Genomic DNA, 144179 nt, shown 5'->3' on the forward strand with positions numbered 1-144179 from the left:
AGAATAGATAGTTATGGATGGATGGGGAGTGTGTGTGGAGCAGGAGGATCAAGTGGGGAGATGGGAATAGAGGATGAGGAGCGTGATAGGTTTTCCTGCCAATGCAATAAGCCAGATCAAGTAGAACTGAAATAGCAAAAGAAACAACAAAAGGTGTATTTGAACAAAGCAACTCCCAATTGAGTCCTCCAGTGTCAGAGATCAGGCCAGAGAAGTCATGAAGCCAAATTAAATCAGGGAGCATATATAGCTCCCTGATGATGTGTCCTCCACAAACTGGGTTTGTGCTCAAGTATGGTCAAAGCTGATCACTTTAGATGGGATCCTGGGCTACTGGCAACTTCAGGGGAGGAGCTGTGACAGCTGCCATGAATGTGGAACTGGACTTTTTGGTGTCTTTGTTGCAGATTCTCTGATAGGATCGGGTTTGGAGAGAGAGGAATGGGGCTTTCTGGATCAAGCCGGACTGTGCTGGAGATTCCAGCTAAGCGGAGGGGATCGTGGGAGAGACAACTAAAATGAAGAGCCATTTGAGGGGTGGTATGGAAACCTACTACAGTAGATGCTTCCTAAAATATATATGTATATGAAGGTGAGCTAAATGAAATTGTCAAATAATGTGGGACACAGAGCCTCAGCTGGTCATTTCTTGTTACCAAATGAAGCTTCAAGTCCAGGTATTGGGTTACATCTAATTGAGTTGCCCAAAAGGGATCAAAGGAATCTCCAAATCATGCAGGCTGTCACCAAGACACAAACCAATGGCAAGGCCCATTGCTGAAGACAGCACCTAAACTATCTACTCATTGGGCATGGAGGAGTTGAGCTGTTGCCTACATAGCACTTTCACCACTATGTTCTAGCATCTTTGATACAAGAAAGTGTTAAGTATTGGATCCCTGGTTTGTGGGTTTCTCCTCAGATGCAATAAGCCAAATCTAGCCGAATTAATAAGACCAGATTTTACAAACAGAGCAAACCAAAGCAGAGCACTCCCTAGTGACTGTCTGAAAGTCAGAAGAGGAATGACATGGCAGGTCTGTCAACCAGGTTTTAGATACCCTAAAAGTGTAATCTTGATCAGCTCCAGGAAGGAGCTGACCCTTGGTGAATTTTCTGTGGGGTGGGGTCTGGAATGGAAGGAGGAAAACTAGAGTGGAGATTCCCACAGGAAGTGCTGTGCTACTACAAATAAAAGGAACATAAACAGCAACCCAGCCACAAATGCTAGTGTAATGATGGCACAAAGCTTGTGGGAGCAACAAACCAGTATCTTGGGAAAGGCTAAATATGACTTACAGTTCCCATACCCTATACTGCTTGGGTGACCAAGAAGCAGAGATTAGATAGCCCAAAGACCAAGGGTAAAATTAAAACCAAATATTACTGCTCTAAAAATGCAATAAAGTGACTCCTAATGACATTCTGCTTTACTAGCAGATAAGTACCTTTCTCAGCCTTCATCAAAGAAGCTTCCTCAAGCAGCAGCTGGGAGCAAATATAGAGACCTACAGCCAGACACTATGCAGAGACTGAAAACCTTGGAACAAATTCCTCCCCTCAGGGCTCAGGGAACCCAGGGGAAGAGGAAGTAGAGTATAAAAGCCAGAGAGAATGGAGGACATAAGGAGAATAGGGCCTTCTAAATTGACATGATCAAAGTTCATGTGAACTCACTAAGACTGTGGCAGCATGCACTGGGCCTGCTGGTCTGCACCAGGTCCTTTACATACATACATACATACAGTATGGCTTCCAGTTCAGTGTTTTTAATGGATTCCTGAGTGGGAGAACAAGTGGCTTTTCGGTTTCTTGTACCATCTCTTGGACACTTTTCCTTCTGTTTATTTGTTCTGTCCAATTGTAATGTATCTGTGTTTGTTTTCGTATTATTCGTTAGAAGCTTCTTTGTTTTCTAATGACAGAGAAAAAAAGGAGTGGATCAGAGGGAGGGGAGGTGGGAAAGAACTGGGAGGAACAGAGGGAGGGGAAACTGTAATCAGGAATATTATGTGAAAGGAAAACATATTTTTAGTAAATGGGAAAGAAGCAGATTTGTTTTAAAAACCTTAGATCTTCACTTTACTGTGCATTATCTAAAAGGTCTTGGGAAAATAACTCAACCTTGGAAGTCTGTTAACTGAACCTGGATAATACAGGAACATTTGCTATTATGAAAATAATTTTCATATGTCTATTCTGTCCTAAAATGAGTATTATATATTAGAAAAACACTCAAATGATTAGACAAATTGATTTATGTGCTATTCTTAGTAAATTTTATTATGTTTCACATAATAAAATTATGCACAAAGTTTATTGCTGAACAGGTGATAGAAAATCACATTCAACACTATAAACAGCTTTTCCTTAATGAGATCATATCAAGACATAAGCATGGTACTTACAGAATTATTAAAAATTAGCTGTGCCTTGACTCTCTAGCAAATTACTACCTGTGTTAAAAGTCTTTCATATATGATCTTATATCCTTATCATTTTAGAAGTTGGGTACTATTATTCTTCACAAAAAGAAGCTGAACTTCAGAATAATGCAATCTAGCTCAAGGTCATAAGACAATTGCAAATCTAGACTTCAGAATCTGATCACTCCAGAGTCTATAAACTTGATCATTATAGTAACAATCTGTAAAATGGGGATGTGTGTGTGTTTGGGGACTCTTGGGAAAGACTAAACATGAATTATTCTATTTAGAAAATAGATTTTTTCCCCAATATATCAAAAATCAAGGCATCTAACACCAACACTCTTTTTTCTATTTTTTTTCCAGACAGTTTCTCTGTGTACCTTTTGGAGCCTGTGCTGGAACTCCCTTAGGTCAGGATGGCCTCGAACATACAGAGTTCTGCCTCACTCTGCCTCCTGACTGCTGGGATTAAAAGCGTGCACCACCAACTCCTGGCCAGGACTCTGAACTAATATTCTTGGTAGAAGAAATTAGGAAAATATAAAAAACAATTATAACTGAAAATTTACCAACTACCTTCACCATAAGACAAAATATATTGTCTTGTTTTTGGAAAATCATAAAATTCTGTGGCTATAACTTGTGCTGGCTAGTCTTACAACAGCTTGACAGACAAACAAGAGTTATCTGAAAGGAGGGAATGCCAATTGAGAAAATGCTTCCACAAGATCCAGCTGTAAGGCATTTTCTTAACTAGAGATTGATGGGGAGGGCCCAGATAATTGTGTGTGGTTCCATCCCTGCCCTGGTGGTCCTGGCTTCCATAAGGAAGCAAGCTGAGCTAGCTAGAGGAAGTAAGTCAGTAAGCAGCACCCCTCATAGCCTCTGCATTAGCTCCTGCCTCTAGGATCCTGCTGTTTGAGTTCCTGTCCTGATGTCCTTCAGTGATGAACAGCAGTGCTGAAGTGTAAGCCCAATAACCACTCTCCTCACCAACTTGCCTTTTGGTTATGGTGTGTTTTGTCTCAGAAATAGAAGCCCTGACTAAGACATAACCAAATAAAATAAATTAAAAAGTCAAAACTATTCTATAAAGTGTGTGGGATGGGAGTGGAGCTCAAACCCGACTCTTTGGAAGAAATAAAACTTAAGAAATCATTTTCCAGCATAGCTTTAGTTAATTTGTTCTTATGGTAACGGGATTGACCTTTTCCTTTTGTGGAATCAATGGGATTTGGCAAAAGAGGATTGGACCTATAGCCTTTTAATTTCAGTACCAGATTTTTTTTTTCCCTCCAAGTATCGGAATGTTTTGAAAACTGTTGTTGATTTTGCCTGGAGTCTTATTTTTTCCCGAGACCCTTCGTTGTAACTGCGCTGGGACAATGGATGAAACTGCATTCTGTCCTTCTGTTGAAATTCTGTACAGAGCTGGTAAAAATTCTCGAAAAGTCTCTGCTTTAAGTGCCAGACATTTCTCTTCTATAGGCCAGTGGTGCCCTCTAGTGATTGTACCGATGTACCGCAATTTGCATGTGGTTAGAACCCTGAACTCAATACTTTTCTGGAAGTGTCCTAAGGTTGCTTTCTTCTGTTGCACATCACCTCATCCCAGGTGGGGAACAGAAGCTAAGAATTACTAGGCCAGGGGGAATGTACTCCCAAAGTCCTTTCGTGCACCAGGGATACACCCTAGTTCCACTTTCAGAGGTCCCTTAGACTGCCCAGGCCTTCTAACTGAGACCCATGTTTCGGGTGTGTGTGTGTGTGTGGGGGTCTGAGTTGGTCCAATGCTGGTTCCTAGACGGAGGGAGAGAGGGAGGGAGGGAGAGGGAACTGGGATCGATATGTAAAATAAAAAAAATAAACAAAAGTAAAAAAAAAAGAATTACTAAGCCAATCATTTTATGTTAATTCATCCACGCTCCCCTGCCGATATTCTCTTTATAGACAGTTGTGAAGACCAAGAGGAAGTCCATCAAAATGTGGTGTGTGTGTGTGTGTGGGGTGGAGTGTGATTTAAATATTTATATGTTGATGTCTGTGTGTCATATTTCTTTCCTTCTATCTTTCAGGGAAGGAAAGAAGATGGACATCAGGTGTTATGAATGACATTGCTCCTGATACATGCAGCAATCAAGGAATTTTGAAGGCCAGAAAGATTATTGTTAATAAAATAACAAATGTAACATGCATAAAATGTGAGTGTACACAAAATTTTAGTTAAATACACACCTGAATTGTGAATGTTATTTCTACTTGTTCATCACCCGATGAATGAGTAATGAACATTTGTGGTATCAATAGACACTGAAATTCTAATTCAGCTACAGAGAAAAATAAAGTGTTCAGGTAAATTGATAGAACTAGAAATAATCACTCAGTCCCAGAAAGACAAACTTTCCATGTGTTCTCTTATATGTGGATCTTAGTAGCCAATCATTAGATTTATATTCAATTTGGCATCACTGTAGAATCTAAGAGACCTTTGGTGGGAAGAGGAAGAAAGGTCTTGGGGGTAGAAAAATATATGTTGTATGAAAGGAAGAGGAAAGGGGGAATGATGGAGTTCTGATTACTGTTTTTTTTCTTTTCTTTTTTGTCAACTTGACACAAGCCAGGGAAGAAGAAACCTCACTTGAGAAAATGTCTCTTTTAGATTGGCCTGTATGAAAGATTGTGGGGATTTTCTTAATTAATGGTTGATGCAGGAGGGCCCAGCTCACTGTGAGTAATGCCACCCCTTGGCAGGTGTAAAAGAAAGCTAACTGAGAAAGACATCGGGAACAAACCAGTAAGCAATGATCCTCTGTGGTCTCTGCTATGTTTCCTCCTCATGTTGCTTATGATCATGATATTTCATCCTAGCAATAGAAAGCAAACTAAGATAAATGGTGAAGGGGATTTAAGTTGGGAGAGGGATGTGAAAAGTGAAGTACGGGGAGTGGGATGAGGGATAGCTAAAACTAAGGACATTTTTTAAAAGTCAAATAGAAATCTACTGGTGTGTCTATGTGTGTGTGTGTTTGTGTGTGTGTGCGGGGGGGTGGGTTTGTGTTCTTTAAAGAGTTTGATTGGAGTTACCCTACACAAGGGATATATTCCTCCCAGAAGATTTTGTTGCTAAATAGAAAGCCCAGTGCCAGGTTTGAGATAACTCCCCTAGAATTGTTGCTTAAGGAATGTCCCAGAGGCCTCCCAAATAGCACAAGCTATTAATAGCCATTTCTCCTGGTTGCCCACCTGAAATGGTGGTAATTAAGCCTTTTTTGCTGAAGACACCACACACTTTGGTCCCAGGACATGCACCAGTCATGCTGGTATGGACCTGGAAGCTTCCTCCTTGGTGGATAGTAATCCTAGTACCAGAAGCTGCCAGATGGGCTACTAGGGAGAAGATATCACAGACAGCCTTATCTAGCTGTGAACCCCATGGACTGTAATAATAAACAGCATGACAAGGTGTGTCCACATGTACAGAAATGGCATGGATGTTATGGTGGTAATGAACTATTTCCTCACTGCATTTGAGTCCAGCTCGAGGAGAGGAAATTCATGCCTGGTACTGTAAATATGAACAAGAACTAAGGGGTGGGGAGCTCATAGGCCCAGGGGTGAGTCTACTAGTGTTACTGTGCTAAATAAAAGCAATATGGAACTACTTTCTAAATCCATGTCTTTATATCCACAGATGGGTGCATCTCAGTCATTATCAAAGAAGTTTCTTCATACAGGCTTAGTGACTAACAGAAACTCACAACTGGCCCAAGTGCAGAGAATAAGTATCTGTGGACTGTTTAACCCTAAAAGGAACATCTATATTTTACCCTCTCCCGTGGTTGCTTAGATGATAAATGTCCCCCATGATCTTAGTCATTCGAACACTTGGTCCCTAGTTGTTGGGGATACTTGATGTTTAGGAGGTGTGGCTATGCTGGAGGAAGTGTAGCACTGGAGGCTGGGCTTCAGTATTTGAAAGCCCCAGAAGCTGGGTTCCTGCTGGCAACAGCAGGAGTGGAAGCTACCAGATCTAGAACTTTGAGTCAGTCCACCCTAACATCTACCCTACCTGTGAGCTGCTAGAGGCTGGGAAGGAGCTGCTCCTGCAGACCCAGAGCTGCAGTATCACCATGACTCTGGCAGCAGCAGGATATTCAGGAGAAGTGAGTTTCGGCAATGGTCTATCTGCAATGGTCCAGTGTTTATGGTGCTTTGGGAACCAGGCCAAAGACTGATTGTAATAAATACTGGCATGCAAAGTTGTCTGGGATGAACTCACACATGCACACACACACACACACAGAGTAACATACTGTAGTTTCTAGTGCCACTAGGACCAATGAATATTCAATGAAGAGGTGGGGCCATGTTGCCCAGTAGGGCACACAGGGCATTGTGAAGCAGCCTGGAGCTTGAACTAACTCAGCCCCAAAACACACTTCCCAGACAGCAACACAAGCAATGACAGGATATAACAAACAGTTAATATTCTGGATTGGACCGCTTGAAGAAACCTCTATGGTTCATGATCCCTGGTTCCAAGAGGATTGGATAGGCACCGTGGCTGTAGCCACAGCTGTTACAACTCCATGCATAACAGTTGGCTGATGGGAGAAGGCCCTGGTTGGGCAAATCACCTCTAGTTCTATAGCATAAATTTGTGCTGAAGGCAAGTATACCCTACCTATTCTCTGGCAGGGAGTAGGGGGAGAGTTACCCACCCCTGAGACAACTTGTCTTTACCTGCATATTTTTTAGCATGTTTTTTTTTTTTTTTTTTTTTTTTTTTTTTTGTGCTGGAAAGCCTTCTAGAAGCTCCTTACCACACAGTTACTCTTCCTGCCAGTAGTTTTTCTCTTCCTCGGCTTTAGCGTTTTCTTATACCTTCTAGTTCTCTTTCCCAATTCTGGGCATTCTTTACATGCTGTTCTTTAGACCCACCAAAGCCCTTCCTACTTTATAAAGAGATACCCCCACCACAGGTCTCAGCAAAGTCACTAAAGCTCCAGATGAGTCTCCAGGTCCCAATTCTTCCCCAAAGCTAAGGCAACCACTAAGGCCCATATAAGGATCATTATGTATGACTTTTCTTTTACCTAGTTCCCTCTGGAGCTCTTCTTGCTCCTCTGAATTCCTCCAGCCCCTGATATTTATAGAGACTTCAGGTGGAGATAACCAAGGGTTACTGATGCCTCTGATAAGCCAGTCCATGAAGGACTGGTTTCTCTCAGACTGTCTCAGGTTGTGCAGTCTTTGCCTTAAGGAATAGTTCTGTTTTTTTCCCTGTCTCCACAGCAGTCATAGCGATTCCATCTGCTCTCATGGTCCACAGACTCACTAGGCAGGCTGTGATAGGTTCTTTCATTGCTTAAACGTCTTACCCACGGGGCTGAAGATATGGCTCAGAGGTTAAGAGAGATGGCTGTTCTTCCAGAGGGCCTAGACTAACATCCCAGCACCATGTCAGCTCACAACTATCTGTGACTCCAGTTCTAAGGAATCCAATAGCCTTCTCTGGCTGCTGTGGACACTGTACACATGTGTACATAGACATACATCCAGACAAAATTCCCATACACATAAGAATAAATAAAACTCTTCCCCAATTCCTTTGGTTAAAGTGCTGAATATTCATTCCCTGGTTATCACAGTTTCTTGTAGTAAACTATTACTGTTAAGGCTCCCATCTGCACGATGGGTCACAGATCTCATCTTCCTCTTCCTCTCTTCTATTCTCTCCCCTCCTCCCTTCCTCTCCTCCCCTTCCCTCCTCTTTTTTCCTCTCCTCCCCTCTCCCTCCTCGCCTCCTCTCTCTTCTTTCTCTCTTTGTCTCTGTCTCTCATAAAGGTTTGACCTGAAGGATATCTTCTGTCATTTTTACTTTGTTCTCCCCCAACTCTGATTCTTTCTGAGTTCTTGGATTCTAGTAAGGGCTTTTAAACACGGATTTACTGATTTAAGTTTTACTTGCACTCTCTTTTTCCTTCAGCTTCCACGCCTGAAGAAATAGCAAAACCACCTCTTAATTAAGGTTGCCGTTGCTGTGATGTAACACCATGATCAAAAGCAATTTGGATGGATAGGGTTTATTTGACTTACACTTCCACAGCACTGTTCATTCCCGAATGAAGCCAGGACAGGAACTCAAACAGGGTGGGAACCTGGAGGCAGGAACTGATGCAGAGGCTATGGAGGGGTACTGTTTACTGACTTGTTCCTCATGTTTTGCTCAGCCTGTTATCTTATAGAACCCTGGATCACCAGCCCAGGAATGACACCAGCTACCATGAGCTGTGCCGTCCCCCATCAGTCACTAATTAAGAAAAAGTCTTGCAGGCTTGCCTACAGCCTGACCTTATAGAGGCATTTTACCAATCCCTCCTCTTAGGTGACTATAGCTTGTGTCAAGTTGAAATAAAATTATTCAGTATACCATCTCTATCTTATTCTTTTATTTATGCAGTTTGCTTGCTACAACAGAGGCTAACACAAAGGATGCCAGCTTCAACTCCCTTTCTTGTTGCAATTTCTCCTTTAAACAAATAGTTCCTTTTTGGCCACCATCTCGGCTTCAGGTTCATCTCTTACTATATACAGCAGTGACTAGGCAATCTCTGATACTACTTTACAATAATCTTGACCCATGGGTGTGACTCTCAAAGACTGCAAAACAATCTATAAACCTTCAGCTGGTTTCAGAGCATCTCTGTACTCATCATGCAGGCATGTCACCCCATACCACCTAGATAAAGGCTACCTGCCATACTGAGATTTTCACTACAGATACTCCTGATGATTCAGCCTGGGTTGCTGATCTCACTACCCAAAGCAGAAAGGTGGGGGGGGGGAGAAAGAACAAACAAAATGCAGCCACTCTCTTAAAACAAAGGCACATTAACACACACCATATGGCTGTATTGGAATTTCCTCTGAGGATACTCCCCCTTCAGACTGTTCTACCTCAGTTGCATGCCTTGCTAACCATAGCCAGGAGCCTGCAATCACTCCTCTGAATCATGTCTTTGGATCTATGCTGTTCCTTTTGTGTGTTATGACATAGGCATTTCCTGGGGAGAGACAGCATACACATGTCTACTTACCCTAGAAAAGGAGCCTGAAACTGGCCAAAATAATGATTGCACAAACATTCAATTTGACCCACCAATGAGGTTTTTTTTTTTTTTTTTTTTTTTTTTTTTTGGCGTTATTAACAAGAGTAGGGGTGAAGGGTTACTTAAGCAGGAGGAGCTCAAAAGCAACTACATTACCAGAAAACCACCTCAACAGGGATGGTAACTCCCAAAGCTGTAACCCTGGGGCTCTCTACAGAGTTTGCAGGCAGCTCTACACTCCAACGCCTTTCTTCCTTTCTGTACTTTGGCTTCTTAGAGTCTCCCTGCTTCCTCCAACACCAACAACTATGTTTCTTCTTACTGCTGGTTAGGAGCCCCCAAGAACACTCCAAGTACCTGTGTTCCATCTGCCACCAGACACAAGACCCTTTGTTTACCTCCCCTTTGCCTCTTGTGACAACTGAACTGTCCATTTTTTCCTTGGGCCAATGCCTCAATTTGGATAGAATATCACAATTGGGAGGACACGCCATATAACATGGCAACTCATAGTAGCTATGATTACCCATTCATGACCGGCCCAGAGTCAAGCCATCTCATGAAAGCATTCCTAAGAATACTTTAAAGTGCTGAAACTGTCTTGAATAAACTGGTCTCTGGTCACAAGCCATAAATTCCTAGAGTAATCTGGTCTCTGGACCAGCCATAGACTTCTAGAGTAAACTGATCTCTGGACAAGCCATAAACTCCTAAAGTAAACTGGTCTCTGGACCAGTGATAAATTCCTATATCATGTGTCCCTGACCTAAAGGTTATGAGAACTGCCTGACCACTTAACTGCTCTCTACTTCTGTAAACAACACTTGCTTGCTGCATGTCCAGAGCTGCCTTTCTGTATATGTCATAATTATAGTTTTTACCTTTAAAAGTTTGAACACACTGGAGGTGGAGATTGTTTCCCACTAGTTTGCCTGAGAAAGCTCAGCCCATGGTAAATAAAGATTCCATGTGATCTTGGGAGTTTTTCTCTTCAGGTACTCCATAACATGATGTTAGTTTTAAATTGAAAATTTTGGTGGGGGAGGGGGTGGCTGGAGAGATTACACAGTGTGTAAGAGAACTTCCCATGAAAATATGAGAACCCGAGTTATGGGCCAAGTACATATGCTTAAAAAAAAAACCTGGAGGGCCACACTCCTCTGTAGCCTCTGTACTGAGGGATATGGAGACAGGAGGATTTTAAGAGCTTGCTTGCTTCAAGTCTAGCTTCAGGGTCTGCAAGGGAATTGTGCCTCAAAAGAATAAGGCAGGGAATGGTAAATTAAGACACCCAACATCTTTCCCTGGCTTCTTATATGCATGAGCATATACAAGCCCTAAATGTATGTGTACCATATCACATGTACTGCACTCTCACACACATTCTACCTCCCTCCCTCCCTCTCTTCCCCTCTCTCACTCACTCTCTCTTTCCCTCACCCCCCACACGGACACACACATATACACACACACACACACAAAATGTGCACACATGCACTAAAATATCTATCCAAAAAGAATTTGTTAAACTATGCTTGGTTGATTTGTGTGTACTCCGTATATATATATTTAGTAAAAGTTGGTTTTGGGTGAAATGTTATGAATACTGAATTTGATATCTAATAAGGTTGACTTGGTAATATTTGTGGAAATTTAAAACATTAGGTATATCTTTATTGTAATGTTGTTGCCTTTTGTCTTCCATTTTAAATAATTTATTTACGTGTTTTTCCTGCATGAATATCTGTGTGAGGATGTTGGGTCCCCTAGAACTGAAGTTATGGATAGTTCTAAGCTGCCATGTGGTATAACACGAATAAATAAATAACCCAGAGACATATATTGGTGTTCAAGCTGAAGATCAGGGAAGCAAATTAGCAGGCTACTAGCTCTTATCAATACCTCAGGCTGTTTCTGCTGCCTTTCCTCAGCATGGCTGGATAATGAATGCCTGATACTGACTAATGAAGACCCTGCTCCTATCTTTTATACCCCCTCTAGTGCTGGGATTAAAGATGTGTGATCCCAGGTGCTGAGATCATGTATCTATTTCTCTTTAGGACTGGGTCAATCTTGTGTAGATCTGTGTGGCCTTGGGCCTTTAATCCTGAGTCCTAGGATTAAAGGTGTATACCACCACTTCCTAGCTTCTGGCTGCCTGAATTAAAAGTGTGTGCCCAGTTTCTATGACTTGTGCTTAACTTTGCTTTCTGAATCCTCAGGCAAGCTTTAATAAATCACAAATAACATATCACCACAATATGGGTGCTGGGAATTGAACTCTGATCCTTTGGAAGAGCAGTCAGTACTCTTAACTGCTGAACCATCTCTCCAGCCTTGCCTTTTGCCTTCTTAAATAGTCAATATTTCTATTTTTTTTTAAAAGAAATAATTGCTTCTAGAAATAGTGTGCTAGTTCACCTGGAATAACATTCTCCTCCCCCTCCCTGGGATAAACTTTATTTTCACTTCATTGTGGAGAATGAATCACAATACCAGTTAATGAATTTCTGGTTAAAATAGCTCAGATTAACTATTTCCCTATTCAAGGAGAATATCCTAAGGCCAGATGTTCCTGAAGCTCTTAGTACCCAAACTTTACCTCTAAAATACCAGCATCCCTCTGAAGTCATCCATGACCTTGTGGAGATACATAGTCATCATATGTATCAGTACTTGCAAAGATGCATACATGTTCCTATGTTGAGAAATAATGTAAACATCTTCCACATGCATGTATACATATAAATATGCATGTCCTTAAGCAAATAATTACATTTATGTGTACACATGGGGTGTAAAATTACATATTATTTATTCTTCAATTTAATCATAAGATTTAATACTAAGTTTGCTGAACCATTGCAACGTAAATATTATCAGATAGCAATCAATATTTTTGTTTGGCTTTATCACACATTGTACAAAGTATTGAATTTCATTATGACATTTTCATAAATGTTTATTAGACACTTTGATCTCATCTATTCCTTCACCTCTCTCAATAAACTCCTTCCTCCCTCTTTTCCTCTTCTTCTTTCATATAGTTATCCTTCTATACTGATGCCTTAACTTTTAACATTTAGATTTTTGCATTTGGGTACCAGCATGCAAGTTACTTATAAAAATTACACACTGTTCACCCCTATTTTCTTTCTGTAATTATTTCTCTAACCTCCCATAGAAGGAAACTTCTCTTTTTTAAATTTTATTTCATTTATTCTTGTATTTATTTATGCAAAGTCTTCTTTTTTCCTTCTATATTTTTTAATCTAAGTGAGTAAAAATCTTGTTTTACATGTCAATCCCAGTTCCCTGTCCCTCCCAACCCCCATCCCATCCCCTTTCTGCTCCCCAGGGAAGGTGAGGCCTTCCATCATCAAAGTCTGTCAAGTCATTTGGAGCAGGGCCTAGGCCCTCCCCCATGTGTCTAGGCTGAGAGAGCATCCCTCTATGCGAGGAACAACATTTTTAATAAAATATTTTTATTAATTCTTTGAGAATTTCATACATGCATACAATGCACTTTCTTCACATTCAACTTCTTCTCCTCTCCTGCTTTCTCCCATGTCCTTGCACTTCTCATCCCTCCACCGCTTTCCAACCTCATGTCCTCTTTTTTTTAAAAAAAAAAATAACTCACAAGTCTAATTTGTTCTGCCTGCATACTCTCAGGTGTATGGCCATCAACTGGAACATGGTTGACCTATTAGGGGCCACCGTGATAAAGAAAAATCAATGCTATCTCCCCTAGAATACATTAAATATCAATGGCTTCTTAACTAAGCATAGGCACTGTTGAGCCACATCCCTCCATGCTGGAATGTTGACTGGCTAGATCTTCCACAGTTTTTGCATAGGTAACCACAATGGTTGTGAGTTTATGAGTGTAGTGAACTTGTCATGTGCACAAGACACTCATTTACTACAGTCTTCTGACCTGTGGTCTCATAATCTTTCCACCCCCTCTTCCAGGATAATCCTTGAGCCTTGGCAGAAGACAGTATGATAGATGTACTGTAAATGGCTGAATATTTCTCAGATACTTATTCTCTGCACGTGGACAGGTTTGAATTTTTGCATTATCTGTTTGCTGTCTATTGCAAAAAGAAGTTTATCTGATGAGGACCAAGAGTTGCACTTGTGTATAGGAACAGATACATGGATTAGAAAGTAGTTTGATATTGCTTTCATTTAGCACAGTAACACTAGTAGACTCACCCCTGGGCCTATGAGCTCCCCACCCCTTAGTTCTTGTTCATATTTACAGTACCAGGCATGAATTTCCTCTCCTCGAGCTGGACTCAAATGCAGTGAGGAAATAGTTCATTACCACCATAACATCCATGCCATTTCTGTACATGTGGACACACCTTGTCATGCTGTTTATTATTACAGTCCATGGGGTTCACAGCTAGATAAGGCTGTCTGTGATATCTTCTCCCTAGTAGCCCATCTGGCAGCTTCTGGCACTAGGATTACTATCCACCAAGGAGGAAGCTCCCAGGTCCATACCAGCATGACTGGTGCATGTCCTGGGACCAAAGTGTGTGGTGTCTTCAGCAAAAAAGGCTTAATTACCACCATTTCAGGTGGGCAACCAGGAGAAATGGCTATTAATAGCTTGTGCTATTTGGGAGGCCTCTGGGACATTCCTTAAGCAACAATTCTAGGGGAGTTATCTCAAACCTGGCACTGGGCTTTCTATTTAGCAACAATGTCTTCTGGGAGGATATATGTAATATAAATAAATAAATAAATAAATAAATAAATAAATAAATATTTATTTATTTATTTATTTATTTATATTCCATATAGGGTTTTCAAATGTCCTTAGTGTCAGCTATTTCTTCCCCCATGCTAGCATCTGCTCTACCCTTCCATCCTCTTCCACACTTTATTAAACCTCCTCTAATATTCTCCATTCTCCTTCATACTACCTGTATTGTGCATCACACATGTGTTAAGGTTCCCATGTCCCACAGACTTCTTTAAAATTTCCTGGCTTCTACATTTTAGAACAACATTAGCTAAAAGCAATTTCAAATATTAAAGCACATCTTTTAAAATCTTCTCTAAAATATCAAAGATGAAGTGGGTATAGTGGTGCACACCTTCAATTTCAGCACTTTGGAAGCAAAAGTAAGCAAATTTCTGTGAGTTTGATGAGATCTGACAACATGGTCTACACAGAACTACATATTGTGACCCTTAAAAAAAAACAGAAAAATGTGAAAGAGTGATGGCAGGTGGTCATAGCTCAGTAGGAAAGGCACACCTGAGTTCTATCCTCAGAAACCATATGATATAAGGAGGGAATGAGTTGTTGAATGCCCACATAATGCACACACAAATTAAATAAAAATGTAATAAAGATTAAAACATGTTGAAGACCTAAACAAGGAAGAACTGGGTTTCTTGGATTTACAAACAAAACAAAAGAAAGCAACTTAGGGCAAATTTTCTTCAATGACCTCTAATAGGATCCATATGTTCTCGTGGGCAGCCCTACTCCATCCACATATTAGGAATGTTAATTAGACTGAGTGGGTTAAAAAGAGAAGATGGAAAATTGGGAAGGATATCTGGTGGGGAGGATTTGTAAGGTGGATGTGCTCAAAATACACTGCATTTATGTATATAAATCTCAAAGAATAAATACAAATATATTTTAAATTATTGATTTTAATGTGTATGGATGTTTTGTTTGCACTTATGTCTATGCATTATGTTCATGTCTGGTTGCTGTGGGGGCCAGGAAAGTGCATCCCTTGAAGAGAGTATGTGCTAGAGTGTTGGACTAGTGTTTAAGAGCACTGCTGCTATTGCAGAAGACCAAGGTTCAATTCCATTCCCAGCATCCACTTGGCTCACACTGGTCTGCGACTCCAGTCCAGAGTATCAGATCCCCTCTTGTTGGCTCTGAAGGCATGCAGGTAGTGCACATACAAATAAACAAATAGGCAGGCAGGCAAAATGCTCATATACATAAAATAAAAATAACTAAAAAACAAACAAACTCTCTTCCCTATGTAGTTCAGGTTTCCCTCAAAAAAATTTGAGGTATTATTATTTTATATTTCTGGGTGTCTTGCATGTACCTCTGGGCTCCATGGACTTGCAGTGCTCCATGTTGTCCAGAAGAGGGCATCAGACCCCCCCCTGCAACTGGAATTACAGAATGTTGTGAGCTGGGAATTGAACCTATGTCATCTGGAAGAACAGCCAATACTCTTAGTGCTGAGCCATCTCTCCAGCTCTATCGAAGCAATTTTTAAAAAGAAGAAAAAAGGAGGGAGGGAGAGAGATGGACAGAAAATAAAGAAAAGAAAAGAAAGAGAGAAAACAGCTGTAGTCACAAGGAGACTCTCAGGGAAGTACTCTCCGGGAAAAGATAAGTTTAGAAGGGAGTCATCTCATTATGAAGTGGATTCCCAAGTGAATAGAGAGAACACTTTTTAGTAGGATTGACAAACTGGAATTGGAACACGAGATTGACTCTCCGGATAGGAGGGTTCCTCTAGTTCTTACCCTAGGCCAACTTAACATATCATATTTTGCAGAGATCATTGAGCCCTACTTTATGAGAGACTTTCTCAGTTTCGATGCTTTTAAAAATTCAATGTATTACCTACAAGCACATTCTGTACCCTCTAATTCCACCACTGTATGCTGAAACTACTGAACATGTCTCAGTGTGTCCACAACAATTGTTCCAACAATCCAGGACAGGGACTAAAGAGCATACTTTGGGGGATGCTATGCTCATGACCATTGACACATGGGGATCTACTCCAGCAAGTGAAATTTAGAGTCATCTTGTGAGGCTAGAAGACATTTTTAACAGGTCTTACTCTGCATGGGTCTCCTCCCACAAACATCCCCTGATATATCTGATATAAGTCATTCTCTACCTTTCTAACCTAAGGTTTGGTATTACTGTAATCTAAATTCAGTTTGCATGTTTTGATTACATAGAACAGTCTGAATGCAATCTTCTTCCCCGAGTGCACTTCCTACGCTTGTCTGAACTGATTGTCCCTTCAGGATAGCACATCTTCCTTTTCAAGCAGAGACCATTTATATACTTTCATATCTTACTCATGATTAGAAATTCCAGGGAAATTCATCTTTACACACATAAACCCTGAGATAGAAAACCTTTTGTTCTCTACTTTTACATGTACTCTTTGTTTATTGTGTCTCTGTCATTGTGTGTATATGTGCATATGTGTGCATGTGAGCACACATCCACACCATGCCATGCTATATCATGGGAGTGGGAGTTGGGAGTCTGTTCTTTTCTTCCACCATGTGAATCCCATGAATCAAACCCAGGCTATCAGTCTTGGTAACAAAACCCCTTTACCCACTGAGCCATCTTGCTCATCCTAGAAAATGTTATGTTCTTACTCCATCCCAACATTTGACCTCCTTGGCAGAAGAAGCTCTAAATAACCTCTGATCACCTCCTTCTGGCCTGCTCATACAGGAGGTCTTAGGCCTCCACCCTTGCAGGTAGACTTGCTGACCTAAATTTGATTCCTGGATCACACAGTGTGGCAGAAGAGAACTAACTCCCACAGTTTGTTCTAAGACCTCCTGTGAGTGCAGACCAGAATTCACAAACACATTTTCAGTGGTGCATGCACACACAGAAACACACTACAAATAAATATGAAAGTATAGTATTCAGATCATTCTCTGCAACCCAGACATAAGGACTGAGCTCAAATCTCCAAAATCCAATCATGATGACTAGGGTAACATAAGTTAGTTCTTCAGTTAATAGTCTTTTCCCATCCTAGTCACTGGTGATACTAGGCTTACATTATAAAGTGTTGTAACTGTAATCTCCAGTGTCTATTCAGTTTACTAGCATTAATTAACTTGTAAAATTGTAATTATTATTGTTATGTATGAATGACTTGCACGATATGGGTGTGTTAGGGGTATTCATGTCTGCATGGTCACACATGTGCCATGATGTATATGAGGAGATCAAAGGACAATTTTTTAGGAATCAGTTCTCTCCTTTCCATATGAGTTCCAGAAGCAAACTTTCAACAGGAGTGAGGCTTCTTCCAAAGAAATTCTTAGAGCTGTAGATAAGCATTTATTGATTCACATGACAGCATTACATTACAAAATAATTGAAAATAAGCAATATGCTCAATAATACAGAATTGTTCTTAGGTTTCTATTATTGTGATAAAGATTATGAACAAAAGCAACTTATAGAGGAAAGATTTTATTTCATCTTATATTGTCAGGTAACAATACATCATTGAGGGAAGCCAAAGCAGGAACCTGGAGGCAGGAGCTGATGTAGACACCAAGGAGGAGTGCTGCTTACTGGCTTGTTCAGCCTGCTTACTTATAGCACTGGTGATCACCATCCTAGGGAAATACTACCCACAATGGACTGAGCCTTCCCATAGCAATTGTTTATCAAGAACATACTCCACAAACTTTCCTACAGGCAATCTGATGAAGGCATTTTTTCACTTGTAGTACCTCTTCCCATAAAAAGTTAACTTAGGTCAAGTGGGGGAAAAAAACTAGCCAGGACAATTGCTTATAAAACTTTTGGTGTGTCTATAAATCTGAAATACATAAAACCATTCGAAATCATATTTTCTAACATGGGAGAATTCCATAAATTTATTTATGTAGGTACATTTTACAAAATACCATTTTATAATAAATAAAAATGTAAAATCCCTACCATTACATTCAACTCCTGTGCCTTGCCCTATCTCCTCTGCCTGGAAAGGTTGATATGTCACACAGTAGACATTATCTTTAGGTACTGGGGCTGTGCTCAATTGAGAGACAAGATCTCATTATGTTGCCTATGCTGGCTTGGGACTCCCAAACACAAATAATCAGAGACTATGGGCACATGCCATGCTGTTCAATATTTTATATTTTTGTACATGGTATGGGTTTAATTTTAGTTTTTCAAATGCATTGACAATTGGCTGTCACGGTTATTTTTAATGGGAATAGATTGCACGTGTTATTTGAAAACTTTGATATGCCTCAGTTTATTCAGACTGACTGCCATCTTTCCAGCCAAATAATAAAAGAAAGTGATCTAAGATGATTTCTTAATGGACAAATTAAATTAAGCAGAGATGACCGTTTTAGACTGTCCATTCCAGAATGCCCATCTTAAGGACAAGTGAATATAGTGAAGAACAACTCTAATAATATAGTAATATCCATTATCTTACCTTAGAAATATTGTTAAGTTTCCCTTAAAAATGTACCAGAAGTCTTATCGTTAAGAAACAGCAGATTTTTTTTATAAAACAATTTATTAGCTCATTTTCACTCAGACAATTATACCATCTATTACACAAGTGCATGCATGTGTGTGTCTATTTTCTCTCTCTCTCTCTCTCTCTCTCTCTCTCTCTCTCTGTGTGTGTGTGTGTGTGTGTCTGTAGTACTAGAGATCCAACCTTGGGTCTTGGTGTGATCTATAAGAGAACTCCATGTCCAGCAGCATTTCTCTAAGGTATAGACAAGGCCTAAACAGATTATCTGCTAATGCCACTATTCAGTTTTCTGGGAATAGTTAATTGCATCCAATAGTTTATACACTAGACAGGGATATTTTGTTTTCTCTGTTCCTTTTTTCCATTATTTTAAGAGCCCAAACAATCAATATAGAACTCCAAAAAAAGAGAAGCTGTGTAGCGATAATGTAAAAGAAACTGCAGATATTTTTGAAATCATGGTTATGATTTTGACTTGTAGTTATAAAATTTTTCCTTGTCGTGTGATTGGGGAAGTAAAATTAACAGTAACTGTGATGTTGATAATGAGGATGGCAGCTAGATTCCTCTAATTTACTATACCTGAGAATTTGTAGAAAGTCTTTTTGTTTGCTTTCACCTTTTAGTAGTCTCACTCTTTAGCATACCCTAGCTTCTGATTCCTGGCAATCACGTCTCACCTTCCAAGTGCAGAGATTACAGGTATGAGACACCAAGGGCACAAAGTTCATTCTAAGTATTTTCTGACCTTTTTTTTCCCCTGCAATTTCCTCCTTCATTCTAGAGTTGTTGATTACTTTTTTTTCTCTGCAATTTCCTCTGCCATTCTAGAGTTGTTGATTATATCTCCTGAAAATTCCCACTAAAGGATTTTTTCCTATTTTAACAAAAGCCCAGACAAAAAGAAAACCTATGCTATGTCCTTTCCGGTTTAGGGAAACTTGAAACTTCTCTCCAGCCCTCCTCCACATCGGGCAGCATTTCAGAACAGACTGAATTCCTACAACCAACTAAGGTTAAAAAATCACTCACTTCATTATAGGCGTCTTAAAGTACACAAGGCTTTGATAATGCGGGTTTAAAAAAAAAAAAAACTGAACTAGTGTCTGGATCAACACAAAGCTGGCTTTCAACTACATTATTTGCTTACATTTCTGAGCAGGAAGTAACACACAAAACTTCTGGTGTACATGGTAAGGGTCCTTTATTCTAACCGAGTGCAGTTCAGTGATCCCCGCCCCCTCCCACTCCTTATTTTATTTCTCCCTCGCCCCCTTCCAGGAGAGGGAATAGTCAAAAAGAATTGTTTTAACAGATCTCGCGGTGCAGTTCGAGATTCTGTGTTTTAAAAAAAAACAATTTAGAAATGATGCAAATGAGCCTGAGCCTTCCGGGGTTTGGGGCTGGGACTGCAGTGCTGGAAGCTCATTGAAAGCAGCCACTGGTGGAGGCGGGGCTCTGGCCAGTTCCCCTTCCACCTTCCCCCACCCTCCTCGTCCAACCTCTGTTTGGCCCCTTGCTCTGTTCCAGCATTGCTGCAGCTGTTTCTCAGCTCTTTTCAACACTCCAGCTACCGACCACACGCTCTTGTTTCCAGGATGGTGATCCGTGTTTATATTGCATCTTCTTCTGGCTCTACGGCGGTAAGGAGAGTGGGAGCCCACCTTTGTTTTTTTTTTTTCCCAACACACTAGACCCCTTGCCCCAGAACCGTTAAATTGCAGAAGTTACACTGGAAGCTTCTCCTTAGAAAACGCAAGCATCGCCCACTGCCCCCCCCCCTTTCCTTTCTTCCTTTGTTGCGTCGATTTCATTTTTTTCCCCTGTGGAGTTAGCTTTGTTTGCCTTGAGACATTAGTGTCAAATTTCGTTTCCAAAAGAAAAGGAAAACTACCGAGTTTAGGTAGATGTGAAGAGATAACCGGTTTGTGGATTTCACGGTTAGGTGAAGTCAAGTTAAAATAAAATAAAATAAAATAAAAACAGTGGTTTTCAGACTATCAGGAGTGAGGCAGTTAACAAATATGCTCTAAGTACCGAGTTCAGGGGAAGCACTGCATTTCTGTAAAGGATGGGGGTACTGATGGGAAGGGAGTGGAAGACTCCTGAGGTACTGAGATTATTGTGAAACCACTGAAATGGAATTATTTTGAGAGCATGTAGGCAGGGCATAGAACATTAAAAGAAAATAGGAGCATGTAGGCAGGACATAGAACATTAAAAGAAAATAGGTGAAAGCCAGGAACAATGATACAAATGTTTTTTTGTTTCTTCTTCCTTCTTTTTTGGTGTGTATAGGTGTTTTTATTTGACGTAGTGTGGGACATGCAACCCTCCCATTGATTCTTATTTTGACTTTTTCTTTTCCTTCAAGAGTTTCCTTTTCAAACCCACTACTTTAAGACTGGGGAAAGAGCATGTGGCACCTGAGTGGCTGCCTCTTCATGGGATATGATTTTCTTCCTTGCTTCATTTGCCAATTGTTAATTTAGAATAAGAGTTTCTGGCATGTCTTCCGAAGATTGGGTAAACTGAGGTGAAAGCTGAATGCATACTCATGTTAAATAAAAGAGCCTCTGTTCTTGCAAGCCCAGGAGGGAAAAAAAAAGGCCAGCAATGGCAAGAGCATATGTGTGGGCTCAGGAATTGGAATGTAGAACCCTCCTTCTCTAGCTTCAGAGTGGTGGAGATCCTGGGTTGTTGGGTTGTTTGTATTTACATTTAAGAGGATCTGGAGTAGAACTGAAGGTTACATGAAATCACCAGCACCTTGAACCTTGGACTTTGTCTCTTGCCAACATGTGTGGGTGTGCCTAGACTGTATTTTTTTTAAGTATAAGAAAATGTACTCTTAAGAGTTACTGAATATTTTGTTTGAAAAAAAAAATTGAAATGTTTATTATTTCCTTGGGACTCCACTTTGGCCTCCAAACATAACATTCTGATATTTCAAAGTAAAACATGAGTTATTGAATATTAATCTACTATAATAATGCCTTTGGTTAATCCTTATTAGATTGCACCTCTCAAAGATGTATTTTTTTTTTGTTTTTGAGTGGGGGGGGGGCATGTAGTTTCAACACTGCTGTATGTTCTTTGCTTTCTTTCTCTTCTATTTCTCTTCCAGAAGTTAACTCCAGGAGAAACTGCTTTAAGAACTTCATCAAGTAATAGAGTTACACCCCCCTCTTTCTTTGTTAAGATTTAAATTTCTAAATGCCCTAGGAGGGATTAAGATTTTTGATAGATTATTTAAATGACAGATACTTATAGTATTTGTGTTTAGCTTTTTTTCATGGATAACTAAGGATTTGTCCATTGTTTCACTAATTCCATTTTTATGAAAATGTCAAAGTTTTCAACTTGATAGTACCAAAATAAATGATTGCTTCAGTACAATTGTGTTTTTAAAAATAACCCTAAAATAGTATGAAAAGAGGATATTTAAGGAGAACTACTTTAGATGAATGAGGTGGTGGCTATTTATCTGGGAAAGGAAATTTCAGTTTGATGTACCAAAATTTTCTTTTAAGATAGCAAAAGAATTGTCCTTTTAACAGATGATTTAGAAATTTGGAGGCAAATGTTCTGACGGAACCTAAAAAATTTGAAAAGATATATTTCTGTAAGTTATTATGTGTCCGATGAGTGTTTAAGTTTCTTGGCTTTGGATTGACAATATGTATTGAGTGTTTTGCCTGCATAGGTATATACTATGTGTATGCCTGGTGCTCATGGAGACCAGAAGAGGGTGTTGGATCCCTTGGAATTGGAGTTACAGATGTTTCAGAGCCACCATATAGATGCTGGGAACTGAACCCAGGTCCTCTGCAAGAGCAATAAGTGCTGTTAACCATTGACCCATCTCTCAAGCCCTGAACCTGCTTGCATATTTTTCCTGAATATTATAAAAATCAGCAATATTATGTGGTTATTTGTTCTGCTAGTGATCTGGAACAACATTAATGAGCAATGCTATAGACCAAGACTTCCTGTATTTCTCAGCCTAATTTAAAAAACAACTTTTAAAATGTGTACTTATCTCTACCCCAGAATTCAGGAGAAGCACTTGCTTCTCAATAGAAGTAAAATCAAATGTGTTAGACTTCAGTGGATTCTTTTTTGTTTGTTTTTGGGACAGGGTTTCTCTGTGTAGCCCTGGCTGTCCTAGAACTTACTCTGTAAATCAGGCTGACCTCAAACTCAGCGATCTCCCTTCCTCTGTCTTTCAAGGGCTGGGATTAAAGACTTGTGCCATCACAATCTGGCTGCGGTGGATTCTTGATAGTAACAACAATAAGGATAGCTGATAGGCCTGGTGGTGCACACCTTTAATCCCAGCACAGGAGAGGCACAGGAAGGCAGATGGATGGATCTCTGTGAGTTTGAGGCTAGTCTGGTCTAGTTACAGTACAACCAGGGCTACACAGAGAAACCATCTTCAAAAAAACAAAACAAAACAAAACAGGATCCCAGATAGAAATACTTAAGTTGTTTTAGGCACTATGTCATATTTGATAATAATTTCATGATTATGTTTCTTTCAGAAAAGGAATTACAGAAATGATGAGATTAAGCAACTTCTCCAGTGTTACACAGCTACTAAGTCACAGAGTTATAATGCAGTGAAAGCTGCTTAAATGTAAACTTATGTGTAACCATAAAACATATATGCTGACAGTGTTTCAAAGCAGTTAGTATGCATGACAACATAAATTTGAATATGACATTAGATGTTAGGAGAATGAGTAAGTCCTGCAAGTTGAGAAGAACCTCCTGGGCATGCCCATATGTGGGGATACTAAAATGAGGAGCTAGGGTAGAGGAGGGATGCTGTGTCTATAAGTGAACATAAGTAAGTAGGGTATGTGCTTTTTTCACAGCTAGGAAAGTAGAGAAGACATAGGCACATTTTGGAAAGCCTAACCTGATATTTTTTAGGTGAAATTATGACAATTCAGGCCTAAATTTCATTTCTCTTGGTGGAACCATCTGGCAAGAATTTAGTTTCTAGTTGTTAACAGAAAGTAAATTCTTTATGTTCATAATTTATTTCTTATCTCTTTCTAGTTGCACTTAAACTCTGTTAATTTTTTTGAGACAGAAACTCATCACATAGCCCAGGTAAGACTCAAACTCATGATCCTCCTACCTTGACTGCCGAAGTGCTGGGACTACTGTAGGTTTGTGCAGCCACATCTGGCTTTCTACTCCTTCATTTGTTTAGAATTATTTGTGCCCATTATTAATATGTTGACATGTAGTAGCATATGTATATATGTATACTACATAAAACACACACATAGTATACCAATTTATGTTGCAATGCTTTGTAAATTTATATTTAGAAGAAAATGGTATATTGAACCCTATATCTACATAACTTAATAAATTGCAGTAACAAGATAAAACAACATTGACCTTTTGTTGAAATTGCTAGAATGATGATAGAAAGGTTTAGTTGGCTTAGGAGACATTTCCACTTAAATCTCCAAGATCCTTATTTGAATACCATTTTCTTTCCTCTGCATCCTGTGTGTGTTGGTGCAGAAAGTTGAAGGTTGTTGTATATAAGTGGTTTCTGAGGATTTCATTTAGGGGGTAGCGATACCAATGATTACTCTCTCTCTGTTTGTCTTATAACTACTAAACGGAAGTGGATTCTGTGGTGGCACTTACTAACAAGTAATAAAAACTAGTAGAAAAACTGAACAGTCTTGATCACCAAATCATGACTCACTACTCTTATTATTTTCTTCATTTAGAATAGGTATGTAGAGCAGCAAGCCACTGTTCTTTGCCATGTGGTTCTTAAGTAATATTTTCTTATTAATTTATTGATTTATTCTTATTTTGCATATCAGTTCCAGTTCCCTCTCCTTCCCTCCCTCTCTCCCTCTCTCCCTTCCTTACCCCTCCACACCTTCCCATCCCATCCTCCCCACTCCACAGGGAGGGTGATGCCTTCCAGGAGGGGTCAACAAAACCTGTCAAGTCATTTGGAATAGGGTCTAAGCCCTCCCTCCTGCCTCTAGGTTAAGGGAGTATCCCTCCATGGGGGAATGTGCTCCCAAAGTCCTTTTGTGCACCAGGAATACATCCTGGTTCCACTGTCAGAGGTCCCCTAGACTGCCATTAGAAGTAATGGCGACCCATGTTTAGGGAGTCTGAGTCAGTCCAATGCTGGTTTCCCAGCTATCAGTCTGGGGGCCCATTGGCTCCTTCTTGGTCAGGTCAGCTGTCTCTGTGGGTTTCTGTAGCCTGGTTTTGTTCTCACTCTCTGCATCTGGATTCCAGTTCGGCTCAGTGTTTAGCTGTGGGTGTCTGCTTCTTTTTCCACCAGCTACTAGATCAGTGCTCTATGATGGTGGATAAGCTAGTCATCAATCTCATTATCAGGGAAGGGCATTTATGGTAGCCTTTCTACTGTTGCTCAGATTGTTAGTTGTGATCAGTCTTGTAGGTCTCTGGACATTTCTCTAGAGTCATTTTCTCTTCAAACCTATAATGGCTCCCTATTTTGTGCTCTATCTATCTATCTATCTATCTATCTATCTATCTATCTATCTATCTATTCCTCCCCTGACTCAATCTTCCTAGTCCCACGTGCTTTACTCTCCTCCCCTTGTCTTTCTCCTAGTTCCCTCTCCACTCACTGCCCCCCCATCTGCTCAGGAAGTCTTTTTCCTTTCCCCTTCTGTGAGGGACCTTGTATGAATCTCTTAGATTCCTTCTTGTAACCTCGTTTCTCTTGTGGTATGAATTATAGGCTGGTGATTCTTTGCTCTATGTCTAAAATCCATACATGAGTAATTTTATCTTGGGTGGCAGAATTTTTGGCTATTTTATTTTTGTATATGAAAATTGAATATTGACTTTAAATATGCTTTGTTGCATTGCCATAGCCATCAAGCTTTGTTGGAGTAGTATTTATTTCAAGTTTTTCACAAACTAATTAGACGGTCAAAACCAGAAACCATCAAATGAATAGGCATACTTTTTGAACACCCCAAGTAGTGAAGAATGTTGATTTTCAAGTGTTAAATGCAATGACTGAATGAAGATTAGTGCCTTCAATTTGAAAGCTGATTTCCCTGTAACAGTAGCAAAGCCGTTGGGATAATTTGGCCTAACTTAAAAAGGGTTAGTAAACATATTTCCCATCCAAGCACTAAGCAGGCCTCATCCTGGTTAGCTTTCTAGATCAGATAAGATTGGATTCATTCAGGGTTGTATGATCATAGACAGGAAACATAGCTCAAAGGTGGTGGCTCTTGTGAAGTTGAAAATGTTTGAAAGTCTAACAGTTATTCTATTCCAGAATGTATTATGAAAATTAAATAAAAGCCATAACCTTGAGGTGAAAAGGGTATTGTGAATTTATCTTTAGCATAAAGATTTGTTATTCTGTTGAGGAAGAATAATAATCTTAAGGTCAACTCTTCTTTTAGACATGGTCAGGCTAAATGTTTTAATTCTTTGTGACTATGTGTTTTTCCCTAAAATACACATTATACAATAAACCATGTAGATTATATACATACATACATACATACATACATATTCTTCAGGAAGTTCATATATGCATACTTTGTATTTTGGTCATATTTGTTTTCTCCCACTCCTTCCCTTAACTCCTTCTAGATCTCACCCTAACCCTGCCCAACTTCTTGTCCTCTTTTTCTTTTATCATAACCTGTCTGTCAAGTATGCTTTGCATTGCTCCTAAATGAGTGGGAGTGGGCCATCTACTGGAGCATGGTAAACCTGCTGGGGATCTTACCTTTAAAGGAAATTGACCCTCTGCCAGCAGCCACCAAATTGTCCTTAGCTTCTCAGGTAGGAGGAGGGCCACGTGAATTCCTTTTCTATCCATGTTAGAATGTTGATTGGCTTTTGCAAGCAACCACAGCTGCTGACAACTTTGTACCTTTATAGAATATGTTTTGCTTTATTGGAATTATCAAGGGTTAATGTCACATTGTGTTTTATTGGTAAAATGAAATAGATTACAAGGGATCTGTGAGTGACTATTTGACAATCTGCTGGCCTTCAATTCTATCTTGCTACCTACCTAGAGACCTTTTGAAATTACAACTTACTACTTCCTACAGTCTAGACCATGATGAGACAAGCATACTTTCAGATAAATAGGGCAGCTCTTTTATGATGACTGGTTTTATTAGTATGGGATACAAAGGTGACATTTAACACTTGGCCAGCCCAGAAGAGTTTTAAAGAAAGGAATTGTTTTCTAGCCCAATGCTTTACTTTTTGTATATATGGTTGTTTACAGGGTTGTAGACTTGCAGAACACAATGGGGATTCAAATAAAAGTTTAAAACTTCCACAGTAAATTCAGACTCTGTATATTTGAAGTGTTCAGCTCTGTTGGATTTTTGTTATCCTTGTACTACCTCTTTGTTAGCGTGGCTGTTCAAGTTTGGCTGCAGTAATAGTAAAAACTGGCATATGTTTTTTATGCATTGCACATACCAGGCACTGTGCCCAGTGCTTTCCATACATTTTCACATTTAAGTTAACTCTTAAAGTAACTGTGAAGTCCTATGATTAGACCTGCTTATGTGTTTGTAGAGACTCTCTGAGATTCAAGAGAGATATCAGCTATATATTGATCAAGGCCAAAAGAGCTAGAAATGGCAGAGCTGGGATTACAGTCCATTCAGGCTAGTTGCCTTCAGAACCCTCAGCATTGTTGTTTACATATCCTCCATTTGTAGATATTACATAGAAATTTTAACTTGTGATTACAAATAAAATTACCTTTGGGGCCAGCCTGGTCTACAAAGCTAATTCCAGGTTAACATGGATAAACCCTGCCTTGAAAAATAAACAAACCATTTAAAGTAGGGAGTATGGGTTATCTCAGTGGGTAAAAGTGGTAATGCTGTCTATGCTGATGACCTGAGTTTGAGTCCTAGAATTCCCATAGAAGTGGAAGGAGAAAACCAACTCCTGGAAGTTGACCTCCAAACACTCACTGTGAGGTGCTTGCATTCATACATACAGATCATATACATGCACATGTGCATATACAATAAAAAATACTTGGGAGATCCTCTTACTAGATAAGCATATCCTCACCTATGACTCATACTTGAGAATGAGATGCGAAGGAGACAGGCAACTAAGAGGGAGGCCAGCAATTGCATTTTCTTTTATAACTTAATGCGCGTGCATGTATACACACAAAGGGTTGCATTTCAAGTAGTCTTTAACCATTTTGTTGGGGCTTGTGTTGCACATTGATCTTCTATGACTCTGGTTCTTATTATTTTTTTTTCCTTTGGTACGTCATTTATTTATTTATTTATTTTATATAACCAAGTCCATTTAAATGAAAATATTTATAGACAGTATTTGGGAATTTGGGCGTCGTTCTTTCCAAACTACTTCCTGCTGATAAGGGGCGCTGTCATGGGGAATTTAAAACTACTTTTTTTTTTTTGCTTAGCATGGCTGTACAAACTGATAATCATAGCACTCTGGAAGTCTGAGGTACAAGTATAGAAAGTTTGAGGCCAGACTAAAGTTCCATAGTCAGACCCTGTGTCAAAAAAAGAAAAGAAAAAAAAAGATAAAAGGAAAATAAAAAAAAACCAAACATACCAATGCAACTCCCAAATACAGGAACAACCACCAAAACATGTATTTTGTGGCTGTACACTAGCATGGTAAAAAAAAGAAAGGTAGGTTTTTATGACTCTATGATTAAATTGGAAAGCAGAATTTTTATGATTTATAAACTCTGGCTTCAGACTCTCATCTTTGGTTTAGCTCTTCTGTAAATAAGAATCTATCACAGGGTTGGGTTAGAGCCAAACATTTATGCTTGGGAGATTTCCAACAATGAGTCAAGACTAATTAAACTTCACTTTTTAAGCACCAGACTATATTCATCTCAGGTAACAGCTACATGAGACAAGTTGGTCTGTTTATTTCACCATCATCTCTCAGAAGTTGTTTCATCACTAGTGTGGCATATTTCTCATTGTTAAAATTGTAACAGTGTGTATTTAATCAAGTTACAAGGTTTTGGAAACTGTCCTCTCTGTTTGAAAGTTGATTTAGATGGAAGACTTGGGTAGATATTGTTTAAATAGTGATTAACTTCCTTGCTTTAATTTTTAGTGCAATAATTAATTAGTCCTCTTTAGTTGATGGTACTATGAAAAAGACTCATAGTATAGCTCAGTAGTAGAATGCTGTCCTAGATGGGTGAAGTATTGGGTTTGATACCAGGCAGTGTAAAAAGAAGTACAGAAAATAATTTTAAGAACTGTCTTGTCTTTCATGGAGTACTTAAATATACTAGATATTGCAGCCACAACTTTACATGTAATTTGTCATTCAGTTCTGTAATAACTAAGTAAAATCAGTATTAAAATCTCTTTTTTTTTTTGAGATTTGATCTCACAATGTGGCCTAGTACGGGCCTATAATATGCCATTTTCTGTCGTTAGCACCCTTATTATGGAGATGACAGTCCTGTTCCACCACGCCAGTGACTAGTATCTACATTTTTTGGGGGGGGGGTTTCCAAGACACAGTTTCTCTGTGTAGCTTTGGAGCCTGTACTGAAACTCGCTCTGTAGACCAGGCTGACCTCAAACTCACAGACAACCTCTGGCTCCTGAATGCTGGGAATAAAGGCGTGTACCACTGCGCTACCTAGTAACCACATATTTGTTTGAGGTCCCTGTCTAACCCTAATTATCTTTGGATTCACTGTAAGACAAAGCTGGCCTTGAATTCACAGAGGTCCATCTGCTTCTGTCTTTTACAAGCACTGTGATGCCTGGCCAGCAACTTTAAGAAGCAAAAGCAGGCTAAAAAATTTAACAAGGCCACAGAAGAAGAAAACTACCTTCTAGATTTGTCTGATTTGGAAACAGTGTCTTTAACCTCTATGCTAATCTACTTGCAGATTTGATATTTAATATTTAATATTACTAAGTGTTTCTGAACTTATAAGTCACTATAATCTTTCCTTTCTGCTGATCTTGGAAGACTCATGAAGACATTTCATAACTAATTTGCATACAGCAGTATCAGGGATAATTAATTTTAAGGGTCTGTTATGTCAAGTAGAGAACTTAGAATTCTTCACAGCAGAAAAACATAGTAATGATCTCTCGAGACTGATCTTGATTAGTTGGATTATAAAATATGTACTTTAGGTCAATAATCACCTTGTATAAGCTATCCAAACAAGATAAATTGATTTTAGAATGGATTTGGAGGGCGAGGTATGTTATTTCTTTTTGACATGAGTATGCTACCACATTTTTCATTCACCGTTATCTTCACAACCTGAATATGGTTAATGTAAAATGAAGGGTACCATAGAAGAAAGTATCTGTAATTGTTCTAAGAATTGAATTCATTACTGAAAGTTACTGGATCTGACTTCATTATTTCAGAGACTTACATATAACTGGCCTATATGTGTTTACTAAATTACCTGAGGTTCTAAAAACAAACAGTAGAAATGCAGCTTTTCTAGTGAGCTTCTACTTAAAATGAAGAATAAAGAGTAAAATGAAAATTGCTGAGTACTTTTGAGGGAACAAAGTTTTTGGTGGCTGGGGGAGGAAAGTTGCTGCTGATGTGAGTTCACCAAATGATAAGAGAAATACTTGCTAAGTCTTAAAGTTGGTGGTAAAACCCAGAATACAGCCAAACACTGTTGCATTTATGGGTCATTATTTTTAAAAGGATTTTGAAAAAAAGTGTGAAAAGAATAATGAAGAAACTGTGGGGCTGGAGAGATGGCTCAGTGATTAAGAGCATTGACTGCTTTTCCAGAGGGCCCGGGTTCAATTCCCAACATCCACTAATAACTAACAGCTAACAACTGTCTGTAACTACAAGTCTGATACCCACACACAGATATACATGCCCAAAAAACACCAATGCAAATAAAATAAACATAAAAAAGAAACTGTGATAAATTATCTAGTTATTGTCTAGGCAGATAAGGAATTTGAATTAATTTTGAAGTTGAAATTGAAGAATGAATTTATTTAGTATTTTTGTAAATACTGTTTCTGTTTATATATGCATATATTATAAGGGTAGTTTATGTTTACTGTTGTATATTATACTGTTACATGTTTATATTATATGGGGAGTTTAAGAGAAGGTGTATATCACATTGAGAATTTAATCCGGTGCTACCAAAAAATGTGAACACCAAACTTCACACCTCAAGGGATTCTAGCATAACCCAAATACCAGTAACTCCAGGTGAAAAGCCTGCCCTGCCGGCCACGTAGCATGCATCTCCTTTAAAGTCAGTGTTTCTACATTTTGTGAAAACCAAAAGTAATACAAGCTTGCCTAAATAATTTATGCCTAGGTGTTGAAGTAGATTTTAGTATGAATCAATAGGTAATAAATTTTGAAAATCATTCTTTTACAGAAATAGATGTTCCCCATAGTTGGGCATGATGTTTTAAGAGTATTGCTTTGAGATTAATTTAAGCAAATTGTTCATAATCATACTACTTACAGTATAGAGAAAACATCTAAAGAGCAACTGTTGGAAAAATGAGATACTGTATCATGTAAAAGCACATTTGAGGAGATTCATGAGAAATAAGCAATATTGGCCTTCTGTGTTCATCTAGCATGGATTGGTCAAACAATGAGAAGCAAAGGTTCTTAGATGATGTCTTAATATGTGAAGAAACTGGAACTGACTTACACTGGAGAAAAGGATCACCTTTTTTGTTTATTATTTATTTTTATTTTATGTCTGTGTGTGTGTTTTGTCTACATGTATGTCTGTGTAGCACATGCTTGCAGTGCCCACAGAGACCAGAAGAGGACACTGGATTCTCTGGAACTGGGCTTACAAATGTTTGTGAGTTGTTGGGTACTAGAAACCAAAATGGGTCCTCTGTAAGAGCCAATAGCATTCTTAGCCATTGAGCCATCTCTCCTTCCACAGGACTACCATTTGAAATATATGAAGTTAGAATGTTAGGCTTTTTTATTGTTTCTGTATTATGACAGTGTGTTCTGCATCCCCCAAGCTAGCCTTCCTAGGTAACTGAGACTGAGGGTGACCTTGAACTAATGATCATTGAAAGTGCCTTAGATTACAATATATGGTTCACCCTGAATGGCTTTTATGCATAAGTCATTTCATGTGGAAATACGATAAAAAGACAGGTGACATATTATATATGATAAGTTTAAATGCATTTTTCTAAAATTTACTTCAAGCTGTAGGAATTCCTTCTGTCATATTAACTGCTGTTTCAAACAGTGGAAGGAAGATTTCTGTATGTAACAGAACAGATTTGGAGGCTAGGTCAGTGTTTTTATTTCTTAGCTTTTTTCTATTGATGTCCTGTTGAGTGTTAGAAGTAGTTTGTAGGGCCCTACTTGCATTATAAAATGCAAGAGATGCATGAATAATTATTTACTTTCTCCACTTCTTACTACCCAGAATATAATTAGAATAGAGTAGGATTCTAAATATTTCCTGGTGCATCAATGATGGCATGTTGCAGTTCAAATGCAATAGGCTACCAATTTGTGGTTGGAAGTTTGTGGTTGGTATTCAGAAATGTCTGATTAAAGTTGGGCAACGGTGGTGGCTAGAAAGTTAAAAGTGTAGGAGTCATTCACCTGGTGTTATTTGAAACTATAGGAAAGAAGGAACTAAGAGGAAGGAATTACAAAATGAGATGTGGATACAACCTTGTTGAAAATTTACACTTAGGAGGTGATGAAAAGAATTGAAAAAGGAGGGAGATTTATTAAGAAAGATGAGAGTGGTCCAGAATGGAAGCTAGGATAGAGAGGCAGTGTTCAGGGATCTTAAGCATTGTTCGGTAGTGCCACACAAGAATTGTGAAAATTGATAAAATGGCATTGAGTTTAAAGGCAGGAAATTATTAGTGATCTTGGACATAGTTTCAGTGGCATGCTGAAAGCAATAGCCTGCTTGGAAGGAGTAAGGAATAGAATCTACAAGAAGAAACCTATGTTGTCTGGTTTTTCACTAGTGTGGTAAAAGGAAAGGCTATCCTAAGCTAGATAGTGAGTGACATGTCAGCTAGGGATATACAATGAGATCCTTTCTTAAGGAATGACAACAACAATAAATAATTATCCTTACTAACTTAAGTTTCCTATAAAGTATACTACATTGACCATGAGGAGCGTTCGTTTATTTTTTACTGGCCAGATTTAAATAGTTTTTGTAAGAGAATAAACAGGAGAGTCACAGCTCTTACATAAAGTATGAATAGCTGGACAATTTCCACCACCTTCACGTGCCAAATCAATTAAAAAAAAACTGGCTCTTTAGAAAATAATAGTTTGCTGGCAGTGCTTACCTAGTATGTACAAGGGCCTAGAATTAATTCCAAGCCCTGAAAATAAAAACAAATAAATACATACTTGTGCATACATGTGTTTTACACTTTAAGTTATTTTTTGGAGATGGATTATTTTAGTCCTAAGAAAGTGCAATGAATGTACTGTTTCTTCCAGTAGAATTGTTTATACTTGGTCGGTGTTGTTTCTAATGCTAACAGAGTCTCTGGAAGGCTGCAGGTTGGGGGAATCACTAAACAGATGTTTCTGTAACCTTTAGATTTGTGTGTTAATGTGGAATGTTGTGAACGAAATTCAAAGACGATAAAGAGATTTGGGATTTGGGATTCCATATAAACAGAATTGTTACAGTCTAGATTTGAGGGTTTATATAGCCTTGGCTCTCTACTTCTACATGGAACTCACTTGATAGCATGTCACTATCTATAAAACCATAAAAATCACTGACAGCCTGAATAAAGAACCTTGTAAAAGAGTAGACATTTTGAATAGATGTAGCTAGGCCAGTTTCTCCCAATTCTCAGTCTATGATTTCTGTGGAGTTTTTTTCACCTCATGCTCTAATTCACATGTTCATTATGTACCTTAATTCTCAAAGACAAGAAAGAACCTGGGATAAATGTCTCTCAGACCCTTGTGTGACTCAGAATGAGAAACTATGGGGATGTTAGACGAATAAATTTTGTGGTCTGTAAATAAGGGGAATACATGATGTGTTCATAGGCTAGGATACTTTTAGGACATCTCTGTTGGTGTATTGATAAACTCTCACAGGAGTCATGGTCTTAAACAGATGTTTAAATATATTTTCTGGTCTACTTTCCAGTCATATCTCCATGAATAATTATTCTAAAAACAGTGATAATTTATTATTTCAGTTGAACTTTTACCCCCTTTTTATTTGCCATTTCCTTGGAAGGGTGTGGGAATTAGACCTTAAGTACAATGTACTATTTCAGTTTTTTTCTGTACTTGAACATGCAGCAAAGGCATGATTAAGATCAGTTGTGATTAAAGTCAAATGTACTGTGATGACAAGCTGGAATATTTGTGGTGTTTCTACCCAACTATTTCTGTCTGTTGTTTTGGAATTGCAGGGGAAAGCACTAAGACATTCTTTTATTATCTGACAAATCCTATTCAGGCTGACCTAGATTCCCCTCACCTTGAGATCAACCTGGCTGGGACATTTTGGATAAATAATTATACTTTTCAAAAACTTGAGCTGTATCCATTAAGAAGTACTTATAAAAGCCTACTTAGTCTCATCTGTCCCACCGTCCCTGGCTCTTTCCATTGCTTTTGTAAGCATATAGGATTCCCAGGTATTTGGTTTGAGGTTAAGTTAATGTTTCCCACAACAGCTTGGTTCATTATTTATATCACTGCTGAATTGGATAAAGGTTATATCCTGAGCTAGAAATTCCATTGTAGGGGCTACTCAGTATGTTGGCCTTTGGCTAATTATGTGACAAAGAGTGCTAAATGCTGAAATAATTAGTATTTTCCTTAAGTTTCCACCAAATAATTAGATAAGCAGATAATTTCCCCTCAACATATTCTAGCTCACCTCAATACAATGATTCAACTCAGAAAAAATTATTGCATTTTCCCTGGGAGCTATTAAGCATCTGAATCTAGTCATTCCGGTGGATAGGTTTTTCTCTTTGAACCATGGTTACTCCTGTTAGCATAGTATTTCAAATATGAGATTTTTTTTGTAATTGTACTGATCTTGGCAGTAAAACAATGTTACATAGGTAGAAGAATCACCGATTGAAATCAATTTGAATTTTGTACTCATTTGTTATTAAGACCCTTGACCATGTCACAGGAAGTTTTGTGTCTACTGGATAAAAATCAGCTTTTACTCCCTTCTATTTTTACGACCATTAAGTTGAAAGCAAAATGTTACAGTCATCCATCTAGATGTGATCAAAGAAGGTCATCCAACCCATGCACATATGAACTGCTTGGGAGCTGCTCAGAAAGATTACAATATTTTTTTTTTTTTTTTTTTTTTAGTAAACTCTCCCTAGAAGGAAACATGCACTCTCCCACACTGGAGTACTACTCTATGCTCCTTCTTTCTCTAGACTCTAGGGATATGACATAGAAATCAGGGTGACCAGTGAAAGTGTACCCATTCTTTTGTGGGAGAGACATCAGATTCTTGAAGTCAAATACACAGGAAGTGAAGGACTGAACTATATTTACACATTCACCTGGTTTTAGTTGAACATGTATTTCCCAAGTATTCAATAAAATAGTATGCAAAGTCTTTTTTTTTTTAACTTTTGGAAAGAGAGCATAGTTTGTATTTTAAGAAAGTTAAAACTAAATCTAATGATTTTTATTTCTTCCCTTCTGTTCTTTTTCCAGGAAGCAGGCTGTGTATTGCCCATGCTTGTCAATGATATTGCCACTACCATGTGGTAGTTATTTCATAAGGCTTGCAATTTACTGGATTTAAATAAATTTCAAGATAGATATTTTAAACATTTCAAATATGTAGTTCCTAAAGCTCAAGTATTGGGCATAGTTGAATGACATTACTAATGAAGAAAATTACAGGACAAAACTAATTTAAAACCCAGTGCAATGCCTTCAAAAGGTTCAATTGCTAGAAAAAGAACTGTTGCAAATTTTTGAACTAAACTACTTCTATTATAGAGAAAAATACCTGCCTTAGGACTCTGAAACTCCAGGTGGTAACTTTTTTAAGGTAGTTAAATGATAAATTCTTAGCAGTCTTTCCTATCATCAGTACCTACTCAGCTAAGGAGCCCTCAATTGACCTCGGGAAAGAAAGGAGTTTAGAGAACTGGTTTAGCCCTTGTAATGCTCATTCCTTGTGAAAAATAAAAGAACTGAGACTTGCATCCTGGGGAATGCTAGCATTTTTTGTTAAAACATGAATAATAGTAACTACTTTGAATTTTGTTGAAAGAAGGAAAATTTTCATCAGTACCCCAATAAATTGGTTAAAATTGTTAGCTGAAGAAAACGCCTTTCCTCTTTCTTTATATAAATTATAATTTTACCTATGTCTTTAGACATTCTAGATATGGTTCACAGAACGTCATTTCTTTGTTTTGTTTGGTTGGAAATGCTAATATTTGCACAGAAGAGAGGCCTGTTATTCATTTTCCATTATAAGTTAGTCTCTCAAGTGAATAGTTTCAGTCTCTCTCCCTCCCTCCTCCCCTCCCTCCCTCCCTGCCTCCCTCCTTTTCTACCCTCCCCCTTTTTCCTTCAGTTCCTGCCCTCTTTTCTGACTCTTGCTCTGTACTCTCACCTTCCACCATGGGCTTTAAAGTGGTTCCAGTGGCAATCCTAGGGACAGGGGCAGAGGGAGAGTTGAAGTAAGTTTGAAGGCAGTCCAGTCAGTTTACATAGCTGAATTCCAGTACAGCCAGGGCTACATAGTGAGATTGTCTCAAAAATAAACAGTTTTCAAACATTAAAAGAGGAATGGATACATTCCAGAGGAGTTTTTTTTGAAGCCCCAAATTCAATCCCTTCGGTGCTTGAAGAAAAGGTTAAAAAAAAAAAAAGGAATGAATAATCATTTGTGGTTAGTTGAATGTGACATTTGATACAAAGTTTGTGTCCTAAAGAAATTATACTTTAGGCAAGGAAAATGATAGTAAGGCAGTTATATAGGTTTGGAACTCCAGAAAAGAAGCTGTTACACTGCCTGTTACAGTCTAATTTTTAAATCTTTGCTTTCTGCAAAGGGATTTTATGCTATCAAAAATTTTCTACATGTTTTTCATTGTTAGTCTATATAATATTTTTGCATGTTTTTTGCATTGTCTTTTTCTCCTGAATATTTCTCCTTAGGTAATATTTACTCTCTACAAAATTAAACATCTTTTCTTGATGAGTATTTTCCAGCTATTTCAGGTACATCTGTGGTAGGTTTCACTCTCCTTAAATTACTTTTAAAAATGTGAATTCCTGCTGAACATATCCCAAATATGGTAACACAATTTTCCTATGCTGTGGATGGATATTTATGTGTATGTTCACACACAAACAAGTTATCTTGAGTTGATGAACATATGCTACACTAAGAGTTCATTTTGTCAGTCTTTTCACAGTATATAATTTATTGAACAACAGTTATGAGGTTCAGCAGTTTAATAGAATCAGTTTGAGTTTGCCAGATGATCTGCCTACTTTAGCAGTCTGGCTGAGGCAAGCACAGGTTCTTTTATTTGAAACTCAATTACTAATATTTCCATATCCCATAGCACAGGGCAAATCATTCTACCCTTCTATGTATGCATATATGTATATATGTGCATTGTATTTGTCTATCTGCATATATGTGTTTTACAGAGTGAATACAAATTAAACATACTAAGCAGACTTCGCGAGGTTTTAGAAGCAGCCTGATAGGAAAGCAAGCAGAGTCTTTGTTGATAAGGAAAGGTTCATAAAGTTTGGTATTATAAACTTTTGGAGTAGCGAATGTGAGTACTGTGTTCCACTGAGATTAATGCTAATTTTTAATTGTTTGAAAGTTTCACACACAAATATAGTACGTTTTGATCAAATCTATACCCCATTCTCTTCTCTCCAATTCCTCCCCTGTCTTCCACTACTACTTTCCTCTAACTTCATTTTAAGCCGTGGAATCCATTGCTTGTGTGTGCATGGGTAGCCTCTCAGATGTCATATCCCTGAAGAAAAGTGACTCTCTATCCTCCAGCAATTGTGAATAGATTCCTACTGAGGGGTACGACTTCACGAATTCTTTTTCTAACCATGCTGGTATGTGTTTGGTTTGATCTTGTGCAAAAAGTCATAGCCTCTGGTTTCATGTATACCATGGACCTGTTGTGTTCAGCAAATGACTATTTTGCTGTAGATGTCCACTGCCTCTGGTTCTTACTATCTTTCAGCTTCTTCTTCTTTAGTGATCCCGAGGCATTGTGGAAGGGAGTATGATATAGATGTCTCATTTAGAGATGAGTATTCCAAAGTCTCTTATTCTTTGCACATTGATTTGTTGTGGATCTCTGTATTAATTGCTATCTACTGTAAAGAAGTTGTTTATCTGATGAGGGTTGAGAGTTATACTAATTCACGGATATAAAGATAAGAACTTAGGTGGCAGTGTATGACATTGTTCAATTTTTCAGAATACTGGTGATATAGACCATGGCTTTTAAAACTTTTCCAGTTAACTTTATTCCTGAGAAATTTTAATGTAGCCCCAGGCATATAAATCAAGCATTTAGGCTAAGGGCAGTACTCATTACACCCCAGTCCACTCCACCCTTCAGTGTACTCAGTAGAGTTGTTTTCTGTCTTAAAAGGCCAACTATTTACTGATAATAAAACATAAACTTATCTTAAAACAGTTTTTGATATATAATATGTATATATGTATAATGTTACCATGTATTAAAGATTAGAACAAGTTTGCATATAAGAAGATATGCTTGTTTATTTTCATGTAAGGAATTTAATATTGTTTAAATATTTGATGCTTCAGGATGCAGAGCACCTCCCAGGTTTTCAGGTCTGATCAAAAGTTTGATTTTATAAATTAATGCTGAATATGCAGCTTTACCTAAAGGTGTTATACACAATAGCAGAAATATGCCCAAGGCCATTTCAGAAATGTTTTGAAATTTTGGCTTAGCCCCAAGCCCAAATTTAGTTAAGTTTGGTTTTGAAATCCCAGTTATCAGCTCAAAAAGCAATCTTAAAAACCAAACCCTCTAGTGTGATCCATTCCAATGACACACTAATTTGATACTTAATGCTGTAGAACAACAGTATGAAAATAATCTTTTTTTCTGTGATTAAACCATTATGTTCCTATAAGAATGGAGACTCTTGTACACTAAAACACTGAAGTTTTTAATGTGCAGTAGTCTCAAGTCTGGGCAAAGGTATTTTGTGTGAGGACATGAGTACTAAGTGCATGTGCATGTTCAGAAAAAAGCTGCAGCTCAGTTCTACGCTGTAGCATAAGATGAATGCTGACAGAAAGATCTTCTATTCATTAGGTATTAGATTTTGTGCTAAGTTTTGATTCTTGTGTTTTTAGAATTCATTTACTGTTGATAAACATTTTATATCCAGTAATCCAGTTACACAGTCTAATATCGCGGTTAAATAAGGATCAGGATAAACAAATAGGCCGAATAGATGTTTATTCAGGGAGAAATAACTTACAACCTAGACAGATGAACACCAGGAAATTGAACCGGATCTTCTCCTGTCCATGCCAGCCAGAGCTTTTTCTGGCTCTCCCTCCGACTTCCTTCCACAGGTCACTTCCGCCCATCGCTCCACCCCCCAATGGGCGTGGTCAGTGCCACAGAAGGACTATCTCACTACAGTCTAACATGGTGACATTACCCACCATTTAAGAAGCTGAGTGCCAGAGATATACTCTACCATTCAGCTACATTCCCAACCCATGGCTTCTTTAACAGTTAGTCAAGAAGACAAGCTGAGGCATAGATCATATACTTTTCCCCAAACCGAGTAGTTGGAAACAAGACTAAGGATGAATCGTGAATAGATATGAATTAAACAGCATTATTTCTAGTCACAGTTAAACTGAGAATAAGATAATTGGTATATACTAATTTCATTTTACACAACAAGTTTACTTTGAACCTCATGTATAATTCCTGTATGTTTACCCTAAAGTCCATTTTTGATATAGTATAATAAATGAAACATGAATCATTCTTTGTTTAGACATTTTAGTCAACACTATTTCCTTTCTTGTGTTCAACTCTGGAATTGGGAACACTTATAAAGAAAAGTGTTTAAGAGAAACTGTGAAGTGCCAGGCAAGACAGTCCATGACTGTTATCCCAAAGTTCAGGATAATGAAGCAGAAAGATTGCTACCATGTTCGAGGCCCTGTTTGGGCTACAAATTGGAAAAACAAAACAAAACAAAACAGAACAAAAAGCAAAACTTTATCTCCAAAGGAGACAAAAACTGACTCACTTCAGTCTTTCCTGAAGGAACTGGATCAAATAATGGCCAGAAGGATTATATAGAAAGTTTAGTAAATCTAGCTCCCCTCCCATCCGTGTGTGTGTGTGTGTGTGTGTGTGTGTGTGTGTGTGTGTGTGTGTACTGTATTTCACTCAGTATCCTGTCAGTCAGGCAATCTTCAGTACCAGCTAGTAATTTTATATAATTAAGACTAAAGGCATCATAGTAATTACAGTTTAAGTTTTCACCAAAATTATAAGCTATTTTACATCATCAACTTGGTTTAAATCAGGTGAAGGCCTCAGAAAAGAATGCCAGACCTTGACCTCAGCATGAGAAGTAAATTAGTTTTCATCTGTTAAAGAGAGTTTCTTTTTTAAAAATTGTAACTTTTGGTTATTATCTCTTTGCCCCTCTCTGTGTGTGTGTGAGTGGCATGTGTGTGTGGTATGTGAGTGTTGTGTGTCTGTATGTGTATCGTGTGAGTGTTGTGTGGTGTGTGTGTGTGACATGTGGGGTTGTGTATGTGTGGTATGGTGTGTATGTGTTGTGTATGTGTATGGTGTGGTGTGTGTGTGATGTGTGGTGTATGTGTATGGTGTGTGGTGAGTGTGCTTGTGATGTGTGGTGTATGTGAGTGTATGTGTGCATGTGTGTTATGATGTACATGCAGAGGTCTCTGACAACTTGAAGGAGTCAATCCTTGCCCTTTAACCACGTGGGCCCCAGGGAGTAAATCAAGGTTGTCTGGCCTGGCAGCATGCATCTTTTTTTTTTTTTCTATCAACTTTTTTTTTTATTTTACATAACCAAGTCCATTTAAATGAAAACAAACATTTATAGACAATATTTGGGAATTTGGGCGTCCTTCTTTCCAAACTACTTCCTGCTGGTAAGGGGTGCTGTCAAGAGGCTGTAGTCTGTAAGGCCGCTTTGTCCAGCTGATTTGAATGTAGGATCACCTGGTACTCTGTTTCAGGCGGTCTGGCTTGATCAAACCACATTAGTCTGGAAGGAATTCACATCTTTTCATTTTCTGTGGAAACAAAAATAGAAATCCTTTTCCCCAGTAACTTGTCCTTGAACATAAATTTTGGAGTCAAAGCATTTTTTTTAAAATTTAATTTATTATTTTACATGTTGATCCCAGTTCCCTCTCCCTCCCTCCCTCCCCCTCCCTCCCTCCCTCCTTTCCTCCCTCCTTCCCTCCCTTTTACCCTCTCTGCCCTCTCACATGCACTGTAACCACCCTCCCCTCCCATCCCCCCACCCCAATTCCATATGTGGGGGAATGCCATCCAGTTGGGGTCATGTAGATCTGACAGGTCATGTGAAGTAGGGACTAGGGCTTCTCTCCTGTCTCTAGATTAAGGCAGTTATCCCTCCATGGGGGATGTGTTCGCAAAGTCCTTTTGTGCACCAGGGATACATTCTGGTTCCACTGTCAGAGGTCCCTTAGACTGCCCAGGCCTTCTAATGGCGACCCATGTTCACGGAGTCTGAGTCAGTCCAATGCTGGTTTCCCAGCTATCAGTCTGGGGGCCCATTGGCTCCTTCTTGGTCAGGTCAGCTGTCTCTGTGGGTTTCTGTAGCCTGGTTTTGTTCTCACTCTCTGCATCTGGATTCCAATTTGACTCAGTGTTTAGCTGTGGGTGTTTGCTCCTGTTTCCAACAGGCATTAGTTGAGAGCGCCATGGATAAGTTAGTTGTTGATCTCACTCTCCAGGAAGGGCATTTATGATAGCCTTTCCACGGAAGCTCAAATTGTTAGTTGGGAGCAGTCTTATAGTTCTCTAGAACTTTCTTTGTGTTCAATTTTATCTTCAAATCAATATTGGCTCCCTCTTTTATGTTCTCTCTCACTTTCTCTCTGTCTCTGTCTCTCTCTCTCTCTTTCCTGTCTTCTACTCCTAACCAGGTTCAATCTTCCTGGTCACACATGTTTTCCTTTCCTACCCCTCGTTTTCTCCTACTTCTCTCTCCATTCGCTGCCTCCCCCCCACTTCCCCTGAGCTCTGGGGGACTTGTCCCTTCCCAGTTCTGTGAGGGACTTCATATGAATCTCTTAGAATACACCTTGTATCCTAGTTCCTCTGGTGGGGTGAATTATAGGCTGGTGATTCTTTGATCTAGGTCTAAAATCCATATATGAGTGAATACACACTGTGTTCCTCTTTTTGTGACTGGGTTACCTCAATCAGGATGGTTTCTTCAAGTGCTATCCACTTGCCTGCGAATTTCAAGATACCATTATTTTTTTCTGCAGAGTAGTATTCCATTGTGTAGATGTGCCACATCTTCATTAACCATTCTTCAATTGAGGGGCATCTAGGTTGCTTCCAGGTTCTTGCTATTACACATAGGGCAGCATGCATCTTTACACTCTCAGCCATCTCCCAGGCCCTGGAACTCCTTTTTAAAATTAAACCTTTATCAGAGATTTAGTGATCAACATTCAACCATAGTTTCCTTTGGATATTCCTTTGGGAAATAAGTGGATTTGTAAGCATTAGCATGACTTTTGCCCCTATAATGGTTTATTTTTAAAGTGATGTGTGGACTTATGTTGGTAACCCTGAAGGTAAGAATGAGGACAAGGCTTGTGACTGTTAGCCTCCATTTAATAATCCTGATATTGCTGAGAACTGCAGACTGAATTGCAGCTGAGTTGGTAAACGAGTGAAGCATTTTCTCAGTTGTTTCCCTATGCAATTTTCTCCTATGAATTCACGTATTAACTAAAAGTACTTTAGCAGTCTCCAGAGAACTCCATATACTACTCTATTTTACACTCTAGTTGCATCTTGTCCACTGGTTTCTAAGTTATTCAGCTTTTCTGTTATTGTTCTTCCTCACCAATTTGTAAAGTTTCTGATGTTAATTAATCTCTGTTGTGCTTTCAGACTACCACACTGTGCTCAGTCATTGGCAAGTATATAATGAATATGCATTTATGGAATTTGAATGCATGAATGAATGCATGAATGAACAAACTGGTTTGCTATGAGCAGTGATATAGGTGAAATGGATTTGGTGTGCTAATTGCTCAGCTTTCTTTTACCTAATAACAAATACACTCAACTGAATAAACGTGCTCATTCACATACTAATAATGAACCATCTCAGGTGCTGTCAGTGGAACACTGCACTAAAGGCAATGTAGTTCCAAACAAATTACTTTTTGTGTAACCAAGTTTTGTTCTTCCCTCCGTGATTTTTGCAAATGATTTTTCCTCCCCTCATCCCACAGTTCTTGTTATCCTCTCTTCATTAATGAAGTCTTTCTTAGTGTAATTCTCTTTACATCAAAACTCCTTTACAATAAACAATTTTTGTCTATATCCTTTTCATTTTATTTTATTAGTTATTTTTGTTTTTCCTATAATACAACATGTATATATTAGTTATTGAAGTGCTATTTAGCACTGTATTCAGCAGTGGAGCACTGTGTGAACTGCTGGACAGATGAAGGTCAGGTATACTTCAGGAGGAAGTTTCTTCCCTAGCTGGTACTAGGACTAATGAGGAGGTGAGTTGTGAGTCTGTTCTTGGCTACCCTATCTCATCTCCTTCATTGTTTGAGGACCACAAAGGCAGATAATTCTTTCTCTTGGGTTTTGGTTGGTATCAACTTCTGCTCCTACTTGGTGCACAGGTCAGAGATGGTATCACCTCCCACCTCAGGCTGCCTGTTGGCGTCCTCATACCTTCCCACAGCAAGGGCTGTGTTTAAGGTGATTATGGACCAGTGTGACATGGAGGCTGACAAGGAGGTCAGGGTGTACTTGTTGGTGTCCTGGAGGACCATCTGGCTGTGGATCTCACCACTCCTTGGCTGTAAGTCTGGACACTTACTTGTAGCTTCCCCCAGACCTCATTTCCTGACTGGTCTCCATGGCTCAGGCTGGTGGTGATTTGAGTGGCTTTTGTATAATGTTATTCAGATAGTGGTGGCTTCCTTTCTCCTATTTGCTAATGTTATCCTTGTACACAGCCATCCATTTGCTTTGCTGTGGTTTCCATAGAAACTGCCCCCACGTTGATGTGGCACCTCCATAGCATCTGAGGGGATCTTTTTTTTTTTTTTTCCTGGTGGTGATAATCTCTTCAGAGCCCATAGCTCAGACCTTTGCTCTTGGCTACAAAGCACAACAGAAGGCTTTGGGAGATGGAAAACAGCCTAGAAATGTAAGCACTTGAGTCTCTGCAGAAATGTGCTGAGCACAAACCTCCAAGGAAACCGAGGCCTCTGGAGGAGGAGAGACCAGGCATTTGAAGGGTACTATTTTGGTGTTTCTGGTCTATGAATTTCAGAAGGGAGACTAATCCTGTTGCCACTTTATCTTTGTGGCTAATAAGTAGTTAAACTGTAAAAACGGACTGTGTCATGTGTCATCACTCCTTAGCATGGAAAACATTTTCTCTGGTATTTGTTGATGAACTATTTCACTTTTATAATGATGTTGCTGCCATAATAGAATGGTGATGTAAACTTTTGGTGGAAATAATTGTATTTGTCAAGTCAGATTCTAGAACAAAAGAATCTTCTAGGTGAAATGGATCTATAGTGCACTATACTAAACGTCTTATTTAAAGTGCACATCAAGTTTGCAGCTGTATTTTGTTTTGCTTTTGAGACAGAGTTTCATGTTGTAGTCTAGGCTGGCCTGGAACTCACTGTGTAGCCCAGGATGGCCTCTTACAAGAAGCCTGTGTTAGCCTCCCAAGTGCTGCTGGCACTACAGGTATGAACTACCACCTCACCTGACAATTTGTAGTCATTTACTATCTTTATTCATATTTGTAACTATTATTCAGAAAGGAAAGTTTTCCCGCTGTTAACTAACCACAGTTATTAGAAAGATTTAAAACTAAGCCAAAAATATCTGTTCTTTTTCATTTCTACCTAGTACTCTGGATTTTTATATTCTGAGGTCTGACGCTTGATGTTAGAACCCTTCACCTAACATATGACCTTGTCATGTCTTCCTGAAGTTTTCTTTCTCTGTATGTGTGTGTGCATGTTTGCATGCTAAATGTGGCATGCCCATGTATTTGTACATACATGTGGAGCCTGGAGAACAGCCTCAGATGTTTCTCAGTAGCTTTGTACCTTTATTTATTTTTGAGACAGGGTCTCTCATTAGAACCTGGAGCTTGTTGGTTATGTTAGGATGGCTAGCCAGTGATACCCCTAGGATCTACTTGTTTTCTCCTAAGTCAGCACCGGGATTACAAACCCATGTGCTTGGTATTTTGTATAGTTCTTGGGGATTGAACTCCAGTCCTCATGCTCTTGTGGAAAACTCTTTACTGACTGAGCTATATCCCTAGCACTTTGTTTTCTACAGACAGTGTTTGACTATTTGACTACATATATGGTGCATGTGATTTCTATCAACTATAATAGCTGTCCTGTTAGAATTTCAATCTCATTAATTACTTTCAAATTTATTATTCCTTCAGAACTTACTTGGAGATTGCCTACCAGATAACTGCAGTTATAGACCCATGACCAAAAGATAGTTCTTTTCTGTCACAGAAGGGTGTCCTTTTTTTGACAAGGGCACAAATTCTGGAGGGATATGCAAGAATGGTGAAGGAAGAAGGGTCCACTTTAGCCGGCCAGTGCAACCAGATTAACCCTGTCAATGATTGCATATCAGAGATTGTGGGCAGTTGCCTTCACAGGCAAAATTTTAATTTTGTAATGTAACTCTCAATGTCTCTCTGTTATTCTCTTAAAATGCTCTTAAAATGCTTTAATCACCTATGGGTGATTTAATCTCTCTCTCCCCTCTCTCTCATCTCTCCTCTCTCTCTCTCTCTCTCTCTCTCTCTCTCTCTCTCTCTCTCTCACGCACATACACAGAAGAGATGTGCTGAAAACTTAAGGAATCAAACATATATTGAAAAAGAGACAAAGACACAGAGATATTTCACAATATATACATGCATATAAAGACAAATGGAATCCTTGGAGTTTTCCTTATGACAGAGAAACTGATGACAATGATATATAGAGTAAATGCTATATTACAGTTAAGAGTTGTGCCTGGGCAAGATCTGCATAGGTTCAAGCCAGATGGGATCCCAACACTGACAGGGGGGATTGGACACAGGCATCCCACCTCTAGCCAAGAAGCTATCTGCAGTTGATACCTGCTGGAAAAGTAAAAATAAGTCATCACCATGGGAGTGTCAATGTGTGTATCAAGCTCATTCTAGGGCAGTCCCCATGCTCAGGAGTAGTTAGCCAGTTCAAACCCAAAAGAAGCTCAATATATTTTCATGAACTTTTTTGGTGTTTTTGGCATTTTTTTCATCTTACTGGCCTTTGCTTGTTTGTTTAGGTTTTCATTTTTTTATCTTTTTGTTTTTGTTTTGTTAGGGGAACCATAAAGTTGGGTGGGTAGGGAGATGGGAAGGATCTGTGAGGAGTCAGGGGAAGGGAAAACTTGATCAAAATAATTGCATAGTATTTTTTTTTCAGTTAAGATTTGTGCTTGTGTTTAGTTAAGTAGAAAAATTACTTTCATATTTCTTGTTTTTTCTTTTAGAATATTTTTATTTGACAACTTCATACATGTACACAGTGTATCTTGAGCATATCCAACCCAAATTCCACTTCTTTCTCCCATTGGATCCCCAAGTATGTCTCCCTCTCACCTTCATTTCCTCTTTTGAAAATAAGCCACTGAATTCAGTTAGTGCTGCCTGCATTTCCACCAGAGTATGGGCTACAAACCAAAGACACATTCTTCATAAAAACCTGAGCTCCCATTCCAAACTGTCGTCACTTACCAATAGTGAGCTAGTCAGCATGGAGTAGAGCCTCAAGCTCCTGTATCTTTCATGGTTAATTGTCTATTGGCTTGATCGTGTGTGGATCTTCTGCAGGTAATCACAGTTGCTGTGAGTTCATGAGTGCTGTGGTCCTGTCATGCCCAGAAGACAGCACTTCATCAGTTTCCTCCCTATCTTCCAGTTCTTAGACTCCAAGCCCTCCTAGTTGATGTCTCTGATCCATTTTAGCAGGGCTGGTGAGGTAATGGAAAGAACTTCTTTAGGGATGCGCACTCAATAATAGCTCTTTATTTCCTGCATTTTGGCCAGTGGCTACTGCCCACTGCAAAAAGAAGAGCTTGAGTGCAGGATTTATTTATGGGTATAAGCATAAAATATTTAGAAGGCAGTTTGGTAACATGTCCGGTTATGCAAAACAGCAATAGTGGGTTCCCCTTAGGACCTGTGACTTCCCCAGACATGGTCTTCTGACTAGGTTTGAAGAAGTGTGACTTCCTTCCTGTGGAAGAAACTTCAAAACTAATCAGTTACCCAACAATACTGTGCCAGTATTGCATCAGTAAGTAGTAGCATCTTATTTAGTAGGTTGGTATTTTGGCATGCAGATTACACCACTGGATACGACTATTGATATCTTTTATTCCACAGTGGCCACTCACAGAACTTTCAGGTAGTATGAAAGCTGATCAGCATGGAGGAAGTTTGCAGGGACATTGCAGCTTGATTTCTCTATGTCCTGCAACCGAAGTGTGTGCTGTCTTCAACATGATTTTACTATCTAGTTGTAGTGGACAACTAAGAGCAATAGCAGTAACTGTGTTGTTTTGGTAGCCTCTGGGATTCTTGTGTCAAGGATATGGGGGTGGGGTGGGGGTGGGGTGGGGGTGGGGTGGGGGTGGGGTGGGGTGGATAATCCCACATCTGGCATTGAGATTTTCATTTATTAACCTATGTTTTCTTTTAAGAACATACTGTCCACCTATGTAAAGATGTCTGTGTTTAAATTCCTGCTTTTTTTTTAAAGGATGTATTTTGTAACTAGTTTACATAAGTTTCCACATCTTAGTTTTGGTTAGCAGACTCTTTACCTTCTCCTACTCACAAAGTTTAACTCCTAGTATCCCAGCTGTGCTTTCATATCATTTGTGTTTTATAGTCATCTACCCTTTTCGTGTGTCCGTTATAGCTTCTGGACCTCTAGGTACATATACTTCATATTAAAAACAAATCTAAAAATTCAAAGTTAAGATCCACATATGAGAGAAAATGTGTTTGTCTTTCTAAACTGGGTTATTTTACTTAGTGATTTTCAAGTTCTATATATTTTATCACAAATTTCCCAATTTCCTTTTCCTATATAGCTGAATACAATTCCTTATGTGTAGCATATTTTCACCATTCATTCATCAGTTGATGGAAGTCTAGACTGATTCCATTTTTGGCTATTGTGAATTGTGCAATAAACACAGATGTTCAAGTATCTCTGTGATAGGTCATGGACACCTTTTATGCGTACAGGACTGGTATAACTGGAGAATATGGTAGTTCCGCTTTTAGGTTTGTGAGAAACTTCCATACTAGTTTCCGTAGCTGCTGTCCCAATTTAAAGTTCCACCAAGAGTTGATAAGTATTCCCTTCTCCAGAACCACACCATCATTTGTGGTCATTTTTTTGTTTGTTTGTTTTCTTAGGGTGTTATATTATTTCAAAGAAAAAATTTAAAATATTATTTTACTTTATGTGTATGAGTGCTTTACCTGCAGGCATGTCTGTGTATATCACATGTATGTCTGGTACCCACAGAGGCCACAAGAAGGTATCAAATCCTCTGGAGCTGGATGGTTGTGAGCTGCCATATGGGTGCTGCAGATCAAATCCAGGTCCTCTGGACAAGCAGCCAGTGCTCCTTACCACTAAGCCATTTCTCCATCCCACTAGTTTTCTTGATGGTAATCATTATTGCTTGGGTGAGATGAAGTCTTAAAGTAGTTTTAGTTTGCCTTTTCCTGACTACTGATGATACTGACTACTTTTAAAAACTGTTCCTTGCTCATTCATATTTCTTCTTTTGGGGATTGTGCTCAGTTCCATAAACTGTTTTTGTTTATTTATTTTTATTATAGTGCTTGTTTTCTTGGTGTTCATTGTTGTGAGTTCTTTGCACATTCTGGCAACAAAATTCTTCATTCTGTAGGCTGCCTCTTCAGGATATTGCCAGTACTTTTTATCTTTTTTCTTTTTTTATTATTTTTCTTATTTTACATATCAATCCCAGTTCCCTCTCCCTCCCTCCTGCCTCTAGGTTAAGGGAGTGTCCCTCCTGGGGAATGTGCTCCCAAAGTCCTTTCATGCACCAGGGGATATATCCTGGTTCCACTGTCAGAGATACATCCTGGTTCCACTGTCAGAGGTCCCTTAGACTGCCCAGGCCTTCTAACTGAGATAGGTGTTCAGACTCAGGGGGTCTGAGTTGGTACAATGCTGGTTTCCCAGCTATTAGTTTGGGCGCCCAGTAGCTCCTCCTTGTTCAGGTCAGCTGTCTCTATGTATTTCTGTAGCCTGGTCTTGTCCTCCCTCTCTGCATCTGGATTCCAGTTCGACTCAATGTTTAGTTGTGGGTGTCTGCTTTTGTTTCCATCAGATACTAGATGAGAGCTCTATGATGGTGGATAAGCTAGTCATCAATCTCATTATCAGGGAAGGGCATTTATGGTAGCCTTTCTACTGTTGCTCAGAGTGTTAGTTGTGATCAGTCTTGTAGGTCTCTGGACATTCCTCTAGAGTCAGTCTTCTCTTCAAACCTATAATAGCTCCCTATTTTATGCTCTCTCTCTCTCTGCCTGTCTCTCTCTTCCTCTTGTCTATTCCTCCCCTGACTTAATCTTCCTAGTCTCACATGCTTTCCTCTCCTCCTCTTTCTCCCAGCTCCCTCTCCATTCACTGTCCCCCATCACAATATGCTCAGGAATTCCTTTCCCCTTCTGTGAGGGACCTTGTATGAATCTCTTAGATTCCTCTTTGTAACCTAGTTTTCTGGCAGTGTGAATTATAGGCCGGTGATCCTTTGCTCTATGTCTAAAATCCATATATGAGTGAGTACATACCCTGTTCCTCTTTTTTGTGACTGGGTTACCTTATTCAGGATGGTTTCTTCAAGTTCCACCCATTTGCCTGGGAATTTCAAGATTCCATTGTTTTTTTTTTTTTTTTTTTTTTTTCTGCAGAGTAGTATCCACACTGCTGAGGGTGTTGCCAGCTTTGTATTATTCTAAGTAGATTTAGACTGTGAGGAAATCCACAACTGCTTGGTTTTACCACTATGAAAATGTTGTACTATCCAATTAACCACAGTGTCCCCTTGCTTTCCATAACTGTTGGAGAGAAGCTAAAGATAGTGTGGAATGCAGTGTCGTTTTAGTTAATAAGTTCAGGATTGGGAGATGTGAGTAAGGCAGTTGAGATAAGCATAAGTAGTAGACCAACTTTGAAAAGAAAACAAATCAGAGTGGGAAAAGTATGACAGTAAAGTTGTGATACTGTTAGTGTCTGCAGAGTTGAGAGATTGTTAAAATCATAAGTTCAGGGTCTTAACCCAACCACAGAAGGCTGAGCTGGGGCCAAGGAAGTGTTTGCCCTTACCCATTCCCCAGCCTACCAGGATCCCAGAGACAATCAGACCCAGTGGGGAGTCTAGTCAAGCAGGAATTCATTTATTGCCCCATTGCATCTTTTAAAGGAAAAAACACAGGGTTGAGAAAACAGCCAGCCAATGGGTTTAAAGGCCAACCTATCATGCACTTAGGTGCCCTATGCTTTACCATACTTCATCTGGTTTGATGTTGGCAACCAATCACCCTTTTTTGTAAACATCTCAGGACTCACCCTCCTGATTTCCCTTTGGAGCCATCTTTGATTGGCTCGTGTGCCCTTCAGTCAAGAGGTAAAAAGTGCAGGAGGTAAGGATCATGGAGGAGAAGACATATAATTAAAAGGGAAAGTATGTGAGATTTGAGTGAAAGGTTGTAAAAAAAAAAAAAGAATGCCTTGTTTAAGACTAGGTGAAGAAACATACAGCAATCCTAAAACCTCACAGAACAATATGCAGACAAAGGCAAAACAATCATGAGACACCACACAAGCAAGAGTTGAGATTAATTAATAGACAATAAGAAATAAAGAACATACTTCTGGGGTGAATTACTGGCATGACTGGTGAGTTGAAAGGTGGCGTTATTAGATCTGTCTGGCTCAGACAGGTGCTACTCGGTGCTGTGTTGGGAGAAAGGCCAATGGGAAGCATTCCCTCTGCAGCCTCAGTCTTCTGTGTGGTCTGTCTTATGCAGAGTTGGAGTTTTAAGTTCTTTTTGGGTAGTTCCCTTGTACCCCTGCACTCCACTATTGTCTGTTTTGGTCCTGCATGCCCTATGGATATGAAGAACAGCACCCCCTTTGCAGTTTCTGCTGTTGTCTCAGGCACCTTAATTTGGTTGTGTGGTGGCCTGTAGTTTGGCTCTTCTACTGTTTTCCTTCAGTGAATTTTCTTGCTTAATATCATTTAAACACTTTTTTTTCTTACAGTATATGGGCTTGTTGTATATTATCTTTTGACTGTTTTCTTACCCCATGTTTCAGTGGTGAGACTTCTAATCTACCACCTTACTACAAAGTACGTCTATTCCACTTTCTACTACAACAAATTGCAAAATATTGTGTGTGTGTGTGTGTGTGTGTGTGTGTGTGTGTGTGTGTGTGGTGTATGTTCACATGTGTATGAACATGTATTGCACACGTGTGCATTTGTGTGCACATGCATGGTGGAAGCCAGGAATGCGTCACTTCTTTTCTTTTTGAGACAGGGTCTCCCATTAGACCTAAACATCACCAATGTGACTGAATCAACTGGCCAGCAAGCCCTGGGGACCGCCTTGTTTTCACATCCCTAGCAGTGGGATGACAGGTGTATGTTGCAACACCAGGCTTTTTGTGCAGGTCTTGGAGAATCAAACTCATATGCTCATACTCAAACTTCAAACATTTTAGCAATTGAGCCATTTCCCACCTTAGGGGAGGATTGTTTTATGATCAGTGTCCTGGTTATGCCCATTGGTTAAATTCCTTGGATGAATTTACATAACTGAATGAATGTCTGTATACAATTATAGTGACTTAATTATTAGGATTAGGACTAGTTGTAATAGTTTCCCAAAGATGTCTATATCTTAATCCCTGAACTCTGTGATATTACTATCTTCCATGGCAGAATAGATTTTTGCAGATACTGTTAAATTAAATATTTTAGATTACCCAAGAGAGTTCAGTTTCATTATAAGTGACAGATGGAGACCAAACTGTCATAGTCAGGGTGATAATATATGAGAAAAAATATATAAGGATTTTTGATTTGAGAATGGAGATAATGGCTATGAGCAAAGGAATTCAAGCACCCTGTGTTATCTGGGAAATAAAAAAGAAGGACACTATTTTAACCTAAAGTCCCTACAGACCCTTGCTCTGTTAATACCTTGATTTTACCTCAGTGAGACCAAAATTGGAAATTTGAACTCCAGAGCTTCTAGATAGATTTGTGTTGTTTGTATACTTTGTTACAGAAACAACAAAAAACCAATATGCCAATGTTCAGATTATCATGTTTCCTCTGTCATACTGCTGGGACTTAAAATCAAGAGGTTTTAGATGATACCAGTAATGAAGAGGCACAACGGGATTCCTCTAGGAAATGATTAAGAAATTTTCCAATGATTTGTTCATTTTCTAGTTGTCCACACAGGACTATGAACAAAGCTCTGGGATATCTAATCTGATCTCACATTAGCTGTGCCTCTTTTTATGAGGAAGACATATCTCTCTAGGAACAGTCAATATTTTATTGATTATCAATGCAACTTAATTATTCTAACTTGATAATACAGATAGTTAACTATGGAGAAAATTTGGCAAAAGTAATAAAACATTGGCCTATCTTTTTAAAGTTGGAATCATTATTAGTTTTTAATGTTTTTTTGTCTTTGAGAATTTGATTTACAAGTTCTGTATTTTCATAATTTCCACAACCACTTCTTCCTTCTCTTAAATTCATGATATCATCTATAATTATTAGCATAACATGTACACACACACAGAAAACAGATACCTACACACATACACACACACAGAGAGAGAGAGAGAGAGAGCCTACTGAGCCTATTCAGTATTGAATTTATGTATAGATCCCAACACATGCTTATCTTAAAGCTTTATGGAAAAGATAAGTAATAGAGAATTTAGTTAATATGAAGGCAGTTGATCTAGCACTTAATGGCAGCTATTAAATGACTAATCCTGGATGCTTTTGGAGACAAGTAACCTAGGCTGACCTTAAACTCCGGGACTTACTGCCTTCTCCCTCTAAGTGCTGGAACTGCATGTGAACGTCACTATGCTAAGTCCCAGCCTTGGCATTCTTACAATCTTAGTAGTAGATTGATGCTTACAACTTGGGGTGGGTAAAAGAATATTTTGATTGTGTTATATTTTGCTACAATAAGAAAATTCTTGATGGCCACCTGCATCATTCACTGTAATAACTTTTGATTGGAGATGAAATTTTATTGTCATCAGGTAGGGAGCCATCTCATTTTCCCTGAAACTGTGTTCTTAGAGAAGGAACTTAGTCAAGGTCACATAGTTTACTGATAATATCAGCTAAGAAAATAAATCTTACACATGTTGCTGATGGTAAAACTTCATTCCATTTTTAATACTCAGATTGAATGTCTATAATTTTAATATACATACATAAATATAGATATGTGGGGGAGAGGGTAGAGTAGGGATGAGGAATTTTTCAGTTCATCTATATGTTTTGAAGTTGCAAAATCTGAATTTATCAGATAATTAAGGTTCAACTTCCTTACTTTTTAGTATATAGGCTTGACTATAGCTTACATAATATAACCTGAAGTATTTACAGCCATTTTGAAACTATAAAAGAATTTATTTTCTTCTATCATGAAAATGATTTGCTCAGTTACATTTTTGTCCATATTTTCATTATTGTATTTTTTCAAAAGAATGCTTTAAAATTTTTTATCAGTAATTTTTAATCTATCTGTGTGTTAGAGAGGGGAAGGGTGAAATTTTTCTTTTTGTGAGAAACAAAGCCACATAGGAAACCAGTAACCACCTGCAACAACCATGAGTCTGTGGGCATGAGACTCATAGCTAAGTGGATGCATTATGAGTGTGCATGGATTCAGTTTTACTCTGTAGCTTGCTTTAATAATGTCTGCCAGAGATAGCCAGGTCCTAATTTATGGAACATGTCTCAGTGTCTTACATAGCAAAGGAAATGGTGAAGGTTTTATTGGAGATTTTAAGATAGGATAAATTTCCTGGGTTGTCTCTGTGAGCCATAAATGTAATCAGAAGTATTCTTATAAGAGGCCATGGAGACATTTATTGACAGAAGGGAAATAGATGATATTACTCAGGAGATTAGAGATGGAGTTATGTGATAAAGAGGTCACAAGGTAAAGAATGTAGGCAATCTCTAGGAACTAGTAAAGGCAAAGAAAATGTAATCTACACCAGAGGTGTTAGAAGTGAACAGCTGTGCCATCACCTCGATTTTAGCCCTGCCAGTCTATTTCAAACTAACCTCTGGAGCTGTAAGGGGATAAAATATGTGTTGGTTTAAGTCACACAGCTGGTGGTAGTTTGCTGTAGATCTTTTAGGAAACAATAGATATGCTGTATCTATATAGCATAGATAGCTCATGGATCCTTGGGCGTTTCACTTAACTCTGCCACTGCTTTTGTTCTTCCAAGTAAAGTTGTTTAGAATTCTTTATGATGGATTCCAAGCCTATTGTGAGGAAATTTATTGTGAAGAAATTCCTTTGTCATTTCCAAAGAATGCTATTTTGTAAAGTGGAGATACAAAGGCCAAATATTAAATAATTTGTGTTATTAGACCTCTATACCAGTAAAAGATGATGTGAATTTTTCAGTTACTTCATGGGTTTAAAACTCCTATATTTTATTTTGATGTGAAGGGGACCACATGAGCTACCACTAAAGCAATCAGTCTCTTGAGACTTCTATTTTATTTTTCTACTTTCAGTCCACCAAAACGTTCTGTTGTGTACACTTCCCACACCCTTCATTGTAGGATCCTATTTTAGAACACAGAGTCTTGCCTCTTGCTTGCAAACCCTTGGGCTTCAAGACATGAAGACTGTGAAAAATGAAATTTGAGCTAACTGTCAGGTGGGACTATTATCAGCTTCATAGCCTAAAGGAAATTAGGCTGACAGTTTTCCTTTTTTAGATAACCCTCCAAAAGACATGATGTTTTTATTTCTTTTGAAAGATAGAAGTAATAATCTGTAAATGTTAAACTGTTTTTCAAATCATAGAATTTTATCTATGTTTGTAGTTATGTAGTTGTTTCAAGCTGCACTGTCTACTATGAGGTAGAATGGCAGAGTAAGGGCATATGAGACTAGAAGGGTGCAGAGGAGATGATTTCAGTGGATTTAAAGTAGACAAACAAAATAGGACTCCCAAGTGTCTCTAATGCCCTTCTAAAGATCTAAAGAAAGTGTGTGTGTTTGTGCTTGTGTGCGTGTGCAGTTGTGTTTGGTGGCCATAGGAGAATCTTGGAATCTTGGGTGTTGTTCCTCAGGAACCATATACCTTTTTTGAGAAATAGCTTTTCCCTAGTCTGAAGCTATCCAGCGAGGCCAGGCTGGTTGGTTCAGAGAAGCCCCAGGGATTTCCCTCTCTCCACATTGTCAGCACTGGGATTCCAAGTGCATCTCCATACCTGGCTTTTTTTATTTAGGTGGTGGAGACAGAACTCTGGTTCCCATGTTTGTGAGGCAAGTATTTTACCTACTGAGCTATTTCCCCAGTCCCAAATGTAGCAGTTTTAAATATTTAAAATGAATAAGTTGTACCATGTTTTTAACTGGTGTGGATGTGTAACAACCTGTGTTATTTAATGTTTGACCTGTGCCATTTCATTTTTCACAATATTCTTTGAAAAACTTAAAGTATTTATTCCATATGCAACTTTATAACGTTCTTCACAGCAGGCTTGAAATCTGTGATATAGGCAATGTTGAGATGACCCTTACTTGCCATTTGTCGGAGCCCAAAGCAAAAACATGCTGCATGCAATGAATGGTGGGTTCATGCTTAAGAGTATATTAACTCCAATGGCCAAAGAATTTGTTTTAGATCTCTGTCCTCTCTGACAAGCTCACATTATTCCCGATTAGTATGTGATTATATTATTTCTCATTTTGTCATGAATTCCAGTATATAGACAGGTTTAAGTAAATAAATTTCAGAAAGTAGGATTTTCATAGCTGCTTCTAAATTTTTATATTTCCTTTCTGGTGATACTTGTTATTAATAATTTTTGAGAACAAATAACACATTTTAAGTCATAATATATAATTAATTTGTATTTCTTTATTCAACTGTTTAAAGTAGATATTCTGAGCTCCATTTCTTAAAAAATGTCATTCAGTCTCATTCCACACATGCTTTATGGCTACACCTCTATGAAATCTAGCTTGTGAGATTTATATATATAAGCCAGAGGTCATGATGTTAGCTATTAATGAAGTTTGGTGATTTTATTTTATACACCAGGATTTTGCCTTTTAGTGCAGGCTGTTCTCAAAGTAGGGATGGTCCTGACACAGCCTTCTAAAAGCTAGGATTGTAGGTACATGCGACCATGCCTGGCTAGATGAGGGATCTTAAGTGGTCTGCATGTAAGTGCAGCCATTTATTTATTTATTTATTTATCTTATTTTACATATCCATCCCAGTTCCCACTCCCTCCCTCCATGTCCCCCTCCCTCTCTCCCTCCTTCCCATGCCCACCTCCTGTCCCATCCCCCCAACTCCACAGGGAGGGTGATGCCTTCCCAGAGGGGTCAACAAAATCTGTCAAGACATTTGGAGTAGGGACTAGGCCCTCCCTCCTTCCTCTAGGTTAAGGGAGTATCCCTCCATGGGGAAAGTCCTCCCAGAGTCCTTTCCTGCACCAGGGATGCATCCTGGTTCCACTGTCAGAGGTCCCTTAGACACTGCCTCCCTTTTTTGAAAAGGACATAAACAACTACAATTAAGGATTTTTTAAAAAGAATTCTGGGACTGGAAAATGGATCAGCAGCTAATGGTGCCTGATGCTCTTGCAGAGGACCAGAGTTTGGTTTACAATACCTACATCTTAACTCCAGTACCAAGGGTCTGATGCCTGCTTCTGACCTTTAGTTCCCTGAAAGCATACCCTTAATTAAGAACACAACTTTAAAAACCATAACTACGTGATTTGATTTCACATCTGCTCCCTAGAACTAATTTCTAGAGACTGGAAAAGTTGTCAGGAATTATATGGTGTGAAGCTGCTAGTAATTAGGGAGATTTTAGTCTTGTCATGGTGGTAAGGACTGTGGACAGTGAGTAGGAAGTTTAGTGGTTGAGTTTCAATACCATGATTCATAAGTTCCCCAGTTTCTACTAACCCACATGACTTCAACTTGAAAATGAGAATACAAGCACTTCCACACTTATTCCATGAAATTGTTTTCATAACGACAAGTATATTTTAAGTATTTTCAATGTGCTTGGTATATGTTAGGCCCTGAGGTTTATCAGTGAACAAGATCAATACAGTCCTTATTTTAGGTGTGTACTCCCAAGGAGATCATAGACATTAGAGAAGTAAATGCATAAATGAAAGAATGTGATTTCAACTTTGTAATTTCAAGTTGTCATAAGTGCCGTAAAGTAATGGGACAATGCTTAGTAGGGGAGCATAACATGAGATTTGCTTTAATTAGTGGGATCTGGCAAAGTTATACTGTGAAGGAATTGAAGCCTAGTAAGGAAAGAACAAAGAAATAGGCAGACACTATGCTGTAAATGTAACATTTTGGGTAAACGAGTCACCATTGACACATCAAGGGAAAGAAATGAAGTTGGCATAGTTGAGGAATATCAGCAATATCTTTTGTGGCTGGAAAAGCTTGAAATATGAAATAAAATTGGTGTGAAAGTCAGAGCAGAGCTCTGTAGAGCCCTGTAGCCATAGTGGCAGACATTGTGAGCTCTAAAGCCCTCTACACATTGAAAACATTGCTAGTACTACTTACATTGGTGCTGTTGAATAAGGCTGTGTTCTTTCCTATCTGCAATGAGTGGCTCCAGCTGACTCTTTATACATAAAGTAAACTGGTGGATTGCGGTTTGTATTTTGACTCTGAGCCGAGATAGGGGAAAACTGAATTTCCCTCACTGATGTAAATTCAAAAGTATCCTGTATTTATTCTGTATCCTTCTAATTAGTTTACTGAGTTATTTCTGTTTGGAACAATATGTTAGTGTGATGAAATAAGCCACTCACTAGTTGGTGTTCTGTGTTTCTTCAGGGAGAAGCTAGGGAAGCCACATTGGGTTGTCTTGGAAATTTGTTATATATAAATACATTTCAACTTTTAGTAGAAGCCTATCAACAGAATTTTTGGTAGCTTTTAACCTTTCAAGAAAAGTGTTTTCTGATGGAGAGATTGACATTTCACTAGACAAATATCTAAAAGATGGACTTAAAGTTGAAGTTTGTAAATTTGGAGTCAACAAATACTCATAAGTCCTAACTTAGTTTATCATTTGAAATAGCAGGACAACAGTTCCATTGGCCTTCTTTGTAAAGGAGGAGAGGTAGAATTTATTTTACCTATACTGCTAACTTTATAAGATGTTAGTTTCCATAGTTTTTTATAATGGAGGAACCAAGGTATTGTTTTGGGCAGTTCATTTTATGTATGTGATCAATTACATCTGGACTTAGGGATCAAAACAACGTAGCAGTACATTACAGAATTTTTGTCCTGTCCTAAGAAGCAGTCATACTGATTTAAAAAATTACATAGACTCTTGTTAATACTGCTTAGCAGTTGTCCATTTAATTGAATTACTCATGTTAGATGATGATAATCAATTTCTTGATGAACCGGCCAAAGTTTTTCTGACAATGTTCAATTGTATTAACAATAAAATGTCACCAGGCATAACGATACATGCCTTTAATCTCAACATTTGAGAGGCAGAGGCAGGCGAATCTCTGAGGCCAGCTGGGTTCCAGGACAAACTGAACGGTTACACAGCAGAGAAACCCTGTCTCAAAAAAAAAAAATCTGTGTTAATAGTTTTGAAAATTACTTATTTAGTCTTCATTTGTGTGTGTGTGTGTGTGTGTGTGTGTGTGTGTGTGTGTGTGTGTGTGTGTGTTCATTCCTGGTGTTTGACACAAAGCTCTCAAACCCTTGAAATTTTCTTGGTGGTAAGAGTATTGACTTATTTTTTTAGTTGTTGTGACTTTATGCTAATAATGAAATGGTTGAGTTATGACTCAATGGCTTCAAGGTGGGGCTGTCCTTTTGACAATGACTAGGTTCAGGAATAATCTGAGTCCCATGACTCCATATGTTTGGAGGACAAAGTACTCTGACTACAGATACAGAGCCTCCTATACCTAGCCATCTGGCTGCGCATTCCTGTTTCTTACAGTAGATTGTAATGGTAAATAGAACATTTTTTCTCAGTTTTTTTGAGTTGCTGAAGGGGATTATTGATCTCAAGTGGAGGCTGTATTAGTTACTTTTCTATTGCTGTGATAAAACACCATGACAAAGGCAATTTATAAAAGGAAGCGTTTGTTTGGGCTTATTGTCCCAGAGGGCTAAGAGTCTGTTGCTATCATGGCAAGGGAACACAGCAGCAAGCTGCAGATGGGAGCAGAATGCTGAGGGCCCATGTCTTGAATAGGAAGCAAAGAAAGAAAATCGGGAATCCTGGCCTTTAAACCTCAAGCCCCTCCCCAGTGATATACTTCATAGAGCAGGGCCACACTTTCTAAGTCTCCCAAAGAAGCACTATTAACTAGGCACCAAGTGAGCTTATGAGGAGGGGCCATTCTCATTCATACCACCACAGAGGATATGGAATCCCTTGGATTTATAATTTATAATTGAGAAGTTTAAATATAGTTTGTAAGATCATACTTTGGACTTGTGTGTTCTTACGTGGAGAGTGTTTCCTCACTGAGCCTTTATACCTGTGGAATCTGATATTAACCTCAAACAGTGTAATTTGATTAGTGGATTCCCAGTTGGTAGCAGAGAATGGAAAATTAGTTTGCTAGTATATGAAAATAAAATGAAAGCAGGGTAGGATTGTAGAAGAGGGGAAGGAGGTTTGTGTTTATTGGGGGGAAATTCTCCACCAATATATAATAAGCTATGGTACATCTTTATCACATTTGGAGTTAGGGGAAAACATACAATCTTTATGATCCTTTAATCTGGATTAAAGAGTTTAGATTTTTTTCCTTCCCGAACTGGTGAGTGACTCTAGGGCCTCACACATGTTAAACAAGGGCTGTACTGCAGAGCTACACATCGCTTGCCCCCTCCCTCCTACGCTCCTTCTTTCCCTTGCTTCTTCATTGGTTCCCCTCCCTCCCTTCTTTGGGTTTTGCTAAGTTGCTCTGGAACTCGTTCTCACATTTGGTAGCCTAAGAAGTCCTTGAGTTTGGATCCTTCTACTTCATCTTCAGGCCTGAGCTTCAAGGACCACCAATACATAGTTTGCATTTAAATTCCCAAGGTCTTCTTCACTTCTGGTTGTGTTGCCTTTATTGGCTGCCATAGGTTATAATAGTATCTTGAAAGATGAATGAAGGCAGAAAATGATTCATAGAGGTCTGCAGTAGGTCCTTGTTACAAAAGCAGTGATGTTGAGTAAAAAGGATCTCTTAGTTAGCTTCAGCTGTGAACCTGGCCAGGTCAGACTGAGCTGAGAGAGTCTCAACTAGAGGATTGCATTTAGTAGATTGGCCTATGAGTGTTTCTCTGTGGCATTTTATTGATTGCTAATTGATGTAGGTGGGCCAGCCTATTGTGGGCATTATCTTCACTAGGTAGGTGGACCTGGTATGTACAAGAAAAGCATTGAGCAGAATCACTCTGGTTTTTGCTTTAGTCCTGAACAAGTTCCTGCTCTGTCTTCCGTGAATGATGTATTGTCAGCTATAGACTGAAATAGATCCTGTCCTCCCCAAGTTGCTGTTGATCATGATATTTATCACAGCAGCAGAAAACAGATTAGAAGAAATATGGCAGTAGCATTGACTAGGTGCTGCCAAGTAAAATTAAACATGGTTGTGTACACAATATAGTGCTTACTCTTTGTTATACAGAAACTCCTAAATATTCATGTTCATCTTCATGTGTGTGTATTTCTGCCCATATGCATGTGTTAAACTCCCCTCTAAGGCTCAGTAAAAATGAAGATATAATACCTTACTATTAAAAAATGAAATCAGATAATGTGCCTAACAGTGCTTAAAACAATAACTGTTCAATGGTGTTACTTGATACCATTTTAGTTATTGTTATGGTCTGTCTGAAAATTTTGTACTTTTCCTAGAATCATACATACATAACAGAATTGTAGTGAGTAAACAAGATTAAGCTTGCTATGTAGTTTGCTGCACCCAGTACACACTAAACAGTCTTAATGGTGGGTGGGTGGTGGTGATGATAAAGGAAAGGAGGTTGTTGCTTGCCTTCTGAAAAAGAAATGTAGGTAACCTGGCAGGCTTTCTGAATACCAAGAATTTACTACTTAATAGACACTCTCCCTCAGCTGCTGCTCATAGAAATTCAGGCTCTCAACATAAATACCCTGTCCTCCCTCATGCTGCCTCTTGTCTCTTGTTCTTACTTTCTCACCAAAGGAAGCCTTTTCTCCGTGAAAGCACCTGTGCTGTGGATCAGCTTACTTTTTGGAGGTCCAGCTGGACATTCTAGTTAACACTTTTTGTCTGGTGAAATGTGAGCCAGTCTTTCATGCTGCTTTAGGCATTCGCAGTCAACTCCTCAATAGAATCCTTCTATTGTATGACTCACCGCTCTCCTCTCGTGCTCATGCTGGCTCTGCTACACTATGCCTTTAATATTTTCTAACTTTGTCCCATATTTATTTTTGCTTCAAAATTTTAATTTGACTAGCTCTTCTATGGTTTTAGCTGTTCCCAATCTGTGTTGACATTTGTCATTGTGGTTGTATTAAGAGGGGGACTTTCAAGAGCTCAAGAGATCCCTGCTTTTTGTGCATCACTTGATGCTTTTACAGGAGTGAGTTCTACATGAAAAGATGCATTCAGCCTCTTTTGTGTGCCTTCTTGTTTCTCTGCTTCCCTCTTTGCATCTCCCCTTATCTCTCTCTCTTCTCTTCCTTATGATACTTTTTGCAGAAGCAACAGGGAGGCCTTTAGTGGATGCCAAAGCCCTGGCCTTGGACTTTATAGCCTTCATATCTACTGGGAAATAAATTTGTTGTTGATAAACTCTCTGTTCTGTGATATTATGTTGTAGCAGCACAAACTATACCAAGATGTTTTCTTTAAGTCCATTTAATCTGATTGTTGAATTTGGCACCCTCTTAAATTTTGTGTTTAAGGTGACTATCTCAAGCCTCCCAGGATCCCTACAGTTGTATGCTGGGATCCAGTTTTTCTGTATTTAGAAATACAGTTGTTGAATTTTTTATAATCCAGTAATTGAAAGAATAAATAATAATATAAAGCTGCAATTAACTTTGTAACACTTCTAAATGAATTTGGAGTTTAGTTAATAGAATAGCATATATATGTATACACACACACACATATATATATATATATGAATTATAAATAACAGTTGTGTGTTTAAATGAAAAACATACCTTGTGTTTATACAAAGCTTCACAAATCCTTATAATAACTTGTTCCCATCTCTCTACTGTCTCCCCCAACTCCTGCTCCTCACTACTGTCTATAAATCTCACAATTCTTCTGCCAGAGCCTCCAGAGTTCTGGTATCATAGATTAGAAACCACTGCTGTGATAACCATGAGATACACTTTGCTTGAAATATCATGGTGTTTACTATATGCTCAATTAAAATGGAAACAGAAAAAGAAAGTGCAGGAAAAAATAATTCATTACAAATAACATTATGCAGATAGAGCAGGTTGCATTTATGTATTCAGGAACACACACACACACACACACCAAAAATTAAAGAAAAAGAGGCCATGAATTTGAAAGAAAACCAGCAAAGGGGTGGTATGTGGGAGGGCTTGGAGGGAGGAGAGGGAAGGAGAACATGATGTATTATAATATCAGAAAGTATAATTTTCAAAACCATCCAGATAGAAGGAAAAAGTGTATCTAAATATGGTCTAGGCATGATAGGACTTTGGCAAAAGTTTGAAGCACAAGTAGGAGAGAAGGAGTAATGAGTATGGTAAGACTTCCTACTTACTCAGTTGCTTTCAAGTTCTAGGCACAAAGCCAGACACTTTCCATTCTTTCCCAGATTTAATCCTTACATCTGTATGGATTTTTATACAAAAGAAAACCAACTCAGGAACGTTCAGGTAGCCTAAGATCTTATATACAGTAATAGCAGATCTAGGATCCATATCTATGATTTGGCATTGTTGAAAAGTTAGCACTTGGCTGAAGTTAGCTACAGTTAATGCTGGTAAATAATGTATTACTTTGACCTGAGAAGCTTGGAATGTGCAGAAATTGTTTGCTTTTATATTTCCTCATTTGGCAGGCACATCTTATTGCCTCAATGTTTTTGAATACCCTGTTGAGACATCTGTTTCTTCTGTCCCATCACTTGATGAGTTCTTTCATCTCTCATCCACTTTACTATTAATGTGGAACTGCTCCTTAGGATCTTTTGAAAAGCACTAGGGAGGGTTGAATGCAAGATTTCAGGCTTGCTGGTCAAGTGATCTTTTGCTAAGCTATGTCCCTGGCAACCTCCCTTTTTTCTTTTGAGGCAGAATTTCACTTTGTAGTCTGGCCAGTTTTATTAAATCCTCAATTCTCCTACCTCAGCTTTTCTAATTGCTACTGGTATTACAAGCATGTGCTACCACCCTCAGCAAGTTTTCCTACCCTTTTAAATTCTTTCGGGATTTTTAAAGGCATAGACTCAAACATATGACTCTGACTATAGTGGTGTGCCATCATGTCCTCTCTTTTTTAAGATATGAACATGGTTCATAATGATCTGTTTTCCCCCCCGACAGGTTTGCTCTTCCTTCCTTCCTTCCTTCCTTCCTTCCTTCCTTCCTTCCTTCCTTCCTTCCTTCCTTCCTTCCTTCCTTCCTTTTGTTTTTTGAGACAGGGTTTCTCTGTGGCTTTGGAGCCTGTCCTGGAACTAGCCCTGTAGACCACACTGGCCTCGAACTCACAGAGATCCGCCTGCCTCTGTGTCCTGAGTGCTGGGATTAAAGGTGTGCACCATCAATGCCTGGCTCCCCACAGGCTATTTTAAGTAGATCATACAAATGTAGATGGTTGTTGGATAGGCCTTTATCTGTGTCCTAATTACATTTGAAGGAGTGGGTTCCCATTAAAATTAGTTGAACAATTTAGAAACACTTTAATATTCTCACTTAAGCAAATTGATAAAGGAAGTAAAATCAAATTTGTGTTATGTACTAATAAAATAGAACTGAGATCCACCTGTTTCTGCTTCCTGGGTGCTGGGTTTAAAGATGTGCACCACTACACCAAGATTCTCTTTAATTCTTTAAGAAATTGTTTTTATATTTAGCGCATGCCTAAATATAAAAGAACATGTATAATAGCATGTGTATGAAGTGTGTGTGTGTGTGTGTGTGTGTCCATGCGCGCGATGTGTATGTGTATGTGTCTCACAGTACATGTGTGGAGGTCGGAGGATAAATTGCAGGAGCCAGCTCTCTTCCTAGTGTGTGGGTTCAAAATTCAACTGGGATAATAACATTTTGTGGCAATTGTCTTTATTTGCTAAGCCATCTCACTGGCCCACCTTTTCTTTCATGACTTGCACAAAACAATTTTTATTTAAAAATATTCATTTTACATACTAACCCCAGTCCCCCTCCCTTCCCTTCCCCTCTTCCCACTCCCATCCACTCCCAAAAAACATTTATGTACAGTTATGTACAGTTAAATGTAACTTTTATTTTAGGGTTTTTTTTTTTTTTTGACAGGGTTTCTCTGTATAACACTGGCTGTCCTAGAATTCACTATAAATCATTTTGGCCTCAAACTTAGGGATCTGTCTGCCTCTGTCTGATGGAAATAAAGGCATACACCACCATACCTGGATATTTTTAAGATTTTAATAATTTTCTTTTTCCAGTGTTATTTTGATTTTCCTTTAGTACATATGGCCAGAAGAAGTAATTGCTAATAATACTGCTTTATCATTTATGTTAAAAGCAAAATGTTCTTTATGGATGTTTTAACCCCAAACTTGGATAAACTTCGTGTGCTGTAAGGGGATGGGTGAGGTTGAAGAAGAGTTGACTCTGCAGGAATTTCAAAGTTCTTAGATGAGGTTCTGTTAAGAGCTTTTCATGTCTTTTTATTTTGAAAAAAATTCTATTTCCCTTTGAAATCATTAAAGCACTTTTGGCCTCAAGGCATATAAATAACCGTGTGATCAAGACCATATGTACCCAGATACACTTATTTCCTGGGTATGTTCAAGTACCATGAAGGATTGTAATTTGAGGCTTTGGGCTATGTCCCTTTTTGTTGCCTTCCAGACATTTTTGTTAAAAATGTGTACACTATTTTTTAAAGTTAGCATACAGTATAATCGGCTTTATGATATTTTCATGCGTAATATGTGAATATATTTATTCATGTCTCTTCCTCATTGCCCCACTCCGTCTTGCCTGTAGTGTTCTTGTTAGTCTCTTCCTGTGCCCCAAATAATCCTGTCTTTAGCACTCATGCCACATGTATTCTCGTTCCTCTCCCACTCTTCGTCTTTCTCTTAATATCTCACCTTCCTTTCTCGTGGTCCCCACTGCAGTTATATGATCTACGCATGCACATATACACAGATTTCAATTTATACTTCATACATGTAAGAAAACACACAGCATTTGCGTTTCTGGTTTTTGTAGTTCACTTAACATAATGATTTATAGTTCCATTATTTTCTTTTTTTTTTTTCCGGAGAATGTCATTTGTTTTTCCTCATGGGTGAATAATTCTATTATATGTATGTACTGGATTTGTTATCTCTTACTATATTGATGGACCTCTAGACTGGTTCTGTTTCCTAGTAATTATGACAAGTGAGGAAGTGAGTGTGGAAGTACAAGGGTTGGATGGTAGTACCTTGAATTCATTCCAGTTATTGCTGATATTTGTTAGCTGGTAAGTAGTCATGAGACATTTCGATTTCCACACACCATGGAATTGAGCAATTCAGAGGACTTCTTTGGCTACATAGAGTCATGTCTTATTTAGTAGTTCAAACTACTCTTTACTGGTGGTTCATTTTTTTTTTTTTTCATCCTAGAGACTGTCTGTCTCCTTATATAAGATTTTATATAGTCCCTACAAATCTCAAACTTACATAGCTCAGGCTGGCCTTGAACTCCAAAGCTTCTTTCTCCTGAGTGTCAGGATTACAGGCATGTACCACCATGCCTGGCTTAGATACTATTTCTTTATCAAATGAAGATACTAATGGTAACATTACATAACTCTTTTTTAACGACTAAAAGGTAATGTGATGTGTCTTACACTGTGTATAGTATATAGTATCACTCAATAAATGCAAGACTAGCATCATTATAGTGGTGATAGTGTTTAACTTCAGCACAGAAAATGAACTTACATGCTTGTGAGTTTAAGTTCTTGTAAACAAGTACATATTGACAATGTTCTGAGAGAGTTTAGTTATCAGAATTCAGCACTTAAGTGGCATGAAAAGGAAAGGTGCCTTTTTAATGACTGTACTTTGTAGGTAGCTGAGTGTGTCTGTAGACAAAGTTAGTAAGAAAAGAGGAGAAAAGCAGTGCTTTAAGTGAAAAATAGGGTATTGTAGTCATTGTTTCCTATGTGTGACGCATTCCCTGTCTGTCAGCACCTAGAAGATGTTAAAATGGAGGTTTCTAGCTAGCTTCATACTTCCTGGTCATAGTAAGGTATAAAAGTAAGTTAGGTCAAGGAAACCATGTTGCCCTTGGCTCAAATATTCCTTTGGCCACTTATTACCTGACCTGTGGCCTCTTTCCTTCTGTGCCACAGCCTACTCTGCTCCTGCCTACTTGTCTTCACTTTTCCAGCATTATATTATAAAGCATACTAATTATGTATATTTAAGTAGTTGGGCAGCCTACCATCACTTGTCCTTAGCCCACTGAAGGATTATCACTGACTCTGCCTTACTGATGGGGTACAGTTTTCTGACTAATAATTATTTTTATTTCTTTACTCCTCATCCTCTGTCTTTGGTCTTGACATAGCTTCTGGCTGTCTCCGCTTTTTTTGTGGTCTGGGTTTCTATCAACCGGTCATTTAACCAGTATTAATTTCTTCTTATTTGTGACTCTGATTTAGAACCTTAATAGTCAAGTCAAGGACACAATCTTTATAATCATTCTATATGTACTTCTTTGTGCTCCATGTGGACAATGTCCAGTATCTTGGTCACTGTGAAAGAGTACACTGACTGGGTGTGGGAGAAATGGTCCAGAAGGCTGCTTTGGAATTAGAGCAAAGAAATTGAGCAAGACTTTCATTATTAGGTGGAGGGAATGTTGAGTGTCCTGTAAACATTCCATTGTCTTTTACTGTGCAATATGAGGACCATCAGCTTGTGAAATCTTGGAAAGCCATACTAAAATTTTGTTCATAAGTGGTATACAATTATTAGATTAGCATCCATGTGAATGTGATTCACCTTTTATCCTTTTGTGTTTTGAACAATAGGTACACCATGGGGGAAAAATCAATTAGTTAAATTATGCAACACATACACATGAACGTGCACACACACATACAAAAGGATGGAGGGAGGGAGTGAGAGGAGAGAGAGAGAGAGCTGAGGACTTGAGAGAGCAAGAGAGAGAGAGAGAGAAAGAGCTGAGGACTTGAGAGAACAAGAGAGAGAGAGAGAGAGAGAGAGAGAGAGAGAGAGCGAGAGCGCTGAAGACTTGAGAAAACTAGAGCTGAAAGGCTGAAAACAGTATCCATTTGAGAACTAGTAGTGTCTTTCTATAAGAAGGGTCCATGCTTGGAGTTGATGTTGTTTGGGGGAACAAGTTGAGGTAAAATTCATAGGTCTATATGACAAAAGTAAAGAAATTACTCTTAATCAACTCCAGTAAACCATGGTGGTGGTGTGGTGGTGATGGCAGTGCTGGTCATGGTATATGTAACTTACAGAGGCCAAAAAGTTAGAGTAATAGTGCAAAGAAGCCTTTTAAGTTTTCCAACTCTAGGAAAACATCTTACAATAGGCAGCAGAAATATGCGTGATGTGCAGCAAAAAGTCATCAGGACAGCTGTTGCACTCATGAAATTACTGTAGCTGTGGCTACCAGGGCAAAACTTGCACAATAATGAGCCTATCATCATTTCATTATGGATAGGTCAGGTAGCTAGTAAGGCCCAGCCACTTCTGAGGGAGTAGTGGCAGTTAATGTTTCCTGGACACGGAGTATCCTTTTTTAATTTTTCAGTGACATGAACACTGATAAGTTGCCAGCAAATAACCTTCCACTCATGCTCATAGAAGCAACTCTAATTAAATTCAGTGGATCACACACAAAAGACAGGAATAAGAAGAGGGCTATGGGAGGGCAATTTAATATCTTGACAAGGTTTTCAGCAAGAGAAGGAAGGGGGCAATAGAAAGTAATGGGGATGAAAATGACAAAAATCTCACTTCCCAATTCAGGCAAAATAACTCAAGTTTGGCATTTCATCCTTCCACCCATTTTTTAGAGTTGGGAGTTGAGTACAGGGCCATATAATTGCTAGAAAAACAGTTTACCAGGGAGTTGTGTCCCTAGCCCTTGGTCCCCTCTTTAGTTTTGGAGACCAGTCTGGCCTTGATCATGTGTTGATCCTCCTGCCTTTGCTTCTTGATTGTTGGAATTACTGACATGTACTCTGCTTCCCAGTTCCTCTTCCACTTTAAAAATAAATTATTAGTTATTGTATACATTTATTTATATGTATCAGCCTGATTTATGCAAAGGCTACAAAATGGTACCAGATTTATTGGCATTAATCATGCAGTGTATATATCCCAAATTGTCCTCTCTCTTGGTTGCATGAAAGAGCACAGGAGCCTTTTTTTCCCCTGTGACTGGATATGTTGATGAAGCCAGAGGCATTTGCTTTTTAGAGTAAACCATTCCAAGGAAATATGTTTTTAGTCCCAAGGGAGGTGTGGCTCTCCCCTCTGCAAATCCAAATGGGAAATTACTGCAATTCACAAAGCATCTTGGTAGAAAAGTGTAAAATGATTGCAGCCGTCCTTTTTGCATGGAAAAATTTATAACATTACCGATAAACTCCATAAACATGTAGTAATTACAGGATATATTTGTGACTTAATTTAAGTAAAATAAACTGCATAGGGTGTTGTAGTAGAATTTACAGGTCCTTACAAATTATACCTTCATTTAAATGAATCCCAGAGGGATACAGTGACAAAATAGTACCTGGACTATTCATCTCAGCTGAGTACTTGTTGTAGATGAACTCTGAATATGAATTCAAAACTGATCAAAGATTTACTTTTCATAAATCTTTTGTAGTGAAAATGGCCAGTTTTTTTTCTTTGAATAAAATTCTCAAGTAGAATTTGATTTATTTCAGCAAACCATTTTCTGAATGTGTAGAATGTGTGTCTTTATTTGAGAAATGAATGTATTCAGTGTAGCCTCAAGGTGAAAAAGTATTTAGTACCATACCATTAGATAAAGAGGAAAAATATAATTTGATTGCACCAAACTCCAGTCTTGAGTTAAGATGTAGATCTTAAAATCTTACTGGGTTTAATAAACACCACATAACTAAAGAAATTTCCTAAGACTTTTCCTGAAGCAAGAAGCACCTAATGCTCTTCTAATGATCATAAAACAAGTTTGGTGTATAAATTCATGTAATGGCATTTAAAGTCTATTTTTAGTTTCATAATTGGATTTGAAAACAAATTAATGCTTGAAAATGTGTCTGACAAGATGTATATTACTTGAGTGTAACTATTTCAAGTGTGATATTCAAGTAAACATGGTAATTTTTGCTTTCATTATATGTTTAAATGTTGATCTGTTTGGTTTGAATCCTTTGATCTACCATTTTCTGGCTGTGCTGTTTTGGCAGAAAGTTAACTACTGTGCAAACTGTTTTCTCATTAACTAATATGAGATAGGCAAAGTGCTTAGTGTAATAGCAGGCAGGGAAGTATTTGTAAGTGTTTCACTGAAGTATGGCAAATTGAAATTTTAAATGTTTATGAAACGGAAATAGCATTTGCATATCTTATTCTCCCCATAGAATATGGGGGCAGTGGTTACTTTGCTGGGTGTTGCATATAAACATGGGCTGAGGGAAAAATGAAAATTGCTACTTATTTATCAAGCCCTAATTTAGGTAAGATTCGTCAAGCAGGGAATGTTAAGTTAGTATTCTTTTTCCAATACTTTCTGTGTTTTTATATCAAGACAAAAGTGCAGTTATTTATAAGGAGTTTCATTCATTCTAGAAGGTCGTTGCTTTTGCTCTGTTTTCCTACAAAGTCATCAAATGGCTAGTATTAAAAGCTTGTTGTATTCTATAACAAATTATTAAAAAACATTTGTTATATAGATATTTTTAAAGATCCATACATGTTTGAGGAAACTGTATTTGCTGAGAAACAAAGCAACATAATATTTACGACATCTGTCTGTGGTTAATTATACATAAGGTACTTTGAAAGACAGGTAGTTTGATGCTATGGCAATTAGATACTTTTCAGCAAATTTGGTGTCATCAGATCACTAGGTGATGCCTTAGAATAAGTCACTCCCCTTAGTATTCATGTTAATGAAGAAAATGAAACAGATCTTTCTGTGTTGTTATAAAACTAGCCCATATATTCGCCAGCTTCTTTCTTTTGGGGGCTTATTGATTCCTATTGGAACCTAAAGGGAATTGGGGCACATTTATAGCAATCATTTGCACACTTAAAAAAATATAAAATGCATAATTCAGTTCCTGTAATTTTATTTTCTTTAAGGTATGCCTATTCTTATAGATAAACAAAGTAAAAAAAAAAGTTTTGTTTGCATAAGTTTTAGTTCTTACACCAGTCATTAGTCTTTCTTTCCTATCCTTTATTAGCACTTTTTTTTCTAGCACTGGGATATGAGCCCAGGGCCTAGAGCATGCTAGACAAAACGCTCTACCACTGAGCTACATCACTAACCCCGTGTATATTAATTTTAGTAAGGGTTTTCTTTTGTTAATTGCCAGTTGTCTGTCCTTTAACTTGAATAAAATTAGATTGATTTCAGCAACTCTACACTGAAGCAGGATCAGGATGCCTAAGACAGAAGTGTTTGTTAAGTGAATAAATGCTTTTCAGCTTGTCTAGACTTTCAGTGAGGTCATGATTCACTCTCATCTTTTGGCACACACAAAGAGACTTGGTTTTATAATAAGAGAAGTTAAAATGTAACATCACTGACAAGAATCAATTTCACAAAAGGTAGGTTACCTTACAAGGGACTCTTGAGTGAATGCATTATGTCTGGAGGTAGAAAGTTAAGTCTGCTCAATGAATTTTTGAAGCATCCATGATTTATATTTTTAATTGAATTGTTATACAAATTAACTCCCACAATGTTTTTACTTAATCAGGTGGTAAAATTATAGGCTTTCATCACCCCACACAGCATTTGATTATCAGATTAGCTTCACCTTGGAAAACCTGTAGGACAAGAATGAGAAGCTATTTTATAGCCAAAGTATATTGTAAGTGGTAGTTGTTGGCAACAGTATCCTTTGTTGATCTTTTGCTATTGTGCACAACTTGTAGGCAGAGCCACTGGTTTTAGTATTCTCTTATTATACATACAAACAGCATTGAAACATTGTGATTCCTTCCAGAGCAAAGGGCGTGTGTGCTTACTGCTCATTATAAAAGATACAGGTCTCTTAGTTGGACCACATTTGTCACCCCATAGAGCAGGAAAGAGGTACAAGGACATGTTGATGTTCTAACTTATGTCTTGGGTGTACTATGTTTTCTTGCAATACCTTAAAAATTATGACAGGCTTGTTTGATAACAAGTAGGTTAATGTTTCAGGCCCTTCAGTACTTCTGCCAGTAGTACTTATTGCTGGACAGACTGTTCCTTTTGGCAGCAATTACATTGCACAAAATTTGCAAGTACAGTGCTCAAACTTCTGTTTTAGCAGTCTTTATTTACGAGCTTACTAATTTTTTGGACCATTTGACTCTGGTCTTGCTTAACTAATTAGGCGATATATGGCAGCTCTTCTCAGCCAGACGGTTCGGAGCATGTTTTATTGGCCTGAGTGTGGGAGTACATTTGTGGTGCTCTCTGGAATGTCATCTGGGGCACTGTGTTCAGCTCAGGCTTCAGACTTGTTACTTTTCCTGCAGCAAATGAATTTGTTATCCTGGGAACAGAGTTTTCTGGTCTAATGAAGTAAAATCTTTTCATTCTCTTTGTAATGATAGCACCTCATCAGTTGTTGACTGGGGCTGGGAGTGGGGGTACAATACTGTAGCTGAGATAGTCAGAAAAAAAAATTGGTATTTTATTTCTGTTAAAAAGTGCTTTCTGAACAAATGTGTAGTCTTTTAAATATGAGGAGTATGACAGAGATTCACCACCAGTTTGTATGTATTTAGTATTTACTGAGAAAAGCCTAGGGCAAATGATTTTGGACATGCTGATTTCTTCCTTTTTTCTTCTCTGAGAGAGGACCCCACATGTCCTAAACTAGCTCCCGATTTACCCTTAAAGCCATGATCCTCTTGCCTTTACCTTCCAGTGCTAGACAATCACTCTGTCACCTGAATGATGCCTCTAGTTCATTTTTTCCTGTTTGTGCATACCGTGTGTTTGTGTAACTAGACCAATAATCATTTCCCCAGTCAGCCTGTGCAGTCTCAAAGAAACACTGAAATAAAAAAATAGATTGTTAAACATTTATCAATATATATTTTCCTGTGGGGATTTCCAACGAATTTCTTTTAGAAGTAAAACAAATTACAATGTCAAATGTTTGCATAAAGCCATTTGAACTCCTTTATTGTAAGTCAACTATACCTGATGGTCTGATGATGACTTTTTAACTAGGCAGCAGCTTTTAAATTTTCCAGTGTGCTAAAATAAAATCTGTTCACAAAAATAAATAATGAAATTGCTTGCTTTATAGTTTGCTTTATAGCTTTATAGTTGAACACATGATATACAAAATCAGAAAGAAGTATTTGCAAATATTATCCTGTTATAAAACACATATGGAGATTTGAGGTCTCCTGTTATTGGGCCTTTATATAGTAATGATTAAGGATAAATAAACTGAATTATAAAAGTTGAACTGAAAGCCAGACAGGACTATTTGTGCATGACTTTATTCCTAGCATTCTTTTTTTTTCCTCCCTGAGGCTAAGGTAAGGAATTTAGGATGACCTGCTTTACATTGCAATTACTAGACCAGCAAAGGATGGATAGCAAAATCTTCCCTTGAAAACAAGCAAAAATCCAAACAATAACAAATAAATGGATTTGTAGTTGTGATTCATTTCTAGGAATTTGATCATGATGACAATTTGGACAATTTGTTCCTGCATTTAATGCTTTTCTAGAGTAAGCTGGCTGAGATGCTATCTGTCCTGACTTGATTGTTGCAATTAGCAATTGTTCAAATGTCCTTGAATTTTTTTCTTTTTACCTCTTTTTTTTCTTTCTACTGTAGTACTCCTTTTGAATTTTAGAAAGTCAATGTCTTAAAAATATGCTTCTTATATTGGGGCAGGTTTTGTTTATGGGAAAACCATTTCATAGGGCATGAAATGCAGTGAAACAAATATAAAAACATCTTCCTTTTCCTTTGGGGAAAAGAGGACAGTGGCTTATTTTCTTTTGGTGGAAAATAATGAAGAACTATAGTTCTGAGAACTTGCATACGGCTCTGTGCGGTAGTATGGGTATTATTTGTATTATTCACAGAATGGTTTGGGGAACTTTTTGAGGTTTGGGCAATGAGTTTCTAACTCCTTGTTATTTCACAATATTTTTTGTTACCTCTTCTTCTCAGACATGAATATTGGTGGAATTTTTACCATGAACAAAAGTGATAAATTGAATTGTCAGGCCTTGAGGATCGAAGCTTATTGACTTCGGAACTTTTCCTACTGCTGCATACTTATCTTTATGCTGGGGGGTGGCAGCGCTTTTCTTTTTGGAGTGAATTGCCACGTGATATAGCCAATTTCAGGAAAAAAAATGTAGCAATTTTATAATGTGGCTAGATATTTTTTTATGTGACGATTGACTTTGAGGCTTAAGAATTTTTTGTTTAATGAAAGTATTGTTTGACAACATTTACTTTACAGTCAGCTTTCTGATAGACTGTTACGTTACAACTATCTTATCAACTGTTGTTTAAACGATATAACTTGTGAGCCTTGAACGTTAAGAATTTTGTTGTAATTTGCAGCTTTCAAAGCTTTGGAAGGAGAATTTGTTTTGCCAGTGGTCCTTTAGTTTTTTACTGGGTTTTGGTTACTCAGAGCCCTGTAATATGAATGAGAAACATTACTTGCTCAAACATTTGCCAGCATGTCACATATCATTTGCCTCACAGTGGCTTCCTAGCAACTGCATTGATCTTTTAGCACCTTATATCCTCATGGGTTGTTTTTTTATTGGTAATGATAGCATCTTCAGAAAGGTTTTATTGAATTATACATGTAAATCTTATTATGTTTGATTCAAAAGTCTGATTCCTCATCTACACACTTTCATTCTCATAAAACCCCAGAAGTGATTTTTCCTGTATTGTGGCTTTCTCACCATGGAGTCATTCATTATGTTTAATACTTTGAGGGCAGTGATTCTTTCTAATTCTCTCTCTCTCTCTCTCTCTCTCTCTCTCTCTCTCTCTCTCTCTCTCTCTCTGGCACATTAGAGCTTACTTTCATTTATTTATTAATTCACTAGCTACATATTTATAAAATAAGCTGTGAGTCAGATACAGTAGCTACTAAATGACATGATGAACAAAAGGGCAAGGTCTCAGCCATGTGAGAACTTATAATTTACAACCCAACTAATTTTCTAGTAGGTAATGCAATAGGCCCACAGCTTCTCTTATTTATGATTTTTGGGCTAAATTTCTGAGAGATGGGTGTTATTATTATTATTATTATTATTATTACTATTATTATTCTCAGCAAACAAATGATGAATTTGCAACTCAAAGGGTTAATCGCCTTGCTCAGCCATACACAACAGCAGAAATTATCTGAGATTCAAGGCCAAGTCAGTTTGGTCCTGTAGTGGTTTTCTGTGATATAGAGCAGATTATTGAAAGTTCTTCATCTGAAATCAACATCTATTCATTGTATTATAGTGTCTGTGGGTCAGAAGTTCTGGTATAGTTTCGTTGAATTCTCTGCAAACCTGCAGTCAAGGTGTGAGCTAGTACTGGCTTCTGGCTGGGAGGCTGCGCTAAGTCAGAATCTACTTTCATATTCGTGTGCTTGTTGATAGCACTCATTTTTCTTGAGACTCCAGATTTTGTTTCCTTCATTGTAGACAAAGGAAACTCCAGGGTTAATCTTGTAAAGAGAGCCTGGTCTAGCATAATATTACAGTGGTATCCCATCCCCTTTTGCCATATTCTCTGGACTATAAACAAGAAGTCCTACCATCATCAGAGTGAAGGGATTTCACAAAGAAGTACATCTCTGGTAGGGTTTCTGAGGAAGGAGCGCATAGTAGTCTTTAAGTTCTTGCTCGTCTTTTAATAAGCTTTTCTTTTTCTTTTCACAGTTGAAATCACAAAAATACATACTTTTCTAGCATTTCGTTTTGATGTTGTTGATGTTTCCCCACGTTGCTACACAATAATACAGTATGTTCTTGCTTTCAGTGTGCACACAGTACCCTTTCAAGCAACCACATCACAAACATTTACGTGAGTCTGAATGGGTATATATACAGAAAACTTTCGCATCTCTACTGGTGAAAAGAAACAGAACTAAACTCACCAGTTTCTTCAGAGACATAATTTTCTCTCTTTTATTTACTTAAATAAGGAATCTGAACATGAAATTACAAGATTAAGAATTATGAGCATTTCCATGGCTGTTGGCACACACTGGGCAAAAGCCTTTGATTTTACTTCACCTTCTCTGACTTAACCACCCTCAGCACCAGCAACTCCTTTGATCATATGATAGGAACATTATGATCACTGAAAATGAAGATGATGCTTGTGTGTGCCCTTTAATTCTCATGATTTTCTGGAGAGGAATCTTCAGGGCTGTGGAACAACTCTTAGAATCTGGCTCTACTTGTAGGTGAAGACAACATACATCTTAGCCTTATCGATTTATGTCATACCTGTGGATTTGTTTTTCTTGTCACAGTGAGCTTTTTCTGTAGTGGGACAGAGCTAGTTTCCTGGGACACTTGGGAAATGCATTTGCTTCTTTTGGAGGAGGTATGTTGTATGACTTTACAGATGTTATATGCACACCCCTTGGCCACACGTTTCTCAATAGTCTGTCAGCAGAAAAGGAAAAAGGAAAGATGGCCAGCTAATGTGACACACTATAGACTGGCTAAGAGTTGTTATCAGGTTAACACTAGTATTGCTTTTCTTGTGAGTCAAGAACTGATAGAGTAGATGCTTACAGCCTTCTTTTTTAAAAAGGCATCCTGTGAACTGCAGATTTTAGCTACCATATTTGGTTCTCATATGCCTGCCCTGTGACTTCACATCAGCTGTTTGAGGATTTGTGTTTTTGCTTATCCTTATATGGGAAGGCTGCCTGGTGACTGACTGACCGGAATTAGAAGGCCTGTAACATTAGCAGGAAGTGCCTTTAGGACACAGTTTCCTTACTGCTGGAATTTGTTACACAGAGAAAGTGACAGGATGGAAAACATTTATTTTGTCTGTAAATCACCATTCCATTGTTTTTAATGCTCTTATAATCATTCAAATTCCTTTTATTCTATTATCAGGATTCTATTCTCCCAAAGAGGATTGAAATCTATACAGAAAACAGTTCTACTGAGTTCTTAATGATAGTGATTAAGGAAGGAAAGTGGGAGGATGAACAGTTTATTTTCAAAATCTTAAGAGTAACACCAGTCTGGAATTTTTGAATGGAAGATCTATAATGTTAGAATATTACTTGTTCCAATTATTGTGCTTTGACTGTTGCTTCTAACAGTGTGATTTATTTGAAGGAAGGGCTTTTCTTTAAAGATACTCCCAAAGTTGCAAGAATAGCCTAGGGTACTTGTTAGCCCCATTTCCCCTGAATAGTCATTTCCTGTAGTCTTATGTCACTGACACTTTTGTGAAAGCATGTCATAATGTTTTCATTATATACTTGCATTTGTCCATGTACAAGAAAAAGGTTCCAAATAGAGACAGTTTTATGAACAGGCAATATAATTCATATGACAGCCGTTTTCTTCAGAAACCTACAGGCACAACCCACTAACAGTATGCATAAAACTCCTGGGGAGATGGGTAACAGTAGTGCATGCCTCTAACACCAGGACTCTGGAGGCTGAGGCAAAAGGATCATGAGTGTGGACTATGTATTGATACCCTGTCTCAAAAAAAAAGTGTATCAAGGAATAGGGATGGTATTCGGGGACAGAATAATTGCTTGTGTTACACAAGACCTTGGTTTTGATCCTCAGCACTGCCAAACAAGAGCAACAACAATAGGAAAATCTTAAAGGGAAGGGAAAATGTTGTAATTAAATGATAATCTTAAAAATAAACAAAAAATGACACTAAAAATAATCTCCAGGTTTTCTTGCTATTACTTTAGAGCAGGCTTTGAAATGAAGAATGATACAAAATTTATAATGAGCCACATCTGTGCTCAAGACAACTTCAATAAGTCAACAGATGATCTAATTAGCAGGAGGCATCAACCATGGTAGTACATTATTTGTTATTCTGTATACTTAGTTTTTAAGTGGTGATTTTTACTCTATCAGGGATTGGACAAGTATGTGATTTGGAACAAGTTCTTTAATCCATCTGAGCCTTAGTTTCTTTGTCAGAGTGTCTGCAATGAAAATAATACCAGCTGCTTCAGAAGATTATTGTGAGAATAAAATAAAATAAACATGTAAAGAGCTTATCACAGTGCCTGGCTCATAGGAAACACTTGATAAATACTAATTATCACATTGTACTTTACAATCAGCTTACATGTGTTGCAATGCAAAAGGGACCTGATATGTAGAGCCTATTGCTAGCACATTCAGTACATCTATTCTTTCCCCTTATTATTCTAGTCTTAATTCATCCATTTCCCTGTAGCAGAGTTATTTCAGACTTTGATTAAGGGCTGGTTAGATCTAATAATTAAAATCATGTATTAGTTTAGGATTTATATTTTATAATTATAATTTAAATTTTCCTTAAGTATCTAAATTTTATTATTGTCATTGTTATTATTATTATTTTCTTTTGTTTTTGGTTTCAGTTTTGGTTTTCTGAGACAGGATTTCTCTGTGTAACTACCCTGGCTGTCCTGGAACATGCTCGGTAGACCAGGGTGGCCTTGAACTCAGAGATCTGCCTGCCTCTGCCTCATGGGTGCTAGGATTAAAGGTGTGTGCCACCACTGCCTGGCTTTTATGTTATTTTTATTGTTTAAAAGCAGTGAGTGACCTTGAGGCCTAGATTGTATTGAAGAGTAACATTTTTAATTAACAGTAACTCCATAACATTAACAGACAGGGTCAAATACTGAACCCTTTCTACCATTAGAGGATCCCGTGTTTGTAATGGGTATCTCTGTGAGTTCAAGGCCAGCCTGGTCTACAGAGCTAGTTCCAGGACAAGTTCCAAAAAAATAGAGAGAAACCCTGTATTACCTTTGAAATAGTGTCTCTCACTATGCTGCTCAGGCTGGTTTCAGGTCTTAGGCTCATGTAATTATCATCCTTCAGTTTATCAACTAACTGGGATTATAGGTACATGTCACTATGTCAGGAAGTATTAATCTTTATAATATTTTATCAGTCTTATATAAAGATTTCTCTTAAGTTTATTTATTGATTTATTTGCTTGCTTATTTATTTATTGTGCATGTATGAATGCCAGAGGACAACTTGTGGAATGTGATTCTCTCTCCACTATGTGGGACTTAAGAATCAAACTCAGTTTATCTGGTTTGATTGCAGGTATACACCAGTTAGCCATATTGCTGGCCCAAGAATTTCTTAAAACAATAGCCGTAGAAGGTAAAATAAGCGAAAACTGGCAAATGTAGTGAAATAACATAAGATTTGCTGCTGTTAAAGGATGTCTAAATTTGAATTTTAGTTCTGTCATATACTGATTTTATGAATTTGGGTAAATTTCCTTAGTCTTTTTGAAACCCGGTATTCGAATCCATAACATGAAAATCAGAATACATACACTACAGGGTATTATGGATATTTTGTGAAAAAATACACATGAAGCACTAACTATAGTTAACTTTCAGTTAATTGTTATCTACCATGATAACTATTATTGATATGAATAAGAGGCCAAATCTATTTCCCAGCAATTTTGCTTGTGTATTTTTGATTTTGTGTATATGAATCTTTTACATGCCATCTGTGTCTGGGCACCACATGACTTCCTGGTACCTGTGAAGTGCAGAAGAGGTGTTGGATCTCCATCTGGAACTGAAGTTACTTGTGGTTTTGAGCCACTGTGTAGGTCCTGGGAAGTGAAATCAGGATTTCTGCAAGAGCAGCCAGTGTTCTTAACTGCTGAGCCATCTCTCAACTCCTCCCAGTTTTTTCTGGAATAGCTGCAACTTGTAATCTAGTGAATTTGGAAATAATAGTAGGGAATATTTTCTGATAGCTCAAAGTTTCTCTCTAATCCAAGTGAACTCATAGCTTTTAAGACAAGAGGCTCTAAATCTTGTGAAACTTTTGGGCTTTTTCTTTCCATGGTTTTGCTAAGAACAGCTTCAGTCTCCCTGATGTGGAATATGTTAAGGTTTTGGTACTTTATAGAGCTTTGGAGATATCTAAAGGTACAAACTTTTCATCAACTTTGTTCTGGGACTTTCAAGTGTTATTTTGGAAAATATAAGGATGTAGGAAAATCTGTATGCAAACAGTGATCATTACCAGTGTACAAGAAGCATTGTTAGAAGGAATGTATGTTGGCTTAAAAGGAATGTAAGTTAGCATATTTTACATTTCACAGGCACCTCTACTTCAAAAATAGGTGGAATATCTTACACTGAGAAAGGTGACTATGGCATAACTAAACTGCACTAATAAATATGTCTCCAGTTCATTTTTCATCACTGTAATATGATACTTGAGGTGTTTAATTCAAGGATTTTTTGAAGACATGTTTCCAAATAAAAACTGAATTATGAGAAATCCACCCCATTTAACCTCTAAGATGATGAATATCACTTTTCAGTAATTTCTCATATATTGCTAATTATAGTCACTTGATATTTTCTTGAATATTCTAGGATCTCTGACTAAGAAGTACAGCCGGATTGAGTAACAATGAAGTTAGAGTTTTATAAAGAATATAAAACTTTCTTCAAGTGTAGGTTTGTCTTATTGATTCCCAAATACTTAGTGTAGAATGATAAAATGATTTACTTTCAAATACACAATGTGGAAATGGAAAAAGCCATGAAGAAATCCTACACATACTGGGTTTATTTACCAAGTGATCAAAGTTGATGTCACCCTAGTAAGTTAGTATTCTATCAGGTGTTCTCTGGCATGGTAGAATGTGAAAGTTGTATATCATTTTTACTCTTTCCCCCAAAATTCATAATGTCTCCCAGTCTAACCATATGAGAAAAACATAGGGTAAAGTCTGTCCTGAGAGGCATCTGACCAGTGTACTTCAAACTTGCCAAGATCATGGGGAAAACAGTATGAGACACTGTCACAGACCAGAGGAAACTAAGGCGACATGATGACTAAATATAATCCTGAGAGGGAACAGGAAGATGGAATTAAAGGGAAAAGTGATGAGGTTCAAATAGTCGGGGGTTTAGTTGATAGTATGGCACTGATATTAGCTTCTTACTTTAAAACAGATGTAGTTCTTTGAGATAAGATATCGATAATAGGAGAAACTGGGTAATGGATGAATGGGAATCTGTGTGGATAAAGATAATGGGCAAATTAAATTTGATGTAAATTTTAAAAGAACCAAAACAGGTTGTTTGGCTGTGCTACACTTAAAACTGTTGTAGATAATTAAGTACTTAACATTAACTTTCTTATCAGACTCATGCATGTACTGTATGGGAAGGCAGAAGAGAAAGGTATGGCCCCTATGCTCAGGTACCTTATCAGCTCACCAAAGGGCTATAAACATCAGTGTATGGAATGATTGACAATGTGACAAATAGCCTTGCCCCTCATTTCCATGATTTCACTTTTTAGCTGTTTGTGGCAAACCATGATGCAAATTATTGATGAATCCAGAAAAAATATTTCATAAAATTTAAATTGCCATACAGAATAGTGTGATGAGATCTCATGCCATCCTGTTAGTCTCAGACAGGGTGTGAGCAATCTCTGTCCAGTATCTTTACGCCCTATGCACTACCTGTGTGTGTGCTAGGTGAGAGAGAGAGAGAGAGAGAGAGCACAATTACATAATTCTTGTGAAAATACATAGTTGTACCATAAAAGCTCAATCCTATGAACAATTTCAGTGATGAATGGGAGCCTAATACTATGCGGATGAGGTGGGACTGCCGCAGGATTAGGTGGGACTGCTGCAGGCTGGTTGTTGTAGACTGCTTGAAGTCAGAAGGAGATAGTAGAGACCCTACTGAGAACTCCACACAGGGAATGGACCTGGAGGAATAGGTTAGAATTGCATTAGTGGGGACAAGTACTGTAGGAGGTCTTTTCTTTCCCACCTGCCAGTTCCCAAATAACCAACACAGAGACTTAATATTAATTGCAAATGCTAGGTCCATAGCTCAGGCTTATTACTAACTAGCTTTTACGACTTAATCTATGTGCTACCCGGAAACTCATGGCTTTTACCTCTCCTGCATGCCTGCTTCTTTTCTGTTAGGCTGGAGACTCCTTTGACTCTGCCCTCTTTCTTCCCAGCATTCTGTCTGCCTGGAAAATCTTGCCTAGCTATCAGACAATCCGCTTTATTTTTCAATGAAAACAATACATATTTACAGTGGACAAAGATTGTTCTACAGCAAAGCAGTAGTCTCCCTTCTTAATACTAGCATAGAGAAAAACTTGGAAATAGCTTCCTGGAATTACGTTGGAAGGCATTTTCTGTACCTTTATCAAATAACATTTAGAATTTATGTAGGGGGTTCTCTAGGCAAAAATCTCAACTTCTAACCCATGCTGGCCTCAAAACCAGTGATCTTCTGGCTCAGTGTCCTTAAGTAATAGGATTATAGGCATGAACCACTGTGCCTGGATAGGGGAATTCTTTCTTAACCTTGTCTCTCTCCTTCCTTCCTCGGTTTTTTGTGTATGTGTGTGGGGTCCATATGTGTGTTTGCTTATTTTTGACTGAGTGCAGGCACACATGCATAAGTGTGTGGGTGCACGTAGAGGCCCGAAGTTGATGCTGGAAATCATCCTCATTTGCTCTTCCACCTTGTCATTGAGGCAAAGTCACTCAGTCAAATCCAGTTTGCTAACCAGCTTGCCCTTGCCATTGGGGAATTCTTAATACTCACCTTAACTTGGAATTGTTGCATTGTTGTAAACCAGTATGCGTTGCAGGCTTTATTTACATGGTTGATTGTGACCCAAGAATTTTGAAAATATAATAAAACGAGAGGAAAGGAAACTCTCGCTGCTATTAGTTCATTTCCAAGCACTGTTAAATAGCTTTGCACAGGTTATGCAAAGGCAGGATTTTTTGTTGTTGTCAAGTTGCCCTTCTGAGTACAGTTTGAAATAAAGAGAACAACTGGGAGAATTTTTATATCTGAATTTGTAAATGAGGGAGTTGACTGGATTACAAATTAGAATTTGCCGAAAAGAAAAAAAAATCTTTAACTACACAATTTTTTTTTTATTTGTAGATCTCAGTTATTTGTAAGGAATATATTAGCAGTAATGTAGCACATTACTAAGCTTATTTTATAAAACTAAGCCTTCAATTTAAGTACAGTGTGTTGTCACTCTGGGGCTGAGTTTTCATAACTTGCCTGTGTGTTTGTGTGTGTGTGTGTGTGTGTGTGTGTGTGTGAGAGAGAGAGAGAGAGAGAGAGAGAGAGAGAGAGAGAGAGAGAGAGAGAGAGAGAGAGAGAGAGAGAGAGAGAGAGAGAGAGAGAGAGAGAATGGAGGCAGAGAGAATGTTTTTCCTCGGTTACAGTTCGCCTTGTTTTTAAGAGAGGTCCACACTGTCCCAGAGTTTGCCAAATGGACTAGTAGTGTACTGCAGGGATCTGTCTAGCATTGCCTTTCCAATGCTTACATTATATATGAAGGCCATCATGCTCAGCTTTTAAAAAACTCCTTCTGGATAAAAATTCAGGATCTTATGCTTGCTTCCCAGGCCCAGTTTTATTGATCTTTACTATGTTCACCTTCTTTGACTAAAAACATGAAGATGGATAGAGATTCTTACCTTGGTGCTGACATTATTACACTTAGCCTAAAGGCATTGCTGATAGTAACTAGTGTTTACTCTTCCTTTTCTGTCATTGGCTTTGGAATTCACTGGTCCCTTCTCACTTAACCATCCCGTGTTGTTCTCATAGCATCTAACTTAATAGTGTGTTACATTTGAGTTTGTGTGTATGTCTCAGGTCTCCCAGTAGATTGTAATACTTAGAGAGGCAGAAGTACTACTTTTCTTTAGGCATAAAGACTCAAAGTGTTTATTTATCACTAATGATGGATCTAAGAGATACTATTAAATCATTGCTAGGTACACTTTCTGATGATAATCTGTTAGTATGTATAATTCTTGTTGTTGAAATTTTAGGTTTATGAAAGTACCACATTTTGTATCTACTCAGATCTATAAATAGGGTGACAAGTCACAAATTACTTGGTGCATTTCATGTTGACTGAACTCCACTACTGTGTGACAGAGGTTGCAAGTCACTGACTTGAGACTTCCTTCCAGCATTAGCACACTAGATGTTTGTACTTTTTGGCTCGCCGTGATTTTTTAAAATTTCTATTTAGAAATGAAAGTTTAATTTTATATATTAGTAAAGAAATAGCACTATTAGGATAATTCATCTTGTGGTATATTTTATTAGATTGTAATTGATCTTTTTGAAAGGACTTCTAATCGTCCACCTAAATAGGCACTAGAAATTTACTGGGGTAAATTGAGAAGCTTTTCTTGAGTTGTATTCTTTAAAGTGAATTAGGTAGCCATGGTTACAAATAATTTGGACCAAAGTACAAGTCCTACATGTATACATAGTTATGGGAGGGAAATGTGAATTTGGAAGGGCTTTGCATATGACTTTCTTTACAATTTGATTTCCATTGTGTGTAATACTTCTTTGTAATATATTTTACTTTGACTTTTTTTTAAATGCCTCTGCTTTGTGTGTCCTTTGAGCATGACAGAATAAAATAATTTTTCTTACGTATTCTTTATATAGTCCAGATAGTTTAAGAAGTGTCATAGTTATATGAACATAGGCATGTGAAATCAGGTTCTCAAGCAAATGCATTTCATAGGAGAATCCTAGGAAGTTGTTACTTGGTGTGATAAGGAAACAAAACAAGTATGTACTCTCTACATAATAATCTAATGAGGTAGCACAGACATGTGGCAGTTGTCTTAACTGTGCATATTATGAGCTAATGAGTAGTATAGGTTATGTTGCAAACTTAGTGTACAGGCAGGCTCAGCTCTTCGGTCTGAACCATAAAAATGAGGCTTGGGTGATTCTGAGGCATATAGAGTCACTTCTGCTGATCAAGGTTCTTGAACTAGGCATTCTTGTGTAGTTAGTGATATGAATGAGCAAGAATTGTACCAGCATTATTCTATATGGGAACTTTTAGTGCAAAAAAAGGGGAAAGATAGAGCTGTAAAAGGATCTTCATTGTGAGACATCATCAACAAGACAGTGTTGAGGGAAAATGTATCTTCTGCACCACAAATTTCATCTGTATCTAAATTCGTGTCTGCTGGCTCCTAAGCAATGACTTTGTTGAAATCTCTATCACTAGAATTGAATAGTAAATTATTTTGACCTCGTAGTGAAGATCTCATTACTTTTCATTAAAACTTTGTCATTTTTTGTTTACTTTTGAGATTGTAATTTATACTTGTTCCTTCATTTTGCTCCCTCTAAACATTCCCATACACATCCTCTTCCACTTCCCTTCAAATTCATGGCTTGTTTTTTCATTAACTGTTATTGCATGCATATATGATTTGAATATACATATATTGTTAAAAAAATCTGCTGTGTCCAACAGAAGAAAAGAAAGGAATAAAACTAACAGTATCATTTTGCCCATCCCCTTTGGCTCCTAGATTAAGAAGAAGCAGCAGGATGTACTTGGTTTCTTGGAAGCCAACAAAATAGGATTTGAAGAAAAAGATATTGCAGCTAATGAAGAGAATCGGAAGTGGATGAGAGAAAATGTACCTGAAGACAGTCGACCAGCTACAGGGTATCCTCTGCCACCTCAGATTTTCAATGAATCCCAGTACCGTGGGGTAAGGAAGCAATTTAAATCTTGTTTCCTGAAATATGTTGCTTCAAATGAATTTACTCCTGAAATATGTTGCTTCAAATGAATTTACACCTTTCACTTTTACCTCCAAGCCCATGTAGAGGCATTTTTTTCTGCACACAGTCATTTTGCCTCTGCAGCCACACTAAGCAGTTACACAGCATTTTGCCTTCCAGGAATAAAAGTCAAATGAACAAACAAAACATGTAAATGGATAAGGGAAGATACTGGATGTGCAGTTGACTTTATATTTCCTCAATTTGATTTCAATGAGGCCATGGCCTGATTATTGGCTATCATCTGGGCTCTCTCATGTTGCTTTCCTGGCTTCTGGGATGTAGATTGTCTACTGAAAATTACTCCTCTGTTGGACTTCCTTTTAAGGACAGTTCTGTTCTCTCCTCTGAGTGTTCCTCTGTAGATCTAGTATTTTTTGAGACAGCTGAGACTAGCCTCAAATTCCTATATTGCTGAAGATGAGCTTGTACTACTGATCCTCCTGCCTTGGTCTCTGACTGTTGATATTGCAGGGGCTTTCCACCATACCCAGGCTTGAATAAATGTTTTCAGAGGCACCAGTACAAAGCCTATGCAATGCTGGTTTATATAACACTGAAGAGGATCCTTTTCTTTTTTATGATAATATTTTTTATTTAAATTTGAAACAAGCTTGTTTTATATGTCAATCCCAATTCCCTCACCCTCCCCTCCTCCCCTGTCCTCCCAACCCCATCCCATCCCCTGTCTGCTCCCCAGGGAGGGTGAGGCCTTCTATGGGGGATCTTCAAAGTCTGTCATGTCATTTGGAGCAGGACCTAGACCGTCCCCCTTGAGGGCTGAGAGAGTATTCATCTATGTGGAACGGGCCCAAAAGTCCATTCGTATACTAGGGATAAATAGTGAGAGGATGTCTTTTCTTAAAGAACCTCTTATTGCTAATTAGTGCTATCTAAGGGGACGGTGTACACCAAAATGGGAAAGTTCTTTGGCATAATATTTTTCATCATTGAATTTGTCAGTTCTTTTGCAGATTTCATATTTTATCAAACATAGGACCGATTTATAAATTATATCTGAAAGATAGATGAAGGCCATTTTCTTGAAATTTCTTGAAATCATTGAATCTCAGCAGCTAGAAGGGGCTGCCGATATCAATCAGCTTATGACAAGATTGTATTTACGTTTTAAGATAAACACACACACACACACACACACACAAGCACACAATTAAAATAGAGGTCATGAATTCAAGGGAATGCATGGAAAGGGTAAATCAATATTTTAATTAAAAACAATTTTAAAAATGGTCAGTCAGTCCAATTTAATCCAATATGTGATCTTGATTGTTCACTTTAGAACTATTATTTTTTAGTGGCATAGAAGTTGGTACATATTCTTATTTTGCCATGTGATGTTTTGATCCAAGTGTGTCTAGACCACAAAAAAGATGAACACATTTTCTGTCTTCAGCCATTTGGGGTGTGTGTGTGTGTGTGTGTGTGTGTGTGTGTGTGTGTGTGTGTGTGTGTGTGTGTGTTGAGAACTTTCAAAATCCCCTTAATTCTTGGAAAACATAAAACATATTATTGCAGTTTCCTTTTTCAAATGTCTGTTGTTTGATTTTTTTGAAAACAAACACAGTGTGGATCACAAGAGTACATTAGGAAGCCATAGTTGTCTGGTTTACCTCTTTCTTGGAAGCCACACTTAAGGGGAATGGGTTACAGGAAAAAAAAGGCAGGTATCACTAAGAATTACAAAGATGGAAGTAAAACCCTAGGAAGTGAGACTTGGTAAGCCAAATACATATCTGTTAGTGGAAATGGAATCCATTTTCTCCTTAGTGCCATTTTGTGCCTAATAGTTTAATGACAACACGAATTAAGATTTTGATTTTATAAACTCAGAGAGAAGAACTTGCAGCAGTCATTCACAGAAAACTTATCTGCTAGTGATTATGGTGTGCACTTTGTGCATTGTACTAATTCTCATACCAATCCTGAGTACCAAGCAGCTTTGCTAGCAATGTCTTACTATCGCAAATCTCTGCATCCTCACTGTCTCCTGTTTGTCTTTTGTACTTAGAGATATTGAGTGATCAGTTTTCCATATTAATTTGCTTTTACTTGTGTGAGGAATTCACAATCTTGGTACTCACTGCCACCTTTGAAGGACAATTTCCCTGTGCATTGTAGGATCTTTCGCAAGGAATTTTGGTTTCTACCCATGCAGTGGCAGTAGTACTCACTTTCTGGACAATGAAAAATGATAGTAGGCATTGCCAGATAGCTCTTGTGTGGGAATTATCTCCTACTGAATGTCACTGGACTGTGGCACAGACTCTTCTTATCTGACTAGATGGTGACAGAGGCTATTATCATACCTAGGCATGTGAAACTCTGTTATAGAAGATATAAAATTTATAAGGAGTATCCTTGTTCTGAAAGTCTTGCTGTACATAAGAATGAGAATTAATATGATACAAAATATAGTGTCATACATTCTTGGTTAATGTTATTGACATTCCAGAGTTATAAAGTTTCTTTACATGTTTTTCCCTAAGAGAATTGCTCCAGAAATTGAAATATCTTGCTTACTGTTATGCTTTTAATACCAAGAACACTATTTATGCCAGGCATGGGGGCATATGCCTGAAATTCCAGCTCATTTTTGGAGATAAAGTCTGGAAGATAAGAACTTTGAACCTACCCTGGATTACATAGTTAGACCATTTCTCAAAGAAAAGAAAACAAAACAGTATTAATTTTATATAATTGTATACTTAATAAATATTTGTGAAACAATTACATTGATCTGGTTTAATTGAAGGAAATGTTCTTTTTCTTCTTAGATTCACAAATACATTTATTCTTTCTATGTCTGGAACCAACATGTGGTAATATAAGTTGATGCTGAAATACTTGAGATAGGCAACTAGATCCTCTACATAGCACTATATTACCAGATTTTTATACAGATTGGAGACTTAATTGCTTTATTTCATGTGACTCTGAAGGCTTATCTAAGTTGTTTTTTATCATGTTTTGATAATAAAAATAATGTGCTGTATGGCTCTTACATTTTTCCCTTTTCAGGCAGGGTCTCCAAGATCCAGTGCAGGGTGACCTAGAGGATGCTATATGCTCCTGGAAGGTCTAGAATTCACGATTAGTTTTCTGTCTGCCAAGTGGTAGGAATACAGGCATGTACCACGATGTATGGTACACTGGATTCTTTTGAATTATGTTTTGTTTACTTGCAACTGGTGAAGTGTAGATACTGTGTGTTTTTTAAACCTTGAGTAACTTACCAGTCTCAGCATAGAATTGTTGTCAGAACCCTGCTAGTTTCACTTTGGAGTAAGGAACTCAAAAGTATATACAGGAAGTAAGAAAAATACATTGGTACTATTGGTACTAGTCTCTGCTTTTATAAGCTTGATTTGTTCAAATTTCACATGTGAGTGAGAATACACATTGTGATATTTATCAATAGATAAATGGCCAAAAATGGGAGGAAATGGAATTTTATCCAGTTATAATGAAAAACAAAGTCACAATGTTTGCAAGAAACTAATTGGAACTAGTAATTACTGTTATTATTTCTAATGAGAAGAATTTTTTCAGCCAGGTAAAGTGGCACACACCTTTTATCCCAGCTCTCAGGAGGCAGAGGCAGGTGGATCTCTCTGAGTTTGAGGCCAGCCTGGTCTACAAAACTAGTTCTAGGACAGCCAGTTCTAGGGCACCTATACAAAGAAACCTTGTCTCAATAATAATAATAATAATAATAATAATAATAATAATAATAATAAATATTTCATGCAATATATTCTGATCATAGTTTCCCTTCCCCCAACTCCTTCCAGATCATGTTCATCTTCCCTCTCATCTGACTTCACCTTCTTTTTCTGGCTTCTTAGAAAACAAACAGGCAAGAAAGAGACTAAGAGCACTAGCAATGCACACACATACACACACACACACACACACACACACACACACACACCATGAAAATGCAAAACTGGAAACCACAATATAGAAGCAAGAGACCACTAAGATAAAAAAAATGTTCAAAGTGTTACAAAACAAAATAAGTATCTCCCCAAATATCATCAAGTTTATTTTGTTTTAGCTATCTGCTGCTGGGCACAAGGCCTGCCCAGAAATGTGACTCATACACGCAGTGAGACTATACTGGAGAAAATTAATTTGTCCTTTGCAAGTTGTTGTCAGTTGGAGATAGCTTTTGGCTTAGGGATGGGGGCTATGTCCACTTCTCCTCTCATCACTAGGACCCAATCTGGTTTAGAACTATGTTGGCCCTGTCTCTTTGATTTCATATAAGCTTTGATCAGGTTTATATAGAGGGCCTTGCTTTCTTGGTGTCCTCCATCCCCTCTTGCTCTTATAGTCTGCCCCATCTTCATTATAGATCCCTGAGGCCTGAGAGAAGGGTATTTGATGGAGACAACCCATTTGGGGCTGGGTGTGGCAAAGTCTTTCACTCTCTGCACATTGTACAGTTGTGTGTCTCTGTGTTAGGACTGGACATTTTGACCTTAAGCAACAATCCAGAAAAGGAAGGTGAATACTCACTCATGTTCTTTCTCACATGTGGATGCTGTATGTGTGTGTGTGTGTGTGTGTGTGTGTGTGTGTGTGTGTGTGTGTGTGTGTGTGTGTAGACACAGGTCATAAAACAGACAAAAGACCATGAGAAGGGGGGAAGAAGCTTTAAAGGTCAAGTATAGAGGGGATTTTAAAAAAGCAAATGAGAAGGTAGCAGTGCATATACGACATAAAAGCAGAAGAGAAATAGTGGGAGGAGGAAGGGGGCAGGCAGGTTGGGGAAGGGAGTAGGGGAAGCAAAGCAACAAAAATTACATGTGAAAATCCCATAATGTGAGGCTGGGGAAATGACTCAGTTAAGTTTTTACTGTACAAGCATGAGAACCTGAGTTCATAACCCCCGTTCCCATGTTAAGATGCTTGGCAAGAGATGTTCCAGGTTCAATAGGAGACTGACCCTGTTCCAAAGTATAAGGTAGAGCACATCTGAGAGTGGCCTCTTACTGCTACACACATATGCACACCTGTATGCACATACACACAACACACACACACACACACACACACACACACACACACACACACCACACACAGATTTTATAATAAAATCTTTCACTTTATATACTCATTAAATGCTAGCACTGTACATAAATTCATTAATTCAGTAGTCAAAATATGGTATTTTTTTACACAAATTTGATTTATTGAATTTTGTATGTTCCCTATAACCAATTTCCGTCACTATCAATATTCCTTTACCCATGTCCATCAGAAATGAATACCCCTTTCATTGAAATACAAATTTACCCCACACTCTTGTGATTTGGGGAGATGAAAATATATGTCTATTCACCCCAGATCTGTCACAAATGATAGACCAAAGTAACAATATTTCCAAATCCAACTTGGTGAACTGATGGATTCATTGGGTCTACTTATAGGGACATGGGTTAAAGGTTACTTGTAGGAGAGTTAATAACCTAAAACCAGCTGTATCACCAAAAAGTCTCAAAAGTTGCATATTCCTGGGAGAGGGAGCAGGAAGAAATGTGTGGCTGCAGTCTCAGGTAAAGGTTTAATGATCCTTCTCACCTTCTGTTGATGAGGGAATGTTAACAGGTCTGATCATGTGACTGTCTCATTCTTTTTCTTTTTTCTTTCTTATTATTATTTCTTTTTATTTTACATGTCAATCCCAGTTCCCTCTCCCTCCCTCTTACCCTTTCTTCCCCCACACATGCATCCTAACCACCCTCCCTTCCAAACCCCCCACCCAAATTCCACATGTAGAGCAATGCCATCCAGGTGGGGTCATGTAAATCTATCAAGTCTTTTGAAGTAGGGACTAGGACTTCTGTCTCTAGGTTAAGGGAGTGTCCCTCCATGGGGGATGTGTTAGCAAGTTCCTTTTGTGCACCAGGGATACATCCTGGTTCCACTGTCTGAGGTCCCTTAGACTGCTCAGGCCTTCTAGCTGAGACCCATATTCAGGGGGTCTGAGTCAGTCCCATGCTAGATTCCCAGCTATCAGTCTGGGCGCCCGTTATCTCCTCCTTGTTCAGGTCAGCTGTTTCTATGTGTTTCTGTAACCTGATCTTGTCCTCTCCGTCTGCATCTGGATTCTAGTTCAACTCAGTGTTTAGTTATGGGTCTTTGCTTCTGTTTCCAACAGGTATTAGATGAGGGCTCCATGATGGTGGATAAGTTAGTTGTTGATCTCACTATCCGGGAAGGGCATTTATGGTAAACTTTCCACAGTTGTATTTCTAATTTTGCTTAATGTCTTCTCTAGGTTCGTCCATGTCAGAGATAACAGTACTTTATTTTAAAGGCTGAATGGTGTTTTACTGTGTACACATGCTGAATTTTCTTTTTTCTTTTATCCATTGCAGGACACAGGCTCTTTCCATTTCTTTTCTATTGTGACTAGTGCTGGAGTAAATATCTGATTATAGCAATCTCTTTGACTATCTTTGCATTTTTTCATTTTATTCTTCAATAAAGAACTCAGGGTTCTCTATAGGCCCGACTTGCCTCAAATTCAGGCAATTCACTTGCCTTCACCATGAGTACTGGTACAACATGTATAAGACTTATGTCCATAATGATCTCATCTCCTTTGGATAGTTTTACTTTTATTCTTGAGATATGCCTCTCTATTCAATCCTGGCTGTCCCTGAGCTTGCTATGTAAAACAGGCTGGCCTAAGACAGCTGTATTTTTAATGTTCTAAGGAACACACACACACACACATTTCTATAATGGTTATACTAATTTACATTCACGTGCAATCATGTGGAAGGTTTTACTTACTCTACATCTTTCTGAACACTTGCTAAATTTTTGTTCATATGAAAAGCGTAACATTTGTATGGTTAAAGGTGGTTTCTCACTGTGATTTTAATTGTGAATTCCTCAATAATTCATTGTGATGGACAGTTTTTTTCATAAGCCTAATGGCCTTTTGTAGATATTCATTTGCTGCATGTCTTAGTCAGGTATTTCAGTTCATTTTTAATTGAGTTAACTTGAATTTACATTTATTTGTATTTTTAGCTTTGGCAACTTTTATATTTAAATTCTCACAGTCAGCTTGGTAGAACACACACACACCCCACACACATATCCCCCCACTTCCAGTACTTATTTTTGTTTCATTTGTATATTTTAATTTTTGTCATTTTTCCCTAAAATGTACTTTTATTACTTGTCTTTTTTATAAGTTTAATGTTTGAAATTTTAGACTATAGTAGTGACTTTTTGGTGTGTGGTTTTCTATGAATTTTAACATTGCACTGGTTTCTGTAACTAAAGCCACAATGAAAATACAGAACCATTTCTTAAACTCTCATGATATTCCTTTATAGGTATATGCTATGCCTACTCCAATGCCTAGCAAATACTAATATATCATTATCACTATAACTTTGTCTTTTTGATAAGGCCATATAAATGGATTCATGCAGTATGTAGTTTTTAGATACTGGCTTCTTTCAGTGAATTAGATGTATTTGAGATTCAGGTTGTTGCCCACACCAAGGACTTGTTCACTCATGTAGCTGAGTGGTGGTATATCATTATACGATATTTGGTTTAACCACAGTACAATGGCAGACAGTTTCATTGTTTCCAGATCTGAGCCATTGTGATTATAAGTACTTTGAGAATTTATTTTCTGATTTTTGTATTTTCTGTAATTTTCTATTCTCAGGATTGAATGCCAGGAATGTGTTTACTACTTAACACAGTGATTATATTTTTAATTTATAAAGGATTTGAAATGTTTCTGGATTGACTGTGCCATTTTGCATTCTTGTTTAAGGGTTCCTGATATTCAGCTTTCTTTTCAGCTGTAGGTATTGTCAGAAGTTTTGTGTCTGTCCTTTTTCTATGTTGTTGCATGTTTCAGTCAGTATTATACACATGATAGACAAATGCTCGAGCCCCAAACTACTTCTTAGCCTTATTGTCCAACTGACAGGATACCTTTTCCCTCAGAGCTATAAAACCTACAACATTATCTAGAGATTTCAGCAAGTTGAGCTTTAAGAAATCGACCAAAATGTCAAGAGTCCCTGTTTCCAAATCACACTAATCAAGGCAAAGTAGAGAAAATAGACATTTAACTGTGTTTGCTGCTGATCACAAGTTACAATTGTAGACTAGTCTACTTGCTACTAAGTCTAGCTGCTGCTTTTGGTGAAGGCTTATTGGCTTCTAGGACAGCAATGTAAAGCAGAATCAAATTGAGACATGGCAAGATTCTTTTGTATCCTCAGTGTTGAAGCTTCTTTTGCTATTTCAAGAACACTTTGCTTTCTTTGAAAAGACAGTACAGTCTCACTGGTCTTCTGACCTTATGCATATGGAGCTAATACTGGTTTCATTTCAGGCTGAGGAAATCACTATTAAAGTCAGTAACAGAAGAGAAATATGGTGAACTGGAATGGGTTTCCCATTAGAAATAAGTTATCTACTGCTGAGTAATGCTTGCTTTTGGTAGGGTAGAAAGGTGCAAGCAGATGTAAATCCTGTGCAATGTGCAAAAAACCATTTTGTATTTTCTGCCTAAAAGACCAGTATTCCTTCTAGTACACATTAAATGGTACCCAGAATCCCTTCCTCCCTTCCTCCACCCTCTCCTGTTTGTGTTTTGTTGTTGTTTTGCATTGAAAATAGATTTTTTTCAAACAATATACAATTGTGGTTTCCCCTCCTGAACTCCTCCCATGTCCACTTACCCAAATGCACACTGTTTCTTGCCTTCTGTTGTTAGGAAACAAACAGTTATCTAAAAATAATAGTAAAGTGAAATAAAACATTATTAAATAACAGACAAACAAATAGGATAAAGAAATAAACAAACAGGAAAAAAAGTCGAAGAAAAAACACAAAAAACAGGTAGATGCAGAGACACACACATTTGCACACAAAACTGTCATTAAAAGGGCAAAACTGGAAACTATCACAAAATGGACTTACTGGTTTTTTTTTTTTTTTTTTTTTTTTGGTCTCATAATGCTGTCTGGGCTTTTCTTCTTCTTTTTCTTTCTTCTACCTCCTGTAACATTAACTTTACAGGTCTTTTCTTTTTTTTTTTTTTTTTTTTTTTGGGATACAGTGTTTTCCTACTTACCCAGAGTTTGGCCTGGAATTAGTGATCCTTCTGCCTCAGCTTCCGAAGTTGGAAGTTGGTATTACACAAATGTAGTCTCAGAAGCCTGCCCATCTCCTTATTACCCCTTCCAGAGTTTTAGCATTACGGAGCTTAGCCCCCAAGAAGACAGCTGATCCAGTCATCTATTGTGACATATCTCTTTCTTTTGTTGGGTTGCAGGCTGCTAATTCTTATTTTCTTTCCACAAAGGACTATGATGCCTTCTTTGAAGCCCGAGAAAATAATGCAGTTTATGCCTTTTTGGGCTTGACTGCACCACCTGGTTCAAAGGTATGGTTCCTCTGCTTACTTCATTGTTGGTTATCTTGTTGCTACTGAGTTTTTTTAATCAGTAGAAGTTCTCCCTGTTAAATATTCAGGTTAAGTCTAGAACAGTGTTTGTTATATGTGTGCTTAATCCCTAACAGGGTAGACAAACGTGCATAAAACACACAGTGTATGCAGGAAGTAGATTATTAAGTGACTTCTTTATCAAACTGCCTAAGGCAGTAGATATATCATTATTCATTCTCAAATAAGTGATTGCCAACATTAAAGCTCCATTATTCCAGTTCTCACGCACAGTTCTACACGGACATCAAGCATCTTAGTCTATGACCATCTCCTTAGCAGCATTTCCTAGCTGTGAGTGAGAGAATATGCTAGAACCAAGCTATTCAAGTGTGAGATGAACATTTGGGTTACAAAACTGGTCATTAAATTGCCAGCTAAATTTGGTGTTTTGTTCCTTGCCAAGACAAATTAATTTTTGAAGTGACAGTGTTCCCAGGGGAGCCCAAATAAAGAATGAAAGCAAACACACAAAATTGCCTGTCCAGTAAAATGCCCCAAAGCTACAGACTTTAAGTAGACCTTTGTCTTTTCCATTTGCTCTTTTTCATTCCAACTCATTTAATCAAAATATGTTACCCCTGTGGCACTAATCTGTGTTCCACTTTTAGCAATAGATTTTAGGTTGAGCAATTTATTTAAACTCCAGTTCCTTTTTCAATCTTGAGAACCTATAATACCATCTAGGTTTTCACCAGACAGGGTTTGTAAATATGTTTGTCTCACTATGAAGTTCTACTTCCTTGCCAAACATTCCTTTCCCATGGATAAACGTTATATTTTAGGCTTTGTAAAAACTGAATCAAGTCAGAAGAAAAGTGGTTTTATATTTAAGTATTTAAACAAATAATTTAATTATTTAGACAAATAATTGGTGAGGCCCAATTAAGCCATTGAGTTTAATGCAGATCAGAGGGAGTGCAAAAGAAAGGGGAGTCTATTTCCTGTCGCTGATGACTTTCCCCTTCAATTAAAATTAGAATTTATCCACTCACCAAATGTTTATCAGTTGTCACACAATAAAGTTGATGGTGGAAAAAAACTAAGTATGACATAATCCTTACATTTTTCTTATAACCTAGTGAGTATATATGTGCCAAGGAATATATAATGAATGTGTGAATAATTATAATTGAAGACATACTATGGTAAATTCTATTCTACTTTAATAAATAAAGTGCTATAGGAATTCATGAAGATAGTCATGAATTCTTATTGAGGAGATTGGAGACTTTTTCAGTAGAAAGCTGTTGGAAATTTCAAAATATTGAATGACACTAAGTCATTTTTTTCATAGGGACAACAATGAAAAGCATTGTATAGGAGCATGTAATTGCACATTATGTTCTTACATCAAGGGAACAGAATGTAGTGCAGTGTAGGTTCAGAATAGGGGTGCAGTGTAGGTTCAGAATAGGGGGTATTAAACAAAGGACACCGTGTTAAGAGGTTTAAGATTGGATAGATAGGTTGATAACAGGTAATGATTGCTGTGTATGGTAGCTTCACCTTTATATGTTAGGCACCCAAAAGTCACTATGGAAAATCGGGAAAGTCATAGTATGATTTTTGTTTTGCTGTTTGTCTGTCACTGTCATACTTTGTCCCTAGCTGGTCTGGAACGTGCTATGTAGATTAGGCTGTTCTCAAACTCACATTTATCTGCCATCCTCTGTCTCATGAGGTATTGAAGGTATGGGCCATTACACCTGGTTACTGGTATGATTATTTCAGTATTTAAAGACATGGTTTAATTCAATGTAATCTACATATTTCCCATTCTTACTTTGAGACAGGATATTATTCCAGTTGCCTTAATCCTAGCACCTGACTTCCCCAGTAATGGGATTACATGTCCATTTTGCTACAAAAAAAAATTGTCTTAAGAAACTAAATTTAGCAGGAGTATACTATGCACTGGGACCATTAGAGGGATGGTATTTTATAACCAGATTTCTATTTTAGGATGTTTTAAGATTTCATGAAAACAACTGAGAGGTCCTTAAGGTAAAATAACTTTAACAAAGAGGGTGATGGATTTGGAAGGCAAGATAAGCAGAGTCACATTATAAGCTTTGACAATTAACAAGATGCTTGTGCAAAAAATAAATTCAGTAGTTAATCCATAAAATGTAGTAACGTGAGATGAAATTTTTACATGTGAAATTAGTAAAAATAAAACAAAATGGTAAGACTCTTGATGGCAAAGTATATTGAAACAAATAATACTTTAGGAATTGTAAGCTCTCATTCTCCTTTGAAAAAAGAAGAGCAAATATTTGCCAAAAAAGTTCAAGAATGTTACTCTACTGTTTCACCCAGAAATTTCACACTGAGTAATATATAGTCTGATAAAGTAATTCTAGATGTAGGAACAACTGTATGGATAAAAGCATGAATCAAAATATAATCCATATTCTCAAACCTCTGTAGAAAAGTTCAGTGTTTCAAAGTATTGTCAACTACATTAATTCATTAATGGCCTTTAGGGATAAAAGAAGAGAGTCATATAATTTATGTATACATTTTGTGTATGTGGATGTTATTTATAATGTTGGAAACAAATGTGCAACAATGGATCCAACAAAAACTATTAGTCCATTTAGTGAGCTCATGCTGATACTTAGAAAAGTTTTTTATCATGGTTTCCTCTTATACATTCTCACTTTCCATAGTTCTGTTCACTCTGGAAATAATAATTTAAAAATTCCTAAGCAAGCTACCTATGTATTTTTGTCAGTCTGAATAGTGTGATTTGCAATCAATCCCTCAGCATCCCAGTCCACTCCATACAGGATCTGAATTGCCCTTTTGCCAAGCTCATCTAGTCTGTTTTCACCACCTGCTCAGTAGCAGCAGAGAAGGAGGAAAACTATGGTCACATAACTTTTAATAGAGTCTAATGTTTTAATGCACTATCATTAGTTATGGTTGGTAGTTTCTAGCTATGCTTGTTTTTATGAGTTTTATAAGGTGTCCACTGGAAGTTGGAATATTTCCTGTATTGATAAGAGAGAACTATGGTTGCTTGTGGCAAAATATATGCAAATGAGTTATAGTATAGATTTTGTTTTTACTGTATAATTCTCGGATTCTATTCAAAACCTATGCACAAGATAAAAAAGAGCCTGGAAGGAATCATAGCCAATAGAAATAGAAAAGACTTTCTCTTATTGTTTATTTTTCATACAGCTAATAGTGCATACCCTTTAAAATTATTGAAAACTAATGCAGTAGAAAGCTTGCTACATTAAAGAACAGCACTAAAAAAATTTGATAAAGCATGTTAATGTGGAAGACAAATAAATATGCTTTATTTTCCCTTTGTGTACCAGGGCATTTAAGAGGGAGTGGATACTACTAATTTCTTTTTTTAACCAATTCAGAAAGTACTTCTTAGCACTGGCAGTTCCTACCTTGTAGTGAAAGTGATGATTTTAAGATAGAAAATAATAAAGTAGTTTACACTTTGCTGAAAAAATAAATCCATTGTTATTTGTCTTTAAGAAGAAAATGATTTGGCTAGAAAAGTCTCTTGTAGTAGTAACCCATTACCATAGTTGAGAATTATGGTTAGAGACATGTTTTATATTAACAAACTACTTTAAAAATAATATCATACATGTATATAATGTATTTGGATCATGTTTATCCCAGTACCCATCTCCCTCTCCCAAAACCTCTTTTTTCCATGCAATTCCACTTTTACTTCTATGCCTTTGTGTTTAAAAAAGGGTTGCTGATATGAGCATACTTTGGGAGGCATTTGCCAGAGCATATACACCATTTAAGAAAATTTACCTTCCCCCACCCTCAGTAGCTGTTAACTGCAACCATTAACAGATAACTACCAATCTCTTCTCAAGGATAGTCAGGGCCTCACAAACCCCTCCCTTAATTCCATGAGGGAATGTTGTCAGAGCCCCTTCTTCTATAGGTAACCACCCTGTGAGTTCATGAGATCAGTGGGAAGGTCATGTTGTGCCTAAAAGGCATTCTATAACATTCCCATCCTATGGTTCTTTCCTTCTATTGTCTTCCAAAGTGCTTTTTCAGACTTGGGGAAGGGGTGGTGGTATAGATGTATCATTGATGACTGAGTATTCAACAGTCACTTTCAGTAGTACTTTTACCAGTTACTAGCTGCTGCTCACTGCAAAAGAACCTTTTTTAACCAAGTTTGTAAGGAACACCAATTCCATGCTGATAAACAGAAACACTTAGAAGGCAGTTTGATGAATACAACATAAACATTTAATAAAACAATAGTAGGCTCTTCCTAGTACCTGTGACCTCCCCACCCAGGGTCTTCTTACCAGGATCACAGAACCAGATAGAATTTCCTCTTGTGGAGCAAGCTTCAAATCCAATTAGAAAGGTGTTGCTAACCCCCATAAAAGTCACACCATCATTTTCCGAGTGGTCCTGTCTTGCCTGGTGAGTTGGTTGTGTGGCATACAGAGTTCACAACTGAATAAGAATTTGATGCCTGTTCTCTTGAAGCAACCTGCATAGCACTTTTCAGCATGATGAAAGCCTCTGCTAATTATTTTAAAGCCTTTTTTTCCCTTCTGGATGGAAATCATTACTGTGCTTTTGAATAATCTTAGTAATTGCTAATTTGTTTTAATCAAGATGAATAGGAGTATCTGCTTTGTGATATTTAAATGTATGTTTTGTTTGTTTTGTATTCCAGGAAGCAGAAGCCCAGGCAAAACAGCAAGCTTGAGTGTCATGCATTCTTCCATCAGCATCTTGAAAAAGAGTGAATCTCCATTGCTTTTCTAAAAACCTTGGCTTCAAAAGAAATAGGCAATACTGTTGAAATAATAGATTAGTTGATGTTCTCGCATGCAAACAAGCATAATTTAAATGTGAACATGGTAGTGAGAAAATGAGAGATGAAGTTAAAACTTTAAGTAGATATCATAGAATAGTATTGTTATCTGCCAAGATATTTTATGTTCTGTAAGGATTTTTCAAAAAAAGGAAAAACATATCTTCTTTTTTTTTTTTTTTGATATTTCTGTGTAGCTTAAAGATATTTTCATTTCAACATTGAGGAATTAACAGAGGAGAAAGAGAGAAAGAAACTAATTCCAAAATTGCCTCATTAATAATCATGAATATTTTGATGTGATGTTGCTGAAATGTATTTGCAAGTTATGTTTATGATGTGTTAGGCATTTTAATTTCCTATGGTGACTGGGAAATTCTCATTCTTTCATGGAAGCAATGTGTATGTCCTGAACCACAAGTTTTTCTGGTTTCAAATGTAACCTTTTATTGCACATTCAGTGATCAAAATAGTTGGCGTCCCACAAGAGAAGCATTGAATGCATTCCACTGGCAGATTCCTTGTTTACTGATACAGTTATAACATAATTATGCTTCTAAGTTGTTTGCATCAGTAAAAATATGAAATTTTAAGTCAGGGAAAGAAGATTGCAATTAATTTTAAATTGGCCCTTCTTGCAAAGAGCTCAGGCTTTTAATTAACCATTATATAATATCTTGATTGTCTTTGCTCAACATTTACTTTCCTTTGGTATTTGCTAAAAGAAATCTTAATGGCTACCTTCTCCTGCTTTAATATAGCTAGTGATCATGAATGCCACTCTCTCGATAGCTGAACTTTTTGTTTCAGTTTAGGCAGATTGTGTCAATGCATCAGTCCAAGCAGAAAGAATCATTGGCATGGTTTTATTTTGCCAGAAAGTTCAAGTGTCAAAGAAAAGGAACATTTGAAATATTTTGAAGATAAACATGACCCAATTCAGTTAACCAGAAGGTACTGATACTGTATCTTTCTATGTGTTACTTTATTTTTATGAATGCAATCACGCTTTACTTCAAATTACTGTGTAATATCTGCTGTTGTAAGACTGCACTCCACAAAAATTCATTATAAAATGAAGCAATAGTTTTGTTTACTGAAATTCAAGCTTGATTTGATGCTTTAAAATAAATGTTTTTGGAAATTATGTGTCGCTGGCCTCTAAATAATGTACAATAATTTTGATGAGTAATTTTCTTTTATTGTTGGTTAGAAAGGAGAAAAACAAAACAAAACAAATAAGCAAAACAATTTGAAGACAATTTCCCAGTAAAAACTAAAGTGACATAAATTTTGGACTATGTATTGGAGTCAAAAGTAATCCTTTTTTACTTTTTTCTTTTTACAAAAAAATATTTCTCAGAGAACTCTGTGGGAAATAGAGTGCTTTTAATGGATTCTGGAGTGAGCAAAATAATTTTAGCTATTATTTTTCCTTAACATTGCTAAGTGCAGCAGGTGATATTCTATGTGGACAATTTAACTTTTGTTTTGTATTAAATAATACTGTTTCAGACAGGTGTTATTCAAAAATAGTTGCATTGGATGATGTTTATATCCATGGGATAATAACCTGAAATCAACTTAAATCTGTACATTTAAAATGAAAGTTTAGATCGAGTCTTCTCCAGTAGAAGCCTTCTGTTTTGTCAACTGAGAAACATGCCTGAGAGATGAAAGAAAAGGAAATAAAATTCTGAGGATTAAGATGAGTTTTGAAAGAAGCTCCACAGTACATGCCTGGGAAATAAAATTCTTGATGCTTTTGATATTATGTTTGGCGTATTTGTGTTAATAAATCAGACTTGATAATTTGGTAATTTCATATTTTGGAGCTCATTTGCCTTTTAGAAGTTTTGTTCTTTTTTAAGGTTAATTATCTTAGTTTTTAATATTCTTTGACATATAGTAACATATCACCATATCCAATCATGACCTCTAATAAATACTTTAAACTTGCTTCTAAATATTGTAATCATAATTTTGTTCCCAAATTAGCATATTATAATAATGTAGTTAAAGAAAAATAAAATGAATTACTTGTACTAGGAAAGTGCTAGCCTTCCATCTATTAGAATCCTAAATGTATTATTTAGAGTAAAACTCCCTAGAGAAATTTAAGTTTTACAATTCCGCATTTAAAAGTTTTTGTGATGTTTCCATACATATTTCAAATATAATTCATAAGCCTCTGTGCTCTACATCATCACTGGTTTAAAAAACAATGTGTCCATAGGGAAGGAAAACATGGAAATCAAATTTAAGCTATATTTCTTTTTATTTTACCCTCAGGTTTAGTTTTCTGAAGATTAACTACTATACTCACTGTGCCCTCTATTTAAAACTAGTAATTTATTCATTTAATTTATTATGTTCACTATCATAAACTCATGACAAATTCAGAATGAAGCATCCAACTTACTTAATTTATAGACATTGCATATTAAGGGGTAAAGGGCTGATGGCAATTGCAATTAAGTAATATAGAAACATGATTTGCTTGTAGAAGTTGCTTTTTTCTTCATAATCCCAGGATCATTAGATTTTCTTTTATTTTTTTTCTCAGGTTGGGGCTCTTGCCTATAAAAATTTAAAATTAATTTAAAAGCTGTTAATAGAATATAAAGTTGTATATCAGATTGACAATGTAATATAGCTCAGGCATAAATTAAATTGTTCTATTTTTCTTTGTTACTGAAGGTGGCATGCCCTAAATCTTTCTGTTTAACCTTTGAACAATAATAAAATATCCTGTTGCCCTGGTACTTTTTTTTAAAATTTTATTTATTGATTTATGTATTTATTTTATATAACCAAGTCCATTTAAATGAAAACAAACATTTATAGACAATATTTGGGAATTTGGGCATCGTTCTTCCCAAACCACTTCCTGCTGGTAAGGGGCACTGTCATGGGGGATTCTAAGAAGATGCAGAAATCCTGGCTGTAGTCTGTAAGGCTGCTTTGTCCAGCTGTTTTGAATGTAGGATCACCTGGTACTCTGTTTCAGGTGGTCTGGCTTAATCAAACCACATTAGTCTGGAAGGAATCCACAGCTTTTCATTTTCTGTGGAAACAAAAATAGAAATCCTTTTCCCCAGTAACTTGTCCTTGAACTTAATTTTGGAGTCAAAGCATTTTTTTTATTTAATTTATTATTTTACATGCCGATCCCAGTTCCCTCTCCCTCCCTCCCTCCCTTTTACCCTCTCTGCCCTCTCACATGCACTCTAAACACCCTCCCCTCCCATCCCCCCACCCCAATTCCATATGTAGGGGAATGCCATCCTGTTGGGGTCATGTAGATCTGACAGGTCATGTGAAGTAGGGACTAGGGCTTCTCTCCTGTCTCTAGGTTAAGGCAGTTATCCCTCCATGGAGGATGTGTTAGCAAGGTCCTTTTGTGCACCAGGGATACATCCTGGCTCCACTGTCTGAGGTCCCTTAAACTGCTCAGTCCTTCTGGCTGAGACCCATATTCAGGGGGGCCTGAGTCAGTCCCATGCTGGCTTCCCAGCTATCAGTCTGGTGGGCCCTTAGCTCCTCCTTGTTCATGTAAGCTGTCTCTATGTGTTTCTGCCATCTGGTCTTGTCCTCTCCCTCTGCATCTGGGTTGTACTTCGACAGTGTTTATGTATGGATCTTTGCTCCTGTTTCCAACAGACATTAGTTGAGGGCTCCATGGATAAGGTAGTTGTTGATCTCACTACACGGGAAGGGCATTTATGATAGCCTTTCCACTGAAGCACATATTTAGTTGGCAGCAGTCTTGTAGTTCTCTAGACCTTTCTTTGTGTTCAACTTTATCTTCAAACCAATATTGGCTCCCTCTATTATGTTCTCTCTCTCTCTCTCTCTCTCTTTCCTGTCTTCTATTCTTAACCCATCTTAATCTTCCTGGTCGCACGTGTTTTCCTTTCCTCCCCCTCGTTTTCTCCTACTTCTCTCTCCATTCGCTGCCCCCCCACTTCCCCTGTGCTCTGGGGGACTTGTCCCTTCCTGGTTATGTGAGGGACTTTATATGAATCTCTTAGAATAACCCTTGTATCCTAGTTCCTCTGGTGGTGTGAATTATAGGCTGGTGATCCTTTGTTCTAGGTCTAAAATCCATATATGAGTGAGTACATACTATGTTCCTCTTTTTGTGAATGGTTTACCTCATTCATGATGGTTTCTTCAAGTGCCATCCACTTGCCTGCGAATTTCAAGATACCATTATTTTTTTTTTCTGCAGAGTAGTATTCCATTGTATAGATGTGCCACATCTTCATTAACCATTCTTCAATTGAGGGGCATCTAGGTTGCTTCCAGGTTCTTGCTATTACAAATAGTGCTGCTATGAACATAGTTGAACAGATGTCTTTGTTGCATGGATGTGGATCATTTGGGTATATGCCTAATAGTGGGATTGCCGGGTTCTGTGGTAAACTAATTCCCATTTTCCTGAGGAACCGCCATACTGATCTCCAAAATGGCTGTACGAGTTTGCACTCTCACGAGCAGTGGAGGAGTGTTCCCCTTTCTCCACATCCTCTCCAGCATGAGTCATCATTGGTGTTTCTAATTTTAGCCATTCTGGCAGGAGTAAGATTGTATCTCAAGTTGCTTTTATTTTTGTTCTTTAGAAAGTTCAATTTTCATGAAATACTATAAATTGTTACTGGTATTGATAAATGTAAACACTTATTCATTATCCTGAGAATAGGTGAACAGAGAATTTTGAAACAAAGTTTGTTTTGATTGGAAAATAAGTACATTCAGGGAATTTTGGTGAAATCAGATGTCATTCATTATGTAAAAAGGAAAATGCAGAATTCACATGGATTTTGTTAACCACTTGTTGGTGTTTAAAATATATAGGGTTCATCATGAATCCTTGTCTACATAACACAGGTCTTCTTTTCTTCTGATGAATTCCAATAAAAACAATTAAAGTGATTCATGTTTGATTAATTTGTATCTACTGGTTGTCTGCCCCAACACCTTCCACCATTCTGGTTTCTGAATATTACTAATTATCCCATTGTAACTGTTTTGAAGTTCTATGTAGAGTAACAACTCTTGGGGTTGGGGAGGTGACTAAACACTTATGGCTCTTCCAGAGAAACCATGTTCTGTTTCCAGCACACACAGCTGTCAATAACTCCAGTTCCAGGGTTTCTGATGCCATCTTCCAGTCTCTGTTGTCACCAGGCATGTACATAGTGCATCAACAAACATTCGTGCATATAAAGTAGAATATTTTTGAAAGAGTAACCATTCTGTTAATGTAATTGTTATTTTGCTATGCTCGTTTTTCAACATGTTCATTGAGATATTTTTTTATATATAAATAATTTTCAATCATCATTTTTGTATTTATTTTACATAACAGCTACAGTTTCCCTTCCCTTCTCTCCTCCAGTCCCATCCATACTCCTCTCTTCTGCCCATCCACACCTCCTCAGTCTCTATTCAGATGGCATAAGGCCTTCCACAGGAATCAACCAAGCATGATATATCAAGTTGAAGCATGGCCAAGCTCCTACCCCCTGCACCCAGGCTGAATAAGGCATCCCAGCATAGGGAATAGGTTCCAAAGGGCCAGCTCATGCATCAGGGATAGGTCCTGGTCCCACTGCAAGGGACCCCACAGAAAAAGAAAGCTACACAACTGTCACCCAGATGCAGAGCCCTAGGTGGGTCCATGCCTGCTTCCTAAATGTCCATTGAGAGTTCATGAGCTCCCACAAGTTCAGGTCAGCTGTCTCTGGGTTTCCCCGTCATGATGTCATGATCTTGACTTGCCCTGACCCTCTTTGCTCATATAATCCCTCTTCCCTTTCTTCCCCGAGCTCGGTCCAGTGCTTGGCTATGGGTCTCTGCATCTACTTTCATCGGGTACTGGATGAAGGCTCTATAAAGACAATTAGGGTAGTCACCAATCTGATTACAGGGGAAGGCTAGCTCAGGCACTTTCTTCATTGCTGTGAGGAGTCATAGATGGGGTCATCCTTGTGAGATTCTGGGAGTTTCCCTGGCACCAGGTTACTCTGTAACCCCATAATGGCCCCCTCTATCATGATGTCTCTTTTATTCCTGTTCCCCTCCATCCCACCTGCAACTTGACCATTCTGATCCTTCAGGTTCCCATCCCCTTATTGCCTCCCCTCTACTACCCCTTACCCCCAGTTTACTCAGGGCGTCCAATCTACTTCCTATTCCCAAGGAGATCCTTGGGTCCTCCTTGTTACCTAGTTTCTCTGGGGCTGAAGATCGTAGCTTGGTTATCCTTTGCTTTGTACACTGAAGTATTACTAAGTGGGAAAAATGTTGCCATGAAATTTGCAGGCAAAAGGATACAACTAGAAAAATCATCCTGAATGGGGTAACGAGACCCAGAAAGACAAACACAGTATATACTCACTCCTAAGTGGTCATTGAGATATTTTATGTACCTTAAAATTTGCCCATTTAAAAATATAAAATTCCAAGGGTTTTGCACAGCCATCAATATAGTGTGAAACATTACAGCATCCAACATCTTTACCTGTTCTTGCTTCCTCAGCTATACACAACAAGTAATTTAATTTGATCTTTATGGACATAACAGTTCTGAAATTATAAAGCATTTGATTTTTAGTTAATGGTTCTTTTGGTTACTGTGCTTTTGATTTTCATCTATGCCACATCTTGTAATAAGTCATTGATGGATTCAGCATCCTTTTTTTATATTGTCAAATAATATTTCATTGTATAGATAGAACCACATTTTGCCTCTTTAATCATTTGGTGCATATTTTAAATGTATCGACCTTTGTTTATTATGCATAATTCCTCTATGAATGCCAATGTACTCTTTTTTTGTTTGAGCATGTGCTTTCAATTCTGTTTCATGAATGTGCAGATGTGTTTTATGTGGTAGTTCTATTTAACAATTCAAGTGACTACCAAATATTTTCAAATTGTCTTCACTAGTTTACATTCTCACTAGCAGTGTATATAAATTTGGTACATTCTCTAATGCTGGGGAAATGTTTATTTTTATCTTTCTTTTAGTAGTCATTGTAGGTGCTATTATATAGCTTCTCATTAGAGTTGTGTTTACATTTCTTCAGTGGTTAAATATGTGGAGCATCTTTTTATGTAGTCATGGCTGTTTGTGTATCTTATTTTGGAACAATTACTTTCCTAGTCCTCTGTTAAGTTTTGGTGTCTTTATTCTTGTATTATAATATTTTCTTTTATAGTAGAATTACTTGTTTATTATTGGAGACATGTTCTGAAATGTTATTTTCCATTCCACTTGTTTTATTTTTGTCTTTTCTAATATTTTTTTCCTTTTTTAAATTTAAAATTGAAACAAGGTTGTTTTACATGTCAATCTCAGTTCCCTCTCCCTCCCTCCACTGTCCCTCCCAACCACCATCCCCTCCATCCCCTTTCTGCTCCCCAGGGAGGGTGAAGCCTTCCATGGGGGATCTTTAAAGTCTGTCATATCATTTAGAGCAGGGCCTAGGCCTTCCCTCATGTGTGAATATCCTTCTATATGGGATGGGCTCCTAAAGTCCATTCATACACTAGAGATATATACTGATCCATTACCAGAGACCCCATAGACTTCCCAGTCCTCCTAAATAACACCCACATTCAGGTAGTTGGGCTCAGTCCTATGCTGGTTTCCCAGTTACCATACTGGTGTCCATGAGCTCCCCGTCATTCAGGTCATCTGATTCTGTGGGTTTCTCCAGCTTGGTCTTGACCCCTTTCCTCTTCACTCACCCCTCTCTGAAACTGGGTTCCAAGAGTTCTGCTCAGTGTTTAGCTGTGGGTGTCTGCTTCTGGGAAATCCACAAACAATAACATTCCACTGGTTTTTAATTTTTGTTTTCTCTGAGCCACCCTTACTCCTGCACATCCCAAAGACAGCATAGACTGTATGTTGATGGTTATGTGGCTGGCTTGGTGTTCTAATTCTTCTACTGGAAGTCTTGCCTGGTCACAGGACATGGCCAGTTGAGTCTACATATCCCCTATTGATAGGAGTCTTTGCTGGGGTCACCTTTGTAGGTTCCTGGGAGTTCCTCTTGCACCAGAGGAACTTAGCTCTGAAACAATCAGTAGATAATGGTTTTAAAATTTGATTCATTAAAACTTTTCAAGAATTATGATGGGTAACGCTAGTGCTGAAGATATACAGTGGTGTTTGTTTTGTTTCAAGACATATTGCAAGTTTCTCTTGAGATATTTTATCTGAGTAACAGAGAATTATCCATGATACTGGTAACTAACATATTAGGTAGTTTAAAATTATTTCTTTTTGTTGGGACAGTCTTTTTTTTTTTAAACTGTGGGAAGATATCTCTCTTTTATCTCACCTGTATAAGGGGCCTTCTGATTTATTTAATAAAGAGCTGAACAGGAAAAGAATAGCTAGACAGGAAGAGAATAGGCAGGACTTTATGGCAGAGATAAGAACTCTGGGAAAGAATCTGAGGCATGGGATTTGCCAGCCAGATGTGGAGAAAGTTGAACATATGATACTGAGATGAGGTAACAAGTCGTGGCAAAAAGAAGATTAATATAAGGGGATAATTTAAGTTTTAAGAGCTAGTTGGAAGCAAGCCTAAGTAAGTTAATGCCAAACATTCAAAATTAATGAAGTCTCAGTGGATGGTCCAAAGAAATACCTGCTACATATTTCTGTGGTTGTGTGTATGTATGTTCTACATGCGTGGGTGCAGGAGGCAGACAGAAGAGCAAGTCATATGTCCTGGAGTTGGAATTACAGTAGGCTTCTTGCTTCTGGGAACCAAATTCATGTTCTTTGCAAGTGCTCTTAATGCTTGAGCCATTTCTGAGGCCTGGATATCCAGTATTTTGAACATTTTTCCTCTTAGATTTCACTATTCTAACTTAGAGGCTGATAAATTGATGCTTTAATCACACCATAAAATTAAACCAATTGATTGTAGAGATGCATGGTTAGATAATTAAATCAGATAGATTGGAAGGTAGAACCAGTTAGCTAGGTAAACAATTTAATATAAATTTGTTACAGATTTGTTTCTGATTGACTTGTTTGCCTTAATACTGGATCATTATTTCAGGTATAGGCTACTGAAATATGGAAATGCTGTGTAAATAAGGTATTATTATTGCAATACATCCGATCTATTCATTTATTTCTATTATAGTAAATTTGTTTTGTACAGATGTGTTATAGTACTGTCACTTTTCAGAACTGTTTTTACAATATAGTCTAACTTTAGAGTGACATCTCCTTCATCCAAGGAAAACAGAACAAGTCAAATCTGAACTATATAGCTAGTTACTCCCATCTGCAGTCCTCTAAGGACACAAAGATGCTATAAATTAAATATGAACTATTTTCTACAACCCATTTGAGAATCCTAAACTTATTGTATTAACAGTAAGGAGTCCATGTTACATATCATGGCTTTAAATATGTCTAAATGAATAGAATTTGTGAATCCATCAATTCATATATTATATATTTTATTATATATGCATTTATATACATACATACACATCTTTCTTACATGTATTTGGTTTGCAATTGTATAATTTCTATTTTTTGTCATATGCTCATTGTATATTGTAATGCGTTTCAAATAAGTATATCATATATTTGGTCATACTTGCTCTCTCCAACCCTTCCCCTTTAGCCTCTTCCCCTTCCTGATATCTCCTTCCTTTCCCCACCCAGTTTCACTTCTGTTTTTTTTTTTACTTTCATGATGTATATCCCATAAATAGTTGTGTCTACACAAATACAAGGGTTTCCAATGACAGAAAACAAACATGTAACATTTGCCTTTTGCTGAGTGTGATAATTTTCAATTGCACCCATATTTCTGAAGATGACATTGTTTATTTACTCCTGACATTTTCTCTATGCAATCATCTTTGACTAAGTTCTGTTGTGAACTGTGCTGCAACTAAACATAGTCATGCAATATCTCTGGGTGTATTGAGTTATGGGTGATTCTTTTTAATTTATTTTAAAATTACGTGTATATGCTTGTGAATACAGTACCTGCAGAGCATGTATACATGCAAACATATACAATGCTTAAATCTGGGTAGGCATACAAATGCTTTAAATTATTTCATTATGGCAAATACTTGAGAAATCATTTCAATACTGTATCAACATCAGAAGACAGCAGCACACCATGACATCTTACTCTTGATGAACTACATTATACCAAAATTAGTCAACATCTCCCCATTGTTTCTCCTTTCCAAGTCTCTAGTTCTATTCTCTTGATTCCATTTGTGGTAATTTTTAACACTTGAATCTTTTGAAAAAAATATTTTTGAGATTATAATATAATAACATTGTTTTTCTCTTCTTCCTCTGCCCCCAGAAAATTTCCAATATACCTCTCCTCTCTGTCCTTCAAATTCATGGCCTCTTTTTCCATTAGTACTATTGCATAAATATGTATAACAGCTCTTTAATTGCATTTATGTCTTACAACACAATCAACAAAAGGGAAATCATTCTTATTATTAGAAACCTAGGCAATTACCCAGGGCTAGTGAAGCCATTGTTCTTGGAGGAGGGACTTCAACCACCAGTTTACTAACTCAGAATGGTCCTTAACTATATTCTAAATATGTTACATTTAATTTTTTTAAGATTTAATTTTTACTTTGTGTGTGTGTGTGTTGGGGGGAAGTGCAGGGGGGAGCTTGTGCACATGAATGCAGGCGTCTTTGGAGGCTAGAAACATTGATCTCACTGGAGTTGAAGTTACAGGCCACTGTGAGCCACCTGATGTGTGTACCATAAACTGAAATCACATTGTCAACAGGAACAATATATGCACTTAAACACTGAGCTATTGCTCCAGTCCCAACCTTTAAACTTTTTTGCTATTGCATATATACGTTTGTGAGAGAGAACATGCAGTCATGCTGCCCTAAGCGTGTAGAAGTCACAGAACAACCTGAAGAAGGATTCACTCCACTATGTGGGTCCTAGCGATGTAACTTACGTCATCATATTTGTCTACCTCTGTTTATACCCCTTTTACCCCTCTTAGAATCCCTTCCTCCCAGTTTTTGCTACTTTTATGTTGCTATAATAAAGTAACATAGTTAAGACAACTTTAAGAAAGAGTTTATTTGGACTCGAAGTTCCAGAAGGTTATAATTAGCAATGATGGGTACATGATGGTAGGTGGTAGCTGGGAACAGGAAGCTGAGAGATCACATCTTCAACCACTAACACAAAACAGAGAGAAAACTGCAGGAAAGGTAAGCCTATGAACTCTCAAAGTTCATGTACAATGCCTCATGTTGTACTTCCTCCAGCAAGAAGACATCATCTTACTAAGCAGCACCAGTAACTCAGATGTTCAAATACCATAGTCTATGGGGAACATTTTATTTTTATTTTACATATCGATCCCAGAATATTCATTCTTTATTCTGTATGTTAGGTGTTTTGATTATTATGTGTCAAGGTGTCTTTTTTCTTTGGTAGTATATTTGGTGTTTGGTATGCTTCTTGTACATACATGGACATGTCCTTCTTCAGATTGGGAAAATTTTCCTCAATGATTTTGTTGAATATGTTTTCTGTACCTTTGAGCTGGGCTTCTTCGCCTTCCTCTATGCCTGTTATTCTTAGGTTTGGCCTGTTCACGGTGTCCCACATTTCCTGGATGTTTTGTGTTAAGCATTTGTTGGATTTATGATTTTCTTTAGTCGATGAATCTATTTCCTCTAGTTTATCTTCAGCACCTGAGATTCTCTCTTCCATCTCATGTATTCTGTTGGTTATGCTTGTGTCTATAGTTCCCAATCATCTGCACAGTTTTTCTATTTCCAGCATTCCTTCAGTTTGTATTTTCTTTATTGTCCCTATTTCAGTTTTCAAGTCTTGAACTGTTTCCTTCACACACACCCCCACTCCACATGTAGAGTGATGCCATCCAGGAGGGGTCATCTAAATCTGTCAAGTCATTTGAAGTAGGTACTAGGACTTCATCCTGTCTCTAGATTAAGGGAGTATCCCTCCATGGGGGATGTGCCCGCAAGGTCCTTTTGTGCACCAGGAATACACCCTACAGAAAGTTCTGGAAGGAAAACTCCAACTCCAAGGAAGTTAACTACGCTCACAAAGACATAGGCAACAGATAATCCCACTTTACCAGAAACCAAGGGTAAAGCAGGACAAATATATTTACAATACCACTGCCAAAAACAAATCTAAAACAAACATGCATTAACAATCAATGGTCCTTACTTTCCCTCAACATTAATGGTCTTAACTCACCTATAAAAGGAGACAGGGTAACAAAATGGATACAAAGACAGAATCCATCCTTCTGCTGCATACAAGAAACATATCAAATGGACCCAAGAAGCAAGCAGGTGTGGCTATCCTATTATCTAACAAGTTAGACTTCAAACCAAAATTAATCAAGAGAGGTGAAGACGGTCATTTCGTATTCATTGCAGGAGAAATCCATCAACACAAAGTCTCAGTTCTGAACATCTATGCCCCAAATACAAAGGCACCCACATTCGTAAAAGAAACGCTACTAAAACTCAAAGCTCATATAAAACCTCACACACTTATAGTGGGGGATTTCAACATGCCACTCTCACCACTAGACAGGACCACCAGTCAGAAACTTAACAAAGAAACAAGGGAATTCTTTTTTTTTATTCAAACCTCCACATTCTACTTGCTGGCCCCTAGAATCTTATGGCATATAATAATGCAAAATGAATTTAGTTCAACTTCAGACATCCCCATACTCTTTCACAGTCTCACACTGTTTAAAAGTTTAATATCTATTTCAAACCTAAGGGGGTCTCTTAACTATAACCCCCTATAAATCTAAAAGCAAATTACATACTTCTAATATATTAATTTCCCATGTTTGAAATATTTTTTTCATAACTTTTGCTTGTGTGATTCAATTCCCCTATGTTATCTTCAAGCCTTGATATTCTATCTTCTACGTTACCTATTTTAATGGTTTTCTCCTGAGTTTTCTAATTGGGTTATTGGGTTTTTAAGTCTTATCTTTAAGCTTCAGAGTTTGGTGTTTTGTTTGTTTGTTCATTTTTAAAGTGTTTTTACCTCATTGTTGAATTTAGTCTTTAAATACTGAATTGTCTGTGGTGATATTTTGTTTATTGTAATAAATAAAGCTCATCTGAAGATCAGAGTACAGAGATAAACCACTAGTTAGCCATAGAGGCCAGTCTGTGGTGGCCCACACCTTTAATGCCAGAACTAGGGAGACAGGAACAGTCAGATCTTTGTGAGTTCAAGGCCACCCTGGGCTACATGGTACTGTATGTGCCTAAAAGAGAAATAAAGCTCACACATCCTTTAATCCCAAAACTAGGAAGGTGGAGACAGGAGTGATATGACTGGGGGAAAGAGAAATATAAGGTGGTAGGAGACAGGAACTCAGGGCAGTCTGAGGATTCATAGAGAGGGATGCACTCTATGGATTCAGTCTAAGATACAGTCTGAGAATTTGTAGGGACAGGATCGCCCCTTTGGTCTGAGCATTGGTAAGAACTCTAGTGACTGGCTGCTCTGCATCTCTGATTCTTCTACTCCCCCCCACCCCTGATAGCTGACTCTGAGATTTTATTAATAAGACCAATTAGTATTCTTTCTACAATTGTCTTTGTCACTTCATCCAGCCATATATTTGTAATTTCTTGCCCTTCACTCAGTTGAGTCTTACTATCTTTAAGTCCATTGAGCTGTTTTGGTCTTCTTTAAAATTCATGATTGTTCTTTTAAATTGCATGCCTTGGGTTTATTTATCTAGGCAATTTTCACTGGAAAACATTTCTCATTCTCGTTTAGGTAATTCCCACCGGAGAATATAGAGATAATGGGTTTGGGGAAAGGGACATACTATCTTGTATTTGTGATTTTATGGTGTGACATAAGTATGTGAACTTCATTCATTGGTTGTATATCAGACGTAAGTTTCTAGCCTGTCTCTGTTAAGTGAATGTTTGGTTTTAATTTTGTTGCTGCTCAAACTTGCTTGGTTTCAGATCAGATATGATGATAGGCCAATCCTTCAGTTATTCAGTGTTAATTTCTGATTGGAAGTCTGAAAGTGATTCCAACTCAGTGGTAACCAAGAAATTATGTGAATGGGACTGGTGACTGGATCTGTAGCTGAGCTACAGGAACTATTCCTAAGAGTGTGAGGATGGCACAGGCAAGCTTGAATCTTGAGCACTCATGAGGCTAGGACAGCACATAGACTGTCCAATTGGAGCTAAGCCTGAGACCCGGGCATGGAACAGGTGAATAAGGCTCTGGGAATTCAAAAGGCTGGATGGCTGAGGGACTCAGGCTAAACCTGGTGCTTGAGGGTGACATGAATGGTCAGGGGTCTGTGCGACTCACCAGACTCTGTTGGAACACAGGCTGAACAAGTAGATTTAGGCCTGGAGTTTGGGGATGGTTCTGCAAGGTCAACTTTTCTGAATGCTACATATGGATATGATTAAGTCTCTGTGTTTGCCTCATGCCACTGTTTGCTTTCCTGTTGCTGTTATAAAGCACTGAATGCAAGAATCTCAGGGAAAGAAAGGCTTTATTTTAACTTACAGGCATAGCTGTTGATAAGGAAAGCCAAGGCAGGAATCTGAAGGTAGGAACTGAAGCTAGTTTCCCATACGGAGGAATAGTGGTTTGCTCAGCTACCTTTCTTACACAATCTAGGCCCACCTGACCAGGGATGGCACTGTCCACCAGAGGCTGGGTCATTAATTAAGAAAATGCCCCACAGACTTGCTACAGACAGGACAGTTAAAAGGAGGCAGTTCCTCAATTGAGTTTCTGTCTTTCACGGTATGTCTTGATGTGTGGCAATTTGAAAAACAAACAAACAAACAAAAAAAAAAAAAACAAAAAAAACTAACCAACATAATAGATTTGCTGAAGGTTTTGCAGTTTTCAATATATAAAATTCTATTTATTTGCATGAAAATTGGCTTATTTTCCAGTTAAGATGTGCTTCATTTCTTTCACTAAATTAATTTGTCTTGGTAGATATCTAGCACTGTGTTGAATAATCCATCTTTCTTTGTACCTGGTCTTACAATGATAGACTTTATATTTTCCTATCCAGAACCATGTTAATTGTGTGATGGCTTATTATAAATGACCTTTGTCATGATCCTTCTGTTCTTAATTTTGTTTAAAATTTTTATCATGTTAGGATGTTGATTTTGTCAGCTGCTCTGTTGTGTGTATTGGAATCATAAGTTTAAGAATTTATTTTGACCTACAATTTGTCCTGCTTGCAAGATATGTTGGGGTAAAGGTGGTGCAGAAATTGTGGGAGTGACTAACCAATGATCTTTGCCTAGACCAATTGTCATCAGAGAAGTTTCATCAAGCAGCTGATGGGAACAGATGCAGAGACCCACAGCCAAACATCAGGCTTGGAGAATTCTGTGGAAGAGGGAGAAAAGGACATCATGAGAAAACCCACAGAATCAACTAACCTGGGCTCATAGGGGCTCACTGAGACTGAAATGACAATCAGGAAGTCTGCATGAATCTAACCTTGGCCCTCTGCATATATGTTACTGCTGTGTAGCTTTGTCTTCATGTGGGACTTCTAACAGGAGAGGGGGCTGTATTTAACTCTGTTACCTGCTTTAGGTACCCATTTCATTTTACTGGGTTCCCTTGTGGAACCTTAATATGAGGGGAGATGCCTAGTTTTATTGCAACTTCATATGACATATTTGATTGATATACCTTTCTGAAGGAAAAGGAATAGGGATTGATGTCCCGGGAAGTTAGGGTGAGGGTCTGAGAGGAGAGGACACAAGGGAAACTGCTGTTGGGATATAATATATGAAAGAAGAATAAATAAAATTTTACAATTACACACATACACACACGTGCATGCACACACACACAAATACACCCCCCCAACACACACAGAGGGAGAGACAGAAAGACAGACAGACAGACAGAGAGAGAGAGAGAGAGAGAGAGAGAGAGAGAGAGAGAGAGAGAGAGCACATGATGCACCATGTGCTACAGTGAGCAAGTGGAAATCAGAGGATAACAGGTAGAAATTGGTTCACAACTTTTATCATGTAAGTCCTGGGAGTTGAACTCAAGTCATCAGACTTGGCAGTAAGTGGCTTTACCTGCAGAGTGTCCTTGCAGGCCCAATCATATGATTTTTTTATCTTTTATTTTGTTGATGAACTGTATCATATTTACTGACCTATGCATGGTGAACAACCTTATCTCATTCGTCTTGATCTCAGAGCTGTTAGGGTGGATTTGGTATTATTTTGGTGAATATTTATTTTTTTAATTATTTTTAAATGAATGGGTGTTTTGTCTGCATGTATGCCTGTGTATCATATGAGTGCCTTCTGACCATGAAGGCAAGAAGGTTTCAATTCCTGGAGTTCCTGATGGTTGTGAGCCACCAAATGTGCTGGGAATTGAAACTGGGTCCTCTGCAAGTGCTTTTAACCTCAGAGCCAGCTCTCCAGTCCCTTGATGAACTTCATAAAATCTATGTTCACCAATGATATCAGCCTGGAGTTTTCTTTTTCCTTTGTTGTGCTCTTTCAAGATTTTAGTTTCAGGATGATGTTCATCTTGTTGAATTAATTTGGAAGACTTCTTCCCCTTAAGTTTTTGGAAACAATTAAAAAATAGGTTATAGTTGTACAGTGTTGACCTGTTTAAGATGTCTTTTGTTATTTCTTACATTTCTGGATACTGAATCTAAGGCCTAACACATGATAGGCAGTCAGTCAGTGTACAATTGAGCTATAGCCCCAGATCCACTTATTTACTATAATTCAGTCCTAGTAAGGTTTATGAGTCCAAGAGTTTGCTATGTATTTCTAGGTTGTCCAGTCTGTTTATAAGTAATTGTACATAATCTTTTGCAATAGTCTTTAGCATTTCTCTACTGTCATTTACAATGCCACCCTCTTTCCTGATTATTAGAAACTTCTCCCCTTTTCTTAGCCCAAGAGTTTGTCTATTACCTGTTTTGCTTACCTTTTTTTAAACTTAGTCTTTTAATTACAGCCTGATCTTAATTACATTTCATCTACTAATCTTGATTAATAATAGTTTTTTACATTTTTGAGTAACATTAATAATTTTTACTTTAAATATGCTCACTCTTTTAAATGTAAGTATTGTTTGCTATAAACTTTCTTTTCAGTACTGTTTCTCCTGAGAAACTTTGAAATGTTGCGTCACTCTGAAGAAGGAACAGGGCTCTGTGAGGCTACCTTCAGTGTCATCATACTAAACTCACTTAGACACTGCGGCTATGCAATAATAGTGTAAGGACAGGTTGCTGGGCTTCTCTAGAAAGAGTTAAAATAAAATGAAGCCTTCATTTCTGACCTTACTACCCCTAAAAGTAGCTAGTTTTCAAGGCTGCCACTTCCTCTCTCTTTCTGGGAATTTTTCCCTACAACAAAATGAACTAGAATGGAGATATCGCTCAGCAGTTAAGACCACAGATGGCTGGTGTACAACCCCGTGGCAACTTAACACCACTTTTGCTTCAATTCCAGGGGATCCAATGCCTTCTTCTGGCCTTAAGGGCTTTGCACACTCAGGACACACAGATGCTTATGCAGGTAAAAAGCCCATATACATATAAAATAAAACTTTTTATGAACTTCTTTTTATGGACCTACACTTCAGATTCCCCTTGCTGCTTTCTCAACTTCCAAACCTTCTTTGCATAGGGAGAAGTTTCAAATCCTTATTATTCATTAGCTGGGTAGCCTTTTGCAAATTTCTATTTTGCAACTTATTTTCCTCATACATAGATCATGAAATTGAGAGTGTTCAATGAGTTTGTCATGCAAAGTCCTTTAGAACAGGGCATGGCACATATTATTTAAGGAATGTTGACTGTCAACTGATGTTTTTGTTCAGATACAGCTTCCTTGTCTTAGATAAAAAAAAAACAACACATTTTCATAACAGATATAATGTTCCTTTGGGTTTTACAGTTTTTGTGTTCCCTCCTTTCTCACAATGTTAACTGAACCCTGGGTGTATGGGTTGTATTGTGGGTAGATTACCTGGGGCTGGGGATGCCATGGTCAACTGTTTTATGTACTTTGACTAATTTTTGTGGCTTTCTATAATCTCTAGCTGCTGAGAAAATAAATTTCTTAGATGATGAGTGATAGATACATTTATCTGTGGGTATAATGATAATATTTAGAATTTTCAAGAATTATTGCTTCTCGCAAGGATGCACACCCAGATGAAGAACTAGGGGTAAGTAATGACTGCTGACAGGGGAAGAACCAGTCTTTCCCAGGGATGAGACCATTAGTTGGTTATCCAATACTGAATGGTCAACCCTAAAAACATATGCACATAAGCAACACTAAATGGACTCAGTAGGATATATATGCAGTAAGAATAATGATATTTAAAAAAGAACTTTCCCCAGGAAAGAAATCTAGGAAAGCAAGACTATTTGTCAATTACTGTCAGTGAAACCATTATACCTTGTGAATTTGTCATTACTATTTGACACAATTTGACATTGTAGAAATACAAGAAAAAGTGTTGGCTGACACTATTTTTAAGAGAGTCTACAGGTATAAACTGTTATTAGTGTTATGGAAGAAGTAGACATTAGGTTATACCTGGATCCTAAAGGAAAATGAAGCTATATTCTGTTAGGGAGATATAAGTAAGACTGTCAAGAGGGACTTATACCCAAAAGATTAATAATTTATTGTCAACAGATGACAGGAGGATGCATGGATTGGAATATAGGGAAATGGCAAGAGAATGCAAAGCTGACGCATTTAAGAATCTACAAAGAGCAGATTAGAGGTCTGGAGGAAGAGAGTAGCTATAATTAAAAACTTGGAGCAAAGTGATCCATAGGTGCTGGTGTCCAAGAATGTATGGAATTTGCATTTTGTCCTTTATTTCTCAGATATTACTGTACTTTAAGAATCATCAGAGGTGTCTCAATTAAATCCCCATATCTTTACACCAGCTTTAAAATGTAAGAAAGGTTTTAGGAACATGAATATTTAATAACTAACTCTAGATAATTGGGAGGAAGTTTATTTTTCTACATTATGTAATTTCTAACTCTTTTGTAGGTTGTTATGGGGTAGAATATTATTTTAAGGTGTGTTACTTTTGCTTATGCTATGGACCATTTAATGATGTAAAGATGTGTTACTTTTGCTTATGCTGCATTTGTTTAACTATTTGAAACTGTGATTCTTTGCCTGTCTAAGACACCTGATGGTCCTAATAAAGAGTTAAATGGCCAATAGCGAGGCAGGAGCAAGGATAGGTGGGGCTGGCAAGCAGAGAGAATAAAATAGGAGATCCGAGGAAGAGGGACAATGAGAGAACAAGGAGAGGAGAACTTCTCGGGCCAGCCATCTAGCCACCCAGACAGCCATAGCGTAAGAAGGAAAATAAGATATACAGAAGTAAAAAAAGATAAAAGCCCAGAGGGAAAAGTAGACAGGTTAATTTAAAGTTAAGAAAGGCTGGCTAGAAACAAGCCAAAGTAAGGCACTCATAACTAAGAATAAGCATCTGTGTGTGATTTATTTGGAGCTGGGTGGTGCCCCCCCCAAAAAGCCAAAATCTTCAGTTAAAAGAATAATTTTAACAAAACATTGAAAGAGAAGGATCCCATTAGTTTTTTGTGGTCACTTTAATGGAATAGTTCTTTCACAGTTAGGAGTAAGTGATATATTTATCATTCATCTAACTTTCCATTTTATTTATCTTCAAGAACTTCAGAATTTCCTTGTTCTCCTTGGCATTGTGGAAAGTTATAAAATCCTAAAAATAAAACTGTAGTTAATAAATTGTGATCATTCTTAATTACAAATTAAAGTGTTGTTTGATAATTATTATGCCCAGACGTTTGCAAACTTCAGCTATCTTAGAAAAAAAGATGAATAATTTCCCCAGAATACTAGTTATTGCATGTTATAATGAATGATAAAAATATGCATAATTATTCCTCACCAAGAAGTGACAGGCTTCTTAGGATTAAACACCAATTATCTTGTTGTTGGAAACACAATTTATTCTGTAGATAAGTAAACATGACTTTCCATACCTCATACATTGATTTTTATCCACACAAATGATTTTACATTATGAAATATAAACAATAAAAATGAGCATTCTTACTCCACAGTATTCTTGGCCATTGAATATCTGAGGTGGTGCAGCAGTAGAAGAGGCAACCTTAGTCCGCATTTCTCTTAGTATTTGGGAATTGACAGCTATGTCTATTAACTCATACTTGACTTTATAAGTATCCAAAATCCTCATAACCTCATCTTGTCTTTGTTTTACCTAGATATTAAAAAGAGATAGAATGTTATTAATCAATTTGTCCTAATACTTTTATGTTTTGTTGTCTTGCCTCTCCATTATGTTATGAAAGAGGAACAACCATTATTGCTGGCAAGCTTGGGTACAAAAACAATTAGGCAATTTTTGTTATTAGATCACATATATATGTATATATATAATAGTTTATCATTCGTATTATACACACATACATATTGCACAATATGAAATTGAGCATGACTACAGATTTTCTCTTAAAAGGTATGTGGCAATATAAGAAACCTCACATATACTGAACTGTTTGTACAATCAATACATACTAAAAATTAAAAAAAGATGGCCATAGTGAGCAATTGCTAGGCCAGATTGGATCACATAGTGAGAATGTGCTTTAAAAAGCAACCTGTATGTCTATATATCTACATATATAATAGGAAAAACATTAATCATGAATTAAATGAGAAAATGGAATGAAAAATTAAATATACCATGAAATCAAGATCTAAAAATAGTGAAAGGTTAAAGATGGCTAATTTGTGCTATGTACTATGGTAAATTTTTATCCTATATCAACAGACTCCTTCTCGTACTTTCTTTTAAAATGCACACTATGGCTGAAGTAAAATCTCAACTGTGGTTGTTTTTAAACTTTCTTTATAACCAAAAATTGAATAACCACATCATATATGCTAGGTAAAATTGAGGTTTATGTGTTTTCATGTACTATCTTGAGTAATTTTGTCAAATAATACTTCTGATACCAGAATGTGAAAACCATTGGCAAGCCCCAACACCAACTTATTGAAGTGAGATTTCTGTAAAAGTGCATGTCAGTAAGCTTTTTGTTTGATGTTCTGATGGTGTAACTCAGTCATACTTCAAAAATACTTGTCTGTATCCAAAGGACAGCAGAGAATTCTTTTTTTTTTTCTTATTTTACATATTGATCCCAGTTCCCCACCCCTCCCTTCCACCCTCCTTCCCTCCCTCCCTTCCATACCCCCCAACCACCCTTCCACCCCTCTACTCCACAGGGAGAGTAATGCCTGCCAGGAGGGGTCAACAAAATGATAGCAGAGAATTCTAAAATTCCAAAATTCAGTGTTTCCATGTTCTCATTACTTCTTTAAATTGCAAAATATGTTGCAGGAGACTTGAGTCATCTTATAATTTTTTTCTAAACCTTTCCAGATGAAACTATTAAGAGAATAGTTGCATAGAGCAGTGATAGTCTGTGCATGATTCACAGACTTACTTCAAATCTACAGTATTAGAAATACTGAGGTTAGTACCAGAAATAATGTGTTCTAGCATCCCTGCTGGATGATGGTTATGCAACAGTTCGGGTGTCATAGATCAGCAGTTTAGTATATTGCAATATTTATGATTTTTATTTGAAATCATTTACTTTGACAGACTATCATACCCAATAGTGCATGAGTCACATGCTTTTTGATGTTTTAAAACTAGTGTGGTCTCATAATTTACTTTCTTTTAAAACTGCTTTTTTTTTTTTCAAAAACATGAATCTACTTGACCAGGCTTTATATAAAAGAATCTACTTTTTCTAGGCCGAGATAAAATCTCATTCCTCCCTTCACATATTGTGCATGGAATGCAGCAAGGGTGTGATGAATGCTTGGCAACCATTTATTGGTTGTCATAAAAGGGCAAAAATTCTAATCCTTTAGCTTTTATGCGAGCCAGCACTTTTGAAGACAATCCGATAAAAGAATATATAAAATACCAACATTTATAACGATTGCATTTTGCAATGACACTTTGAATATTTTGTATTAAATACACTGAATTAATCTGTTTTGTTCTCTTTTAAATGACTAGTAATAAATTGAAGTTACATAGTAGCTTTTATTATGTTTCTATTGGGCAGTGCTTTTCTATAATACTTCCTAAATAGTGCCAAAAAATAAATCATCTGAACTTTAATTTTTGTAAGAAATATGTGACCTGTGCAAATATACCAACTTCATAGAAATAAAAACTTCTTACAAATAATCAATTGGCCCGTTTATGGATTACTTGGTTTTCTCTGGGGATTTTGGCTATATACTTACTGCCATTTTCTTCTCTTCCATCCTAAATGGAGTTCACTATTTCTTTTTTTTTCCTTTTTAAAAATTTAAATGTGAAACAAGGTTGATTTACATGTCAATCCCAGTTCCCTTACCCTCCTGTCCACCCCTATCAGCTCATCAAACCCCAGCTCATCCCCTTTCTGCTTCCCAGGGAGGGTGAGGCCTTCCATGGGGATTCTTCAAAGTCTTTCATATCATTTGGAGCTGGTCTTAGGCCCTCCCCCCCATGTGCCTAGACTGAGACACATGTGGAATGGGCTCCCAAAATCCATTCCCCATAGACTGCCCAGTCCTCCTAACACCCACATTCGGGGGGTCTGGGTCAGTCCTATGCTGGTGTCCCAGCTGTCAGACTGGGGTGCATGAGTTGGGCGGTGGGTGGTGGCACACCCCCTTTAGTCCCAGCACTCAGGAGGAAGAGGCAGGCGGATCTCTGTGAGTTCGAGACCAGCCTGGTCTACAAGAGCTAGTTCTAAGACAGCCTCCAAAGCCGTAGAGAAACCCTGTCTCCTAAAAACCAAATATATAAATAAATAAAATAAAAAATCCACCACCAATGGTGTGATAAAGGATGGAACCCAGGGTCCCAGCTTGCAAGTACTATTTCTTGTACACTTGAAATACCGACAAAATTATTGCATTCCTTACGGTAGTTGAGTTTGAAATACCAGAGACTTTCAGTATCATTCATTTCTTAGAGCACAACCCGAATGAGTTAACCACCCTTTTGCTAGGTCCTTTATGTTCCACCTTCATCCAACATGGTAAAATAAAGTAAAATTCAAAAAGGCAGAAAGGGTATGATAGTCCTAGCGAAATCCTGAAGTCCCCACCTACAATGTTTGACTCTAATCCCCTCCTGCTTCCTCCCTACACCTGATGCACTTCCTACTTACCTCCCTAGATCCTGACACACTGGCATAATAAATTATAATGTTACTCATGGTTTCCAATCTGCAGTTACTCTTCAAAAGTATTGGGTGGTACACTTTACTGGTGACTTATGGTCTGCTCCCTTTCTGGTTACCAACTTCCTGAAGTTTGAGCACGGAGCCTGAGTTATTTATTTATTTATTTTTTTTTTGCCTTGCATTCCCTGTAGGGTTGCTAAGGGCCTGCACTCAGGATTGGCTCAGGAACAAATGCTCCTTGTGGCACAGGATGGTGTCCATTCTGAGGAAAGCTGGTGCCTAGTGACCAGAGGGCAGAAAGCCCCACCCACCTGCAGGGAGGGGAGGCCAGGCTGTGCTCTCTAGAGTAATACATACTAGCTAACACCTCTCTTCTCAGCCGATCTGCCAAGTGCTCTAACAGGAAAAACACATACAGCTAACTCTCCCATCTTCTCTGTTTAAGGAGCAAGGTCAGCTGCTTTCTTGCTGGCCACCACTGCCTTCTCTGGGACAGAGACCAGGGAGGAAAATAATTAAAATACAGTGTGGCATATGAAGAAAAGGGACAAATAAACTCATGTTGCCTTAATTTGTAAGGACAGTACAAACAGATCCAGGCAAGACATGACCAACATAGCAATATTTCCCTCACAGGAATATTCTCTTTTCCTTCCCTTCACCCGGCTCCCTTGTTGAGATGTTCTTTGCAGGCTGCCTTTTCCTTCTTGAGGCCAAGCCTTCAATTTGTGCAATATTCCCCACCCTTCTTAGTACTTCCTCTTCTCTCCCACCCACGCTGCTCCCTGTGTAAAATATCTGTTTCCTCTTTGAAACACCCGGAGTTCTTTTTTTTTCAGTGTATATTTTCTATTTACAACTTTATTTAGATTTCTAAAAATTATTTTTCATTATATATCTGCGCTGGTGTGAAGGTGTGTGCATGGGGAGCCATCTGATATTGATGTGGGGGATGGAACTCTGGTCCAACCAGTACATACTGTTAAACAGCTGTCTCTCCAGCCCCTAGTTTTATTTAGTTTTATATTTTTAATTGTGGAAGATGCTGGTAACATTTGTACCTTAAGGAGTTTGACAAAAGTGGATATATAAGTGGAGTTAAGGTCTAAAATACCCTATTTTTTCCTATAAGACAATATTGTGTTAGATGGTTCTATCCACTAATAAAAATGGATTCATGGTTGGAGATGCAGCTCACTTGGTAGAGTCCTTCTGAGGTCCTGGGCCATGCCTAGCATCACTTATAACAGGGGTAGTAGCACATATCTGTAATGCCAGCACTCGGAAGGAAGAGCAGAAGTTTGAGGTCATATTTAGATGCATTAAGAGTTACAGCCAGCTTGAGATACATATCATGTGACCTAATCTTGAAGAAGGAACAAGTGTGTGTGTGTGTGTTTGTGTGTGTGTGTGTGTTGGGGGGGGGTGGAATGGAGCAAAGGAATTTGTAAAAATTTAATTTTTGTTGAATTGAGGGTGGTGGTACTTATCTAACAATTTAAATTTAAAGATTAAGGGAATTGATTATGTGAAAGTGTGAGGCTTCCTTGTAGGTTGTACAGCAATTACTAATGATGGGTACCAGATTCTGTGTACTGCTAGAGATCACATCAATGGATAAGAGAAAGTATTTCTTTTCAAGGAACTGAGTGAGAATTCATAAATTGAATAACAGAACATAACAAACTTGAGGCATATATAGTGCTAGAAAACTATGAGAACAAACCATTTTAAAGTAGAAGGAACAGTCATGAATGTTGTGTTTGAGATAGCATCTGAAAAAGCCAGTAATGTGCAGGCTGTAAATGTGTTTATCAATGATATTTACCAGAGATAAAAACAGACAGTAAGAGAGAGGAGTTTTTGAAATAACACTGCAAAGATACAGTTGATGATTTCATGGCAAAGAGATCACAGGCTTAAGAGTATGTGGGAGTTTCACAGCAGTTGAGAGGGAAGTTCTTGGTCTTATCTCAAGGGCTATTAGTACAATATGTCCATAGTAGCAAATTTTGCAGAGTAACTTATCTTTCCTGAAACTGGTCATTTTGGTTCAATTTTCACTGGTCAGTAAAAGTTAGGCTCCAAATATTTACATAAAACATCACTGATAATAGGCTCCAAGTTAGATGACAGGGTTGTTAAACATGATAATTTCTGGCTTTTTGTCTCCACAGTTAAGTAATCTGGTTACTTGAGATTTAGGAGCACATAGAGAAATTAAAAGGTGGAAACTGGGATGAGCCAGGGAAATCAAGTCTGGTTTCACATTGGATTTGATTTTTTAATATTTTTGAAACTTTGTACTATTGTATAAAATTGCAGGTAATGATAACTTTAAGATTTGCTGTGATGCTCAAATGAAAACCTTGTCTAAGTATATGCCCTTCCCCTATAATGAGATTGATGACTAATTTATATGCCATCATAGAGCCTTCATCCAGTAGCTGATGGAAGCAGAAGCAGATACCTATAGCTAATCACTGAGCTGAACTCCTGGAATCCAGTTGTAGAGAGGAAGGAGTGATGAGCAAAGGCATCAGACCATGCTTGGGAAACCCACAGAAACAGCTGACCTGAGCAAGTGGGAGCTCAGGAATCCCAGTCTGACAGCTGGGAAACCAGCATAGGATGGAATCAGGCCCCCTGAATGTGGGTGTCAGTCAGGGGACCTGGGCAGTCTATGGAGCCTCTGGTAGTGAATCAGTATTTATCCCTAGTGCACAAATGGACATTGGGAGCCCATTCCACATAAAGGGGTACTCTCTCAGCCTAGACACATGGGGGAGGGCTTAGGCCCTGCCCCAAATGATATGAAAGATTTTGAAGATTCCCCATGGAAGGCCTCACCCTTTCTATGGTACAGAAGAGGGATGGGATGGGGGATTGGTGGGTGGCCCTGGAGGGTGGGAGGGTGAGGGAACTGAGATTGATATATAAAATAAGATTATTTTTAATTTAAATAAAAGATGATTATACAAAAGAATATTATACTTTGAGGCACAGAATTATACATTTATGTGTATATAAATTACACACACACACACACACACACACATATATATATATATATATATATATATATATAAAATCTCACTAGACAATGGGTAAGCAGAAGTCTTTGAAGACTTTAGGTTTATATAAAACCTAGATCAACTAGAATGTCAAGTGTTATGGGGGACAAGATATAGAATCAGCTATTGTAATCCAAGTATGGAAAGGCAATGCTAGTTTTGAAAGGCAGACATTTTAAGGACAGGGCATTGATACAATTTTGACCCAAGACATATAGGGTTGAAGTGAAGTAGATGGAATATATCCAATGATGAAATTTGAAATATCTATTTTCTTTTAATAGTCTTTTTTGGTGGCTTTGATTGAATTTATCTTCTAAGTTCTTCCCTTACCTTCTAGTGTGAGATATTGACATGTCACTGGGTGCTCTTGTAATGCAGTACTTCTCACAGTAGGATAGTTTTGATAACCTAAAAGGAGTTGATTGGTAAGACTTAGAAAATAAAAACTATCTTTAGGTTGTTTTTTATGTATTTAATTTCATTAAATACAATAAAAAGATGAATTATTAATTCAAGTCCCCAAAATAATCTGTATTAAAATTGTGCTGGTGTGTCTTTGGCAGTTTTTATGTGTTATTAAAAAAGGATTCAAAAAGCATCCGTGGAAAGGCTACCATAAATGCCCTTCCCTGATAGTGAGATCAACAACTAACTTATCCATGGAGCCCTCATCTAATACCTGTTGGAAACAGGAGCAAACACCCATACATAAATACTGAGTCAAAGTAGAACCCAGATGCAGATGCAGAGGACAAGACCAGGTGGCAGAAACACATAGAGACAGCTTACCTGAACAAGAAGGAGCTAACGGGCAGACTGATAGCTGGGAAGCCAGCATGGGACTGACTCAGGCCCCCCTGAATATGGGTCTCAGCCAGAAGGACTGAGCAGTCTAAGGGACCTCAGACAGTGGAGCCAGGATGTATCCCTGGTGCACAAAAGGACCTTGTTAACACATCCCCCATGGAGGGATAACTGCCTTAACCTAGAGACAGTAGAGCAGCCCTAGTCCCTACTTCACATGACCTGTCAGATCTACATGACCCCAACTGGATTGCATTCCCCTACATATGGAATTGTGGTTGGGGGATGGGAGGGGAGGGTGGTTAGGGTGCATGTGAGATGGCAGAGAGGGTAAAAGGGATGGAGGAAGGGAGGGAAGGAGGAAGATAGGGAGTGAGGGAGGGAGAGGGAACTGGGATCAATGTGTAAAATAATAAATTAAATAAAAAATGCTTTGACTCCAAAATTTAAGTTCAAGGACAAGTTACTGGGAAAAAGAAAAAAAGAATCATTCAAAAATGGGTAAGACCTTTGTAAGGTTGGTAAAGCATATTTTAAAAATGATAGAAAAGTCTTTCCCTTGACTTTGTGTGTATGTGAATTATTTTGTCTTTTACTCTTCCCCGTAAAACACAGATACACAATAATTATAAAAGTGTTCAAATCATATAGAAATATAGAAAGTAAGCTGTACAATTATCCTTTTACCCATTTCTTGCCACTTCTTCTACAAAGGAAACTGATATAAACAAATTGAATTGTATCACTTTTTACCAGTATGTTGACATACATTAAGGCAATGAAAAGCAAAGATTAATTCAGCAAGGATATTAAACATGAAAGTTCTAAACTACTTGAATTAAAGCCCAGACTACTCCTTATACTTCTCTGAAACTGAACATGTTGCCTAACTTCTTTCTGTGCTTCATTTCTTTCATAAGAAAAAACAATATTTATTTCCTGGAATTTTATGAAGATTAAACTACTGTGTGTTTGGAATATTCTGAATAGTGTTTGACACATTACACACACAATTCATGTTGGAGTCAAGCTGTGTATATTCATACCCCTGCATTGCACATACTTTACTCATATACATAACACACACTGCAGTGTTCTTAATCCAACTGCTTGCTGAAAATCCTAATTCTATTATTCATTATTTTTGTGACTGTCAACAAATGCATAACCCCTTTCTCTGCTGTTGTTTCCTCTATAAAATGGATAATAATTTGTTTCTTACATTAATAATCTATATGACAATTTAGAATGATTGACATATAGCCAAATGTGTTGACACATGTCTATATTCCCAATTCTTGGGAGGCAGAGTCAAGAGGATTGCCACAAGTTTAAGACCAGTCTGTTCTCCATAACATGGGATAGCCAGTGCTACCTGTTGTAAACAATAACAACAACAAAATAAACAAAGCAACACTCAGTTTAGTATCATAAAAGCATTAGAAATGCTCTTTTTTCCTCAGAGACCATCATGTAAGAGGGTATGGAAAGATTGTAAGGTCTAGAGGTTAGGAAAGGGCAGGGGAAAAATAAAATCTTCTAGACAAGACATGGTCAGTACACTTATGACAGCTGGGGTGACCTGTACAACATCAAGCTAGTCAATATTTTAACATGAGGGGTAGTGTGACTAACGACTTCCTCCCCAACCATAACTGTAGACCTTGTTGACAGTTGGTGGCTTCTGGCTAAGGGAGAGAGTTTTTTTTAAAGGGTGTAAGCCCTGAAAGAATCAATGAAAATATTTTTAATAAAATGCTTACTTTAATATTTCATGTCATGGTGCATCACAATTTATTTATTCATTTTCTTTTTGATACTCATTTGGTTTATTTCAAATTAATCATTTTTACAAAAAATGCTGAGACTCTTCCACTCTTGTCCTACTTAAAAGTGAAAATAATCTTGTCTCTGTCTTGACATATATGAAGAACTCTGTTGCTTTTAATGTTTTCCCACTCCCTGTCATTGGGAACTTGAATAAACACTTTCATATCCTCTTTTGGTAAATGGTCATTACCATACCACACATGTGACCAACCCACATAATTTTCCTATCAGGGTTTCAGTCCTGGGGTATGAATGGAAAGCAGAACCAATTAATGTGTCTAAAGTTGTTCTCCTTTGTAAGATGTAAGCAGACATTGAGACACAAACCAGGCAGAAAGATCGTTTTCTGAGTGTGGAGTGCTGGCATCTCAGAAGACCAAATCCTTAGGTATCCTGATATTTGGAAAAACTTGTAAGTATAAACTCTTACTTAGTTTGACATGTGTTGTTTCATTTTCTTCTCAAATTCTTTCAAACATTAACATAAATGGGTTTTCTGGAAACATGTATAGTATATACCATAGACTTGTGAGATGAAAGCTCTATTTTAAATGAAGTTGAATGATAGTTTTCATTCTTATATAGTTTGCTTTTATTTTTGTATGTAAGAGGCAGATCTTGCCATTTAGCCCAGGCTAACCTTGAATTTATGATACTATTCCCACAGGGTGCTCTCAGCCAGGATTACAAATGTGAACCAACATGCCTCGGCTTTTATATGGGGGTTTATAGGGAAATTTTAAACTTTTAAAATTGTATTAATGGGTCGTGTAAATAAGGAAGAAAGATCTGAGTTAAAAAGAGGAAAAAAATTAGAAATAATGGACAGAAAAAGTATTAGGAAGTTTGAGAGACCTACATACATTATTGAAATAATAGATAGCTATGTATATAGTTTAGTTCATAAAATTTTTGTAAGTGCACATTTTTATTTTAAGCTGATGTTTGGACAATAAAATGCTAAGAATTTTAGTACTGCATAAGTAAATACTAGAAGATATCCAAATATAGAGAGTTATATATATCCCTGAGTTTGTGCTTTTTAAATACTTGCTTAGGTGCTCTGTAATAGTCTCACAATAGCCCCAATGAAAAAAGGCAGGGGTGTAATATTATCATTTAGCTGTTGAGAAAATTGGGAGCCAAAAAATAAGTAAACTACCAATTGTTAAACAGTGGTAAAAAAGAATCAAGGTATTTCTAGTCTTATTCTCTATTCTTTAAGCAACAGTTTTCCCCTAAAACATGGTGCATACAGGAGAAAACTCTATTTAACTTGTAATGTAAATTGCCTTAATTAGTTGTTTTATATTGTAGGAATACAATCCTCTCATACTTTTAGAAGAACTTGCCTAAGAAAATGCTTGGAGAAGCCTTCCTAACAGAATTCCTTTACAAAGAGCAGAAACACGCAAAAATTTGCAAACCACTAAGATGTAAGAAAACATCAGATGAAAAGGAAAATTGGGAAAATAATTTTTTAGATATACAGGACAATTCATCTCCCCCTCTAAAGATGGGAAATCAAGAGAAAGTCATAGAAGGAAGTCTAACTGAACAAGATAATAGTACATCTAAAACGAAATCTGTGGATGAGTCACCTGTCACAAAATTCAAAAGTACACCTCTTCCAGGAAATGTATCCATTGCATTGCCCATTCCAAAGAGGGGTCATGATGAAACACAACTGGATTTATATAGATCTTGGTCATGTACAAGTATTTGCCAGAATTATCCTGACCTTCAGATAGGAGGTGATCATGTTAGAAACATGTATGATTCTGGCTGCTTTGTAGAACACACGCATGATGATGTTTGTAATGGGCCTCTTTTACTTTCAGTGGATATACCATTGGGCCATTCTCCTAAAACTGAGCCTCTAGAGAAAACATCCAGTTCAAAATTATTAAATGGGGATGAGATTCGAGAAAAAAGCATGCTATCACAGAAGCAACCTCTCTCTAATTCTATGCTTAATAGTTATATGGAAAAAAAGGTGGATGAACTCTACAAACAGTTTTTGGAAGAAAATCTTACCAGGTGCATCTCTATAAGCAACTTCATGACTTCTAATATGCTGATGAATAATGTTAATCAAATCAGCCTTCAAATCTCTCAAGAGCAGAACATAGAGGCGTCCAAAGCGCGAGAAGCCCTCCTCCACTCATTAGCACTCTGTAATCTTCATAATGTTTCCCACAGAAATAGTAGTGAATTAAGCACGCCTAATTTACAAATATCAAACCAGACCAGTCGGGAACTTGTGTGACATCTATAGTGAGAATCAACTAAAGATTGGCTGGATCAAATAAGAGACCACAATTAGTGGTCTATTGTTTTTTATGTTTCACTGAATTTCCTTTGTGGTGGTGTTTCTTTTTGGGAAAATGATTTTATCTTTGTACATCTAAATACTTGTAGGAGATGATGTAGAATACCTGAGAATTATGACCATTTATGTTTTCTTTCTGTTTTGACACCTTCAGTAGTTACTACATTCAAGTTGGTATGCTCTCTCTGTATGTAAGCCTGGTTTAACACAAAAGTGGTATTAGGAGTTCATAATTGTAAGCTACTGAAGAGGTCATAGAAGCTGTATCTTATTTGTGGTATACAAGATAATTTACAATGACAATCAAAATATCCTGGGATATTCTTTTTGTATATGCATACACCATTTTCATATGTAGATTAAGAGAAACTATAAAAATATGATTTGGATGACTTTTGTAGGAAAGGTAGAGGAAAGATTAAGGGAAAATGGAGAATCTGTTGGTTACATTTGAATTAAACTTGTTATTTTTTATTTATTTTTTCTTATTTTGCATATTGATCCCAGTTCCCTCTACCTCACTCCCTCCTTCATTCCTCCTTCTGTCCCACCCTCCTTGATATTTTTAACTCTATTGGCACAAGGATTAACTCTGGCATATCATTGTCTGCTGTTTTTAAGGCTAAGAGGAAGGAAGGCACACAGGTTAAGTAACTAAGTGTATAACAAGCTGCCATCTACTTCTGAGATTCTCTTGGTAATGTTTTACACTGTTCTGATTCTCTACAATCATGACCTTGACTTAAAATGAAAGAAAATGTGTAAAATTTGAAATTTAAACTAAATTAACACAATACATCTTATGCAACGTTGTGTTTTATTGACAAATTGGAAATGAATCCCAGGGCTAACAGTTCATATTTCTCTTATGAATAATGAAATGATCAATATATACTATTTCTTGTAAAATAGGGTGCTATAAACTTGTTATAAGTCTTTTTAGTGTGTTATATATTAACATTTTGTGTATTAATAATCCCCTCTGAATAAGTACTTGTTCTTTATTTAATTCTGTGAACCAATTCAGTCTCTTCATAGCTTGTTATTTTAAATCATATTACTCTTCATTTTGTAGCTTCAACTTTTAAGATGTAGTATTAACTATGTAAAATACCTTGCTTTTCTCTTCATCACTCCTATCCTTATCAACATCTGCCCTATTTTTCTAATCAACTGCAATCATTCAGATATTTGATTTTGAAAGACAATGTGCAAAAGTTTTGGAAAAACTGATTTATTGTAGTGTAGAGACTGAAAATACTGCATATATTGTCTATTGGCTTGTTTGATTTTAACATTTCAATACAGATCATCCACATGAAAATACATTGGTATTAAAGTTTGTGCTCTTGGAAATTGAATAAAGTGTATTTAGGCAACATTCATTTTGTGGATAATATTCTTAGGTACAGTAATATCTCATATATTTCATTTATGTAGCAAATATATCTATAGTGTTAAGATTATGTAGTACTATATAAAACAAGAATGTTTGGCTAGTGTAAACTACATTTGTAGCTTCAAACTTAAAGATTCAACTTTTTTATGTTTATTTTTCCATTTCATCAAAATACACACACACACACACACATATATATATATATATATGCTCATACTCATGACTAAGATGACCTGAAATTAATGCAATAATTAAATAAGGAAAGATTTTGTGTCTGCACTATTGGTGTTCTGTTCAGGAAGTTGTCTCCTGTTCCAATTCATTCAAGGCTATTCCTCACTTTCTCTTCTATCAGGTTTCGTGTGTCTGGATTTATGTTGAGGTCTGGTCCACTTGAACTTGAGTTTAGCACAGAGTGATTTATATGGATCTGTTTGCATTCTTCTACATGCCGACCTCCTGTTATGTCATCACCATTTGTTGTAAATGCTTTCTTTTCTCTGTTGAATAATTTTGGCTTAGTTAAATATTTTAGGTGTCCTTTGGTGTGTGGATTTACATCTGGGTCTTCAATTTGATTCCCTTGAATCACCTGTCTGGTTTTATGCCAATACAATGCAGTCTTTATTACTATAGCCCTGTAACAGAGCTTGAAATCTGAGATGGTGAGACCTCCAGAGGGTTTTTTTTAATTGTACAGGTTTATTTTAGCTATAATGGATGTGTTGCTGTAAAGAATTATGTTTAGATTTTAATGGGACTTGCATTGAATCTGTACATTCTTACTATGTTAATCCTACTGATTCATGAACATGGGAGATCTTTCCATCTTTAGGTAACTTGCCCAGCCTTAATAAAAAGGTGAGGTGCTTAGTCTTACTTCAACTTGATATGCCATATTTTGTCAAAGTCCATGGAAGATCTGTCATTATCTAAACAGAAATGGAGGGAGAGTGGATGGGAGGGGGTGTTGGGGTGGGATTAAGAGGAGAGGAGGGAATTACTTATTTTTCCAATCATGCTGGAAAATAAATAAATAATAAATAAAAATATAAATAAGATATGTCTAGACAAGTCCTATGGTTTAAGTTAGAACTAAAACTATTATCCTCCAATATGACAGAGCATTAAATGAATAGCTTGTGATTTTTCACTATGCTTATACATTAGTACATTTCTCAAACTTTATCAGATAAGTTGTTTTTTTTTTCTATTATTATGTAGTAGAAGAGGATTACCATTGACATGCACATTTGTGTTATGTTCATAATATAAAGTGACTAGGAGAGCTCAGCCCTAGAGGGGACATTTATATCACATATGACCCCTGTGTATAACTCTCCAGGATCATTTAGAAAGGTTGTCAAAATCAAGACTGGTGGATGACTGCAAGTAAATATTGTTCTTACAATTAAATAGCACAGTCACACATATGAATGCATAGAGGTTGCAACAGCATACACAAGATCTTTGTAAAGTCAAGCCATACAAAATACCAGCAAGGAGAACAGATGTATAACCAAGACTAAACACACACACACACACACACACACACACACACACACACACACACACACACACACTCACCACACACACACACACACACACACACACACACACACACTCTGTATGTGTATCCAACACTACTGGGACTCAATAGGTTTAAAAAGGGAGATAAGAACACAAAAAAAGGATGGTTATGACATGTGAGGCGTTGGGCAATAGGGCAATAGGGATGAATGTATGTGATCAAAGGAAAATGTTATCACATACTCAAAAATTAAAAATAACATTATAAAATCATAAAAAACCCAAAAAGATGTTGTTTTTTGGTGTGCTGCTTTATTGTGACATCATATCTGCTTACTTCAATATTTGAATAAAATATTCGTATATGGTTGTGATTTTGTGTAGTTTGGATTTTAACAGTCTTCAAACGATTTTTCCTTTATGGGTATTACATATATGTTTCAAAGCACATTTAAAATGTGTAGAATAATCAATTCTGTCTCATTGTTCCAGGTAAAATTTAATATTAGTATTATATTGGTTTCTCAAGACAGGGTTTCTTTGTGTAGCCATGGCTGTCTTGGAATTCATTTTGTAGACTAGCTTGACCTCATGATCATAGAGATATGCCTGCCTTTGCATCACAAGTGCTGGTATTAAAGGCATAATCATGTTTCTTTACCGGTAAAAATTTTAAGAAGTTAAGAATGATTCCTAGTGCATGGTTGCTATGTGTTTGTATAGGTCAGTATAATTTATACTCATCTTTGAATATCAGCTACCAATTGTAGGGCCCAGGATGGGCTTTCACCAATCTTAGGTAATTATTTTTTTTGGGGGGGAGGGAGTGGTCAGGAAACTCTGAAACAGTGGCCATGGGGAATAGAATCTATCCCAGATTCTTGGAATTTTCACACTTTATCCTTCTCATGGGTTAGTTTTCAAAAGAAGCCAATCTCCCTGAGGTTCTCAAAACTGAAGCTAAAATTGAAATGGCACATTCCGTTAATATAGCATTACTATTTAATGTATGCTTGGATGAACAATAAATGGCTGGTTTGATAAGAATTATTATAGCAGAATAAACAGAATTAATTTTGCAGTTAGGTGTACAATTGTTTTTAGTAAAGACAAGAAGGAAAAAAATCAGACAGATAAATAAAAAATTATTTAACAGATATGAATGTGTGAAAATCATGAAAACAGAAAAATTATTTGTAAGTAAAATGAGAGAGGAGCATTGTCTAAAAAAATTATCATAATGTTAAAACTTACGTAATTATCATCTTAAAAGTACCCACAGATAGTTTGGTACTTTAGATTCCAAATCACATTGTTGTGTGCTTTTCTTAAGGTGCTAGTAGAGACCTTCTTTTTTCTTTTGTGAATGTGACATAGGGGACTACATCATGGTAGGCAAGTTCTATTCTACCAAGTCACATCTCTAACTCCAAAGTAGTCTTATAATTTCTTTGTTTAGTAGTTGTAAATTTGGAACATCACATCATAATTTTACAAAACATTTTTAAAATAAGTATACCTAAAATGCTGAGAGCCAAATCAAGATATATTGATTCGAAATTCGAAACCACTGAATCACTGTTATAACCAGATAGGTTCTTCAATTGTTCTGTAATTTCTCCTTAAAGTCAAGAAAATGATAGTTCACAGACTTGTGATATAGTTCTTATTTTCACTTCCTTAAATGAATTAAGGTAGTTTATCGTGGGAAACGTCAACTGTCAATTAGTCTGTTTTTAATAGTTACTGAGACACATGTGTAGGCTGTTTGATGAACTTCATCTCTCCTTATAATTGTAAATGGAGTGTGATTCTAGTAAACAGGCTTTGAGTAGAGTTGAAAAAGTTAGAGGGAAAGGTCAGACTCCTAAGGACTTATGTAGTTCTTTTAGTTTCCTTTAAGGATTCAATTCTACTTTAGTAAATCCGTAGAGTACTCTTGTAGGATTTTCATTAGGAGACAGATAATAGCAGGAAAATTTCCCTTAGTAATGGTCCACACTTTTCCTATAGGCAAGGTTTTGTGTTTTATGGATCTGGAGGATGGAGTTAGATAGCATTTATGAGTACATGACAACAATATCAACAATATTTTTCCTACAGATGACAAAGGAACAAGATAATACATACTCTTGGAAGAGAATGGTTTTCTATATTAGATACTGGAAAGTTTTTGAACAATTAGGATTTAGTTGGACTTCTATTTTAACAAATTGAAAAATATGAATATTAAGCTCTTCTCTTTTATTATATTAATGCACATGAGCTTATATGTGAGTAAAAATAGGAGTAGGAATTACTTTGATCTAATGTACAGAATAATGATTCTCTTTGTTCCTCTTACCATATTTGGTAAACAGTTGAGGTGTCTTAGTGAAAATGAAAGCTTTAATCAATGCTATTGTTTCATATAAAGTCAGTGAGTGACCAGACTGGCATTAGTACCTAAAGCTTCTGAGGTTCAGTCCTGTTTGTTTTCTTCTCAAATCAATCAAATTATCTGCCTTCCATATACTATCAATTTGGTGATTTGATAGATACTAGACATTTCTTATCATTCTAGAACCATGATACCATTATTATCATCACCTACCATCACAGAGAATTATGTGTTGCAGTATATGCATGCTGGAAGTGGTGGCCCCCAGTATATACACAAATCCTGCTTTCAAATTCTGCTCTAGGATAATGCCCTGAAATTGCTACTTCTGGTCACTAGCCACCACAGGGCCAGCTATTACACAACCTCTGGCATTTGTTATACCTGTACTAAGAATAAAGGTTGAAAGATTTATTCAACTTGGAGGGTGGTTTTCTATTAGTAGAAATACCAGTGGGGAATGTTTTAATTGTTTCGACATGGTAGCTTTGAGGGAATGGTGAAATGAGAATGTAAAATGCATAAAATGGAAATTATGTTGATATACAAGTATAAAATCTCCATAGGAAAAAAGAAAATATACTGTAAATCAATATAAGCGCCATTGCTCGTTTGACTGAGCAGTTAAACACATTCGTTTGCTTTCTTTCTGGCCACTTCAGAATGTTAAAATCCTTTTTTTTAATATGCAACACTTTAAGGAAGCCAACATCCATGCTGTTGGGTGCATATGTCTTTACAAATATATTTCTTTTTCTATCAACCCTCATGTTTAAGCCTATATTAACATACCTTTAATAAGACCCATAAAGGGAACATTCCTTTTAGCATTGTTAATTAGACAATGTAGGAACAAAATAAAACACATTACTTGTCACTGTTAGCAATCTTGATGTTCTTAATATGACAAATGATGTCTGATGAAGTAACTAGTATGAAGAATCCACAAACTTAAAAGATATGAAAAATACCAAAAAAATTCTAATGGCTCATGGTGAAATTACAAGTATAGAGATTGGTAGATTTCTTACAGCCTGTGTCTCAAGGTAGTGTCTGTCTCAAAACCACAGGAAGAACTTTTCTGAAATAAACTCTTGGATTTTACTTTTGTGAAGTTAGTCAATGTTCTGTTGCTGTGAAGAGACATCACGACAATGGCAACACTTATAAAATAAAACATTTAATTGGGGCTTGCTTACAGTTTTAGAGATTTAGTCTATTATCACTATGGCAGGAAGCATGATGGAACACCAACAGACATGATGTGCAAGAGTTCTTGCTTTGATCATTCTTCTTGTTAGTAGAATGTGGATTTTGAGGTTTCTGATTAGTGAAGCTTTTGAATACTTTAAATGGGGCTTAATGGGCCATAATAGTAGGAGCAGGGGAGGCAGTGGTTTGAGAACAATGTAGAGTATGACAATATGGCTCAATAGTTTTAAGAGAAGTATATTAATAAGTGACCTATAGATCATTCTTGTGATATTTTGGCAAAGCATGTGGCTGCTTTTGGCCCTTGTCTGAAAAAAAAATCTGCTGAGACTAGATTAAAGAGTTTTTGATTAATGGTTTTGGCAGAGGAAATTCCAAAACAGCTGAGTATTGATTGTATTGCTTACTTATTACTAACCATGTTTATACAGATCTATAATGAAAAGGAACAAGCTAAGCAAGGAAAAGTACAAAATGTATGGTGTGAGGAGACCAGAAACAGAAGAATATGTAATGGAGCTAAGTCTAGTACTCCAGGAGACAAAACGTTAAAGAAAATCCTGAGGTTAAATGGAATAAAGGAAGTGGCGGTGGTGACTTCAGGGTAAGACACCACCTAGCTAAGTTTCCAACTTGTGGAAAGGAATGAAAGGAAGCATAGTGCTGAATGTTGCCTTTAATCCTAGTACTCAAAATTCAGAGGAAGACAGATTTTTGAGTTCAAGGCCACCTTGATCTATGAGCAAGTTTCAGGACAGTCAAGCTTAGACAGTGAAGGAAACCATTGAAAGCACAAAGCTGGTTAAAATGTATTTGAAGAAGAGGTTCATGTTTCATGAGTCCAGATGACCTTAGGTTCACAGTTGCCTCTTTTTAGATTTTCTGGGAAGGACATCCTTCCCCAGAAATACTGTCTATGTTAGTTATACCTCATACAATGTTTTTGTCTCTGTCCCCTGTCTTCAGCAAACACACATCCCACACACAAATAATGTGCATGTATGTTCTATATAAATGTTAACACATTCTTGCAGTTTTAGCTTGCTTATGGTGATCTTTCCACAAATCAAATTCCTGAGACCCTTCTGGCTGTTGTGACTCTTTACAGAGCCTGGATTTAAGATAATGGTAGGGTAAAAACAATGATAAAATATTAACTCTTGAATGCTTATTATATGCTGGGTGAATGACCTAAAATACCGCACTGATGGTGAAAAAAATTTATCTGAGTTTATGATGTTCATTGATATTCTACTTTGATGACTTTACCCTGCTGGGTCTGCAGGAATTCATTATACAGACTGGTGAAATAAACCAGCAGACATGGATTTTTATGCATTTCTAGAGGCTAGAAGCTTATGAACAAGGCACCACTTGATTCACCTCATTGTTATATCCTTCTTTCTGGTTTACAAGACATTTGTTTCTCCTTATATGGCAGATGAATTACTGTGTCCTTTTATTCTTTCTTTTTTAAGTGTAGCATTGACTGTCCTGGAAATCACTCTGTAAACCAGGCTGTTCTCAAATTCAGAGATCTTCTTGCGCTTACCCTGAGTGTGCTGGGGATTAAACACATGGGCCTCCACTATCTGGCTGCATCTTCTTATTTTTATTCTTAAGAGGATTCAATCATGGCAACCTTATCCACATTACCACATTTAATAAAAACACCTCTCAATACGTCTACCTTCAAATACTACCACAATTAGTTTAAAATTTGAAATATCAATTGTAAGGGGAAGCAAACATTCAGAAAAGTTAACTGGAAGTAGAGAGACCGGATCAGCTGCAGTTTTAGCTACAGAGATTGCATCACTGGAGTGACACACCCAATGTTCCACCTGTATCAAGTATCCTGTTTTCCATAATGTTCTATCTTATATTGGATGAACAATATTTCAACAGCGATCATTCCAAATATTTGTAGAAAAGTTTGTGAGTTTGAAAGGAGGAGGGGCACATAGGAGCACATATGGGGGGGGGGGCGGAAAACATAGCACAATGCAGGCAGACATGAAAATGGAGAAAAACCTGAGAGTTCTATTTCTTGATCCACAGGCAGAAGCAGGAGGCTGTCACACTGGGTATATCTTGAGCATATGAGATTTCAAAGCCATTCCCTACAGTTACACACCTCCATTAATGAGGTCACGCCTACTCCTGTCTGAATGAAAAAAAGAAAAAGGAAGTGAACGTGACAAATTTTATTATAGGTATGTTGGTAAGCATAGCCAGAGGCAGGGACTTCTGGGAGAGTCCAGAGTGGACATGATCAGACGGAGGCATGTGAAATGGGGGGAGGGGAGAGAGGAGAACCAGGTACAGCAGCCTGGAGGTCCAAAAAGAATAGATGAAAAAGTCAGGTAACAAAAATGAATGAATTATATAGGAAAGGGCAGCTAGATCAAGGGCAACTTAGATCCTGGGCTGGAGAAGTTTAAGTCAGAATAGGGGTTTGCCAGCCAGGAGGGCCCTGTAACAGGTAGAGACTGAGGGATACAGAGAGAAACTGGTCCATTCTGATATGTTCACTTCCTTTTTATGTCTTTTTTTCATTCAGACAGGATCTAGAATTATCTGTAATAAGTCTTTGATCATGTCTGTGAAGGATTTTCTTGACTGGGTTTATTGGAGTGGGAAGACTCACTCCCTAACTGTGGGATACAGTATTCCACGTGATAGAGCATCAGACTAAATGTGACCAGCTGCTCCAGACTCCTGTTGCTCTGCCACACCTGCAATGACATGCTATACCCTTGAACTGTGAGCCAAAGTAAACCTATTTTCTTTTGTCACTTATTTCTTGCTAGAGCAAGAAAAGAAACTATTATTTTTGCCTTCTAGTACCACATATTGAGATCATACCATAACTATACTCCAAGAAAACCCAGTACTGAGATAGTAGAAGTAGATTAAGGCTCAGAGAAAGTAAGCAACCAGCTTAGAATTATCAGAGAGACAGTTGCAAACAAACCAAATTAAAATGATCAGTAAATAATGGATCATTCAATTTCTGGGAAATGCTTCGTTCCAAGAAACCATGACTTCACATAACAGCAAGAATCAAGTGATGGAAACTGAGTAGATAATAGTAGAGAACCCTCACAAAATTTAAAGTTAGTTATTCTAAGGAAGAACACGAACTTAAAGAGAATACAATGCTGTTTCCAAACATAAACTGAATAAGTCAAAGAGCTGGAAGTGACTTAGCCTGGTGAAATGGTATATATTGTTATTCTAGCACATGGAAGGCAAAATCAAGAAAATCTTGAGTTTTTTATCATCTTGGTTTACATAGCCAGTTCAAAAATCAGTCTGTGCTATGGGATGAGACTATCAAACAAAATAAGAAATTAAATGGAAAAATTTAAAACAATAAAACTGAAATAATTAGCTGAAAAATATATATTTCAAGATTGAAAGAAAATGCCAGATGGCATGACTATCAATATATATTAAATAGAAGAAAGCATCAGCAAGCTTGTGCATAGTGGAAAGATGAGAAAGGTAAGGAAGAATGAGCATAAATGAAGAAACCTCATGAGAAGGTAAGAACAGCACTGAAAGGACATATTCAAATTACTGGGGATCAAGAAGATATTGAGAATGATGAAGAAGTAAAAGTTTTCTTCAAGCAATAACTGAAAAATTTCCAAAGCTTGTGGGGGATACACATGTGTCCAAAAGATGAAAGGTTATCAGTCATATTTAACTCAGTTGAGTCTCTCCAGAGATGTTTTATAATAAAAATGTAAATATGAGAAATAAATAAAAGTTGCAAGATAATATGAGAAAAGAAACAAATAATATTATAGTGTCTAAGTTGTATCATTAGCTGAGAGCTCCCTGGGAACTTTTCAGTATTGAATGAAAATTCTTATTACCAAGGAGATTGTAACTTTTTAGAAATGGAGAGATATAGACAAAAGGAAGATGAGAGAATACATCTCCCTTGTCTTGTCCTAGAAGACTTACTAAAGAGGACTGGGAATATAGCTCAGTGGAAGAATGCTTGCACTTGCTAGCCCTGTACAATCACTAAAAAAGAACAAAGAAAGAAAGAAAAAACAAAACAAGAAAAGAAGTATGAGAGGGAGGGAAAAGCAAGGAGGCAAGGAGGAAGTGAAAGAAATACGAAGGGCACTCTTCAACTTGAAATAAAGAAATATAAGAAATTGGAATAAGAAATGTGTGTGTTATAAATGTTCTATCTATGGCTGAGCACTCAGCAGTCTCATTACTTGGATCAGCGGTATTAGTCACAGTGTCTGGGTTTTTACTTTTATATTCATGCTGGGGATCAAAAACAGATCTTTATGATTATATGTTAAGTAGTTTACTTACTGAGACACCTCCATAACCCCACCTTTTTCATTCTTCATCATCATCTTTAGTTGTTAGTTCAAAATTGCTTATTATAATCAAAAGATGATTTTCTCAAGCTCCATAAAGAAAAAAATATACTGGGCAAATCAAAAGTGATAAGAAGAAAAAAAAAACATACAGTAATAAAGTTGCTTAACCTTCCTCCAAAAGAAAAGACAAGGCTGTAAATGAAGGATAGAAAGGACTTTAGCAAAACCAGAAAAGTGAAAAAAAAGGATGTCATATGTAGCCTTCCCTACCAGTAAATTTAAGCAACTAGGATGGACAGTTGGAGAGTTTCCCAATATAGACAAAATATAAGCATACTAATGCTACAAACTGTAAGTTCACCTAACCCTTTCCCCTCTGTTTCAAAGACCCAGAACAAAGCTGCTCTAACACTTCATCTTTTTTCTTCATTTTTTTGGTAGTTTTCCTTCTTGCACATCACCTTTATTATGTCTTAAAATATTTTAAAATATTTTTATTTTCTTTTCTCCTTCCCCTTCTCCCCTTCTCTATCTACTAACTCAATTCTCCTACCCTCCATGCTACCAATTTGCTCAGGAGATCTTGTTCTTTCCACTTCTCTGGAGGGTCCATGTATGTCTCTCTTATGATACTCCTTGTTTCCTAGGTTCTCTGGGTTGTGGATTATAGGCTGTTTATTCTTTGTTCTATGTCTAATATCCACTTATCAGTGAGTACATACCATGTTTGTCTTTCTGTGTCTGAGTTACCTCACTCAGAACAATTTCTTCTAGTTCCATCCTTTTGCCTGAGAATTTCAAGATGTCATATATTTTTTTTTATCACTGAGTATTATTCTATTGTGTAAATGTACTACATTTTCTGTATCCACTCTTCGGTTGAGGTTGCTTTCATGTTCTGGGTATTGCAAATAGTTGAACAGATATTTTTGTGGTATGAATGTGCATCTTTTGGGTATATGCCTAAGTGTGGAATTGCTGGATCTTGAAGTAGACTGGTTCCCATTTTCCTGAGGAACCACCATACTGATTTCCAAAGTGACTGTATGGATTTGTACTCCCACCAGCAATGGAGGAGTGTTCATATTTCTCCACATCCTCTCCAGCATAAACTGTCATTGCTCTTTTTGATTTTAGCCATTCTGACTGATATAAGATGATATCCCAGAGTTGTTTTGATTTGCATTTCCCTGATGGCTAAGCACTTTGAGTATTTTCTTAAGTGTCTTTCAGCCATTTTAGATTCTTCCATTGAGAATTCTCTATTTAGCAATGTACCCCACTTTTTAATTAGATTATATGGTGTTTTGGTGACTAGCTTCTTGAGGTTTTTTGGTATATTTTGGAAATCAGTCCTCTGTCAGATGTGGGGTTGGTGAAGATCTTTTTCCATTCTGTGGGCTGCTGTTTTGTCTTGTTGACTGTGTCCTTTGCCTTACAGAATCTTCCCAGTTTCAGGAAGTCTCATTTATTAATTGTCTATCTGAGTGTCTGTGCTCCTGGTGTTATGTTCAGGATGTGGTCTCCTATGCCACTGCATTCAAGGGTATTTCCTACTTTCTCTTCTAAGAAGTTCAATTT

General features: G+C 37.4%; 2 protein-coding genes across 2 annotated transcripts; both read left to right on the forward strand.

Moving 5' to 3' along the window:
* Nucleotides 1-20231: 20231 nt before the first annotated feature.
* On the forward strand, nucleotides 20232-102056 carry LOC127218129 (SH3 domain-binding glutamic acid-rich-like protein). Its single transcript, XM_051179138.1, has 4 exons — nucleotides 20232-20471; nucleotides 85671-85856; nucleotides 95312-95392; nucleotides 100149-102056. The coding sequence occupies exons 1-4, from the start codon at nucleotides 20427-20429 to the stop codon at nucleotides 100179-100181; spliced, it is 345 nt and encodes a 114-aa protein (XP_051035095.1). The 5' UTR covers nucleotides 20232-20426; the 3' UTR covers nucleotides 100182-102056.
* Nucleotides 102057-129720: 27664 nt separating this feature from the next.
* Nucleotides 129721-132155, forward strand: LOC127218130 (TLR adapter interacting with SLC15A4 on the lysosome). Its single transcript, XM_051179140.1, has 2 exons — nucleotides 129721-129799; nucleotides 130705-132155. Exon 2 carries the CDS (start codon nucleotides 130748-130750, stop codon nucleotides 131654-131656), a length of 909 nt encoding a protein of 302 aa, XP_051035097.1. The 5' UTR covers nucleotides 129721-129799; nucleotides 130705-130747; the 3' UTR covers nucleotides 131657-132155.
* The last annotated feature ends 12024 nt before the right edge of the window (nucleotides 132156-144179 follow it).

The sequence above is a fragment of the Phodopus roborovskii genome, unplaced genomic scaffold (genome assembly GCF_943737965.1).
Source record: "Phodopus roborovskii unplaced genomic scaffold, PHOROB, whole genome shotgun sequence".
Classification (NCBI taxonomy): domain Eukaryota; kingdom Metazoa; phylum Chordata; class Mammalia; order Rodentia; family Cricetidae; genus Phodopus; species Phodopus roborovskii.

What these genes read in the sequence shown, in the direction of transcription:
- LOC127218130 (XM_051179140.1), top strand. Translation starts at nt 130,748, where the DNA reads ATGCTTGGAGAAGCCTTCCTAACAGAATTCCTTTACAAAGAGCAGAAA.
- LOC127218129 (XM_051179138.1), top strand. Translation starts at nt 20,427, where the DNA reads ATGGTGATCCGTGTTTATATTGCATCTTCTTCTGGCTCTACGGCG. An exon ending in CTTCTTCTGGCTCTACGGCG is followed by an intron (nt 20,472 to 85,670) that starts GTAAGGAGAGTG and finishes TTTGGCTCCTAG; the next exon opens with ATTAAGAAGAAGCAGCAGGA. An exon ending in ATGAATCCCAGTACCGTGGG is followed by an intron (nt 85,857 to 95,311) that starts GTAAGGAAGCAA and finishes CTTTCCACAAAG; the next exon opens with GACTATGATGCCTTCTTTGA.